Source organism: Trachypithecus francoisi, unplaced genomic scaffold (genome assembly GCF_009764315.1).
Source record: "Trachypithecus francoisi isolate TF-2019V2 unplaced genomic scaffold, Tfra_2.0 Lachesis_group18, whole genome shotgun sequence".
Lineage (NCBI taxonomy): Eukaryota > Metazoa > Chordata > Mammalia > Primates > Cercopithecidae > Trachypithecus > Trachypithecus francoisi.
Genome location: NW_022681463.1, coordinates 69,053,214 through 69,197,392, shown reverse-complemented (window position 1 = coordinate 69,197,392; position 144,179 = coordinate 69,053,214). Strand labels below are relative to the sequence as shown.

Below are 144,179 nucleotides of genomic sequence, written 5' to 3'. Positions count from 1 at the left end.
TAGGTCTGTCCCTTCCTTGGTCCAAAAATGTGGCAGTGACTCCCCATATTCTGTTTTTTCCGTAGTTTTAAAATATGAGAAATATGAGGTGATATCCAAGTATATCACAGTTTGTTCCCCAGATTGTACTTTAGGTAGCTAACAAAAATGATGCATACAAAGCATTATGAATGACACAGTGACAGTCTTATGATGTAACATTCAGCAAAAAATGTATAGCAGAAAAAAGGAAACAGGCTAAAATATTTAAAGTGACTGCCTGAGAAAGGGTATTTTTTTCCTTTTTAAAATGCCTTTTTCTACTTCCCAATGTTCTACCACATCAAAACAAAAGTCACCTATAAACTATACAAGATGAGGAATAATATAAAATAAATATATATAAAAACAGCACAAACCTATGAAAAACTTGAGGAAAACTGAAGCTCAGAATGAAATGGATCTCACAGAAATACTATTTTATAAAGTTATAAAAGTTTATAAAAAGCTATTGCTATTCATTTTGTCAACCTGGGGTTGTTCAGGGGTGTGTTCACTTTATTCCATAAACTGTCTTACTCTATTTACATAGCGTGTTTCACAATTATAAAAAACCTATGTTTAGAGCAATAATTTTAAAAGAGAGGCCTAATGCCTGAGGAAGACAGTGTAATATTTGCAAATAAGAGAAAGGCACCTTATTCTAACTTCATACCTCCCTCAAGGAGAATCTTTAGAGAGTAGAATAAACTGGCAAAGAATCTAGCTATTACAATGAACTGGGTCTGAGAGCGGGGCACACTGGCTCACACCTGTAATTCCAGTACTTTGGAAGGCTGAGGCAGGCGATCACTTGGGGTCAGGAGTTCGAGACCAGCCCGGCCAACAGGGCAAAACTCCATATCCACTAAAAATACAAAAATTAGCCAGGCGTGGTGGCACACACCTGTAATCCCAGCTACTCAGGGGGCTGAGGCACAAGAATCACTTGAACCCAGGAGCCGAGACTGTGCCAATGCACTCCAGGCTGGGCGACACAGTGAGACTGTCTCAAATAAAAAAAAAAAAAAAAATGTGTCTGGAATCTCAAACTTGGTTTACCGAAAGATATTCCAACTTGTCATCTCTGGAAAACCTTGATCTGTTTGGAAACACTCTTTGGCTTAACTTTACCTGGCAATCTTCCTGCTGCGAGTGCATCTCCCGGTAAATGGCCATTCACACCATTAGTGGAAGGATTGTTCATCTGACCCAGTAACCCACTTCTCATCTCTAAATCAGTTGGGTATGGTCTCCGGGGGTCCCCTAAAACAATAAAGACTGCATTTAATTCAATCATATTTTAAAAAATAAGTGTTAATATGTTCTTTGACATATTCATTTTCCTTGGTTCATACTGAAAAGTTCAGGCTACATTTTCAATTTTGAAATATAAAAGTCATCTGGCTGGGTGCGGTGGCTCACACCTGTAATCCCAGCACTTTGGGAGGCCGAGGTGGGCGGATCATCTGAAGTCAGGAGTTCAAGACCAGCCTGGCCAACATGGTAAAACCCCATCTCTACTAAAAATATGAAAATTATTTGTGCGTGGTGGCACGCACCTATAATCCCAGCTACTCTGGAGGCTGAGGCAGGAGAATCGCTTGAACCTGGGAGGCAGAGGTTGCAGCGAGCTGAGATCGCGCCACTGCACTCCAGCCTGGGCAACAGATCAAGACTCCATCTCAAAAAAAAAAAAAAAAAGAGAAAAGTCACCTTATAAATTGTTATTAATAGCATATTACTTTTAAAAATACATGCATTTTAATTTTTCTGAATCTTTCCAAGAATATACTATTTTCTATACTTTAAAAAAATGAGAAGTCTTTTTTTGTAAACATTCTGGATGACAACTTAAGAAAATTATCAATCTCAATTATTCAAACTTAACTGTATTTTCTAGCAAGAAAATGACAATGATATATGCTAGAAGGGAGAAAAAAAATCATGACACTTATAAGACGGAAAGGACTGGAATGTTTAATAGAAGGACTGTCTCAATTTAAAACTTTTTTTTTTAAATTTTCACCTTTTTGTTTTACTTTTTTTTCCTCATGCCACCTTGTCTAAGATGAAACCTTTTTCTAACCAACCTCTTTGATCTGGTCATTCAGAAACTAATTCCTATAAGTGGCAAAATAGCAGGAGCAGGTAATGTTCATCCCAAACATGACAGCACACTAAACAGCAGTATGTGGTTGACAAAAACATGACCAGATTTGGACTGATTTTTCGTGCACATCTCACCAACTGCAGATTACTCATCCCCAAAATTATAGTCACCCTTAGTGCTTTCAGCATGGTAACACAGCACTTTCAGGAGTTAATGAAGTGGAGACAACTATTAATATTTCCCCTTCCTCCAATAAGGCTGCTACCTTACGTCTCCCGTTTTATGTTTCATCCACTGTCATTAAAGTTGCAGCCTAATACTTTCTTTTGCTGTCTAATTATCCCAGCTCTTTCCAAGCCTGTGTGTTCACTGTTGGGTACAGAGCACTTTGTCTTTAGCATTTAAGATAACTGGAACTGTCTTTCTCAGGCTGGAACCTTTGTGGAAATCCTAATGGCTCTAAAGAGTTGGCTTCTGGCCAGCCCTGATATAATGGGATATAAATCCAAAGCTTTAGAAGCATCACATTATCTTGTACTTTAAAAAAAAAAATCAAATTATTATTTCAAAAGAGGAAAGAAACATACTCCCTAGCAATAATGGCTTCACAGAAAACAAAATTTATAAAACCCATGGCCTATATCATTACTTATAAACCATTAAAGATGTGAAAATATGTGGCAGAGGTTTCTAAGGATACATACATTCTAAATTAAATCTATGTGTGTACACAGTCACCTAAGAATTTTCAAAATCACATATATCTAGTATAAAACAGGAGTGTGTTTACCTGGAACCCAGGTCAGTGGAGCACATACAGCATTACTTGCACTGATCCTATGTGCATACTTAATTATTTCTTCAGAGGAGATAGCACCTGAAAGAGTTAAGAGGATAGTATAACCTGTAGTCTAACAAACATACAAGTTTAGAAATGTATCTATCAGTTACCCATCGTATTTAATTTTAAATTATCTGAAAATAAAATAATCTCAGTCACCCGCCTTCCTTAACAATATCTACATATTTAGTATAAACTTAAATCTCCAAAAAACAGGACACTAATCCAGAAACATTAGCTGACATAAACAAATTTCGGAGATTAGCATGACAGCACTCAATAATCTCAATTATTAACTACCGTTAAATACTATCACTCTTCTGAAAGCAATAGTGAGCACAAATAAAATGGAGAAAATAGTGTTTTATTTCTCAAAGACATCCAAGCTATGAAATCAGAGCAGACAGTTCACACCACTCTGTTTGATCAATATGCCCTAAGGCTCTTAAGTAGACCTAAGTAGAAAGATGTCTACAATGTATTCACTAGGTGAACAAAACACTGCTAAATAATATGTACGATATGACCTGATTGTTTAAAATACATGTACATATGTGTATTTGTATTTTTATTATATACATACTCACAGATCTAGAAAAAAAATCTAGAAGGACATATACCAAACATTAATAGTTACCTCTGAGAAGAACCACACACTTCATTTTACAAACTTTAGATACTGTTTCAATGTAACAAAGTGTATGTAAAATTTTTGAAGATTAAAAACAAAATCAAACTACAGTCTAGAAGTCAATAGCCAGCCTCAGTCATCTCTCCTAGAGATTTGTTTGTTGCTACAGAAGCCTAACCTAACTCAGAAGAATATTAGCTATTTTTCACATGCAACAAAAAAAAAGTAGGTTCCCAAAAAAGAGGACAGTTAGACAATACATCTCAGATGAATAAATGTAAAATCATATGTACAAATCACTAAAGGCAAGTAACCAAAGTTGTAATTACAATTCTGACCTTTAGTATGGCAAACTAAAAAGTCATGTAAGATCCATAACAGAAACCTTTGAAAGAGGGACAGCAGGCCAGGAAGGCATGTGGGGCCTCTGCACCACCAAACGTGCTTACAAGCCAAGACTATAACTGGCTCTGACTTCATGATGTTTCAGTCCCAGCTCAGTTGTCCAATGGATGTCCTTTCACTCTCTCTGTCCTGGCCTTCAAGATTTGGTACAAATTCCACTTCTAACCCTTATTTCTCTTTCCCTCTCCTACCAATTTTATAAACTCACTGTTTTTACTGCACATTTGGGCACACAGCCATAAACTGCCTTGTATTAATTGCTTTTTATAATCTGAAAAAGGCTGTGATACTTCTACCTCCCTCACAACACCTAGCACAATGCTAGAACATAACACACTTTACAATAAAAATTTACTGAATCCTTTCAACAGCAGCAAATGATTATCAGTAATATCCTCTTCATTGGTCTCTTGAAAACAGAACCTTAACTTCTCAGGTCATTCAGTCTTCCCATACTAACCTTTTCTTGCTTTTTCTATTGACTTGAGTTTCTCCTTTGCTTGGTAAACAGCTGTTGCCTAATTTAAACAACATCAAAAAAAATGTGGTTTATTCTTCAACTATATCAAACTTAGTTTTTGGCTTAATTCACAAGATCCTTTATCCCACAAGAACAATCTTCGAAACTTGGAAATCCCAACAATTATCTGTAATGTTCTGAAATACCTCTTGACATTATTTATTTCAGTCATATTTAATGAAAGAAATATTATATTTATGAACTAGTCTCCCATTCACAAATCAGTTGTAAAAACAAAATATACATTGGATTGTCTACTTTTTCTTCACATTTTCTATCATAAACATGCAGGAGATATCCAGACCATGCACAACCCCAAAAGCATCCTATTCTTGTAACTAGTTCAAGAATAAAATACCCCCCCACTTTTTTTTTGAGATGGAGTTTCGCTCCTTTTGCCCAGGCTGGAGTGCAATGGCGCAATCTCGGCTCACCGCAACCTCCACCTCCTGGGTTCAAGCAATTCTCCTGCCTCAGCCTCCCAAGTAGCTGGGATTGCAGGCATGCGCCACCATGCCTGGCTAATTTTGTATTTTTAGTAGAGACGGGGTTTCTCCATGTTAGTCAAGCTGGTCTTGAACTCTCGACCTCAGGTGATCCACCCGCCTTGGCCTCCCAAAGTGCTGGGATTACAGGCGTGAGCCACCACGCCCGGCCTTAAAATACCTTTTTTTCCCTAGTTTGGAAGATATAACTTTGAATTCATATTCTTATTCATTTATATATAACCTCAATGTTTAATGAATTTAAACAATTTATTATAACACCACCCCCTCCAACCCCCCAGGTACGCTAAAGGACAAAATGAAGTTAACCTAATGTATGCATATCCTCGACTATGACCAGTGGCTAAGAGTATGGAGTCAGGTCAGGCACAATGGCTCACACCTGTAATCCCAGCATTTTGGGAGGCTGAGGCAGGCAGATCATTTGAGGTCAGGAGTCTGAGACCAGCCTGACCAACACAGTAAAAGCCCATCTCTACTAAAAATACAAAAAAATTATATGGGTGTGGTGGCACACGTCTATAATCTCAGCTACTCGGGAGGATGAGGCAGGAGTATCGCTTGAACCCAGGAGGCAGAGGTTGCAGTTAGCCAAGATTGTGCCACTGCACTCTGGCCTGGGCAACAAAGCAAGACTCTGTCTCAAAAAAAAAAAAGAGTATGGAGTCAGAGAGATCAAGGTTTAAATTCAATCTACTTTTTAGCCTCCATAGGTAAGTTCGTTATTAAAGTCTTGGTTTCTTCCTCTAAATGACGACACTGACTTTATATAAACTGTTATGAAAATGGAAGTAATGCATATAAAATGCAAGGCATAGAGCCTGGTGCCTAAGTGCTCAATCAATGTTAGTTACTACTATTTAAGTCATGAAATTCAGTTTTATGGTCCTGTGTTCGCTGTCTTTAATTCTTTGTTTATAACACAAAGTGGGAAAATCAAACAAACTGGATACAATTATATGAAAAATGCTTAGGTTTCAATAAACAGTAATTGAAAGTCTGTTAGTATCCTGCTAACTACAATAAGCTAAAAAATGAATGTACCTGAGACTCAAAGGAAATTGACCAAACTATGAAGAGTGGCATTCTTTCCGCAGCTGAATTAAAAACAATATTTTCCCTCTTCTTTCCATTTTTCTGTATTTTCTGAATTTCGTTTGATAAGCAAGTATTACTGACAAATGGAAAAACAGATTTATATATATATACAATATATAAACATATAAATAATATATTTTGAGACAAATTTTTTTTTTGAGATGGAGTTTCGCTCTTTTTGCCCAGGCTGGAGTGCAATGGCGCGATCTCGGCTCACCGCAACCTCCGCCTCCTGGGTTCAAGCGATTCTCCTGCCTCAGCCTCCCGAGTAGCTGGGATTACAGGCATGCGCCACCATGCCTGGCTAATTTTGCATTTTTAGTAGAGACGGGGTTTCTCCATGTTGGTCATGACTTAAAAGAGTCTCCCTCCTTCACCCAGGCTGGAGTGCAGTGGCATGATCCCAGTTCATCACAACCTCCACCTCCCGGGTTCAAGAGATTCTCCTGCCTCAGCCTCCCAAGTAGCTGGGATTACAGGTGTGAACCACCATGCCCAGCTAAATTTTTTTGTATTTTTAGTAGAGATGGATTTCACCATGTTGGCCAGGCTAGTCTTGAACTCCTGACCTCAGGTGATCTGCCCGCTTTGGCCTCCCAAAGTGCTGGGATTACAGGCACAAGCTACCATGCCCGGCTGATTTTAACCTTTTTTTTTTTTTCAGACACAGTCTCGTACTGTCGCCTGGGCTGGAATGCAATGGCGCGATCTCGGCTCACTGCAACCTATGCCTCCCAGGTTCACACGATTCTCCTGCCTCAGTCTCCCGAGTAGCTGGGGTTACAGGCACACACCACCACACCTGGCTAATTTTTGTATTTGTAATAGAGATGGGGTTTCACTATGTTGGCCAGACTGGTTTCAAACTCCTGACCTCGTGATCCGCCTGCCTTGGCCTCCCAAAGTGCTGGGATTACAGGTGTGAGCCACCATGCCTGGCCTGATTTTAATATATTTTAAAAGACTATTTACTAATGAGTTGTTTCCTCAGTAAGGGTGATTAATTTACCCTGAACTACGCAGGCTTCTAGTTACTGGAGCTCATTTTGACACATCTGTTAAGAGATTCATCAGTGGTTAAGGAGCCAGCAATGTCTGGTTGACATGAGAATTAAGCTCAGCTATTTCTGCAATACTATCATATTAGTATTTAGTGAGGTAACTGGGCAAATAGTAGCAAATAAATTGCCTCTTTGAAATAGTAGCCAAGAACAGCAAAGGAAAAACTCAGATCCTGGATATATGTCCAAAGCCTACCTAGATGAGGATGAATGACTAAATTAATGTAAATTTTAATCAATTTATAAAATGTGTATATATTTTTACTGATTTCAAAATATATAAAAAATGTTCCTGATTTTTATCTTAAGGATCAGAGACCAAAAAAAAAAAAAAGATTTAGACTACTGATATTAAAATTTGTATCAGACCAGGATAAAAGTAAAATTTTCCATTCCTAAAATTCAATACTGTAAAATCCTTAAGTAATGAAAATGTGGCTCACAAGTAATGCAGGCTATCTGAAAACGTAAGTAAAAAAGAGAATGACAGTAGCCTTTCATTCAAACATGGGCAATGGTTAGTGACAAGATGTCACTTTTAGACTTGGAAAGTCTAGTTTTTTGGCCGGGTGCAGTGGCTCACGCCTGTAATCCCAGCACTTTGGGAGGCCGAGGTGGGCGGATCACAAGGTCAGGAGATGGAGACCACGGTGAAACCCCGTATCTACTAAAAATACAAAAAATTAGCCGGGCGCGGTGGTGGGCGCCTGTAGTTCCAGCTACTCAGGAGGCTGAGGCAGGAGAATGGCGTGAACCCGGGAAGCGGAGCTTGCAGTGAGCCGAGATTGCGCCACTGCACTCCAGCCTGGGGGACAGAGCGAGACTCTGTCTCAAGATAAAAAAAAAAAGGAAAAAGTCTGGTTTGCGCCACTGCACTCCAGCCTGGGGGACAGAGCGAGACTCTGTCTCAAGATAAAAAAAAAAAGGAAAAAGTCTGGTTTTCTGCTCTTCAAAATACTGACAACAGATTTTTCAGAAACAGATTAAACAATATCCTTTTTAACCTTAAGAACCAACCTCTGTCAACTTACCAGTATCTGTTCTGCTTCCTTTAGCTGTTTTTGTAGTTGCTGAATATCACTGTCTCTCTTCTCTACTTCTTTTTCTAAAACTTGCATTTCATGATGAATTTTTCCCTGATTAAGTGCCAATTTCATTAGTTCTTGAAATTCCCCATCTCGGTGAATTAACAACTCCAGGACCTGTCAGATAACAGTCAATTAAATCAAACAATAGACTACTGAAAGGCTGCACTCCAATGAAACAAAGAATCCATAACTGAATTGGCTAGGCTATCAATTTCAACACCTTCAAAATATTATTCCTAATTCTTGTTAAGAATAAAAATAGCCTACCTATAATTATTTTGGGAAACATAAATATAAAACTTTTCTACTTTTTCAGCTATTCTTTCATACAAAACAAAATAAAACTAGTCTTTCAGAACTAACAATATGGCAACATGAGCAAGTCTAGTGATTTCCTAGGGAAGATACAATTCTAAAGTTTATTCTTATGGCTGAGCACAGTGACTCATGCCTGTAATCCCAGCACTTTGGGAGGCTGAGGCTGGCAGATCACTTGAGGTCAGGGTTCGAGACTAGTCTGGCCAACATGGTGAAACTCCATCTCTACTAAAAATACAAAAATTAGTTGGGTGTGATGGTGCCTAAAATCCCAGCTACTCAGCAGGGTGAGGCAGGAGAATTGTGTGAACCTGGGAGGTGGAGGTTGTGGTGAGCCAAGATCATGCCACTGCACTCCGGCCTGGGTGACAGAGTGAGACTCTGTCTCAAAAAAAAGTGTTTATCCTTAAAAATACAACATAGGCCAGGCACGGTGGCTCAAGCCTATAATTCTAGCACTTTGGGAGGCGAAGTCAGGCGAATCACCAGAGGTCAAAAGTTCTGACCAACATGGAGAAACCCCATCTCTACTGAAAATACAAAATTAGCTGGGCATGGTGGTGCATGCCTGTAATCCCAGCTACTCGGGAGGCTGAAGCAGGAGAATCACTTGAACCCGGAGGCAGAGGCTGCAGTGAGATGAGATCGTGCCATTGCACTCCAGCCTGGGCAACAATAGCGAAACTCCATCTCAAAAAATATATATATATAATGAAGGTTCTCCCAAAACTTAGTATTTGAGATGATTTTAGGTGGCACCAAGAACTTAAAAAAGCTTTTACAGTTACACATTTGTGCTAATATATATTAGAAAAAACTGAGACACTGAAACTCTGATTTTATGCACAGTATTACTTATGATGAAGATGATCATAAAAATACAGTGATTTCGCCAGGTGTAGTAGCTCACGCCTGTAATCCCAGCACTTTGGGAGGCCGAGGTAGGTGGATCACGAGGTCAGGAGTTTGAGACCAGCCTGACCAACATGGTGAAACCTCGTCTCTACTAAAAATACAAAAATTAGCTGGGGGTGGTGGCACACTCCTGTAATCCCAACTACTCAGGAGGCTGAGGCAGAAGAATCCCTTGAACCCAGGAGGCAGAGGTTGCTGTGAACCCAGATCATGCCACTGCACTCCAGCCTGGGTGACACAGCGAGACTCTGTCTCACAAAAACAAAACAAAACAAAACAAAACAAAAAGTGATTTCATAAAACAGTAAATAAACAAGTGATATGCAGATATGGCAAAACCCTTGAAGGCTAAAACACGTAAAATAGAAAGTCTGGTGGTTCATATCTCTAGTCCTCCATTTGCTATCTGTGTGACATAGGGAAAGTTACCCGCCTCTCTGAGCCTGTGTTCTTAATTGGAAAAGGAATATAATATTAATAGTAGCCATTACATAAAGGTTTTGTGAGGATTCATGATAAAATGCACTTTAAGTACATACAGGAAGAGCTCAGCAAAGGCTAGTTATTACGATCACCACCCCAGTACAGAATTAAGATGCAAGTTTAGTCTAAATACCCTTACTTTACTGTGCTAAGCAGAGAATACTACTTCAGAAAGAAAATAGCTATCAAAATTCAGAATCAATTTTAAAACTATTTTTAAAAATTTGTTGAAGACTAAAAAATACAAGTATGGCTCTTCAAGCTCCTTTTGACATGAAGTTCCTCTCATTTTTACAGGAATTCTTCTAATACAATAGACAAAAGACTGAGCTACAAACTGCCAAATATTAAGAGTATTTTAAATAACAACAGAAAGCTTTTTCTGTAAAAAGTAAAGTATATTCCATTTATTTAACAGACCTCTAATCCTCATTCTTCCTACATCGTAGCAGAAAGCTAGGTTTCCATTTCTGTAAAAGCTGTATTGTTAAGGCAAGTAGTACACATGAGTTCCATGACAACTTTCAAGAAGTTTTCACAGTTTGAACTAATTTGTATACTATCCATGAGTAAAAAATATTCTCTTTAGATATTATTGTTCAGTAGAAAAAAATTATCCAACTAAAGTCAGAAGACCTAGGTTCTGGTTCCACTCACCATGAACCTCTAGCTCATCTGTCCACCCTGGAACTCAGTCTCACAGGAGGTTGAACTGAACATCGTTAAGATCCTTTCTAATTCGAAAATTCTATATAACATTATAACTATCCAAATAAAATGGTGGCTAGAAAATTTTCAAATGGGCACATCCCTCTCTAATATTAACAGTTTCAATGAAAATTACATAGGAATCCACAGTACTAAGTACAAGATACAATTCACAGAATTGCTACTCTTTAGAAAGTACAAGAAAGGTCAGCGCTGATTATAGGTCTTAATTATCGTCTTCTGAATAATCTGTGTGCGTGGTTCATAGCAAGCATTTAATAAGTGTCTATCAAATAAAGTCAAGCCTTGCATTTTACTTCTTGCACATTTTGTATAAATTCCTATTTAAACCCACGGGTATTAACAGAGTACCTGAGAGACTAGCAGTCTTCTATTAACATATTTATCTCTAGCCTCTTTCTCTTTTGAAAAAACAAAACAAAAACCTTACTACCCCTAAGGTTAGCTGTTTTTCCCAGCTTGTGGCCTCATCTGGATCCCCTCTTCCCCTTTTGAGGCTCACTGACACTTTTCTATTGAGTCTGTCAGATTTCCCTGCCCTCAAAACATGTCGTAAGATAGAATTAAGATAATGATGCAGACAAAAGATTTATTACTGTCTCCTCTTCTACTTTACATCATTTTTAGAAAGGTTAATCCTCTCCATTCATTTTCTCTCAAAACATTTTTTTTTTGGCCAGCTATGGTGGCTCCTGTAGTCCCAGCACTTTGGTAGGCCAAGGTGGGGAGGATCACTTGAGGGCAGGAGTTCAAGACAGTTCAAGACTTGCCTGGGCAACACAGTGAGACTATATCTCTACCAAAAAAAAAAAAATTTTCTTTTAAATTAGCATGGCATTATAGTGCATGCCTGTAGTCCCAGGTACTGGTGAGGATAAGTGGGAGATTGCTTGAGTCCAGCAGGTTGAGGCTGCAGTGAGCAGTCATCACGCCACGGCACTCTAGCCTGGGCTACAGAGCAAGAACTTGTCTCAAAAAAGAAAAAATTACTTGTGCCAAAAACATAATATAAAATTTATCCTTTTACCTCTAACAAATTTCTGAATCAGGAGGCCAGGTGCGGTGGCTCATGCCTGTAATCCCAGCACTTGGGGAGGCTGAGGTGGGCGGATCACGAGGTCAGGAGATCGAGACCATCCTGGCTAACACGGTGAAACCCCGTCTCTACTAAAAATACAAAAAAATAAATAAATAAATAGCCAGGCCTGGTGGCGGGCACCTGTAGTCTCAGCTACTTGGGAGGCTGAGGTAGGAGAATGGCGTGAACCCAGGAGGCGGAGCTTGCAGTGAGCTGAGATTGCGCCACTGCACTCCAGCCTGGGCAACAGAACGAAACTCCGTCTCAAAAAAAAAAAAAAAAAAATTTCTGAATCAGGAAAACAAGTCTGTTCACCCTCCATGGAAAATTAGAAAGCACAGAAAGGGTGCCTATACTTTCACACCTATAAGGCAATGTCTAGTAAGAGTTGTATGCTCTTTTATTTCCCTTCATGTTCAAGTTGCATTAGGGAACTATACTTACAATACAGGGTAAGTTTTTAAGCATTAACTTTTGATTCTAAATATTGTTGTAATCTCCATATAACAAGCCTTTCTTGGTTAATTCAAAGGACAAAAATAAATAAATACGTAAGTGTAACTAGAATTGTAAGAGAAAATAATAAAATACTGCTAAGCCCTTAAGCAACTATTCCTCTTAAGCACACTATTATCTTAAGTAAATGATGCAAAGAAAATATCAATTTTAAAGTTTCAATTAATAACTTAAAAGGATCTAATATTCCTGTTCTCAAAGTAAATATAAATAGGAAACTTGCAGAAATCAAGTTTTTTTGTCTTTTTATTTAAAAACAAAGAGAAATTAATTAATTTAAAAACAAGCCACTTACCTGGTTTTCCTCTCCAGCCTGTAACAACTTCTGGTTTCTTGAAATTGCTAGCATTTCTATAAGTTCCCTAAAAGAAAAACCAACAACAAAAACCCTTTCACAGCATGCTGAACACCCAGGGCTACTCCCTACAGTCCGCTATGACTGAACTTCAGCTCACCAAGACTCGGTTGTGCTGCTTACCAAACTTATTTATAAAATTTCCACTTAATACTATCATTATATAAATAGCTATCACCTAAATGCCAATGAAATATGATTGTAAATAGAGTTCTTTCTATAAAAACCCTAATGCTTGGAAAGACTCGATAGAGGCTTGCAAAGGACAGCTATAAAGGATGGACCAGGGAAAAGTCATAAAAACTAAGGGTCTGCCCTAAGACTGCTTGATGAGAGGCTAAGTTCTCATTTTGATTTGATCTAGAAATCACACTACAAATTGCAGACAATGCATTATGAGTGATTTATACAAGAAAAACTCGTACATGAGGGATCTACAGGCCAAATTCAGGACATCTGCAGTTTTTGTAAATAACATTTTCCTAAGACAGTCTGCCCATTAATACACAAATAGTCTATGGCAGTTTTCCCAACACAGAGGCAGAGTTGAGCTGTTATAGCAGAGACTATATGGCCCACGAACCCAAAAGTATTTATTATCTGGTCTTTGCAGAAAGTTTTCTGACTCCTGTCTTACATGATTAGTGAATGAACATATGTTTATATATTTTAAGGTAAAATAAAACAAGGGATGCATGGACCATTTTTTAATGATCCTCCACTTTATTTGAATTTTTACAATTAAAATCAACATCTATCAGGGATAGATGTTTTTATAGGGATAGATATATTTATGTATATTAAATAAATATCTAAGAGGGATCCTTACACATAATAAAATGATATCCTTTTAGGATGCTCATTTAATAAATATGACAATTTCCCTAAATGAAAATTAGCAACTGATGAGGAAAATAAGATTGGGAAAAATGTGTAGCAGCTAATGTTTACATATTAGTTTCGAACTTGTTGATAGATGGGACTTTTGAGAAATTATGCAGGAGGGGCAGTTTCACAACTATCTACCTGACACTGCTCTGATCAGACCGAGTGTTTGTACTTTCTCACTGGCTACCACGCTATTTTTACCTTCAATTTCCACCCTCCTTCCAGCTAGCCTTATATTATTTTTCTGGATCATGTCAACTAGACCCAACTCTTCCCGCTACTACTTCCCCATACCATTATTTATGAAGTAATCAATGAATGAAAAAAATAGATATAAGAATGCAAAGTCTTCATTTATTCACTAATTCATCAAATACTTATTGAGTGCCTATTATGTGCCAGGCACTTTCTAGATACTCGAGGTATCAAAGGGAACAGTGGCACTTAAATTCTAATACAAGAGACAAGAACTACTAAGAGAAGAAATAAAACTAAAGTGATAAGGGTTGGCAAGGAAATAAAGCTATGTTTTATTAGAGACTATTGGGGGAGTGGATTGGCTACTTTAACAGGGTGGTCAGAGAAGGTCTAGGATCCTAAGGGCACAGCTTTGACATAAGACACAGATTAAATGAGAGAAGTCAGCCAAGAGATCTGGGAGGAAAGAGTGCAGAAGATACAGATAGTTCAGTGCCCCAAAGATGGATTGAGGAGGTGTAGCCAGGGCTTGGTACAGTGGGGAGAGGAAAGCAAAGTGAGGATATAGCAGCCAGGAGGCTAGGGGTAAGATTACGTAGGGCCTTACAGTTATGGTAAAGATTAGTGTTTCATTCCACATTCAATGAAAAGCCACTGGATCATTTTAAACAGGGAAAAGGCATGACCTGATTTATACTTTTAAAAACTGCTGAGCGATTTGGTAAATAGACTGTAAGAGGGCCAGAACAGGTGGTTTTTGTAATGTTCCAGGCAAAAAATGACATTGGTTTTGACTAGGTCATAGCCTCCAGGACTTAGTAATGGTGATGGGAGAAACATGGACAGATTTCAGATATCTTTTGGAGGTAGAGCTATCAGGACTTGCTGATGGATCAACAGTGTATGAAAACAGCACGTTATGCAAACTTTTTCGTGTACGCCACAAGTGAGACACAAACTGTTGAGAACCTCTAGTCTAAGTAAAAGCTGGTTTCAGGTGGGGCAGGGGTGGTGCTGACTGGAGTGGGGCTATGGTAGGAGATGTGGGATAAGCCTTCCTCTGTTCTTGCAAATCTGGGAGTGTGAGTCCACAGAAGGCTTTACAAGGCTTGCCTTAGGCACAGGAGCACAAAGGAGGTAGAAGTCTCTGGCACAGGAGTAGAGGGGAGGTAGAAGTCTCTAAGACTTAGTCATGTTCTGTAACAGTCCAGGACAAAGTAGAAACCTCTGTCCTCCCCATTTGTGAAAAAGAGGCCAAAGGAAGGCCCATACTCACTCTCTGGTTAAATATGTGGAGGTAAGAGCCCTGTCCTGCTACAAAGAAGGTGCATTTCTGGCATAGCGCATTAGAATCCAGCCACAATTCCCCATAGAAATAAAATTTCCATAGGGGTTACAGCCTACATTATTAGTGGTAATACACTTTTCAGGTAAACAGAATTAACAGGCTGGTGTGGAAACCTCAAGACTCCTATCAACATGGTTCTGCGGAACAATGAGTTTTGAGTTACAAACAGGTTAAGAAAAATGTTTAGACTACAACCTGTGTTTCAATTTTTTAAGACTGTCTCCTTGCATTACATTTTACAAAGTAATAAATACCCTGAAAGGCTACATAATCAGGTTAATAGAAAAAAAAAGATCCTAAGTTATAAATCCACTATTTTTTAAAGCCAAGAGGCTCAACCTAAAAATATGTAAGGTACATTCGTGAATTTTCTTCTCATTTCCATAAATGCAAGCCAGACACAAATTACATTCAGAGACTCACAAACTTCACAGATCACAGAATCAGTACACATAACTATGTCTGAGTGAGCACATAAGACTTTTCTGGAAGCCAGTCACACCACCAGAGCAGCTTCATTCTGTGAAGAAATTCCAATGATCCGCTCGCTTTGGCCTCCCAAAGTGTTGGGATTACAGGCGTGAGCCACCACACCCGGCCATAATACAGTTCAGTTTATTTTAAACAGTGGATCAAACACATAAGCCATTTAATTTCTGGAGTCTATTTGTTTTAGGGTTTTCTTCCATCATTAAATATTGTGCTGACCTGGTAACTTGGTAGCAATTACTATGGCAAGGACTAAATTTACACCAAAGATAAAGTGCTGATTATATCAGGTATATTTTAAAATACAACAGATAAGATTTATTCTAAAGCTGTCAAAGAATGTTGGCTACAGAAAAAGTGACATCTGAGCTGGAATCTGAAGGATATACGAATCATTCACCAAATCGGGGGAAGACTGGGAATGACAATGAAGATGTGGAAGTCCGACTAAAGAATTTGAACTTTACCTCACTGGACAACGCAAATCTACCAATGAGGTAGGTTTTATATCATTTTTCTGCAGAAAAGTAATATAACATGCCTTTTAAAACTGATCTTGGCCAATATAAAAGGATACAGCGCAGAAGCATGAAGCAATTAAAACTGTTTAGGAGGCTGCATTTAAGAGTAGTAGGAACGAGAGGGCAAATGTGAGCAACATTTTAGGAGGTGGAACCAAGATAATTTACCATCCACGTCTATGTGAGGGAGTCAAGGAAGGCTTCAACTTGAAAGACATCATGAAAAGCGACAGAATATAAAGAATGACATTTAATTTCATCTCCTATCTCTGATACACAAATTGCAACTCCACCAAGCCAGGTTTTTTGCACTTGCTGTTCTACCTACCTGTGCTGCCTAGTGAGTCTGGCAAGCTCATGCTTCCCAAACAGCCCTTTCTTCAGAGGGCCTGCTCTGACTACAACCAGGAAAGGTGCCTAGCCCCTGTGCTCCAGTACCCCGCAGCGCTCTAATAAAAACAGGCTTCAAGGCAGTTTACACATCTGTCTCTCTCTCGACAGCCGGCATTCAGCCTACCCTGCACTACTGTCTCCCTAGTGCTTGGCACCCAAGGGGCGTTCCATAAATGTTAAGTGGCTGGCTGTGGACGAAGGGGCTCAGACCGCGCGAGTTCTTATCATTGCTAAAATTCCGTCTAACGGGGAAAACCGCCGTCCAGAGTGCCGGAGGGCTGCGGACCCCATGTTCGTGACCCTCGTGCACCCGAAACTCCCGAGCTGGCCCTCCCCGCCGAACCCCAAGGACGAGCACAAACGCTGGCCCTGCCGGCTCCGGGGTCAGTGCCCCGGCCTAGCTCCAGCCCGGCTCTCAGGCTCGCAGCATTACCTAGACAGGACCTCCAAATCCTCAAGTGCAGACAGCAGCCGCTCTCGTGTGCTGTTACCACTTGTCACTCCCAAGCCGCCTCCCAGCCTCTCTTTCTCCTTCTCACCACTCGAAGACGCAGCCATTTTCCTCACAGCCGCGCCGCCGGCGAACGCCCTGAGCGCGCTGACGCAGGGGCGTGGCGAAGAGGCGGGCTCGGAAGGCGGAAGAGTCATCCAGGAGAGGAACAAGAGGCCCGGGGAGAGTGTCCCTTTTGCGCCTGGAAGGGCGCACTGCGGGCACCGGCGCCATCTGCTGGGCCAGCGAGGGCTTTCGGGTGCAAACCCTGGGAGCGAGGGCTGAACTGAGAACGGGGAGGGGGGGGCGTGCAATGGAGTCTGAATCTCCCGGGCCTAATGTTTTGTTTTTTCCCTCCCCCTCCCCTCTCCCCTCCCCTCTCCCCTCTCCCCTCTCCCCTCTCCCCTCCTCCCCTCTCCCCTCTCCCCTCTCCCCTCTCCCCTCTCCCCTCCCCCCTCCCCTCCCCTCCCCTCCCCTCCCCTCCCCTCCCCTCCCCTCCCCTCTCCTCTCTCCCCTCCCCTCTCCTCTCCTCCCCTCCCCTCCCCTCCCTCCCTCCCTCCCCTCCCCTCCCCTCCCCTCCCCCCCTCCCCTCTCTCTCTTTTTCTCTTTCTTTCTCTTTCTTTCTCTTTCTTTCTCTTTCTTTCTCTTTTCTTTCTTTCTTTCTTTCTTTCTTTCTTCCTTCCTTCCTTCCTTCCTTCCTTCCTTCCTTCCTTCCTTCCTTCCCTCTCTCTTTCTCTCTTTCTTTCTCGAGTCTCACTCTGTTGCCCAGACTGGAGTGCATCGTCGCGATCTCGGCTCACTACAACCTCCGCCTCTCGGGTTCAAGAGATTCTCCTGCCTCAGTCTCCTGAATAGCTAGGATTACAGGCGGGTGCCACCTCGCCCGGCTAATTTTTGTATTTTTAGTACAGACAGGGTTTCGCCATGTTGGCCAGGCTGGTCTCGAACTCCTGACTTCAATACATCTGCCCACCTCAGCCTCCCAAAGTGCTGAGATTATAGACGTGAGCCACCGTGTCCGGCCCTGGGCATGATGTTTTTCAAGCAGCGATGAGAAGCTTCTATGAAGTGGTTTTTAAGACTTTGAGGGAATCACATAATAGTCTACGTCTTGTGTTACTTTCTTCATGAGATCGGCCGGGGTCTCCTCACTACAGTGTTAACCTTTCTTTTGCCTGAATTTCCATACTTTATTCCAGCCCTCCTGTTTGCCTCTCCTGTAGGCTGAAGTAAGCACCCTAGGACAGGAACCAAAACCCAGGTTTCCCCCATTTAAAAAATCGCTCTGTTGCCCAGGGTGGAGTGCAGTGGTGCGATCTCAGCTCACTGCAAGCTCCGCCTCCTGGGTTCACGTCATTCACCTACCTCAGCCTCTCGAGGCGAGCTGCTGGGACTACAGGCGCCCACCACCATGCCCAGCTAATTTTTTTGTGTGGTTTTAGGAGAGACGGGGTTTCACCATATTAGCCAGGATGGTCTGGATCTCCTGACCTCGTGATCCGCCCGCCTTGGCCTCCCAAAGTACTGGGATTACAGGCGTGAGCCACCGCGCCCGGCCCACCTTAACCATTTTTCAGTGGATAGTTCAGTGGCATTAAATACATTCACACTGTTGAGCAACCATCCATCTCCAAAACCTTTTATCTTGTAAAACAAGCTCTGTACTCACTAAATGCTAACTCCCTATCCCTCCTTTCTCCAGGCCCTGGCAACCACAATTCTACTTTCCATCTCTGTAAGTTTGGCTACTCTAGGTACCTCATATAAGCAGAATCATACAGTATTTGTCTTTTTGTGTCTGGGTTGTGTCACTTAGCATAATGTCCAGGTTCATCCATGATATAGCATGTGCTGGAATTTCCTTTTGAAGACAGTAATATTCCATTGTATGTGTTTGGACGAAGGAGGCAAGATGGCACACTTCCGGGTTCTTCATCACCAACTTTTCCCGCGCACGCGAAAATGCAGCCGGCGCCCAGGGAGGGTGCGGACCAACCAGGCATGCGCCAGGTGACGTCAATCGGAAGAGACCAAGATTTACCTGGTCGCACCTGCGGAACGCCCCCTGACAGGCCCGTGCCCCGCCTATTGCCCTCCCACTCCTAGAAAAGCCGCTAGGGACAGACGTCGCCAGGGCCTTCCTCAGTCCCTCACTCCGGTCGGGACTGTATTAGGAACTCCGTCGGAGAGCCCCACCGGGGGACTCTGTGGGCCTCCTTTGCCGGAGGCCAACAGACCTCTCCCTACCCACCTACTTCCCTGAAGCTAGGTGACCAAAATAAATTTGCAGTTTTGCTCCGGGCCCTGCCTACCTGCTGGTTCTTTTGTGCCCCCTCGCTGGTCTTAGAATAACAAATCAGTATGCATATGGCACCTTTTGTTTATCCGTTCATCTGACGATGGACAGTTAGGTTGCTTCCACATTTCTATAATCCATCTTTATAGCCATACATCTTCCAACAAAATGTTTTGCTTATTACTTAGGATAATTATTGAACTGAATGAATCAATACAGTACATAAGTAGTAGTTAATTAACGTAGTATAAGTCATTGATGTAGCGCACATTCCAAACCAGAACTGGTTGTCAAAGGCAAAAATACGTCTTAGCCTACTTTTCCGAGGGATAACAATGTAGTAGGGATCACTCTCTACCAGAAAAAAACAAAGTTACCGCCCGCGCGGTGGCTCAAGCCTGTAATCCCAGCACTTTGGGAGGCCGAGACGGGTGGATCACGAGGTCAGGAGATCAAGACCATCCTGGCGAACACGGTGAAACCCCGTCTCTACTAAAAAAATACAAAAAACTAGCCGGGCGAGGTGGCGGGCGCCTGTAGTCCCAGCTACTCGGGAGGCTGAGGCAGGAGAATGGCGTGAACCCGGGAGACGGAGTTTGCTGTGAGCTGAGATCCGGCCACTGCACTCCAGCCTGGGCGACAGAGCGAGACTCCATCTCAAAGATAAATAAATAAATAAATAAATAAATAAATAAATAAATTCACTTATAGCAATGGCTGTGTAATATAGAATACTGATTTACTCACTTACGATGAAAAGTAATAGTGCTAAACATATCTTTTACCCATAGACAAAACTATACGAGAAGCCATATTATCACAGGATGTTGCTTGTTAAACTTGGAGCAGAACAAACGAGGATAGATTAAAAATGAATGACACCATCATGAGGCTTTGTATCTCCACAGCGTAGGGATATTTGTGTTCAAGAGATTGGATTATTTGTGTTCATAGGTCGGGGTACCTTCTCCTCTAGACAGTGCAAGAAAGCCTTGTCACCTTTTGTTTTCTGACCATTCCCTGCATCTGCTGTTGGCTAACCCTTTTTTTGTTAATGCAGTCAATTCTCAGGCAATGGGTTAAAGTAGATTGAAGCTTTGTTCATTACACTTGCATTCTAAACATGCCTCTCAGTACTCTAGTCAATCATTTCTTATGTTAAGTTTCTAGGGTGCCAAACTTCTGTGGTATGTGTTGGTTTTGTTTACTCAACTCTCACGGGTCATATTGAGCCATGACTCTGGTAGGAGGAGAGAGAACATTATATTAGTGTAAACATAAAAATTCTAGAAGGATTCTAATCAGTTAAAAATGACCAATTATAGTCCTACTTTGCAGACACTGAGGATCACTGTATGGAGCATATATGTGTATTGTGAACTCCTGACCTCCTCAGATTTATTGCAAATTCATATGCATATTAAATAGTTTGTATAGACTGATAAGTAACAGCATCTTTCACAGATATACTGTCTTGCAAATTGTACAAATCCAGGCATGATAAACAAATATGAATTATTTTATATAGCATTACTGAATTATTGGTAATTTGGAGTGTTAGGTACATATTTTCTCAATCTGTGGATTCAAAAAGGAAACTACTTTCTCATGAAATTTTATTTCTTTAACATGCTAGGCACTGCTCTAGGCACTTAAAAAATAATATCTAATAATATCTTGTTTAATTTTCCTAACACTCCTATGAGGTAAGTACTGTACTTACTACTGATACAAAGCCTCACGAGTGTGTCATTCATTTTTAATCTATCTTTGTTCTGATCCAAGTTTAACAAGCAACATCCTGTGATAATATGGCTTCTTGTATAGTTTTGTCTATGGGAAAAAGATATGTTTAGCACTATTACTTTTCATTGTAAGTGAGTTACAGATAATGTTACAGATAATGAAACTGAGGGGCAGAGATGTTAAGACACACGCTGGGTCATATAGTAAATGGCAAAGCTGGAATCTGAACCCAGAGCCTGGCTCCAGGGGCTGTGCTCTTTACCACTGGTTATCCCCACTCTCTGTAAAGAAAGAAGGATCTTCATGTACTAAAAGGACTGGGAACCTCTGACCTAAAATATGAGAGGACTTCAAAAAGTTCATGGAAAAATGGAATTAAAAGATAATAATTTAAAATATAAACTTTATTTCTCAACATGAGCTCCATCTAGTTCAAGACACTTTTGTAAATGATGATAGCAGTCATTTAGTTCATACCTAAAGAACTAAGGGTCCTTGGAATTTAGCTGTGCCAATGCTGTCTTTTTTACTTTTGTCTTTTTTCTTTTTTTGCCACAGGGTCTCACTCTGTCACTCAGGCTGGAGGGCAGTGGTGCAACCACAGCTCACTGCAACCTTGACCTCCCAGGCTCAACCAATCCTCCCAATACGTTATTAGCTGAATAAAAATGGGTGCCCTTTACAAATTTTGTTTATTTATTTATTTTTGAGACAGAATCTTGCTCTGTTGTCTTGCTCAAGCTGGAGTGTAGTGGCATGATCTTGGTTCACTGCAACCTCCACCTCCTGGGTTCAAGTGATTCTCCTGTCTCAGCCTCCCGAGTAGCTGGGATTACAGGCATGTGCCACCATGCCCGGCTAATTTTTGTATTTTTAGTAGAGATGGGGTTTTGCCATGATGGCCAGACTGGTCTCAAACTCCTGACCTCAAATGATCCACCTGCTTTGGCCTCCCAAAGTGCTGGGATTACAGGCATGAGACACTGAGCCTGTCCCAGATTTTTTTAAGATTAGGAAACAAAAAGAAGTCAGACCGGACTGTAAGGTGGATGTTCAATGATTTCCCACTGAAACACTTCCAAAATTGTCCTTGTTTGATGAGAGGAATGAGCAGTAGTATTGTTATGGTGGAGAAGGACTCTCTGGTGAAGCTTTCTCGGGTGTTTTTCTGCTAAAGCTTTTGCTAACTTTCTCCAAACACTCTTTTAATAAGCCATTGTTATCATTCTTTGGCTCTCCAGAAACTCACCAAACAAAATGCCTTGAGCATCCCCAAAACTGTTGCCTTGCTGTTTGATCTTAACTGGTCTGCTTTTGCTTTGACTGGGCCACTTCCACCTCTTGGTAGCCATTGCTTTTATTTTGCTTTATCTTCAGGATTGTGCTGGTAAAGCCATTTTTCATCTCCTGTTACAGCTCTTCAAAGAAGTGCCTCAGGATCTTGATCTCACTTGTTTAAAATTTCCATTGAATGCCCTGCTCTTGTCTGCAGGTGATTTGGGCCTAACAGTTTTGGCACCCATTGATTGGAAAGTTTGCTCAACTTTAGTTTTTCAGTCAGAATTGTATAGGCTGAACAAATTGAGATGTCTATGGTGTTGTCTGTTAATTGCTGGTCCTCTGCAATTAGGGCACAAACAAGATAAATATTTTCCTTGCAAATTGATGTGGATGGTCTGCTGCTGCAGGCTTTATCTTCAACATCATCTCATCCCTTTTTCAAATGAGTTTTCTATTTGTAAAACTGCTGATTTCTTTAGGGCATTGTCCTCATAAACTTTTCATAAAGCATCAAGATTTCACCATTCTTTCACCCAAGCTTCACCATCAATTTGGTATTCTTGCTTCGATTTTAGTAGAATTCATATTGCTCTGATAAGGGCACTTGTCAAACTGATGTCTTATCCTTCTTGGGCCTCAAACTAGATCCTGTTCATACATGTTATAATAAGTTAGTATGACTTTATTTTGATGGAAAAATATTTTGAAATGCATGTATAGTTTTTCTATAATACACACTTTTCATGACCTTTTTGAAGAACCCCTCATACAAACACTATCAAATAAATGCACAGCTTGAAATTCTGAGCAAAAAGCAGCTGCAAGCAGTTGGTATGGAGGTTTGGAGATGCAGCAAGAAACTCAACCAGGTCTGTCCCTAAGGGTCAGCAGAATAGATAGCTGAATACACCATGTATCTTTTTCAAAATTATTATTTTGTTATTTTATTATCATATTTTTGAGACAGAGTCTTGCTCTGTCACCTAGGCTGGGGTGCAGTGGCATGATCTCAGCTCACTACGACCTCCATCTCCCAGGTTCAAGCGATTCTCCTGCCTCAGCCTCCCAAATAGCTGGGATTACAGGCATGTGCCACCATGCCTGGCTAATTTTTGTATTTTTAGTAGAGATGGGGTTTCGCCATGTTGGTCAGGCTGGTCTCGAACTCCTGGCCTCAGGTGATCCGCCCACCTCGGCCTGTCACAATGCTGGGATTACAGGCATGAGCCACTGTGCTTGGCCTATTTTATTTTTTTAAGGCAGAGCCTTGCTATGTGAGCCACTTCACCCGGCCAATTTTTTATTTTCATCGAACAACATATATATACATATTCTAAAATCAAATGGTACTCACAAGCTTCTAATGAAAACAAAAAAGTTCTAAGTTACCACCTCCTGAGCCCCACTTCCTAGCATATCCTTCTCACTAACGGTGGGCAAGCTCAGCATTTTTAACCGTTACTTCTATTCTTTGCTCACATATTTTAAAATAATATGCATATATTCTATATCTCTCTTCAACTGATTTTGAAATTTATTTCCTATTATGATAGATGAGGATTTTATCTCTCTTACATGTCTCATGTATCTTCCCATTAGTTAGAACACAATTCTGGCCAGGCATGGTGGCTTATGCCTGTAATCCCAGCACTTTGAGAGGCCAAGGCCTTCGAGCCCAGCCTGACCAACATGGTGAAATCCCATCTCTAGTAAAAAAGTACAAAAAATTGACTGGGCCTGGTGGCACATGTCTGTAATCCCAGCTACTTAGGAGGCTGAGGCAGGAGAATGGCTGGAACCTGGGAGGTAGAGGTTGCAATGAGTCGAGATTGCGCCATTGCACTCCAGTCTGGGCAACAAGAGTGAAACTCAGTTTCAAAAAAAAAAAAAAAAGAACACAATTCTTTGTTAAGTCAATAGTTAGTGTTTACATTACTACACTATTGTCTACACATAACTATGTAATTATTATTTGTTTGACATGCCTAACATATCCCTGTAGAGATTTTTTTTAATAGAAAAGAAGATATCTAAAATATCAAAGTGCATTGTGCATCCTGTGGATACTTTTTTCACTTATGTATCTATGTATGTGTGCACTGGGTCAAATGTAAAATGTGTTTTTTACTTTGTACTGAAAAAGTGTGAATGCTTTGGAGATGGGGTCTTCAAAGAGGTGATCAAGTTAAAAAGAGGCCATTAGGATAGACCCTAATCCAACCTGACTGGTGTCCTTATAAGAAGAGGAAAAGATGCCAGGGATGTGGATGCACAGAGAAAAGACCATGTGAGAATATGGCAAGAAGGCAGACACGGGCTAGCCAAGGAGAGAGGCCTTGGAAGACACCAGTCCTGTTGACACCTTGATCTTGGACTTTTGGCTTCCAGAATTGTGAGAAAATAAATTCTGGTTGCTTAAACCACTCAGTCTGTGGCATTTTGTTACGATAGCCCTAGCAGACTAATAAAGAGGGGTTGCATGTCAGTGGGCATCTGGAGACGTCTAATCATTGCCTTGCACATACCTTTGGCTTCCTTGCCACCATCTTGATTTGTTTTCCTCCCTTGGCAAGGCCACGCACTGAGCTAAATGCAGTTGTGCCTACTACATGCCTATACCAATGCAGCTGAATATAGATGGAGAAAAACACACAAGCCAGTCAGTTTGTTGTAACTGAAATTCATGACTTTAACCCCTAAATCTCCAGTGGGTCCTTAGTTCTTCTGGGTAATGAGACAATGCATCCCTATTCTGACCCCTCTCCACTGTCCTTCATGCAGTTTCACACCATTGCCTCTCTCTGTCCCTCAACATCTCCTTTCGCTTCCTCTTTCTCAATTTAGGATCTTGCCTCACTTGATTCACTGAGAAAACAAAAACAAAAACAAAAACCAAACAAAACAAAAAAAACATATTCAAGGTCAAGGTTGAGATGGAAAGTCAGACTCAGGTATTTCTTTCCTGGCAGGCAGGCAGTGAGAGAAGGAAAACAGAACAACTGCATTAATTAACTCTTCTCTAAGAAACAAAAAGCGTTGAAACTCTACCTCAAGACATGAACCTCAGAGCCTTTAATCCCAAGTAAAAATAACACGCAATTCAGGATCAGGCTCCAACATCAAGAACCACCATTTCTGGTTTCTGAAGACATAAATCACCTCTCAAAAAGCTACTGTGGAAAGGGATGAATTCCCAGCAAGTTGCTGGCATATAGGGGAGCAAATCTAATTTTTAAATCAACTACAAAGCCTCAAAATGTGCCATTTTAACTGCTTTTAATTAGCCAAGTTACCTCACTTAGAACCAACTAGGGCTGCTCTACCTCCAGAGAAGATTCACCCCTTACTCCTTCACCACCCCATCCTAGTTACATTGTGAGGCTTTCCTCAAAAGAACCTCCTCCTCCACTTTCAAAAACAGTACGACAAAAAACTCCTACTCCTCAAAATTACTCAGTTAATTAAAGTCATTAGCCCTCTAGTGACTGTGGCATTTGACTTTAACTCCCTACATTCTTGTGCCTTGAGAATAAAAAACAGTTTAGGTTAAGGCTCTCATTCCCTTTATTTATTTATTTTTATTTATATACTTATTTTAAGACCGAGTGTCACTCTGTCACCCAGGCTGGAGTGCAGTGGCACAATTTCGGCTCACTGCAACCTTTGCCTCCGACATTCAAGCGATTCTCCCGCCTCAGCCTCCCGAGAAGCTGGAATTTCAGGAGTATGCCACCACAACCTGCTAATTTTTGTATTCTTAGTAGAGACAGAGTTTCGCCATGTTGGCCAGGCTGGTCTTGAACCCTTGACCTCAGGTGATCCGCCTGCCTTGGCCTCCCAAAGTGCTGGGATTACAGGCATGAGCCACCGCGCCTGGCCCCATTCCCCCTACATATTTGCAGTGTGATATCAATGGAAATATCTCCTGGAATTTATCAGACCCTCAAATAAGACAAATGTCATCCTCTCCCTGAAATTCTCCAGGCATCATTAAAAACTTACCACTTCTCAGTAACTCAGAAGAAGGGTGGGCATCATCTTTGACCTCCTTTGGTAGATATGCCACACTAAATGCTGGGCCTATAGAGGTGAGCAAGACAACAGTGGTCAGGAAAGGCCTCCTGGATGAGGTGAAAGCAGAGACTCTTAAGATAGAAGTTGGCTGGAATAAGTATCAGAGATGGGCAGGAAGATTGGCAGGGCTAGAGGAAGAAGGACTAGAGCAAAGAATTAGTATCAGAAAGCAAATTGCCAAAATATCTCACAAACATCTTAATTCACCTGCATAGTGGATTGAGTGGTGGCCTTCCCAAAATATATGTCCACCTCCCAGAACTTGTAAACGTGATTTTATTTGGAAAAGTTTTTGGAGTTGTAATTAAGGATCTCAAGATGAGATGATCCTGGATTATCCAAGTTGACCCTAAATCCAATATCGCGGTGCCATTATAAGAGATACACAGAGGAGAGACACAGAAGGAAGAGGGGAAGGTCATGTGAAGACAGAGGCAGAGACTGGAGTGATGCAGCCACAAGTCAAGGAATGCCTGCAGCTGCCTGAAGTTGGGAGAGGCAAGGAAGGACTCTTTCCTAGAGCTTTTGAGGGAGCACAGCTCTGTTGACACTTTGATTTTGGAACTTCTTGCCTCTGCAATTGTGAGAGGAAAATTTTCTGTTGTTTCTAGCCATGCAGGTTGTGGTACTTTATTATAGCAGCCCTAGGAAATCAATACAAGATGAAAAAAAGTTTAGTTTGAATGAGTAAAAATTCTCAGATGATTCTAAGAAAATACAGGTTCATTTTATCCTAATACATAAAACAAATCTAAGTGTTCTTGGGTGCTTGGAGAGATGAATAAACTAAATGTATTTATATTAGCAGCATCAATTTGTACATCGTGAGCTAACACAATTAAAAACATTTTGTGTTCTTAAGTCGAAGCCCAAGTTATGGAATAAAAGCTAAAGAGATCTCAGAAGTCACCTGGTCTAGCCTGATCCCAGCCTGTGATCAAACCCTTTCTGGTAGCGGGAAGATGGCTACCTTGTGTCAGCTAATTTTACATATAATGAGCCCAAATGTGCCTCAAGATAATTTTCACATGTTGAGCACAAACTCTGTCTTCTGAAGTCAAAAACAAAACATTTAAGCTGTCTTTCACACAACAGCCTACTAAGTTTTTTAACCATAATTTATTAAGATATTTTTTCTTATTAACGTTTTATATATATGCATATTTTTATTTCTTTTTAACATTTTCTGTGATGCATTTTTATATATTTTCTAGATTTTCTAGATATAGTTTCTAGATATATAAGCATATATATGCTTATATATATGCATCATAGAAAGTATTTATATGATTACGATTTTTATTTTTATTTATTTATTTTGAGACAGTCTCGCTCTGTCACACAGGCTGGAGTGCAATGGCGCAATCTCAGCTCACTGCAACCTCTGCCTCTTGGGTTCAAGCTATTCTTGTGCCTCAGCCTCTCGAGTAGCTAGAATTACAGGCGCTTGCCACCATGTCCAGCTAATTTTTGTATTTTAGTAGAGATAGGGTTTCACCATGTTGGCCAGGCTAGTCTCAAACTCCCGACCTCAGGTGATCCACCCACCTTGGCCTCCCAAAGTGCTGGGATTCAAGGCATGAGTCATCGCGCCAGGCCAACTTTTATTTTTTTATATTTCTAGATTTACTGTGATGCATATATATGTGATGCACCATAGAAAATCTAAAATATATAAAAAAATAAATATCACCTGTTAACCCACTGTTGAGAGACACACATTGTTAACATTTTGGTTTACTTCATCTGTAATATTTTATTTTTTCACCCATGTAATCATCCCTAGTTCCTTCAGTCACATCTCATTTAAAAGGGTTTCCAGACTTTCATCAACTTGATCATCATCTGTTTCATACATTCTAGTTTGTCCTTCATAAAATGTGACAACCCAGAGTAAAGATGGTGTTGCAGGTCCAGTATGTCTAGGGCTGCGTGAGAGGAAACTTTTCTTTTGGTCTGGGGAATCACTGTAATGAAGTTGAATGATCAGAGCCTTCGTAAAATGACTAACCTCAGTTCAAGTCCTGGTTCTAATGATTTATGGTCTCTGCATTTCAGGTTCTCAGTCTATAAAATGGGAAAATGGGCCAGGCGCAGTGGCTCAAGCCTGTAATCCCAGCACTTTGGGAGGCCGAGACGGGTGGATCACGAGGTCAGGAGATCGAGACCATCCTGGCTAATACGGTGAAACGCCGTCTCTACTAAAAAATACAAAAAACTAGCCGGGCGACGAGGGGGTGCCTGTAGTCCCAGCTACTCGGGAGGCTGAGGCAGGAGAATGGCATAAACCCGGGAGGCGGAGCTTGCAGTGAGCTGAGAACCGGCCACTGCACTCCAGCCTGGGCGGCAGAACAAGACTCCGTCTCAGGAAAAAAATAAATAAATAAAATAAAATAAAATGGGAAAATGAAGCTTTCCCTATTTTTGCTGGAAGGCATAGAGGAATGTATGTAATGTGCTTGCTGCATGGTTGTGCAAATCAAAATAAATTACAGAAGTGGGTAATGTCTACTGGACTGGGTGTTGTTTCATACTCTATAGGTACAATTGCTATCCCTGTTACAAACAAGGACACTGAGGCACACAGAAGTTAGGTCATCCATTTAAGATCACATACTGGGAGGTGGCAGCACCCAAGCAGTCTAAAGTCAGAACCAGTATTCTTCACCACCACACCACAATGTCCAGCAACTATCATCATAACTATTATACTTCCTTCTGCGTATCCCAATGCATTCAGTAAGTTTTTTGGAAGTCATATTACTTTGCGGATACATGAAAGTTTGCAACACATTAAAAAATTCTAACTGAAAGTAACCAGAATGTCTTTCAATGGGTTGAATAAGTAATGGAATTAGATAACAAACATTAGTACAACTATATAAAGGAATACTATATGGTAACAGGAAGGAATGAGCTCTCAAAGGCACCCTAAGACATGGAAGAATCTTAAATGTGTATTGCTAAGTGAAACAAGCCAGTCTGAAAAGGCTACATGCTATGTGATTCCATTTACATGATATTCTGGAAAAGGCAAATCTATAGAGATAGTAAACAGATCAGTGGTTACCAAGAAATCAGAAGATGGGGAGACTGGAGTAGGCGAAGCACAGAGGATTTCTTCAAGGTAGGAAAACTAATCTGTATGATATTGTAATGGTAGATACATAAAACCATGCATTTATAAAAATCCACAGAACTTTACAGCACAAAGGATAAACCTTAATGTATGCAAATTTAAAAAATTATTTAGGAAATTTGATGATCCCAGTATGGAGTGTAGGGTGTGAAAAAAGTATATACTGTATTATAAATGTTTCTTCCCCTGAAAGGGGAGAGAAAAAGTTGCAGACAAGGGGAGTAGGTTAGAATGATCCATGTGGTACTGGATTAGATCAGTATGAACTCTTATATAGCTTAACATAGGTATAGGGTTACAAATAGAAATATTTATGGATATGTGTCTATACAGTGATTAGTATACACAGATGTATCTCTTTGCTTTTAATTACCCAGGTTCAAGGAATCCTTTATAGTTTATTTGCATTGCTATAAAGGATTCCTCGAACCTGGGTAATTAAAAGAAAAGTCATTTATTTGGTTCACAGTTCTGCAGGCTGTACAAAAAAAACATGGCAAGAACATCTCCTTTTTTTTTTTTTTAAGTTTTAAAAATATTTAAATAGTAGAGATAGGGTGTTGCTATGTTGCCCAGGCTGGTCTTGATCCCCCTGCCTCTGCCTCTCAAAGTGCTGGATTATAGGCATGAACCACTGTACCCAGCCAAGCATCTGCTTCTGGTAAGGGCTACAGGGAGTTGCAAATCATGGCAAAAGGAGAAAGGGGAGCAAGTGTACCACATAGTGAGGGAGGAGGAGGCAAGAGAAAGAGGAGAAGGTACCAGGCTGTTTTTAACAATCACATCTTAAGGTAACTAATAGACCTGGAACTCACTCATTAGCAGGAGGATGACACCAAGAAGCTCATGAGGGATTCGCCACATGATCCAAACACCTTCTCCGAGGCTCTGCTTCCAACACTGAGGATCAAGTTTCCACAAGAGATTTAGAGGGGATGAATATCTAAACTATATCAGAGGCTGGGCATGGTGGCTCACGCTTATAATCACAGCACTTTGGGTGGCCGAGGCGGGTGGAACACCTGAGGTCAGGAGTTTGAGACCAGCCTGGCTAACATGGCAAAACCCCGTCTCTACTAAAAATACAAAAATTAGCTGGGCATTGTGGTGGGCGCCAGTAATCCCAGCTACTGGGAGGCTGAGGTAGGAGAACCACTTGAACCTGGGAGGTGGAGGTTGCAGTGAGCCGAGATTGTGCCATTGCACTACAGCCTGGGTGGCAGGACAAGACTTCGTCTCAAAAAATAAATAAATAAAATTAAAAACTATATCAGAGATTGGGGGTGAGGGAGTAACTTACAGTGGAGGAGCCTGACAAACACTACTTCAGCTGCATAATCAAGGACAACGGCGAGAAATCAGTTGGTAGTAAGCACCTGTTACAGACTGAATTGTGTCCCCGTCTTGCCCAAATTCACATGTTGAAACCCTAACTCCCAGTACCCAAGAATGAGACTGTATTTGTAGACAGGGCCTTTCAGTAGGTAATAAGTTAAAGTGAGGCTGTTACGGTCTCTATTCAAGCTGTCTGGTGTTCTTAAAAGAAGAGGAGATTAGGACACAGGGAGAGAGACCCCAAGAAGGTGGATGCATGAAGAAAGAGCCATGTGAGGACACGATGAGAAGGCAGCCATCTGCGCGACAAGGAGAGAGGCCTCAGAATAAACTGATCCTGCAGATTTTAGATTTCCAGGCTTCACAGCTGTGAGAGAACCAATTTCTGTTGTTTAAGACATGCAGTCTGTGGTATTTTGCTGTGGCAGCCCTCACTGACTGACACCAGCACTCTAGATAGGATGTGATGGAAATGGCACTTTACCTCTGGGGTTTTCCTCCAAACCCATAACTTCATCAGATAAATCCCAAGTGAACGGCTTTCTACAAAACCTGACCCATAGTCTTCAAAATATTCAAGGCCACTAAAAACAAGGATGCTCTGAGAAACTGTCACAGCCAAGAGGAGCCAGAGGAGACACTATGACTAAAGGTAATGTGGTGTCCTGAATGAGATCCTGAAACAGAAAAGCAACATTAAGAACTAAAAAATTCTGAGAAAAGTATTGACTTTACTCAATAATAATGTATCAGTATTGGTTTCTTTTCTTTTCTTTTTTTTTGAGACAGTCTCACTCTGCTGCTCAGGCTGGAGGGCACTGGCGTGATCTCGGCTCACTGCAACCTCCCAGGTTCAAGCAATTCTCCTGCCTCAGCCTCCCAAGTATCTGGGATTACAGATGCCCACCACCACACCCAGCTAATTTTTGTATTTTTTGTAGAGACAAGGTTTCACCATGTTGGCCAGGCTGGTCTCGAGCTCCTGACCTCAGGTGATCCACCTGCCTCAGTCTCCCAAAGTGCTGGGATTACAGGTGTGAGCCACCAAGCCTGGCCCAGTATCGGTTTCTGAATTGTAACAGATGTACTTAATTATTGTAAGGAGTTAATAATAGGGAAAACTAGTATGAGATAGATGGAAACTCTTTACTATCTTCATAATTTTTTCCCAGGATGGAGTGCAGAATTTTTTCTTGGCTCTCTGCAGCCTCAACCTCCCTGGCTCAAGTGATCCTCCCACTTCAGCCTCCCCAAGTATCTAGGACTACAGTCACGCTCTACCATACCCAGCTAATTTTTTTGTATTTTTTGTAGAGACAGGGTTTCACCATGTTGCCCAGGCTGGTAAAACTATTCTAAAATTAAAAAATTGTTTTTTAAAAATCTTTTTGTTTTTCAGATCCATTACCACTAAATTCTATTTAGATATTCAACAATGTTTTCAGTATAGTAACCATGTAATTGCTGCTCAGGGCAGAGTCAAGTAGGGTATTACGGCGATAATTTCCTTCCTATACAGCTTTTAGTTCTTCCAGTAGTTTCTATTTCTTTTTTTCTTTTTGTAACCTCTTACAATAATTTTTCATTTGTCTTTCCAAAAGTTCCATCATATCCAGCATTTTATTTGTCTCATCTTCTTTTTGGGGAAACCTTACCTCTCAGAGCCTCTGTGGCCAGCAAAGGCCATTTGGTGAGAGGCTAATTTAATGTGGTTCAGGCATATGGTCTTCTGGTGGCCTAATCTGATTTAAGGAGAGAGTTTAGGGTAGCTGGACAAGTGAGTAAATGACATATACACTAATGTTCTTTCCCACTTTACTTATCTAGCATTTGATGGTGAAGTTGATATAATTCCAGTTCACGGCAAAGATATTTGATATTTCAGTTAGTCCCAATAGCATTGAGACTTTTTAGAACCTTCTGGGATTCAAGGACTCAAGGTGGAGGCTGACTACTCTCAGCAGCCAGTAATTAAAAAAAATCAATGGTGCTGAGTTACAGCCAATTAACCAAAACAAAACCACCTAATGATATCATCACCCAGTCCACATTTCTTCATTTGATGAACAAAGAGTCTCTGATAGATTTTGCCAAAGTCATAAACTTCAGATAACAATAGCTCTTAATATTCTTATCCTTCTAACATTCCTAAACAACAACAACAAGGAAGTGTTGAGGACAAAGAAAAATTTTTGGCACAGAATAGTGCCTGTTTTGCACAGAATAATATGTGTTTAAATGTCCTCATAAATGCCACCGTATCTTTTCAACTTCCTATAAGCAGTACCTACCACAGAATAAGTGATCAGTATTTAATGGAAGTTCTTTGACTTACCTAGCATCTGAATGTGAAGGTCAGTTTTACATTCATTTAAACTTTTGTTTTCTCCCAGATCAAAATATTTGTTTTGGCTCTATCAAGAGAGATTTCCCAGAAAAAATTTTCCTTTCTGGCTGTTAGTTAGTTCACTTCCTGTCTCTGAGTCTGTGGAAACAATTCAGAAAAGATCAACTATAATTCCTATTTTCCAGCTTGTTTTTCATTTCCTTGCATGTCAAATCCTGTTTGCTTTTGTGTGTTAGCCTCTCACATAAGTACCTGATTGATAAATACTTACTGATTTGATTTAATTTAGAAAAACACTTTATGATCTACACAATATAGTTTAATTGGCAAAATTTGCCTCTGATGGTTGTACCCTGTCTCTCGATGTTTATCACAATTCAGAAAGTACTACATGATCCTGTGTGCAAATGAGTCACTGTATGTCCCCCACAATGGCACACAGATTAACATCGAAGTGGCAGGAAATGAAGAACCGAATCCACCTCGAAACCACCAAATTCCCAGCTCGTTTAGCCTTCTTGATAACTACAGCATCATTATTTTCCATTTTTCCATTTACTTTCAAATACATCCAAACTCATGTTATCTGATTCTGACCCTCGCCAGAAATATATATATATGTGTATATATATATATATATATATGACCATTAAAAGCCATAAGGAAGAGTTTACCATTAAATATTTGAGTAAAAGCAAAGAGGTTAAAGGAGGTTTCTTGGCACTTGTCAGGGCAGAACAGTGGCTTCTTTGTCCTTTCAGATTCTCTGTGGTTTGGCCTTTGCCTCTTCTTGGATAACATGTTGCTGTTCGACATGCTGGACTTCAGCCCAGTCTGGTCCTCAATCCTCGCCATAAGTTATCCCTTTCAGCCAGCCCCAGTCCAGTGGTGAACACAGTGACTCCCTGTCCTCAGCAGTTAGCTTTCCAGAAAGTTGCCTGCCCACTTTGTGAATCTAACACCTGATATAAAATTTCTAATTACAAACACCAAATTCTTTCTCCTAGGAGTTCTGAAACTGCATGCTCTGCTCTTTGTTTTGAACTTTTCTTTTCATTGGAAAGCCCTTGCCAAACGTTGGCCACATTTCACTCCGTCTGATCCAGGTTTTTATCTCTTCTCAACCAGAAAAATGCATAATGCTTCATTTGCAGGATAACCAGGCAATCCATTTCCAAGATCTGCTGTATGCAACGCTCCCGCCTGGCCAGTATGCTGTGCAAAGTGCCCCAGAGGTATTTCTCAGATTCTGGCAGGACCACTTTGTTGACATTCCTCAACAAAGGCCTTACAATTTCAAAGGGAGTTTAGATAATTTGATTTTAGAAGTGTCAGTGGTTCTTCTCTACAAGTCCTTAGATACCAAACCTACAGAGCCCTTAAGGCTGGATTTAGATGTGAAGTGGTGGAATTATGGAACACAAACATCATGTGGCAAGTGACCATCTGACAGATGCATATTTAAATCTGTTTGCAAAAATGTCCCCTGTTGGCTTGTTGGCATCCTAAGCTGTTGGTTAATAGACTTTACAACCCCAGCACAAGTGAAGAGCCTGGCCCATGTCTATCACCAGGGAAAACTAGGTAGGGAGAAATCCAGGGATTACAAAACTCTAATAAATCCTCTTTCTTATTCCACATAATACTTAGTATACTCACAGTTTCTATTTGGCTTACACCCCCGCAGAAACCTCAGTGAGTTCATGGTGGCCCCAGAAAACATGGAGAAAGGAAGACTGCAGGGACTGGCTGTCAGTCAATGTTGATGTCAGAAGTTGAGGGAAGGGGGAGGGAGAATCAGGGATCCTGGAGGAGTCTGCAGGGGAGAACAGACTATGCAGCAACCTCTGTCAGAACAGTTGGTGTACACTTGGCTGAACTGTCTCCTTTTTGCATTTTTCTTGGGGAACTGAATATAGTGGCAGAAAACTGAAGAGAGTTCAGATAGAAATCTTGTGCTCAACTCTGAGGGCAAGACTTTCTGTTCATTTATTCATTCTTTCATTCTGCATATTTATTGAACAACTGTTTCTAAGAACTGTTTCAAATTCTACTGATACAGGAGGACCAGTTAAACAATTCCCTGCCCTCCTGAAGCCTACTTTCTAATAGAGGTGGGGCAGAGTGTTAACAAGTAAATATACGAGATAATTTTAGCTTATGATAAGTGTTATGAAGAGGTGGGAACCACATTACGTAAGGGGCCGGAGAAGGCCTCTTTGAGGAGGGTGATGCTATGAATGGGGCCAGGCGCAGTGGCTCACGCCTGTAATCCCAGCACTTTGGGAGGCTGAGAGGTCTTTCTCAGGTCTCTCCTCACCTGAGGTCAGGAGTTCAAGACCAGCCTGGCCAACATGGTGAAACCCCATCTCTACCTAAAATACAAAAAAATTAGCTGGGCATGGTGGTGTGCACCTGTAGTCCCAGCTACTCGGGAGGCTGAAGTAGGAGAATCGCTTGAACCCAGGAGGCAGAGGTTGCAGTGAGCCGAGATAGCACCACTGCATTCCAGCCTGTGCAACAGAGTGAGACTCTGTCTCAAAAAAAAAAAACCAAAAAAAAAAAACAAAACTAAGAGATGAAAAGGAGAACATAACTGTGTGACCACTGAGGGAAGAGGTCCAGGTGGAGCAAACAGCAAGTACAAAGGCCCTGAGGCAGGGAGGATGGGGGCGGGAGTGTTTGAGGAAATGAGTCTGCATTAGGTTTCTGTCTGCTAACGCAGGAACCCAAGCCTTTAAAACCACCTCAGTCTAATGTCCTCACACTTATTTATCAATATAATGTGGTTAGTGAGAAGACAGGTGAGCACAGTTTCTATGGGTTTACAAAGAGCATTTAGATCAACCTGGAGGTTCAAAGTACGACATCTAAGCTCAGATATAAAGGATAAGTCATAATTATGCAGGGGATTTCAGTAAGTACAAAATTTTAGGTATACAGTAGGCCCGCTTTATCCATGAGGGATATGTTCCAAGACCCCTAGTAGACGCCTGATAGTACCAAACCCTCTATAGACAATGTTTTTTTGATCTGATAGCCAAGATGTCTACCAAGTGACTCACAGGTGGGTAGTGTATACAGCATGGATGCCCTGGACAAAGGGAAGATTCACATCCCAGGCAGGATGGGGTAGGAATGTGCAAGATTTCATTATGATACTCAGAATGCATGCAATTAAAGTTACATATTATTTATTTCTGGAATTTTCTGTTTAATGTGTTCGATTGACTGCTGGTAACTGAAACTGTGGAAAGTGAAACTGTCTAAAAGAGGACTACTGTACTTGGGAGGAGTCGGAGTACCAGAAAAAGTGAGAGGTAGGAAATAGCAGAATAAAAGCCTGGAAAGTTGAAAAGAAGCCATGAGGCTGGGCAGGGTGGCTCATGCCTCTAGTTCCAACCCTTTGGGAAGCTGAAGCAGGAGGATCGCTTGAGGCCAGGAATTTGAGACCAGCCTGGGCAACATAGCAAGACCTCATCTCTACCAGAAACTAAAAATAAATAAATAAATAAATAATAAAGAAAAGCCATGAAGCCATGTCATGAACGGTATTTTTTATTTCCAAGATCGAAACTTAGACTTGGTTTTATAAGTCACTGAAAGATTTTTAAGCAAGGGACTGACAGAACCGCATGGTGACTAGGTTAAAGGGGAATGAGGAAAGACAAGAGGAAGGAAATCAGTGGATATGTTACAATAATCCAAGAAAGTAACAACGTGGGTCTGACTCAAACAGTGGGAATAAAAAGGAATAGACAATTTGAGAAATATTTAGTAGATACAATAAGAATTGGCTGATTGAATTAGGGAGTGTGTTTGAGGCGGTGGGGGAAGAGTTAAATATTGAGATTAGATCATGGAGACTGGAGGCAGTGTCACTAATTTAGGTGAATAATATAAAAGAAGGAATAGGTTTTGAGGGAAATGGAGAATTCAGCTTTGGACTCGTGGCCCTTGAAGAACATAGCCTGTAGTCCAGTTTATAGAGATAAAGAAAACTGCGAATTTGCTATTACCAGCACGACTCCCCTTTTTCTGCAGAAGAAATTCATAGGCAAGGCCATGAAAGGTGAGAGTGTCAGGGTTCCTTTTGTTTGGTGCCTGATAGATACCAGGTGCTCCTGGTGGGAGCAGCCAATCGAAACTACTTAATAGGGAATCTATTGAGGCCAGGAGTTCAAGACCAGCCTGGGCAACATAGCAAAACCCAGTCTCTACAAAAAAAAGAAAAAAAAAATCTGTTTTAATTAGCAAGGGGTGTTGGAACATGCCTGTAGTCCTAGCTACTCGGGAGGCTGAAACAGGAGAATTGCTCGAGCCCAGGAGTTCGAAGCTGCCATGAGCTATGATTGCACCACTACACTTTAGCCTGGGGGACAGAGTGAGACTCTGTCTCTTTTTCTTTTTTTTTTTTTTGAGATGGAGTCTCGCTCTTGTTGTTTTTTTTTTTTTTTTGAGATGGAGTCTCGCTCTTGTTGCCCAGGCTGGAGTGCCATGGCACCATCTCGGCTCACTGCAACCTCCGCCTCCCAGGTTCAATGAAGGAGTACTTAATAGGACTTTACACTACCCACCTCTTACACCAGGATTTGCCTGGGATTAATTAAGAAACATGTTTCTTAACATATACACATGTTTAGGTGTATGCTTATGATGAGGGCAACAAATGTCCAATCAAGGTGGGAAGATAAAGCTAAGCTCTATACAACAAATGTCCACTAATGCAATAGTAATTCCAAACAGGGAGATAGGACTGTGGGTGGCACAAGAAGCGGAGCTTTGATTTAAAAGGTCAAGTCGTTGGGAGGCGGAGCCATCTTTCAGGTGCTGGGAGCGTTTCCACACAATGGCTTACAGCCAGGAATAAGCTTCACGTGTTGGGGGCAGCGGGTGTTAATCAGGACCCAGGGGCACACTGGGTGGGTGGAGGGACAGGAGTGGGACACAGGGTGGGGCTGCAACCTGGAAAGGGGTCCAAACTCAGTAAGACAGACAAAAGGGTGATGTGGCAAAGATTATGTCAGTAAGATAGTTACTTCCTTAGCTCTTACATAAATTAAAGTCATTAAAATTAATTTTACTCCGTGATTTTTTTTTACACTCCTAGTGAAAAAGATGATTCCTGGCAAATTTTCCCAAGAGTGTCTCTATACTTCTTTGGATAATTGATATCCAAGGCAGATGAGATTCAGGAGAGACTTTTATCCAACACAGACAAAAAGAGCCTTGCCTTTTGCTTTCACGTTTGAGGATTAAAGGACTTCGATTATTTGAGGGGGCTTAGTAAGTGTTGATTGCAATGACTTAGAAAATCCTTTCAGTGTCAAATGATGATGCAGCGTAAGCTTTTTGAAGAGTGAATTTAACTTTTACTGCTCTAAAGTCAGGTAATACAGAGGACATGAACAAAGAAACAGACCTTCTTTGGCCACTGAGGGGTCTCAAGTAAATGGCATGACCTCTTTCACCTGCAGTTTTTTAGTCTGTAAAATGGGGATTGTAATTTTTTCATTCATTCAACAAATATTTTATGAGCATCTCTTGGCACATCTCCTATGTGACAGGTACTGTTCTACCCAGTTCATAAAGTTATTTTGAGAATTACATGAGATAGCATAAGTGAAAATGCTTAGCATAGTTTCTAGACTCTATCAGATGCTGATTGTATTAGTTTTCTATCCAAGAAGTTTTTCAACTGGAAAAAGATGGATGTTGAATGTTGGAGCCATTATTGGGTCAGGCCGACAATAGCCAAGACACTCAGAGTGTTTGTTGTAAATATCAGGGTGTCTTACACAGGGGAAGAATTGACTAAATTGGGGTTCCAAGAATGAAAAGACTTTTAATTTAATGACTTTTTTTTTTTTTTGAAATGTAGTTTCACTCTTGTCGCCCAGGCTGGAGTGCAATGGCATGGTCTCTGCTCACTGCAACCTCCGCCTCTTGGGTTCAAGTGATTCTCCAGCCTCAGCCCCCTGCATAGCCAGGATCACAGGTGCCCACCACCATGCCCGGCTAATTTTTTTTTATATTTAGTAGAGACGGGGTTTCACCACATTGGCCAGGCTGGTCTCTAACTTTTGACCTCAGGTGATCTGCCCGCCTCAGCCTCCCAAAGTGCTGGGATTACAGGCTTGAGCCACTGCGCCCAACCCAATGACATGTTTTTGAAATAGTAGGATGAAGGGCAAAATATTGACCTGGGGAAAGTAGAACAAGTGTCAGTCAAAATTATTCTGGGAAGTCTGCAGAGATTGCCATGAAGCTGCAGGGGTGATCCAAGTTAAGACTCATCAGCAACATGAAAGTCCCACTGGGTCTAGAACATCAAGAAAGAACTCTGAGATAGTTTGCTTCATCAACATGTTCAGAGTCGAGGTGCGTGACAAAATAATTGAAGGGCTTTTAACTGTGAACATTGCAACATACCCACTGAACCCTGGAAAGTTAATTTGTAGTTTGAAGAATTGACTGGATAAGGACCCTGATACTTTGGATATTAACATTGACCAGTGCTCTAAGTAGTTTCATTTTAAAAAGGAAGGGAAGAAAAGCTGACTTAAGCTACAAAACATGTTTTCTCCCAGTATCGCTGATATAATACCTTTGCTTCTGAAGTGGGTTGGTTCATTAGCAAAGGGTGCAGCATTTTCCACTTCCCTTTTACAATTGCACTTTAGCCCAGGCCCTGAAGAGTCTATGGAGGTTGGTCAGTAGTCACAATGGAATAGGATATGCCTTATCCTCAAAGAGAGACATGGAAGGTCAAGGTCATTTGCAGGTGCCTCCCTCAGTGCTCGGAAATGCAATAACATTTCTTATGTGATATGTGATAACATCTCTTATGTGAACATTTCTTATGTGATATGTGATACTGTAATTACCTATTTATTTTTCAATCTTTCCCAATAGACTATAAGCTCTTCAAGTGCAGAGACTGTGTATTATTAATCATTGTAAGTCCAAATGCTTAAAAGCCACTAACAGGAAGGGCTCAGTAAATGCTTTATACAAAGTGAGTGGATCAATGTACAGAGGGATTGATGGATGAATGGATGGATGGGTGGATTGATGGATGGTTGAATGAATGGATGAATGGATAAATGGTTGGTTGGATGGATGGATGAATGGATGAATCCTGGATGCCCAAGAGTCTGATTTGTACCTCCAGTAGAGAAAACTGCTACTGGGTAAACAAAGTTATCTTTTTGGGACTGAAGAACCAGTAAGAGCTCCAAGACTTTCTGAGAAGGACAGAAGGCCTGTCTACCTTATTCCTGTCCATGGAGTAGTAACCCTGAAAGGCAAGGCTCTATCTGCCTGAGGGAGACAGAGTTATTTATGGGTTTCTTGGACCACTGAACAGTCATCATGACAACAGTCCCAGAATAACCACTTCCCATAAGGGATGGACTATGGGGGAGTGAGGAATGAAGGAGCTTTGGGAGTGCAGTCAGCATGAGCTTGTTTGCAGACCTCAGTGAGCTCCAGGGGACTGCACTTGGTAGCTAGAGATTTGGTAGGGTCAGCAGCAATAAGGCACCAGCAGTGTAACTCTTTTGCTCCCAGGAAATCTCAAGCTAGAGACTGATATGATTGAATAATAAGAGAACAGCAATCCATCAACCTCTTCGAGACATACAGAAACTACCCATAGTGAAGGTCTCTGCAAACCTGTAGGCAATGAGGTGAGGGCAACCTCCAGGGATAGCTCATTGGTCTCCCAAGCAGCCAGGAGCTGAAAAAACTGGTGAGGGTTGGGTGGTGGCGGGGAGAGTAGGGGGACTGCAGTTCCTCTCCCTGAGCAATGCTGACCCAGGGCCTTTGGGAGGAGGTTGTGCCACAGGACTGGTCATCAGAGAAGGAAGTCATTGCCATTCTACTAGCAAGTGAAGCTTGGGAATATAGGCAGGCTCTCAATTGGCTGCACGGAAAACAGCCCCAGGGTGTTTCCCTGCAGGGTGCCCCGCTCCCCAGTACATGATTAACATGGACACCTAAAAATCCAAGCTTATAATTTATACATTTGTCAAGGTGGAGTATGTTGGAGAAGAGGGGCCAAGCTTACTGTATAAAAGGAATGCTTCATTTCACAGAAGGTTATTCCACCGCAGTTGCCTCTCACAGGTAGCAGAGCATGGTGTTTAAGAGCATGGTTTTGGAGCCAAATGCCAGGGTTACAATCATGGCTAAATTCCTTCTGCTCTGAGACCTTGAGCAAGTTTCCTCACCTCTCTAAGTCTCTGCCTCCTCATCTGTGAAAGGGGATAATTAGAGCATCCACCTCATAGAATTGTTAAGAGGACTAATTCAATTAATCCAATTAAGTGCTGGTATATAAGAATTCAATAAATATTAGCATACATATAAAATAAGATTTGAATTATTAAATTTGAATCCTATCACATTGGGTCAAGCATTCACAAATTTCCTATGTAATTGAGAGTGGAGTAGTAGTTTGTCATAGGGTGGTGACTGGCGCGGAGGAACTGCGGCACCAACCAAAAATATACACTGTGATACATTTTTCCCCCTAAGATACTCAAAGATTTCTTGTTTTTGGTTTTGTTGTTGTTGTTGTTGTTTTTGAGACAGAGTCTTGCTCTTGTCACCCAGGCTGCAATGCAATGGCACGATCTCAGCTCACTGCTACCTCCACCTCCTGGGTTCAAGTAATTCTACTCCCTCAGCCTCCTGAGTAGCTGGAATTACAGGAGCCTGCCACCACGCCTGCCTAATTTTTGTATTTTTACTAGAGACGGGGTTTCACCATGTTGTCCAGGCTGGTCTTGAACTGCTGACCTCATGATCTGCTTGCCTCAGCCTCCCTAAGTGCTGGGATTACAGGTGTGAGCCACCGCACCCAGTCTGTTTTTGGTTTTTGTTTTGAAACAGAGTCTCACTGTCACCCAGACTGGAGAGCAGTGGTGTGATCTCAGCTTACTGCAACCTCTGCCTCCGAGGTTCAAGCAATTCTCCTGCCTCAGTCTCCCAGCAGATGGGATTATGGGCGTGTGCCACCATGTCCAGCTAATTTTTGTATTTTTAATAGAGACAGGGTTTTGCCATGTTGGCCAGGCTGGTCTCGAACCCCTGACCTCAAGTGATCTGCCCGCCTCGGCCTCCCAAAGTGCTGGGATTACAGGTGTGAGCCACTGTGCCCAGCCAGATACTCAAAGATTTCTTGTCAAACCCCTGAAGTTTTTATGGAACATAGTTTGGAAACCATTCCATTACTGGGCCAGAAAACAAGGCTATATATCCTATGGTGTTTATAGTGAGGTTAAGTCCTTTACATTTGGCCCACTCATGCTAAAATAACCACTGGCAACTTATAAAGCTGGCACCACTGAAAGAATTCCTTCTAACATCTTGGTGACTAGGCAAACAGATATGATCCTGATCTTTTTTGAAGGGTATATGATTGACATTGCCAAGGAAAACAGTTAACAGGAGACACTAACTTAGAAGAAATAAAACCTGTTATTTTGGGGGTTACTATGAGTAGACAAAGGAGCTTTAAAACATATAATAAAATGTTGGTGAGGTAATGAATAAAAATTTATTAAAATGTAACATTTCTTCATATAAAAATGTAAATAATGGGGCTTTAATAACGAACATTTGAAAAGATAGAGTAATGAGCTAGTCAGAAAACAAAGACCAAGAGGTCAACAACTGCCTCAAGTTTTTCCCGAGCTATAAGAAAAACTGTCTGGTGTTTCTGATAAGCCAAGTTATTTATGACATTTAAAATGGTGATATGAGCTATGATTTCTATTTCTGTTAAAAAGTAAATAAATAAAAAGTCTTTAAAAGGTAGATTGTCATTCACGGATGACTGGAAGTTACATCTGAGAATTGCTGCCTTTTAAGCCTTGTGGTTTTAAAATATTACCTCTGGGTGGTATAGTTTAGGAACAGGCCCTGGGAGAAAGCAATCTCAGGCCTTTGAATTCTTTCTATCCTATCTACCCTCCCACATAGCTCACTTAGGGTTGAGAGTTGAGGTTCATGTATTTAATTACATGCACCTGGAGGCAGGACACAATGACCCATGCTATGATCAAATGGTAATGCTGCAAGAGTCACTCATTAAGAAGGCTAAGCATATGTGAGTTTAGCTTTTTCCAAATAAAGCCTAATAAAGTGAATATTTTATATATTTAATAATACTCTATTATGACACTGATAGGAAAAGAGACATAATTGGTAAGCAATCACATATGTAGCTGGTGTTACTTTCATACGTGAAAATTATACTTTTACAGCTCCGATCTTCTCACTTTTGGTCCACATAACAGGATCATAAAAAAGCAAGGTTGCAATGAGGACAACCTAGGTCAAAAGTTGCCAGGAGGGCAGAGGATTCATGAAAATAGACCCCATGCTTCTGTTGATTGGAGGGAGGTCTTGGTTGAGAGTGAGAGGAAAAAAGACCAGATACTAAGAGTGAGTAAAGGGAATGTTGTTCCTGTTGAGCCAGGAAGGAACAGAATAGGGATGGAGAAGGGGAATTTTAAAAAGGTCAGCGGGTGGGCAGTTCTGGTCAGGTGGGTAGACCTGTGCTTTTGCAGAAGAGGAACCTTAAGCAGGTTTCTTTCAAATACCTTCAAGGGTAACTGAATTGTTTCTTGTTTTTGTCTGCCACTTTCCCTCATTCCCTCAAAACATTTGTGGTACCTGAAATTCCTTAAACAGGGAGTAAAGTTTTTCATTACACAATTAGAGAAAAAGATTGACCACAAGCGAATCAGCTGGCAGAGGTGACATGAAACTTTGCTCACTAAATGTTAATGGCTGATAGTGGATCATTGGCTATTTTGATAGGAAGAGGAAGTCAGAGAATAGAAGGCCCTGGGATGAGGTGGCTTTCCAGAGAAGGAAAGGAAGCACACTAAATGATAACAAAAGAAACAGCTCACTGTTATGAGTATTTATGCGCCAGGCTCTGTTTCAAGTGCTTTATGTGAATTAACTCATTCAGTTTCACAGCAACCTGACTGAGATAGGTACTATTACTAATCCCATTTTACAGATGAGGAAACAAAGTCACGGAAAGGTTTGGTAACTTGCCCAAGGTCATAGCAGAATGGCCAAGAGTTGAATTCTGGCATTTCTAGCCCAAGAGTCCACACTTTTGGCCATAGAGTGAAAGAAAATTGTCTCAGAGAAAAGATGATCCAGGAGACAAACTTCTCTACGTAGACACTGTTGCCAAAAGTCAGCCTGTTCACTTCTGAGTATTAGGGATTAGGAGGAGAGGTGTTTTATGGTGCACAGCATTGAGTATGTGCTACTTAAAGGAACATTAGCACTGGAATGGTTACTATGCTCAGTCTTATGGACCGTTTTGATACATTCTTGGTCTTACATGTGCACCCCTCAACTGCCTGAATTAGTGATTCTGTGGCAGTTATTTAATCCTCTGTGCCTCTGAGTTCACATTTGGAAACTGGGTTATTTCCACTTGTCAGCTCCCTGACTCAGGAATGCAGGGAGGGCTAATGAGCTGATCTATGCTAAGTGCTCTGGGCCATAAACCAGGACTAACTGAACTTTCAGAGAACACTATGACTTGGCAGTGCTATTTAAATTGACAGAAGTGGTAGAATATTCTCCTAGCAGCTTATTTACCTGTTCTTGGTTCAGCTGCCTGATCACCCTTTAGGACAACAGCAGTCGGTCCACTGCAGCTGAATTCCTTTCTAGACCTATGCTGTATTGCTCCAACAGAGGACGACTGTCTGGTAGACTTGGGAGATACCCATATTGTCTGGGACTGTTCAAATTATTCAGAGATAAGAATTCCTAATTCAAAATAAGGATCTTCAAGCCAGGACTTTGAAAGTAACTACTTATCAAAAAAAAGATGAGAATAACTGGTCCCACTCCAAGGAAACTTTTCACCTAATAGCAAATATACCTTAGCATTTAATTCAAATGATAGTGTCCTAATGGACACCCATCAAGGGCAGAACTGATTGCAAAGTTTCTTTAAAAAGTAATGATTTGGCCGGGCCCGGTGACTCACGCTTGTAATCCAGCACTCTGGGAGGCCGAGGCAGGGGATCACGAGGTTAGGAGTTCGAGATCAGCCTGACCAACATGGTGAAACCCCATCTCTACTAAAAATACAAAAATTAGCCAGGCGTGGTGGTGTGCGCCTGTAAACCCAGCTATTCAGGAGGCTGAGGCTGGAGAATCGCTTGAGCTCGGGAGGCAGAGGTTGCAGTGAGCCAAAATTGTGCCATTGCACTCCAGCCTGGAAAAAAAAAAAAAGTAATGATTTACAAAGAAGTGTGGAAGAAAGGATGCCTGAGACAAAGGGAAGAGGGAGAGAAGCAGTCTCAGCTGTAGCTATGATTAAGGACCAGTGGACACATAAGGATGAAGCCAGTTTTTAGAAAAGGAAAAAATATGTCTGATTAGTCCACACTCTCACTATCTAATGGTTTTTCCCTTCCATGTGTTTAAGCATAAGAATACACCACCTATGACTTCAAACAAAACAAACACACGAAAAGCAGAAGGGTGAGCACACTATTCTGAACAGTTGCTGTTAACTCAACTCAATAATTTATCCTTGAATTAATGTCTTCTCCAGCACAGAATCCTATCCGATCCTATCATCAGGCTTCCTCAGACCTGAGAAAGGAAGCAATCTTTGTGAGCTAATGAATAAACACAGCCAGGAGGAACCAAGGTGGATGTTCAGGATCAGAAATAGGGCAGATGAAAATAGTCTATAAAAAAGAGTTTGAGAGACGGGGAGGGAAACCGAACAACTAACCGAAAGCAGTAGGTGGTCAACACCATACAGTATGAAGGAACCACGAATCCGAAACAAGGAAAACAAAAGACAGATTTTCAGAGTGCTGCCGTGACTCACACAATTTCAAATAAAAGCTGTGGTGAGTTTTAGCAAAATTTGGATATAAGAGATTTGTTTTTCAGATCCTAAGTCTCCTTTTTTGGTAGTGTTTTCTCGTATCTGCGGTCTCTTCTGTTTAAGCACCAAAGGCCCTATCTATTCCTCACCAAAGAGAAAATACTGATGTAGACTCTTGGTGTGTAAAGCAAGACTTAACCTTCCAAGAGTATCTGAAAGCTTCATCTTTATGTGGAAGAAATTTTCAGGTAAAAAGCTGGTGTGGAATTATACAAACCTTCCTGGTGTCCCTTCTCTCAAACCTCCCTAGAGGCACTTTCTATTTTTACTCTCTCTTTCTTGGTCCCATTTTTAACAGTGGTTATCTGGTTTACAGGCACATCTTCACTTTGTCTTTGACTGGACTGAAAGAGGTTTCTTTTTCTAAAAAACAGCAGAATTCATGTAAGGAAAAGGCTATTTAGGTGAAATCGTGCTATGATATTTTGATATGTCCAATCTATAATAAGGTCTTTGAAGGCCTATTACTGAGATGTGAAGTGTAAGGAAGACCAGTAGTCATTGAAGATTGCATTTCATGTAGAAATGTGCATCTCATTTGCTGAGAACATGAGTGCCAGGGCTGGTGCTCTGAGCATGCCGGAGCTTGTTTACATGGAGCTGAAGGATTGGCTTCCTCACTCGAACTCCGAGGACTGCCCCACCCTGCACTGGACTCAATGGAAGGAAGGGCGGGGTTGGCACACAAAGTTTTGACAATGCTCCAGTTCTTTGCACCCCAAATATTTACTGAAACAGTCGGGTAATTCTTTAGGGAGACCAGGCCTAACACTACAAAAGGTGGCAAAGAGCCAGGAGGAGAAAAAAATGCTCCCCTGTTTGGTAAGGTTGTGTTTATTTTTGCCTGTAATAAATGTAGAAACAACAATACAGAAATACAGAAATTGTCCTACACACAGCCTCTTTAAACTGATCACCCATTTGAAAATTTAGCTTCAGGGAAACCAGCCACTGCAGCTTTCATTCAGGCATTCCTGGTCCTGCAGGCAGCTGTTTCCTCTGTTGGAATAGTGATTCTTCTCATCAAAGCCCACCTTTCTTCTGATTCCTCTGCAGCCTTCTCCACATCCCACTGCCTGTATTAAGCCTCTCCCAGTTGTCCCAGCCCACAGTAATCTCTCTGTTCTTGGGCCTCCTACAGCACTCACTTGGCAAGTGTGGTGGCATTTATCTGCTTGTCCTCTCAGCTCCTCTCCCCACCACTGGATTTTACATGGAATAGTCAACCTTCACTACATACGCCTACAAACAATGACAAGTTATTACAGTAGAGTGGTTTAGGCGCGCCATCGTCAAGTTCATGTTTGTGTGATTTGTAAACTCAAATGAAGAAGGTGGGCCAGGCGAGAATGCTCAAGCCTGTAATCCCAGAACTTTGGGAGGCTGAGGCAGGCGGATCACCTGAGGTCAGGAGTTTGAGACCAGCGTGGTCAGCATGATGAAACCCCATCTCTACCAAAAATACAAAAAATTAGCCAGGCATGATTGTGGGTGCCTGTAATCCCAGCTACTCGGGAGGCTGAAACAGGAGAATCACTTGAACCTGAGAGGCAGAGGTGGCAGTGAGCCAAGATCACACTACTTCACTCCAGCCTGGGTGACTGAGTGAGACTCCATCACTCACAAACACACACACACACACATACACACCAAAAAAAAAAAGTTTTCCTTTGTTACTTTTGAAATGTAGTAAATCCTTAATGTGTAATCATTTTCAAACATCATGGATTTTGTTAGGAGGCATAAGAAAAAACATGCGGGCCAGGCACTGTGGTTCACGCCTGTAATCCCAGCGATTTGGGAGGCCGAGGCAGGTGGATCATGAGGTCAGGAGTTCGAGACCAGCCTGGCCAACATAGTGAAACCTGGTCTCTACTAAAAATACAAAACATTAGTTGGGCATGGTAACAGGCGCCTGTAATCCCAGCTACTCAGGAGGCTGAGGCAGGAGAGTTGTTTGAACCAGAGAGGCGGGCGTTGCAGTGAGCTGAGACTGTGCCACTGCACTCCAGCCTGGGTGATAGAGCGGGACTCCATCTCAAAAATAAAAAATAAGGCCGGGCGCGGTGGCTCAAGCCTGTAATCCCAGCACTTTGGGAGGCCGAGACGGGTGGATCACGAGGTCAGGAGATCGAGACCATCTGGCGAACACGGTGAAACCCCGTCTCTACTAAAAATACAAAAACTAGCCGGGCGAGGTGGCGGGCGCCTGTAGTCCCAGTTACTCGGGAGGCTGAGGCAGGAGAATGGCGTAAACCTGGGAGGCGGAGCTTGCAGTGAGCGGCGATCCGGCCACTGCACTCCAGTCCGGGTGACAGAGCGAGACTCCGTCTCAAAAAAATAAAAAAAAAATAAAAAAAAATAAAAATAAAAAATAAAATAAAAAAATAAAAAGAGAAAGAAAAGAAATAGCACTTGGCAGATATGGGTAGAGAGATGAAGAACTAACTGAGGAGAATGAGAAGAGCAAAGAACTGGTTCATACAGTCTGAGCCCCATTGGTGTGCTTTACCTGGACTGCTTCACCTGGGATTTTCTTGTTGTTCTTTTTTTCTTTTTTGTAGAGACAAGGTGTTGCTATGTTTTGTCCAGACTAGTCTTGAACAACTAGCCTCGAGCAATCCTCCCAAGGCCTTCTATCTTGGGTTTAACACTGAAAGTCCTGGGCAACCCCTCAGGCAAACTAGAAAGGTGGGTCACCCTACCAGGTGGCCAGTAAGCATCTTGACAAGAAGCAAATCACGTTTTAGTCATGGACAGAACCCTCTTTATTTTCTTTCTTTTTTTTTTTTTTTTTTTTTTTTTTTTTTTTGAGACAGAGTCTGGCTCTGCCGCCAGGCTGGAGTGCAGTGGCCGGATCTCAGCTCACTGCAAGCTCCGCCTCCCAGGTTCACGCCATTCTCCTGCTCAGCCTCCCGAGTACGGGACTACAGGCGCCCGCCACCTCGCCCGGCTAATTTTTTTTTGTATTTTTTAGTCGAGACGGGTTTCACCGTGTTAGCCAGGATGGTCTCGATCTCCTGACCTCGTGATCCGCCCGTCTCGGCCTCCCAAAGTGCTGGATTACAGGCTGGAGCCACCGCGCCCGGCCTCTTTATTTTCTTTCACTTCAAATTCCAGTGCCTAAGCCTCTCCAAGGATATTCTACTCTCCTATAACACGCCGAGGAGCAGGCAAAAATGCCCAGGGACTAAGCAGGAGTCCTGGGTTTATTAAACTCTCTCCACTTCAGAAGCAATGCCAGGCCCATTAGGACAACTGGTGAAGAGGAAAAGCTTTAAACATAGTTCTCACAAACAGAAACGAGAGGGAATATTCTGAACCGGAAACAGTGACCTTTATGGCATTATTCCCAAAAGGAAAGTCAAAGGCAGAGCCTCAGGAAGGCAAATATCCAGGATCCACAGGAACTCTGACTTAACGCAGAACATTCCACACCAGGCCTGCTAATTACAGTGCTGGAGCATTTGTTTTGATAATATTCTTTGAAATCAACTGAACCCTGAGAATGTGAGCAAAGAGACGAAGAAGACTGGACTGTATGACTATGAATACATTTTGGATATTGTAGCATGCAGCAGAATGAAGCAGTACATTATGAGCATCAAAAATATACCTTTTTTTTTCTTTTGAGACAGAGTCTTGCTTTTATCACCCAGGCTGGAGTGCAATGGCACAATGTTGGCTCACTGCAACCTCCATCTCCTGGGTTCAAGCTATTCTCCTGCCTCAGCCTCCCCAGTAGCTGGGATTACAGGCTCCCGCCACCATGTCCGGCTAATTTTTGTATTTTTAGTAGAGACGGAGCTTCGCCATATTGGCCAGGCTGGTCTTGAACTCCTGACCTCATGATCCACCCGCCTTGACCTCCCAAAGTGCTGAGATTACAGGCATGAGCCACTGCACCCGGCCACATATTTTATATTGTATGCCTATCACAGATCAGACACATTTGAAAAAATGAAATGCGCCTGAAATAAGCATAACAATAACAACATCAATAACGTTGTGCACAAAACTAATTACGGCTATAGAGTTTGTGTAGTAATGGGTTTTTTTTTTCCATAATACAATGATAAAGCTAAGGATTTTAATCTGTGTAATGTATAGCACAGTAATTCTGAACAAAAAAGCATAATAGGAAATTGGAAATTCTAATGCTTGTTTCTCTGTATGTCATGCAGGAATAAAACTGAGTTAGTTTCTTTATATAGACTTCTGTGACTAAGAATGCTCCTGTGTACCCTGGTACAAGTATAAGTAGGTAATTTGGCTGGGAGTTGAAATTTAGGGGATGTGGTGCAGAGATATAATTTTACCACCAGGGGGTGTTCTTTCATCTTCCGGAATGTTGATGAGTTTATGTAACCACAAACTAACCCTAAACCAGCCCCTCTAAAAATGGGCCAGGCCAGATCCCAGGAAATGGGATTAACTTACATCATTCACACAAATTCCCTTTTGCCCTTCCATTTTAGAGACTGTTGAGTTTTCCTTCAGTTGAGAGAATCATGCTGGCAGCAAGCCAACCTACATGAACTGTGGAAAACAGATTACACCCCTCCTGCTGATCAAAACAGGAGAGTGATGACTTAAGAAGTTAGTGCAGGTAGCCATTTCTGATTATCCCCGGGGAGCAGGAGTTTCAAGTAAGAAAGAACTAAGCAATTAGAAAGCAAACATCGAAAGGATTTGAGGGGTAGCAAAGTCTCCTGCTTGAATTTTGATCTGAGCTGATTTACAACTGAAAAAGGTTGATGCCTCATTACAGACCAGAAAAGCCTAGGAAAATTACCAGAGAGATTTTGACAGCTTCCAGAGTCAGCCAGGGAATCTGTCCCAGCCCATTAGTATAACCAAGTTTAGAAAGCAAGGCCTTGGAGAGGTGCCCCAGGGAGATGCCCGAGGGAGTCCGTCTGAATCCAGCCAAATGCTTACTCTTGAAAAAGGAAGACTTTGTCCCCTCTGTCAGCTTAGTGCCAGAAGCTCTGTCAGGGAGAAAGGCTGTGAAGCTGAGAAATATGGGATATTAGGTCATGTCCAACTGAAGCAAGTTCAACAAATTCAAACTTTGAGTCAATACATTTCCCCTTTTAATGTCCAAAAGTAATGCTTGCTCATTGCTAAAACCACACAATACAGAGGCTAAAGTAAAAATCAAAGGACTGTCCTCTTATGGCCAGCCCACTCTCCTCAGACCCACTTACCAGAAATACTCAGTTGAGAATTTGCTTATATTTTTCAAGGCTTCCTTTTTCCCATGAATTATTTTTAAATAATGGATCAGTCAATCTGTCTGGCTCTCCATCTATTCATTCTATGCATCTATTAATCACCCATTTGGTTTGGTTTGGTTTTTGCCAAAAAGATATATATATATAAAATATATATTATATATAAGTATTAATATATACTATAATATATACATATTAATATATAATATATTAATACATAATATTATATAATATTAATTAATTGAAACTTCATTTCAATTTAATGAAGCCGACTTTTCCAAGTCGGCTCCATTCTTTCTTATAGTGACACAATATTCCGTTGTATGGATGGTCCATAACTTTATTAAGCCAGTGCCCTACTGATGAACATTTGTGCTAGTTCCAGTTTCTTTTTTTTTTTTTTTTTTTTTTTGGAGACGGAGTCTTGCTCTGTCGCCCAGACTGGAGTGCAGAGGCCGGATCTCAGCTCACTGCAAGCTCCACCTCCCGGGTTTTACGCCATTCTCCTGCCTCAGCCTCCGGAGTAGCTGGGACTACAGGCGCCCGCCACCTCGCCCGGCTAGGGTTTTTTTTGTATTTTTAGTAGAGACGGGGTTTCACCGTGTTAGCCAGGATGGTCTCGATCTCCTGACCTCGTGATCCGCCCGTCTCGGCCTCCCAAAGTGCTGGGATTACAGGCTTGAGCCACCGCGCCCGGCTCCAGTTTCTTTTTCTATTACAAGAATGATATAATAAAATTCGCAATTAAAAGATGTGGTTATTAATGGGTGTGTTGTGTTAAGGATCAGACATCGTGCTAAGCCCTCTACAGGATATTAGGATGAATGAAATATATTTCCTGCCATCTTGGAGTTTACTCTTTTGTGTGGGAGAACTATTAAAAAAATGACATGGTTGGGCATGGTGGCTCACACCTGTAATCCCAGCACTTTGGGAGGCTGAGGCGGGCAGATCACTTGATCAGCAGTTTGACACTAGCCTGGCCAACATGGCAAAAACCTGTCTCCACTAAAAATACAAAAATCAGCTGGGCATTGTGACACGTGCCTGTAATCCCAGCTACTCAGGAGGCTGAGGCAGGAGAATCACTTGAACCCAGGAGACAGAGGTTGCAGTGAGCCAAGATTGAGCCACTGCACTCCAGCCTGGGCGACACAGCGAGACCAGTCTCAAAATATATATATATATATGACGTAAGAAAAATGATTTACATACTAAATAGTTGGATTAATTATAACATCTGCCCAGGGAGTAGAAAGGAAGGTGCTACCAATTCTGACAGTTGGGATTAGGGAAGATTTCGCTGAATTGACTTCATCTCTGTAGGAATTTGCTTTAGTCTGTTTAATGTGGGGCAGTTGAGGTGGAAGCTCATACTCTTAACAAAGTCATCCTGTTCACCATGCACTGAGGCAAGGAGCTCTACAATTTTTACTATTTGAATTTCCTCTAAAAAAAAATTTCATAAAGATCTGGGAATGATTTGTCCTTCTTTTTTCTTTTTTTTTGAGATGGAGGTCTCACTATGTTGCCCAGGCTAGTCTCAAACTCGTGGGCTCAAGCGATCCCCGCCTCAGCCTCCTGTGAGATGACACGCACACGCCACTGTGCTCGGCTCTTGCTTTGTCTTCTTCTAAACTTGTTTTGCTGAGTTTAGTCTACAGCTTTGTCTGATAATCTTAAAACTCGTTACAAATATTCAACATGGCACCGCTCCTTGCTCTGTCCCAAAATGTTCTGGGTAAATGATCTCCAAATCAAGCGTGCCATAAATTGTTGAATTAGTATTGTTACATCTGGTGTGACTGTCTAGAAAAAGCCATTTTATCAGTACATGGAATCTAACAGTATGATTTTAAAAGAAAACATATGAAACAACTCACCTGTGATAGCAAATCTCTTTGAGTCAGAACCTTCCCAGCAATCATGTAAACATACTGGAAGGAGAGTTTTTATTTTTAAGCAATCTTAATTAGCAGGTCTCTTTCTTATTGACATCTTCAAAGGGCTGTCGGCTCCTCCCTAGATGAAAGGTCCTGTGTAAGGACAAATTATTAGTATGCTCACAAAATACACACACTAAATGCAGGAAAAGTGCAAACGGTTTAACTCCACAGCCTGCAATGCTCTTGAGATACTTTGATCTGCCAGGATAGCCATTAATTATTCTATATCCTTTACTCTCTAAATGCATGCATCAAAGCATGTTCATGCACACCCTTGTAAATCCAGCTGTTTATTTCAAAATAGTTCTTCTGAATTAACCCTTGTTTCCTTTTTCCTTTGTTGAGAGCTGCTGATCCAGCTTATTGGGGAAAGGGTATATGTAACCTTGGGTTAAGAGTAGAAAATAATCTTTTTTTTTTTGCTCTATAAAGATGTCCATGGGCTGGGCGCAGTGGCTCATGCCTGTAATACCAGCACTTTGGGAGGCCGAGGAGGGCAGATCACCTGAGGTCAGGAGTTCGAGACCAGCCTGGCCAACATGGTGAAACCCCGTCTCTACCAAAAAAATACAAAAAGTAATCGGGTGTGATAGCAGGCACCTGTAGTCCCAGCTACTTGGAAGGCTGAGGCAGGGGAATCACTTGAACCCAGGAGATGGAGGTTGCAGTGAGCTGAGATTGCACAACTGCACTCCAGCCTGGGTGACAGAGCGAGACTCCATCTCAAATAATAAAAAAAAGATGTTCATAATATAAAAATGTATATTAATAAAGATTCATTGGTAACCTGGGAAAATATATATAATATAATAAGTGAAAAAAGCATGATACAAAAATTTATAGAGTATTATCACAACTGTAATACTAATAATTGCTAACAAGAATTAAATACAATGCCAATCACTGACCTGAATGCTTTACCTGTGTAATATACTTTAATCTTCACGATGAGTTGAATGTTGTCATCTCTCTTTTACATATAAAGAAACTGAAGCTCAGAAAGGTTGAGTAACTAGACCATGATCACACAGCCAATCAATGGTAGAGTTGATGGAGTTCTATCTGGTACTGACTGACAACAAAGCTTTGTGATGGTCCTGCTGCCTTTTCACAGTGAATATACCTAGGCAGAGAGATTTGGGGTGATTTTTCCCCACTTTTTTACACTTACTTTTTTTTAGAATAAGCAAAACTAACATACTAACTGCATGAAGTAATCAAATAAAATTAATAAAGAGGGCTGAGTAGCTCTTTTATTCATGGCGTGATAACTTGAGATAAATATAGGTAACGTGTCATTAAGCTCAAAGTTGTCTGGGCCTCTGCTTCCTTATCTTTAAAATGAAAGGGTTGTACCAAGCAATCTCAAAGGCACCTTTCAATTTTCATATTACTCTAGTTCATTGTTTCTGATTATGCTTCAGAGATGGCACTTTTCCTCAGCAATAAGTTGGTTGTAGTTCCCTAAATTTGCTCAAAGAGCTTACCAAAGGAAGAACCAAAGGACTGATTGGGATTCATCTTTAACACCTCAGGAGAATAAAGACTACCTTTGTTAATGATGAATTTTGAATAAGTATTAGTTTTGAATACGTATTAATGTAAAATTGTTACTTATCAAATTGTAATTGTAAATAAATAATAAGCATATAAATTTTTATCATATATAGTTAAGGCTTACATGTCTTGATATATACATGTAGAGAGAAAAGGTTATGATAGTTAGCAAATGAACCTATCCACCACCTCAGTTATCCTTTTTGTGTGTGTGTGGCAAGAGGACCTAAAATCTACTTTTTTAGCAAAAATGATTAAATATAGTTCTCATGTTGTACATTCCATCTTTAGATTTGTTCATCCTTTATATCTGCTATTTTGTATCCTTTGTCCTGCAGCTTCCCATTAAGCATATTTTTCTGATCTAATTCCAGAGTGAAAGACATGTTGTGTTGGATATCAGTGCTAGGTCTTTTTCTGACCAGGGTTTAGTTTGGACATGTCTGGAATGCAAGAGTGAGAAACCCTTTGAAACTGCATGGAGAGTAGGTGTTTCCAGCTGAGAGGAGCATTTGATCTTTACTTGGAAAATAAGTACCTGCACTACAAAGAAAGGTTGCTTGTCTCCACAGAAGGATGAGTTCCTCCACAGGAAGCATGTGGCACCAACCATGAAAAAAGAACAGAACTCTCTGCAGTGCTATAAATATTAAGATGTCTGGGAAACATGAAGGATTTTTATTTCTGGCTACATTTATTTATCATTTCTATTTTTGATAATAGACTAGTCTTTATTTGGAACTCTTTCATTCCCAGTGTTGTATTTTCCAACATAGGGAAATGTAATGATTCAGCACATAACAGGTATCCAATAAATACTAGTTCAATAAGACAGTTTGTTAACATTTAAGCTTTGATTAGAAGTACAGTTTTTTTTTTAAGGTAAGTTTTAGGAACAGTTCTCTTCCTTTGATTAGTATCCAGAATTCCATCTTCTGAAGACCCTAGCATCTTCACATCAACTTTTAAAAACTTTCCATACCACATAGACCAAAGATTCAAATATAAAAAATGAAATCATTTTTATACTAGACATGGAAGAATTTATTTATCATCTTAAAGTGGGGCAGGGCTTTCTACTATTTCTAAAAATCAAGAGCTTACAGAGGAAAATGATGAAGTTAGTAAAGTTAATAGAATAATTAAAATCTTCAGTAAAAGCAAATAACAACAAAACAGGCACATTATAAGAATAATTAAAACATTAACAGCAAACAAATATAAAAGGTTTGCCACCCATATCAAGATAAAATAACTAATCTACCAACATATGAAGAGTTCCTAGTAATGAATAAGAAAAGGACAGATAAACAATAGAAAAAAGGCAGAGAAAATGAATTGAGAGTTCACAGAAAAGGAAGCACGTAAGGCTCTTAAACCTAAAAGCAGATGCTTAACTGAAGTCATAAGTAGAGAAACCCAGGATATAATTACACTAAGTTGTTGTGCCCCATGCATCAGATTGTCAAAAATCTACAGATTTCATACATACTCTGTAGTCAAGACCTTGGGAAAGGAAGACTGCATTATTTGTGAGAGGTTAAATTGGTACAACCTCTACAGAGGACAATTCAGCAATATCTATCAAAATCACAAATCCATGCAGTCAAAGACGATTTATCCTGAAACTAACAAAGCATAAGCTTCAGGAACCCTCACTTGCACAACCCCTTTTTGAGGTTCTGGGAGGAGCCCTAATGATTTTTCACTATATTATATGTTTTTGGAATCCTTGCAAAGTAAGGATTTTAATTACAATTGGTTAAGACCACTGCTTTCTTTCTACTTAGACATCTCCTCCATCATACTTTCCTTTGTGAACTGTGGCAATGGAGTGGCATCAGGAACTTTTGGGATCTAGCTAAAGGGAAATTGACTTGGAGATTCATTAAGGTTTGGGTTTATTAGGATGAATTTACATGTTGTGCAATCTCCACACGTATAGCCAGGTTATTGCTAGGTGTCCTGGTGCAGGAATGGTTTCCAGAAATACTCCTACCACCCACTGTGCTAACCACCTGCCACTCTAACTAGAAGATGCAGAACCAGAGGTCATATTGAAACATAAACATGTCTTATAATGCTTGATACCAGAATTATGTAGGTAGTAGAAAAGAAACAAGGCTTGAAATATGTGAAGTCAGAAGCCAGTCTGTGGAAAATTATTTTAATACTAGCCAGGTAAAATAACAAGCAGAATGTTTCATTATTACAGACACCTGGTCAAAATGGGTATTTTAGCATATCAGGAATGTACCTGATGATGTAGCAATTAAAAAACACAGCATATATTAATAGTCTTTTTTAAAAAATGGGAATCACATGAAATAGAATTTCTCAGAATTTCCAGGTTGTAGGACACAAACCTATAGCAGCACTAGACATGGCAAGCACGTCTGTGTGAAACTGAATGCTTAATGCATCACAGCTGTCAATAATTAAAAAAAGAATTTCAATCAACCATATTAAACAGAAGACTTAATTCTCTTTCTGCTTTCTGTCTTTAAAATGATGTTACAAAACTGTGGTCACATAAGGAGGAAATCCAAGTCTGTACAGCAAAAAAAGATAGAGAAAAAAGCTTTATAAATGTGTGTCAGAGAGTTAATTAGCAAAAATACTACCTTATTTTTCAAGGTTCTGTGATACTTATGGTATTTGTTAGCTTTTTTAAATTAGTAATTTATTGTGATTTCATTTTGTTGTTTACATTCGTTATTTGGTTTTGTAACTACTTTAGATTTGATAATTTATATTATTTGTGTTTGTTTGTTTCCAAGGAGCTTATTTAATCAGAACTTCAGAGGGCCCTAGAAAGCTGCATTTTTAACAAGGACCTCCCCTCTGGATGCCCTTCCCCACTTCCCCTCATTTTAACAAGGATTCTAGGTGAATTAAAAGTATGATTTGGGAAGTAATTTTAACCTTCATTGTGTGTCAGGTTATATATACAGTAATATTAAGTTATAAATCATGTAATAGGAGAAAAAAAATTTTATACAAAATGTTAATAGAGGCCTAAATACAATATGGTTTTTAAAATAAAATAAAATGAATTTATGTGCATATTGTTGTAATCATAAAGATAAGAATGTTACATTGAAAGCTATACAATGAGAAACATTAATGGCAAATCCAAGTACAAATGAAAATATTCTCTGAATTCCCAGGTTTCATTGAGTATCAAAACCCACCAATATTTCAGTTCTTTTCTTATATGTTATTCTGTAAACACGTTCTCCACATTTGACTGGATCCCTGGACTTCATGTCATTTTATCTGTGACATTCTCTACAGTTATATGCCATTGGCTGCTGCTTTGGGATTTGAATGTCCTTCCGGGTGTCCTTTGTTAGTCCCTACACAGCATGATGAAATTTCTCACTCTTGTATTATTTTTCTTAGTGAAGGCTCACAAAATTATAATTGTTCAGGTATACAACCTGGATCAGTATTTGTAATTACCCAAATGCCTCAAAAAAATTTCAACTGCGGGAATTTATCTTAGAGTTGTTCTTGTACAGTTATGAAATGGCATGTGTACAAGGTTAGTCACTGCAAAACCATAACAGAAAAAGGTTGAACTCAGTGGGGATCTGGTTAAACAGATCATGGTACACCTTGCATAATGGAATACTGTACAGCTCTGAAAAATGAGGACACAGTCTATATTTTGACATGGAAAGGGCTACAATATATATAGCCCAATGAAGAAAAACAAAGCTTAGAACAATGTGTACAGTGTGCTAACTTTCATTTTAAAAATAAAGAAGGAAGAATAGAAACATTAACATTTGTTTATTTTTACATAAATAAATTCTGGAAATGAATACAAGTGATTGTAGGGAGGGGACATTCAGTGGAATGCACTGAGGTGGGAATGAGATTGTTCACTCTATAGCCCCATACAAGAGATGTGTATTCACTATTCAGAAGTTAAATGAAAAAAATACGTATATACGTGTACATATATATATATATATATATATATTTTTTTTTTTTTTCCCTTTTGAAACAGAATCTTGTTCTGTCACCCAGGCTGGAGTCTAATTGCCAGATCTCGGCTCACTGCAACCTCTGCCTCCCAGGTTCAAGCGATTCTCCTGCCTCAGCCTCCTGAGTAGCTGGGATTACAGGGATGCACCACTACACCTGGCTAATTTTTGTATTTTTTGGTAGAGACGGGGTTCCACCATGTTGGCCAGGCTGGTCTCAAACTCTTGGCTTTAGGTGATCCTCCTGCCTTGGCCTCCCAAAGTGCTGGAATTACAGGCGTGAGTCACCACGCCTGGCTAAATTTTAATACATTGTTCACTTGGGCCACACTCAAGGAGGGGGTTATTTCCAGAGACCTTTTTGGCATCTTTTTGAAATGCTGTTTAGTTGCTCATTAGCCATCAGATTAAAATTCATACCTATTCATTTCTGCAGTATTCATATAATCAGCTTTCTATCAAAAAAAACTGTGAAAATTATCTGAGTGAATTTAATGTAAGAGTTTAAGAAAAACTGGATAACACCAACGAAAATATTTAATTATGTGAGAAATTTAAAACACCCCCACTTCAAAAGAAATAAAGGCAAACAAACACTGGGATTTATTATCTTGAATACCCCCATTTACAGAAAATAAAAAGAAAACATTAACACTATCTAATTGATAATGAGTTATGGACATGAATAAGAAATTCAAAAAACATAAAAGTATTAAGCTTAGAAGTCATCATTAGGTTCCATCACCTGCTCCACACAAATTCAACATACTGCAAGGTGTTGTCAGTTTTGCCTTCTAAATATCTTTCCATTGTTCTCACCCTAGTCTAAGTCATCATTTTCTCTCTTTAAGACTAGCATAAAATGGGCAAAGAACGTGGATAAACATTTTTGAAAGAAGATGCACAGACACTCATGCCTGTAATCCCAACACTTTGGGAGGTTGAGGCAGGAATATAGCTTGAGCGCAGGAGCTCTAGGCAGCAGTGAAGTAGGATTGCCACTGCACTCCAGCCTGGGCAATAGAGCAAGACTCTGTTTCAAAAAGAAAGAAAGAGAGAAGATATAAATAGCCAACAGGTATATGAAAAAATGCCCAATGTGACTGATCATCAGGGAAATGCAAATTGAAACAACAATGAGATATTGTCTCATACCCATCAGGATGGCGATTACCAAAAAGACAAAGATACAACAGTCTTTGACAAGGGTGTGGAGAAAAGTGAATCCATATACACTGATTGTGGAAATGTAAACTAATACAGACGTTATGGAAAATTGTATGGAGGTTTTTCAAGAAATTAAAAAATAAAGGTAGCATGTGATCCGCAATCTTACTTCTGGGGTATATATCCAAGGGAAATGAAATCAGTATGCGGAAGAGATATCTGCACTTCCATGTTTATTGCAGCACTATTCACAGTAGCGAAGAAATGGAAACAATACAAGTGTCCATCAACAGATGAATGGATCAAGAAAACACACACACACACACACACACACACACAATGGAATACCATTCAGCCATAAAAAGAATGAAATCCTGCCATTTGTGACAACACAGATAAACCTGGAAGACATTATGTTAAGTGAAATAAGCCAGGCACAGAAAGCAAATACCACATGATCTCATTTATATATGGAATCTAAAAAAGTCAAACTCATAGCAGCAGACAGTAGAATGGTGGTTACCAGGGGCTGAGAGAGGGGGAGGAATGAGGTATCAGCCAAACTATACAGAATTTCCATTACACAGGAGGAATAAGTTCAAGTGATTTATTGTTCAACATGGTGACTATAGTTAAAAACAATATTGTATTCTTGAAAAATTGCTAAGGGAATAGATTTTCAATGTTCTTGCCACAAAAAAAAAACCTGATAAGCGAGGCAATGCATAATGCCATTTAGCCTGATTTAGCCATTTCACAATGTATATATATTTCAAAACATGTTTCACACCATAGATACATACTATTGTGACATAAATATACATATTTATGTCAATTAAATCAGTGTCAATTAAAAAATTTGTGTCAATTAAAAAAAAAATACAGGCCAGGCATGGTGGCTCACGCCTGTAATCCCAGCACTTTGGGAGCCCGAGGCAGGCAGATCGTGAGGTCAGGAGTTCGAGACCAGCCTGGCCAACATGGTGAAACCCCATCTCTACTAAAAATACAAAAATTAGGTGGGCGTGGTGGCGGGTGCCTGTAATTCCAGCTACTCAGGAGGCTGAAGCAGGAAAATCACTTGGACCTGGGATGCAGAGTTTGCAGTGAGCCGAGATCACGCCATTGCACTCCAGCCTGGGCAATAGAGTAGTGAGACTCCATCTCAAAAAAAAAAAAAAAAAAAAAGACTAGCGCAACACCCTTTAAAAGGCCTTCCTGGACTCCCTCTACGTCTCCCTCATTGCATTCTCTACACAGTGGGATCATTTTAAAAGACGAATCTAATTATGTCTCAAATGCACACACCTTTACGACCCTTCACTGACCTCCCAGTGCTTATGAGGCAAAGATTAAACTTCTTTACGGCTTCTTCTCCTTTCAGGGCTTTTAAATACTGGTGTACCCTCCCCCACTGCCCTATCCTTTGTCTTCACTCATCACTCCACCTCCTCTGACCTAACCAACTCCTACTCTCACCTCAGATCTCACCTAAAAGCCCACTTTGTCAGGGAGGCTTTCCAAAGCAGTCCGGAACTCCCCATTCCACATGAGTGAAGCCCCGGTACAGCTCCTTCATGGTGCTTTGCATAGGGATCATTCCAATTCACTGCGGGAGAAGTGGGGAGGGATGGCCTCCTACACTCCACCAGGGCAGTGGCTGCTGTTCACTGCACCTAGCACTACATCTGACACCTGGAAGACCCTTATTAAAACATTTGTTGGGCAAGTGAATAAACATTACTGATAATAAAATAAATGGACCTTAGAACAAACATACTAATTTGGCCTGCAAAACTGGCAAAAAAAAAAAAAATGAAAAAGAAGGCCACTGTCCACTTGTCATTAGCAGGTTTACAGCACCCTTCTACGTTTTTCATATCTTTTAATTGAGATGAATTTTGCATAATATAAAATTACCATTGGAAAGTAGACAATTAAGTGACATTTAGTACATTCACAATGATGAGCAACCATCAGCCACCACCTCTATCTAGTTCCAAATATTTCCATCACGCCGAAAGGAAACCTAGTACTCATTAAGCAGTTGCTCTCTGATATGGTTTGGATCTATGTCTCCGCCCAAATCTATGTTCAATCATAATCTCCAGTGCTGAGAGTGGGACCTGGTGGAAGGTAATTGAATCATGGTGGTGCTTTCTCAGGAATGGTTTAGCACCATCCACTTGGTGCTGTTCTCGTCACAGTGAGTGAGTTCTTGCAGGCTCTGGTTGTTAAAAGTGTGTAGCACCTCTCCGCGCTCTCTCTAGCTCTTACTCCTGCCATGTAAGACACCTGCTCCCCCTTTGCCTTCCACGGGGAATAACAGCTCCCTGAGGCCTCCCCAGAAACAGATGCTGCCATGCTTCCTGTACAGCTTACAGAACCCTGAGCCAATTAAACCTCTTTTCTTTATAAATTCCCTTGTCTCAGGAATTTCTTTTACTTATTTATTTATTGAAACAAGGTCTCACCCTGTTGCTCAGGCTGGAGTGCAGCAGTGCAATCATGGCTCATAGCAACCTCTGCCTCTGGGCTCAGGCGATTCTCCCACCTCAGTCTCCAGAGTAGCTGGGACTACAGGTGCACACCACCATGTCTAGCTAATTTTTGTATTTTTTTTTGTAGAAATGGGGTTTCGCCATGTTGCCCACACTGGTCTCAAACTCCTGTACTCAAGCGGTCTGCCTGCCTCGGCCTCCTAAAGTGCTAGGATTACAGGCTTGAGCCACCAAGCCTGGCCTAGGAATTTCTTTGTAGCAATGTGAGAATGAACTAACACACTCCCCAATCTCCCCCATCCCCAGCCTCTGGCAACCACCAATCTTTTTTCTGTCTCTGGATTTACCTGTTTTTGGCCTTTTATATAAGTGGAATCATACAATATGTAGTATTTCGAGTCTGGCTTCTTTCACTTAGCATAATGTGTTCAAGGGGGTTCATCTAAATTGTAGCATGGATCAGAACTTCATTCCTTATTACGATAGAATAATATTCTAATGTATGTATATACCACAATTTGTATATCCATTAATCTGCTGATGAACATTTGGGTTATTGTGCCTTTTGGCTATTGTGAACAGTGCTGCTATGATCTCTTACCTTTTTGATGGGCGTGTAAACTGGTAGTAGACAAACTGATTACCATGCTTGCTGGACTCTCATCCAGGTATCTGGCAGGGTTGCTCCATAATGGCGCATTGACTGGGACTGATCCTCCAGTGCCTGTGCCATCAGTGGTTACATATTTTGAATAATTATGAAAGATTACCATAAATTCAACAAAGAGGGGGACATATTCTGCTCCCCTTAACCCCACAAAGGACTGAGACAGAGGTAGGTAATTTACCAAGGACAGCCAAATGTAATCTGTGAGAGTGATCAATGAGGTAGCCAGAAGGAAAATTCAGCCTAAATAGGCATGATGACTGTTAGCTAAGCCAGTCCGACTTCTTATATGGGGAAAATGAACTCAAAATATGGACAGGAATTGAAGAGTTGGTAATGGGAGCAGAAGATGAAAAAGGCCGGCTGTGAATGGCTGATTTCTGGAGCAGAGCTTCCTGCGCTGTGACTACCGATGGGGGACAAGGTAGCTGGTCCCCAGAGCTCCCCTGTATCCTGAACGACCTTCAGTTGCACCCCGTGTGGCTCAGTGAGTTCTTATTTGTTCTTTGCGGTTACTATGAGGCCTGGTTTCACGGCTTAGATTCCTGCCCTAAATATTTCTACAATTGTCATTCCTACAAACCTCCCAATGACTGAGGTAACCTGAGTGATTCTTTGCATCCAAAGGAGCTTAAGGAAAACACCTTTGAAAAGAAATTAAGTTATAGATATCAAGAGCTTTATAATCATTCACAGTCTTTGATCCAATAATTCCTCTCCAGAGCTCCAGTCTAAGACAATGATCCTAGAGTCAGAAAAACCACATGCACAAGGAAGTTAATCTCAATTTTAGTTTAGTGCAAGAAATTGGAAACATGTCCAAATGTCGTCAAATGATTAAAAAAAGGAAAAAATTAAATTGCCTAAATTAGATTAAAAACTTATTTATTAAGGATTATGCGTATGAATAGTTTTATATTCATAGTGAAGTATTGTTCTATAATGATTTTTATTTTAAAAAGGTAGGAAATATATATTTATATGGAAAATATTAACAGAAAGATAAAACAAAATATGAATAATGATTATCATTGGGTGATATTTTTGCGCTGTTATTTAAAATATTTTTATGAAACATGCATGTGTTGTTTTTACAATAAGAAAATGCTTTTTTAGGCCGGGGATGGTGGCTCAAGCCTGTAATCCTAGCACTTTGGGAGGCTGAGGCAGGCAGATCACCTGAGATGAGGAGTTCGAGACCAGCCTGAGCAACATGGAGAAACCATGTCTCTACTGAACGTACAAAATTAGCTGGGCATGGTGGCGCATGCCTGTAACGCTACTTACTTGGGAGGCTGAGGCAGGAGAATCGCTTGAACCCAGGAGGCGGAGGTTGCGGTGAGCCAGATCACACCACTGCATTCTAGCCTGGGAGACAAGAGTGAAACTCCGCCTCAAAAAAAAAAAAATTTTTTTTTTTAAAAAGCAGGGTATAGCACGGCTTTTAGGCAGAAACAAATCATCCTAACTGATATTTACTTCTTAGAAAAGAGGGAGGGACAAAAGCTTCAGTACTAGTAGAAAACTAAAAGAAAAAGATCACAGAGACACGGCAAATTCAACCTCCACTGAATTCCTGAAGGAGCCAGATGGTATTCTCGTTTTCCAGAAGGCACAGGATACACCTTTTGAGGGAAGATCAAAGAAGGGTTTGCTGTAGCTGCGAACACTATGCCAAATCTAAGTCCATAGTGACCACCTAGACACAAAGCTTATTAGGAAAAGCTCATGCCATTCCAGATGACAGTTCCAAGTGGACAGACTTGTAATTTTTCCGTGTGGATCAGAAACATATACCCACCATACAGCATTGCAGTGAAACTCCAAGAATGGCAGCAGGAAGGAGGTAGAGCAGTTAATAATTAAACACTTATTTATTGAATGTTTACTATGTTTGGGCACTATTATGAGCCACAGGGATAAAAATTCCTGCCCTCATGGTGCACACATGCTACAGTGTAGGGTTGCAAGGTAAGGAGAAGGGGAGGCAATACATCAAAAGTAGCAGCAAATATAGCCTATTAGACACATATGGAGAAAAATAAAACAGTGGAAGGAGTTCAGGAGAGTCTGTTGTCAGGTTCTTGGAGTTTAAAGAGGTGATGAGGTAAGGTGGTGCAAGGATATTTGAGTGAAGATGTGAAGGTAAGAAATTGAGTTCAAGAAAAACATTCTAGACAAAGGGACACCGGGCACAGTGGCTCACACCTGTAATCCCAGCACTTTGGGAGGCCGAGATGGGAGGATCATCCAAGGTCAGAAGTTCGAGACCAGCCTGACTAACATGGAGAAACCCTGTCTCTACTGAAAATACAAAATTAGCAGGGGCCTATAATCCCAGCTACTTGGGAGGCTGAGGCAGGAGAATCGCTTGAACCCGGGAGGCAGAGGTTGCAGTGACCTGAGATCACGCCACTGCACTCCAGCCTGGGCAACAAGAGCGAAACCCCATCTCAAAAAAAAAAAAAAGAAAAACCACACAAAGAGAGTAGTAAATACAAAGACCCTGGAGCAGGATTGTATCTGGCCTGTTCAAGGAATGCAAGGTCAGTGTGGCTGGGAGCAGAGTAAGCAAGGCGGGGGCGGCGAGTGGTGGGAAGAGAACGAGTGGAGGAGGGTCAGGTCACATATAGCCTTGAAGGCCACTGTAAGGAGAAAGAAGGAGACCAATGCATCCACAGATGCTGACTGATAAAGATGCAGGTGGCAAAGATCAGTCCAAGGCCCCTACCCCAGGTCACTAGGAGATGGTTATGTCATTTGCTGAGACAGCACACAAAGAGAAAGGTCAGATTTGTGTCTGGGAGGGCATGGGAAGAAAAGAAAGGAAGAAATCATAAATTTGTTTGGAAAGTTGTTTTTGTTTTTTTCGGGGTTTTTTTGGAGGGCCAGTGGGGCCCAGAAGTTGGAACTGGTACCTCAGGAAGCTGGTTGGGATAGAGATGCGGTTGGTGAATTAACAACAGAGTGCTCAAATTAGGAAAGTGAATGAGTAAATGACCAGTAGGACATACTAATAAACAGTTGTTGAATCAACCTTGTTAAACTGTTCAGGAATGTATTTTATTATGTTATTTTGCCAGAAGAGGAACAGAGATAAGTGACCTCAGATACTGAGGTTATTGTAAAGCTGCACAGGAAGCTAGAATACATTGTCACAGAGCAATCAGGACTCATGGAGCCTGAAAGGTCACTGAGGTGCAGTTACTGGGACCAGCCTACGTGTTCACGTGCCCATCACAGGAGTCCTTCTAGTCACAGAGCCACTCTGTCTCTGCTTCTATTGCTCTTGATAGGGTATTTCTTTTTCTCCGTCAATCTCAATCTTAATCTCTGTCCATATTCCTCAAAGTGATCACCTATGAGACAGAACATTTGATCAGAACCCTTTAACATTTTTTAGGCTGGGCACAGTGGCTCACACCTATAATCCCAGCACTTTGGGAGGCCGAGGTGGGTGGATGACCTGAGGTCAGGAGTTTGAGACCAGCCTGGACAACATGATGAAACTGTCTCTACTAAAAACACAAAAAAATTAGTCAGGCGTGGTTGTGGGTGCCTATAATCCCAGCTACTAGGAGGCTGAGGCAGGAGAATCGCGTGAACCCTGGAGGTAGAGGTTAAAAAGTTAGTGGCTGTGGTGGTGCACACCTGTAGTCCTAGCTACTTGGGAGGCTGAAGTGGGAGGATTGCTTGAGCCCAGAAATTCAAGCCTTCAGTGAGCCGTGATTGTACCACTGCACTCCAGCCTGAGCAACAGAGCAAGATTTTGTCTTTAAAAAAAAAAAAAAATCATGTAGATGATGTTTAAATAATGGGTTGATGAGATTACCAAGTAAAGACTGTAGAAAGGAGAAGACCTGGAATCAACTAACATTTAAAAGTCAGACATAGAGGCTGGGTGTGGTGGCTCTCACCTGTAATCCCAACACTTGGGGAGGCTGAGGTGGGCAGATCACCTGAAGTCAGGTGGGCAGATCACCTAAAGTCAGGAGTTCAAGACCAGCCTGGCCAACATGGTGAAACCCCATCTCTACTAAACATACAAAAATTAGCCAGGCACGGTGGTGTGCGCCTATAATCCTAGCTACTCAGGAGGCTGGGGCAGGAGAATCACTTGAACCCGGGAGGCAGAGGTTGTAGTGAGCTGAGATTGCGCCACTGCACTCCAGCCTGGGCAACAAAACGAGACCGTCTCAAAAAAAAAAAAAAAAAAAGTCAGACATAGAAAGTAGGATCAGCAAAGAAGACCACAAAGAAAGAGTGAAATAGGTGGAAAACCAGGAGAAACCAGGAGAACATGGTGTCAACAGAGTCCAAGATTATTTCTGGAAGGGGAATGGAGTGCACTACGCCAAATGCTACTCACAGTGAAATAAGATGGGGACTGAGAAATGACCATTAGATTTGCCACAATGGAGGATACTTTGATAAGAGCCATTTATTAGAGTGATGAAGACAAGCCCAACTGGAGTACATTGAAGGGAACTGGAGGTGAGAAAGTAGAGAGAACAAACACAGATGTCTCTTTTGAGATGTTTTACTATGAAGAAAAGCAGAGAGGAGATACAGGGTTAAGGAAGTTTCAAAAGGGATGAACAATATTAAGGCATGTTTGTAAACTGTGGGAAATGATTCCATAAAGAGAGACTAACAGTGCAGTAAAAAATAATTGCAGGCATAAAGTCCTTGAGAAGGAAGACAAAATAGAATCCAGAGAACTCCAGAGAAGTTTTCTCCAGCTGATTTTTTAACCTATGGGAGGGCAGTTTTAGGAAAACAGAGGAGGCCAAATCCAAACTGGGTAAGTTTAAGGAATGAAATATGGAACTAAAAATAACTCAACTAAAATGACATTAGTGGTTCTCTCTGGGTAATACAGGATTTGGGATTTTTTTTTTTTCTGTGCTTCTTTATACATTTCTGTGACTTTCAAATTTCCCGGAAGGAATTCTCACCACTATCATAAATAGAAAAAAGTGCAAAATGTTTAAGAAAAGTGGAGTCAGTAAGCGTACTGAATTGCATCTGTCTTGGAAGTAGGCCCACCCCTGAGAATACAGGAAGTACAAGAGTATCTAGACACAGAAGTGACCTTGGCAGAAAGGCCGTGTTGTTCATGATGGAACTGTTTCTCCTTTTCAAATCTCCAGTCCCATATCTGCTGGGTACTACTAATTCAATGTACTCCAGATACAGGAGGAAGTCCAGTCTAACAGGCAAAACACAATAGCTAAAAAGGGTGGCTGCAGTCATTGCAGTTGTTCAGTATTGTGGTTGCCTCAGGCGAGGCTTGCAAGTCTAGGCAGATGGACACTTCACACTACAGAAATGTCTACATGCAGGCAGCCATGCTACTGGAGTCCAAGACTGAGACTGGTGGGGTCGAGGGTGGCCTTGTAAGAACAAAACTAAGCCCCATGGCCGGGTGCAGTGGCTTATTATGCCTGTAATCCCAGCACTTTGGGAGGCTGAGGCGGGTGGATCACCTGAGGTCAGGAGTTCGAGACCAGCCTGGCCAACATGGCGAAACCCCGTCTCTACTAAAAATACAAAAATTAGCCGGGTGTGGTGGTGGGTGCCTGTAATCCCAGCTACTTGGGAGGCTGAGGCTGGAAAACTGCATGAACCCGGGAGGCAGAGGTTGCAGTGAGTTGAGATCATGCCATTGCACTCTAGCCTGGGCAACAAGAGTAAAACTGGGTCTCAAAAAAAAAAAACCAAAAAACAACAAACAAACAACAAACAGCAACAACAAAAAAACACACAAAAAAACAAACAACAAAATTAAGCCCCAGCAGGCCCACCGTAGTGCTCCATTTAACAGAGGCCTCACATTCCTAAGGGACCTCCGAGCTGGTTATTTCCAGGTGAGGCCTCACATATTTACAGTGATGCACTAAAAGGACTGAAAAGGTGACTCTCACCATACAGCTTTGAACATGCTTCCCATTACCAGACCATTCATCTGTCATGCATTATAAATTAAGGTATTTATAACCCACAATTATTTTATGAGCAGCACAATTACATTGCATATTTTTCTTTGATTTAAAAGCCCCAAGGTTTTAAATAGAGACATTTAAAATGTACCACAATTAAAACTAGCCCTGTAATAGTATTTCTTTATTTTTTGCAGTTAATAGACTTAATTTTTTTAGAATAGTTTTATATTTACAGAAAAATTGAAGCTGGGCGAGGTGGCTAATGCCTGTAATCCCGGCACTTTGGGAGGCCAAGGAGGACAGATCACCTGAGGTCAGGAGTTTGAGACCAGCCTGACTAACATGGTGAAACCCTGTCTCTACTAAAAATACAAAAAATTAGCTGGGTGTGGTGGTGTGTGCCTGTAATCCCAGTTACTAGAGAGGCTGAGGCAGGAGAATAGCTTGAACCCAGGAGGCAGAGGTTGCAGTGAGCTGAGATTGCACCATGGTTTCAGTGAGCCGCAATTGCACCACTGCACTCTAGCCTGGGTGACAGTGGGAGACGAAAGGAAAGGAAAGGAAGAAAGAAAGAAAGAAAGAAAGAGAGAGAGAGAGAGAAAGAGAGAGAGAGAGAGAGAGAGAGAGAGAGAGAGAGAGAGAGAGAGAGGGAGGGAGTAAGGAAGGAAGGAAAGAAGGATTGAGCAGATAGTACAGAGTTCCGATGTTCTCCCCCCACCTCCAACCTGCTCCCAGCAGTTTCCCCTATTATTCATATTTTGTGTTAGTGTGATTTATTGTTACAATTGATGAAAACCAATGTTGGTACATGATTGGTACCAGTTATTGGACTTTACCAACTGAAGTCCATAGTTTACATTCGGGTTCACTCTTGGCATTGTACAATTCTCTAGGTTTTGGCAGAAGTATAAGGTCGTGTATTCACCATCAGGGTGTCATACAGAGTAGTTTTGCTGCTCTAAAAATCCCCTGTGGGTCATCTGTTCACTCTTCCCCCTCTTCACTCCCCTTGGCAACAATTGATCTTTTTACTGTCTCTATGGTTTTGTCTTTTCCAGTACATCATATAGTTGGAATCATGCAGTATACGGTCTTCTCAGATTGGCTTCTTTCATTTAGAAATACTCATTTAAGTTTCTTTTTGTGGCTAGTTCTTTTCTTTTTATCACTGATTACTATAACATTGTCTGGATATACTACAGTTTGTGTATCCACTCATCCATTGAAAGACATCTGGTTGCTTCTAATTTTTGCACAGGTTTTTGTGTGGCCACAAATTTTCAGTTCAATTAGGTACATACCAAGGAGCATGACTGGTAGATCACATGGTAAGACTATGTTTATCTTTGTAAGAAACCATCAAACTGTCTTCCAAAGTGGCTGTGCCATTTTGCACTCCCACCAGCAGTGAATGAGAGTTCCACATCCTTGTCAGCACCTGATGTTGTTAGTGTTCTGGATTTTGGCCATTCTAATAGGTATGCAATGGTAACCCATTGTTTTAATTTGCAATTTTCTAATGCTATATAATGTGGAGCATGTTTTTATATGAATATTTGTCATCTGTATATCTTCTTTCAGGAGATGTCTGTTCAGATCTTTGTCCACTTTTTAACGGGATTTTTAAAAAATTTTTGTTTTTTGAGAAGAATTCTCACTCTTGTCCCCTAGGCTGGAGTGCAATGGCGCGATCTTGATTTGCTGTAACCAAGGTGTAATCTTGGCTTACTGCAACCTCCGCCTCCTGTGTTCAAGAGATTCTCCTGTCTCAGCTTCCTGAGTAGCTGGGGATTACAGGTGACTGCTACGATGCCTGGCTAATTTTTGTATTTTTAGTAGAGACAGGGTTTCACCATGTTGGCCAGGCTGGTCTCAAACTCCCGACCTTGTGATCCACCCGCCTCGGCCTCCCAAAGTGCTGGGATTACAGGCATGAGCCACTGCGCCCGGCCTGTTTTCCTATTGTTGAGTTTTAAAAATTGTTTGTATGTTTTGGACACAAGTCCTTTATCAGATATGTATTTTGCAGATATTTTCTCTTGGTCTATATCTTGTCTTTTCATTTACTTAACATTTATTTAATATACTAAGAGCCTATAAAACATTGCAAGGGGCTCAGGCTTCCTTGACCTCTGAGAAAGTAGAGATGAGATAGGTGATGCAAATAAGAATTTCTGGACTTTTTTGGCAGTGAAACGTAGCAGCTCCTAGCCACTCAGACCACTAGTCCTTGGGGAGTAAGGAAGAAGAGAGAAATAGTCGTATCACCCTACTATATGCCAAGCACAAAGCATTTTACATACATTGTTCCATAGCTACCTTAAGAAGTAATTCTTGCCGGGCACAGTGGCTCATGCCTGTAATTCCAGCACTTTGGGAGGCCAAGGTGGGAGGATCACGAGGTCAGGAGTTAGAGACCAGCTTGGCCAATATGGTGAAACCCCGTCTGTACTAAAAATACAAAATTTAGCTAGGTATGGTGGTGTGCACCTGTAGTCCCAGCTACTCAGGAGGCTGAGGCAGGAGAATCGCTAGAACCCAGGAGGCGGAGCTTGCAGTGAGCTGAGATCATGCCACTGCACTCCAGCGAGATTCCATCTCAAAAAAAGAAGTAAATCATATCATTTAGATAGGAAGAAACCCATCAAAGCTGTTAAGTATCAAACAAGTGAAACTATCCATGGTCTCATATCTATGATGTGGCAGAACTGGGACTCAACTCCGTAACGAACACCACCGGGCCAGATACAAGGCTACCCTGTCTCAAGGCAGGTTCCACAGGGAATGGAGAAAAGCACAGTCCACTGCATGCACAGGGTGCTGGAGTGTGGCTCCTTCTGTGCCAGGGCTGAGATCTCAGGGGCTCTGCTCGTGGGTGGAAGAACTGCTCCCATTAAGATGGATCTGGAAGGTCTCTTTGGTTTCAAACAAATCTCAATAAACAGTAGGGATATAGGGAATGGAGTCTAATCTTTGAGGGACAAGAAATAGGCAAAAATTAAGCAGGGTATTAATGCTTTAAACAAGCAGGCTGAGAAGGCTATGACAGAGCTAGGGAAATGGAGCAAAAATGAAGCAAGCTCAGTCACACCGCCACACTAGCAACGTGGTGGGATGTTGAGAGAACCTACCCCTAAGGGGGTGAGAAAGGCTGGGCCTACCACAGGATCCCCAGCTACAGAGAGCAAGGTCCACTCCCGCACTGCTGATTGGTGGGTCTGAGTCTGCCTTGTCAAGCTGAAGGTCTGCACATGGTTAAGGTTTCCTGTTAAACATCCTCAGAGCCTACCATGGAAGGGAACAGTAAAAAAGCTTCAAGGAAAGCAGAGACCACAAACAGAGGCTCAAGCCATAAGTCAGGACTTCGGGGGGAAAAAGCGAAGAACCGAATGATCAGAAGTGAGCACCAAACTCAGCACTATTTGATGCCTGTTCTCTGTGCTGAGCTAGGAAATGCTGAAACTCCCCTGACTTTAAGACCCATCCCAGGCCGGGCGCGGTGGCTCAAGCCTGTAATCCCAGCACTTTGGGAGGCCGAGACGGGCGGATCACGAGGTCAGGAAATCGAGACCATCCTGGCTAACACGGTGAAACCCCGTCTCTACTAAAAAATACAAAAAACTAGCCGGGCGAGGTGGCAGGCGCCTGTAGTCCCAACTACTCGGGAGGCTGAGGCAGGAGAATGGCGGGAACCCGGGAGGCGGAGCTTGCAGTGAGCTGAGATCCGGCCACTGCACTCCAGCCCGGGCAACAGAGCGAGACCCCGTCTCAAAAAAAAAAAAAAAAAAAAGACCCATCCCAGAGGTGAGCTTGGGGCTTAGCTTAAAGGCGGGGCCTGGTGGGCCTAGTGATAGAAACAAGGCTGTAGTAAATGAAGAGCACACCTGTGCCAGGCTGGCAGCTGGGTCTCTAAGGGGAAGAAGACTTGGTCAACAGACTCTGCGGACCAGATAAATTCTGTAAACCGAAATTCCAAACCCGTTTAAGATTCAGGTGCACTGTATTTAATGCAATAGAAATGTTCCTGAAAAGCAATATATAACTCGAATTTTTGTAAATTGATACTTTGAGTGACCCAGGGGAATTTGCTGCGTAAAGGAAATTATTATTTTTGTAAATCTGTTTTCAACTCAATTGGATTTTCTTAAATGGAGCATTCTTTTAATCTGATTTTCTTCTATCAGAGACTGAGACATATATCTCTGATATGTCAAAAAAATAAAAAAAGGAATATAGCTGGGCATGGTGGTACATGCCTGTAGTCCTAGCCACTCAGGAGCTGAGGTGGGAAGACTGCTTGAGCACAGGAGTTTGAGGCTGCAATGAGCTATGATCACAGCACTGTACTCCAGTCTGGATGTCAGAGCAAGATCCTGTCTCTGAAAAAAAATAATTAAAAGTAATAGATGCTACTAGTACATCTTGATTTTAGCAAGGTTTAAATTGTATTCCTTACAATATATTCATTAAATCAAAAAATGTGGTCTAGGCCAGGCGTGGTGGCTCACACCTGTAATCCCAGTACTTTGGGAGGCTGAGGTGGGTGGATCATGAGGTCAGGAGTTCAAGACCAGCCTGGCCAGCATGGTGAAACCCCATCTCTAATAAAAATACAAAAAATTAGCCGGGCATGGTGGTGTGTGCCTATAATCCCAGCTACTTGAGAGGCTGAGGCAAGAGAATCGCTTGAACCCGGGAGGCAGAGGTTGCAGTAAGCCGAGATTGTGCCACTGCACTCCAGCCTGGTTGACAGAGCAAGACTCTGTCTCAAATAAAAATAAACAAATAAATAAAGTAAAATAAAAAATGTGATCTAAACCAGTGGTTCTTACATCTGACTGTACACAGAATTAAACTGGACATTTTAAAAAATACTCCTGGGCCCCACCACCTCAGCTTCTGATTTACTGGGAAACATGGAAAGGTACCAAGGGCTCCCCAACAGGAGCCTATGACTTAGAAGCCTTTGTGCAGCCGTAGACATTGACAGCAAAATGAGGTTAACCCAGAGATGATCTCACTGCCACCATCCCAGGTCCTCCCTTCCCCAGTACCCATGGAAAAAGAGTTCCAGCTTACACTGAGCACAATGATCCCACGATGATGGGGGGCCGCTGGCCACATAAGTTGGGGGTTCTCTAAAGCCAAGAAGTGGCAACCACTCTCCAGACTGATGTGAGACCAGATCCTGGTTACGGCAGCTCCCTTGGCTTCAGAACCAGGCCTTCAGGTACAAGGCAGGGTGTGTCACTCTCCCCAGGTGCCTGTGACCTTCATGGAGAATTCTAGCAACACGATTTTATATCCACTTGTATCATACCTAAAAATTATTAGAAGAAAACTGAATACAGTCTTGTGATAAACAGAATAATACCCATCCCCTCCCCCGACCAGTGACATTCACGTCCTACTCCTTGACACTGTGAATATGTTAGGTCACACAGTAAAAACAGATAGTTGCTAATCTACTGATTTAACTGACTGACAAATGGGAAGATTATCCTGGTTTTTCTGAGGGGGATCGAAGTAATCACAAGGATCCTTAAAAGCTGAATAGGGAGGCAACAGAGAGATCAAGAGAGATAGCAGCATGAGAAGGACTCAGCTCCACATTGCCAGGAAATGGGGCCACAAGCCAAGGGATGTGGACAGCCTTTAGAAGTTGGAAAAGGTTGGCTGGGTGTGGTGGCTCATGCCTGTAATCCCTGCGCTTTGGGAGGCTGAGGAGGGTGGATCACAAGGTCAGGTCGAGACCAGTCTTCCAATAGAGTTATGTTGTAACCCCGTTTCTATTAAAAATACAAAAAATTATCTGGGTGTGGTGGCAGGCACCTGTAATCCCAGCTACTAGGGAGGCTGAGGCAGGAGAATCTCTTGAACCTGGGAGGCAGAGATTGCAGTGAGCAGAGACCATGCCACTGCACTCCAGCCGGGGCAACAGAGCAATACTCCATCTCAAAAATAAAAAATAAAAAAAAAGAAGTTGGAAAAGGTGGCCTGGCCCAGTGGCTCATGTCTGTAATCCCAGCACTTTGGGAGGCCGAGGTAGGTGGATCACCTGAGGTCAGGAGTTCAAGACCACCCTGGTCAACATGGTGAAACCCTGTCTCTACTAAAAAAATATTAAAAATTAGCCAGGCATGGTGGTGGGCTCCTGTAATCCCAGTTACCCAGGAAGCTGAGTCAGGGAGAATTGCTTGAACCTGGGAGGCAGAGGTTGCAGTGAGCCGAGATCGTGCCACTGTACTCCAGCCTGGGTGACAGAGCGAGACTCTTGTCTCAAAAAAAAAAAAAATGTTGAAAAAGGCAGGAGACAGATTACTCTACTCTAAAGCTACCAAAGAGGCATACATTGCTGCTGACACCTTGATTTTAGCCTAGTGAGACTTCTGACCTCCAGAACTGCAAGATAATAAATTTGCATTGGTTTAAACCATTAAATTTCAAGTAATTTTTTTTTTACAGCAGAAACAGGAAACTAAAACTCATGACCAAGTTCTCAAATTTTTTTCATTAGAATGCAAGAAAAGGAAAGTAGAACTTAAAAGTCTGGCAGATTCTCTGTTTTGTTGCAAGGCCCTGCAAGTCACCCCAATATTTTACTTTTCTTCTCTTCAATAGACAAAGAAAATTGTATATTTAAGGTGACCAGGCTTATTTATCAGACCAAGTTTTTAGCACAGTATGATAGGATTGTGGTAAGATCCAGGATCCATATTTTAAAAGTCTCCCTAGGCATCTCTAATATGCAGCCAGGTTTGCAAACCACTGGGCTACAATTTAAATTCTAACCAACATAATTACGAGGTGGTTGCATTCCTAGAGAAGGAGTACCGGTGGGTTATCATTAATCTGGGAGGACAGAACACAGGTGATGAAGATTCTCATTCCGTGACCTGCAGAATGGAATAGCCAGCATGTGAATTTAATGCAAATGTGGCACCAAATGGAAAACAGGCGGAGGAGGGCATTTTAATTTATTAATGAGGGTTGTTAGGATGGAGGGTTTATTGATTCTGAGGGCAGGTGACAGCAGGCTGAGGAGGTGCCAGAGGAGTTGCTGGGAGTTGAGTGCAGTTCAGAGAAGGCAAATGCAGAATAATATACCATCTGTAACAGGGAAGGACACAGCACAATAACCGGCAGGGCTGGGGAAGACCTTGCAAAATTAGCAAAGTGTCTGGAGACAAGGTCAGTGGCAGAATAGAGCGGGTGTTAGGGGGTGTGAGGGGATGCAGGAGGGCCACTTGGCCTGGGCCTCTCATTCACATATGTCCTAAAATTTAGACTCCTGACATCTCTCAATATCTGATAAGGTGTTTGTTAATATAAAAACGTGCAAAGCATGCCAGTTTAATAATTTCATTTTTGCAACGTTTCCTTTGTTAATGTACGGGGAGCCTGAAAACATGAGGCTAGTGGCCTAGCTGTCTCAACTTCAAAAGTCCATGGTGGCCCACAAGATCCATTCAGCCCTGCAGTTTATGAAGCAATCCTAAGTGGACCCCCATAGGATATTTTTGGAAGGACACACCAAGAATAATGAGGGTCTGTAGTGATCTGGGCTAGGAGAGTTGGAATCCAGACAAGAAAAGAGATTTGCTTTTTTTTTTCCTAACTACAATTTTAATAGATCTTTTTTTGTCTTCCTCTTTTCCTCCCAGAGTTATACCTGCACTTCATCCAAAATGTTAAACAAGTCATTATAAAAAAAGAAAACAGCAGTCCCTTAGTCTCTCCTCCCCATTTTCTACACTTTAACCTTTTAGATAATTCTTTCAGTATTTACTTCCAGGTCTCTACATTAACATGCTTGAAATGCTGTTCCTTGATTTTTCAACTATAGCCATTATCTGATTTTTCCTCTGGGTAGAAGATTAGGATTTGGTGTCTTTCCTCCTGCTGTCCTAGTGGGATACACTCATCCTTCCCCATCTCCCACCCTTCCAACAGAGTCATGTTGTAATGCTGGTAATGTGAATGTTCAATGTGTATATCAGAGCAATAGTCACAGCTAAGCCATACAGCAAACTATGACCACTTTCTCTTTTCTGAACACTTTTTTTTTTTTTGAGACAGGGTCTTGCTCTGTCACCCAGCCCAGATAATTGTTTGTATTTTTTTTTTTTGGAGACGGGATTTCACCTTGTTGCCCAGGCTGTTCTTGCACTCCAGGTCTCAAGTGATCCACCCACCTCTGCCTCCCAAAATGCTGGGATTATAGGCATGAACTACTGTGCCCAGACTCCTGCACACATTTTTTTGTTGCTCCTGGAGCTAATAACTGTTTTGGTTTTTGTTTGCTTCATTTTCTATGTACAGTATTTATATTTGCTATTGGTCGATGTCTGCTGTCAAGGCATTCAGAATTTTCTAATACTTTCCCCAGTCTCCTAAAAAAAAATCTCTCCCATAGCCTTGTAGTATATGCTCTAACCTGCATGTGAGACATAGCTCTCATCTTGGAATCTCCCTTCACCAGCATCCCAGAGATTCTCTTGCCTCATTCCTGTTTGAACTTTGGAGTCCTCTTTCTTAGTTTATTATTTTGACATGTGTTTGGGGACATCCTAAGGCAGGGGCGTGGAATATAAATTCTCAAGAACGTGGATGTCAGAAAATGTTTATTTTTACTCTACTCTCACACTTGATGGATTATTTGGGCCAAGTATAGAATTCTAGAGTGGAAACCATTTTTCTTGAGAATTTTGAAAGCCATTCCCATCTGGCCTTCAGGGTTGCCATTGAGAAGTCTGATGCCATTCTGATTTGTCATCCTTTAGGTAGGACTTGTTTGCTCCTCCTCTTTGGAAGCCTGTAGCATCTGTTCTTTGTCCTCACTGTTTTGAGATATCACACTGGTGTGCCTTAGTGTAGGTCTGTTCTCTTTGTGCTGGCATTTGGTGGCCCTTTCATTCCAAAAATGCATGCTTGTTAGTTGTGGGAAATTATTTCTTTAATGACTTTTACTCCTCTGGTTTTTCTGGTTACTCTTTTTGGAAATCCTATTTGCAATATTAAACCTTCTGTTCTGATTTTTCCTTCTTTTTTTCTTTCTTCTTTCTTTTTTTTTTTGAGACAGTCTCGCTCTGTTGCCCAGGCTGGAGTGCAGTGGTGCGATCTCGACTCACTGCAACGTCTGCCTCCCAGGTTCAAGCAACTCTCGTGCCTCAGCCTCCCAAGTAGCTAGAATTACAGGTGCCCACCACCAAGCCCAGCTATATTGTCCTGATTTTCTTCTATTTCATTTGTCCATTTTTTTCTCTTTTGGTCTAATTTCAGAGAGATTTTCTTTTCTTTATTTCCTAACTCTTACTGAATTTTTAATTTTGTTATCATATTTCTAATTTCCAAGAGGTCTTATGTGTTCCCTGAATGCTCCTTTTACTAACGTTATATTCCTTTTTGGTGGTTATATATCTTACCTCTGAGGATATTAATTAGAGGATATTTGACATTTTCTTCAATCTGTACAGTCTCTCTTTCTCTGAAGTTGCTTTTTCCTATTCATCTTGGTCTCTGTTTTTCATGTGAGAGGTTTTCCTCAGTGTCTGTTAAATCTTGATTATCTGTTAATATTTAAGAACGGAGCTAAACAGCTGAGTAGAGATTTTGAACCAATAGGACCTTGTTGGCCGGAGGCTTCACAACATGTTCTGGATGGGTTATTTGGCTGCAGGACCCACACAGTAGTGCCTTTAAATTTTCACTCTTGGGGACGTCAAATTCCCCTTAGAAGACTCTTCCGGGTTCATGCTCGAAGGATATAATTCTGGCCACCAGTATCATGGGATCTCAGTGTCTGTCCACTTAATTTCTCAATTTCCAGCATAGCACCCAGCCCTCAACTCTGCCCAGTGTCCTCCTATGTGAGGACCTTCTGTCATTGACTCTGTGGTGGGGACAGGCTACTGACCTGGTTGTGCAGAGAGGGGAGGGACCTGAGAGTCAAACTGCTTCCTAAACAGACTTTAAACCACTCCTGGTTTTAGGATGCCCCACATCACTTCCAGGAACCTGGCGCTGCCAATTCCTGAGCCTTTGTGGGATTCTGGTTGGTTTCTCAAATTTCCTCACTACTGACTTAGGATTCAGTTTTCCTAGGTCTATTGTATTGTTGGCCACACTTCTTACTTTCTAGCTTTCAAAATATTGTTGCTATGGGGAGTTGAAAAAAAATGTTGTTGCTATCATTTCTTCCCTTGTTATCAGAAGGAAGAAAAAGGAGATTGTGTGTGTATGTGTTCTGTTCTCCATCTGCACCTGGAAGTTGGGAGATTTACTTATCACTCTTTAATTTTTTTCTGTTGTTTTATTGTTTAATCAATGTTTTGGTTACAAACTATTAATTATCACAAAATGTTTTACTTTTTTTTTTGAGATGGAGTCTCTCTGTTTGTTACCCAGCCTGGAGTGCAATGGCACAATCTCAGCTCACTACAACCTCCACCTGCCGGGTTCAAGCGATTCTCCTGCTTCAGCCTCCTGAGTAGCTGGGATTACAGGTGTGTGCCACCACTCCCAGCTAATATTTGTATTTTTAGTAGAGATGGGGTTTCATTATGTTGGTCAGGCTGGTCTCGAACTCCTGACCTTGTGATCTGCCCACCTCAGCCTCCCAAAGTGCTGGGATTACAGGAGTGAGCCATGGCACCCGGCAGGAATTGTTTTGCTTTTTAAGATAATCTTGTTCATTTTTTTCAAAGCAGCTATGAGAGTATAGCGTGTAAGAACTGCAAAATAATGATCAGCCTTTAAGGCTTTGAGTGGTTCCCAAGTGCTGAGCTCTGTCATATCTGCATGTGTATTTACAAAAGAGACAGCTGTGACCAACATGGAGAAGGTAAAGTACCCACAAACGATGACACAAGACCAATAAAAAATAACACACCTATAAGCAGGAAATGAAGTAGGTCACAATGAGTCATCATCTGTTGTGGGAAATTTCTTAGGTTATTGTTACCTCAGCCCAGAGAAGAGTTTTCAATTCAACTGGACACGAGTTATCCCACTCATAATGAATCTTCTGAAGCCATTAGTTGTTTCCTAATTTTTTGATTGTACATTTCAGCATACCCTCAAATATGTAAATGTATTTATTTGCAGGTTATACATGTCATATCAATATCAGTACAATGCTAACATACAATTAAGTAGAGATCTTTTAAAGGATGAGATAGAAAATAAAATTAGAAGTTCTAATATTTTCTCTCAGTACCTCAGTGGATCATCTTACACACCATGGAATTTTCCACCATGATGAATACCCAAACACTTAGAAAAGGTTTTTGAAAGATTCCTACTCAGACCCTACCTAGGCATTCTGAATCAGAACTTCTGAGGGTAAGGTCCTAGTGAGACAGCCACATGTCTAGGCAGGTAAAAAGGGGTCCCTGGAGAATCTCTGACCCTCCCCACAAGTGTTTACATCAGATGTTTTTGTGCGGATGAAGGAACCTGCCCAGGGCCTTGTCTGAGCATGCCCGCATGAGCACTGGGGGAGCAGGGTGGAGCCACAGACTCGGAGAGGAGCCGTGGGATTAAGTCTGTAAAGTGGGGAGCCTGTTTTCGCTTTGCTGAGGTTTTTTTTCATTATTCCCTTTTCACCCAGTAAAATCCTGCTCTGTTCACCCTTCAATGTGTCCACGTGCCTAATTTTCTTGGTCATGAGACAAGAACCTGGTTTTAGCTGAACCAGGAGCAAAATTCTGAAACACTAGCAAAGACATTTTGAAAAAGTTTCCCCGCTGATTCCCACGTGCACCTTTGGTTTAAAAATACAATTCTAAAGATATAAGAATTAGAACCCCTAAAGGCCAGGTGAGGTGGCTCATGCCTGTGTCTCATGTGTCTGTGTGAAGAGACCCCCAAACAGGCTTTGTGTGAGCAACAAGGCTGTTTATTTCACCTGGGTGCAGGGGGGCTGAGTCCGAAAAGAAAGTCAGCAAAGGCTGGTGGATTATCATTAGTTCTCACAGGTTTTGGGATAGGTGGTGGAGTTAGGAGTTATGTTTTGTGGGCAGGGGGTGGATCTCACAAAGTACATTCTCAAGGGTGGGGAGAATTACAAAGAACCTTCTTAAGGGTGGGGGAGATTACAAAGTACATTGATCAGTTGGGGTGGGGCAGAAACAAATCACAATGGTGGAATGTCATCAGTTCAGGCTATTTTCACTTTTGTGGATCTTCAGTTGCTTCAGGCTATCTGGATGTATAAATGCAGGTCAGTGGGGATATGATGGCTTAGCTTGGGCTCAGAGGCCTCACATTCCTGTCTTCTTATATTAATAAGAAAAATAACATAAAATAGTGTTGAAGTGTTGGGGCAGGGAAAAATTTTTGGGGTGGTATGGAGAGATAATGGGCAATGTTTCTCAGGGCTGCTTTGAGCGGGATTAGGGGCAGTGTGGGAACCTAGAGTGGGAGAGATTAAGGTAAAGGAAGATTTTGTGGTAAGGGGTGATATTATGGGATTGTTAGAAGGAGCATTTGTCATATAGAATTATTGGTGATGGCCTGGATGCGGTTTTGTATGAATTGAGAAAAGAATGGAATAAGACAAGGAGAAAAACAGGTATTAAAGGACTAAGAATTGGGAGGACCAAGGACGTCCAATTAGAGAGTGCCCAAGGGGGTTCAGCATAATTACTTGCTTGGTTGGCACAAGTTTAGGCTCTATCCTTGAGTTTTTTTATGTTGTCATATACCATGCCAGATTGATTTAGGTAAAAACAGCACTCTTCATTTAAAAATACACAGTCCTCTTTTTTTAGCAGTGAATAAGTCGAGGCCTCGATGATTTTGGAGGAAAGAGAAATGCAAAGCCAGCAATTGTTTGTTAAAGAAGGATTAGAAACGGCTAGGAGAGAGCGACTGAGACTGATAGTGTGATGGAGATGGCTTGGGAGAGGTAGAGGGTGGCATAAGAACGGGAATGAGAATAAGAATAAGTATAAAAGTAAAGAATAGGACTTCATCAGCGTGAAAGTATTGGAGGGTACCTTGCCACTGAAGATCTTCCTTCCACTTTAAGAGAGACTTAAGGGTGGTGATTTGAGGTAAAAACAGAAGCCACTAAATACCAAGAGCCTGAGAAACTGCTTGGGTGATTTGACTAATAAAGGCTGGTCCGTTATTGCACTGTATAGAGGTGGGAAGGCTAAACTGAGAAATTATGTCTGACAGAAAGGGAAGAAATGACCGCGGTGGCCTTCTCAGACCCTGTGGAAAAGGCCTCTACCCATCTAGTGAAAGTGTCTACCCAGACCAAGAGGTATTTTAGTTTCCTGACTCGGGGCACGTGAGTTAAGTCAATTTGCCAGTCCTGGGCGGGGGCAAATCCTGGAGCTTGATGTTTAGGGAAGGGAGGGGGCCTGAACAATCCCTGAGGGGTAGTAGAACAGCAGATGGAACACTGAGAAGTGATTTCCTTAAGGATAGCTTTCCATGATGGAAAGGAAATGAGAAGTTCTAAGAAGTGGGCTAGCGGCTTGTAACCTACATGGAAGAGGTTATGAAATGACAACAGAATAGAATGGGCCTGTGAGGCTGGAAGGAGATATTTTCCTTGGTCCAAGAACCATTTGCCTTGTGTGGGAAGAGATTGGCAGGTGGAAGTTTCAGTGGGGGAGTAGGTGGGAGTGACCAGATGAGAAGGAGAAAAACCACCGTGAGGGATAGAAGTTGGAACGTTAGCTGCTTTTTTAGCTACCTTATCAGCATAAGCGTTGTCCTGAGCAGTGGGATATGTTGCCTTTTGATGGCCCTTGCAGAGTATGACTTCAGCCTCCTTTGGAAGTAAAGCAGCCTTGAGAAGAGTTTTTATTAAAGAGGTATTAATGATGGAGGACCCTCGTGTAGTGAGGAAACCTTTCAGCCCATAAAACAGCATGGTGGTGAAGGATATGGGGTCAATATAAATATTGACACATAGTCCCTTTGCAAGAGTGAGGGCCCAAGTTAAGGCAATGAGTTCGGCTTGCTGAGAGGTAGTGGAGGGGGGCAGGCTTAATGATAGATGTGGAAGATACTGTAGCATAACCTGCCTTTGCTGGTGTGCGGTGATTAGGCCTGGTGGAACTGCCATCGATAAACCAAGTGTGATTAGGGTGAGGAACACGAAAGAAGGAAATACGGGAAAATGGAGTGAATGCCAGGTGGATCAGAGAGATACAGTCATGGGAGTGGGGGCCAGCCTAAAACAGTAAGGTCAAGTTGTTTGGACAGAAAGGCTACAGGGCGTGGTCCTGGCTCTTGTGTAAGATATTTGACTGCACAGCCCTGTACTTTGGCTGTGTGTAATGAAAAGGGTTGGGATGAGTTAGGGAGAGCCAGCGAGGGGCAGCTTCTAGGGCTGTTTTTAAGGAACAGAACAAGGAGTGGTGAGTGGTGAAAGGATTTAGGATCTATGGGGTCAGCTAGGTTTGCTTTTGTGAGTTTACATAATAGTTTAGTCAGGATGGTAAAAATGGGTATCCAAAGGTGGAAGTACCTAACCATGCCTAGGAAGGAAAGGAATTGTTGTTTTGTAGAAGGAGTTCGGGTTTGGGAGATTAGCCAGACATAATCAGCAGGGAGAGCATGTGTGTTTTTATGAAGAATTATATCGAGATAGGTAATGGATGAGGAAGAAATTTGGGCTTGACTGAAGTAATGGGGAATGTCCGTGAAGCCTTGCAGCCGTATAACCCAGGTAATTTGCTGAGCCTGTTGGGTGTCAGGGTCAGTCCAAGTGAAAGCAAAGAGAGGCTGGGATGAAGGGTGCAAGGAATAGTAAAGAAAGCGTGTTTGAGATCCAGAACAGAATAATGGGTTATGGAGGGGTTGTAGAGAGAGGTATTGAGGATAGGAGAGTATATGGGTTTGGCACTACAGGGTGGATAGGCAAGACAATTTGGTTGATAAAGCGCAGATCCTGAACTAACCTGTAAGGCTTGTCCGGTTTTTGGACAGGTAAAATGGGGGAATTGTAAGGAGCGTTTATAGGCTGTAAAAGGCCATGCTGTAACAGGCAAGTGATGACAGGCTTTAATCCTTTTAAAGCGTGCTGTGTGATGGGATATTGGCATTGAGCAGGGTAAGACTGATTAGGTTTTAATGGGATGGTGAGGGTTGCATGATCGGCCGCTAAGGATGGAGTAGAGGTATCCCACACTTGCGGTTTAAGGTGGGGAGATACAAGGAGAGAATGTGAAGGAGGCTTTGAACTGGGCAAAAGGCGGCACTGAGGTGTAGATGTAGCCCAGGAATAGTAAGGAAAGCAGATAATTTAGTTAAAATGTCTTGACCTAATAAGGGAGCTGGGCAGGTGGGGATAACTAAAAAGGAGTGCATTAAAGAATGTTGTCCAAGTTGGCACCAGAGTTGGGGAGTTTTAAGGGGTTTTGAAGCTTGGTCGTCAGTAACCACAACCGTTATGGGGGCAAGGGAAACAGGCCCTTGAAAAGAAGGTAATGTGGAGTGGGTAGCCTCTGTATTGATTAAGAAGGGGACGGACTTACCCTCCACTGTAAGAGTCACCCAAAATGTCTCTGATGGTCCTGTAGGCTTCTGAGGCGATCGGGCAGTGTCAGTCTTCAGCCGCTAAGCTGAGAAGATCTGGGAAGGAGTCAGTCAGAGAGCCTTGGGCCAGAGTTCCAGGAGGTCTGGGCGTGGCTGCCAGGTGAGTTGGACAGTCCAATTTCCAGTGGGGTCCCGCACAGACGGGACATGGCTGAGGAAGAATCCTGGGCTGCAGGCATTCCTTAGCCCAGTGGCCAGATTTCTGGCACTTGTAGCAAGCTCCTGCGGGAGGAGATTCCGGAGGAACTCCTGGCAGCTGCAGTTCAGGCATTTGGAGTTGTGTGCTGGAGATGTCGCTGGGGTTTGTGTCACAGTGGAGGCAAGGAATTGCAACTCAGAAATACATTGCTACTTGGCTGCCTCTACTTTCTTACTGTACACCTTGAAGGCGAGGTTAATTAAGTCATGTTGTGGATTTGAGGGCCGGATTCTAATTTTTGGAGCTTTTTCTAATGTCGGGAGTGGGTTGGATAATAAAATGCATACTGAGAATAAGATGGCCTTTTGACGTTTTAGGGTCTAGGGTGGTAAAGCGTCTCAGGGTTGCTGCCAAATAAGCCATGAACTGGGCTGGGTTTTTCATATTTGATGAGAAAGAGCCTAAATGCTAACTGATTTGGGAGAAGTTGGATAAAGAAAAAGGAGCATTAACCTTGACTATGCCTTTAGCTCCAGCCACCTTTTTAGGAGGAAATTGCTGGGCAGGTGGGGGAGGGCTAGTTGCAGAACGAAACTGTAAGCTGGACTGGGTGTGAGGAGGGGAGGTGATAGAAGGATTATAGGGTGGGGGAGCAGAGGCTGAGGAAAAATTGGGACCTGGCCTGACCTGGTGAGGAGCAGCCTGGGAAGAAGGGGAGCGGTCAGATGAGTCTGTAGAAAAGAAAAATTCAGAGGACTCAGAGCTTGAGGTGGAGACTCAAGGAACAGACAGGAGAGAAAGAAGAAAGATTTGGGAAGAGTCTCATTGGGAGCAGAGACTAGGGAGGGACCAAGGTGTAAAAGAATGCCCGGACGTCAGGCACTTCAGACCATTTGCCCATATTTCGACAAAAATTATCTAGATCTTGTAGGAGAGACAAATCACAAGTGCCATTCTCTGGCCACCTGGAACTACTGTCGAGTTTGTACTGGGGCCAAGCGGTACCGCAGAAGAAAATAAGATGCTTAGATTTGAGGTCAGGCGAGAGTTGAAGATTTTTAAGATCTTGAGAACACAGGCTAAGGGAGAAGAAGGAGGAATAGAGGGTGGAAGGTTGCCCATAGTGAAGGAGGCAAGCTTAAAGACAAGGGTAGTGACACGGAGAAGGGGGTTGGGGAGCAGTCCCGGGCCGCAACGTGGGTGAGCAGCCAAAGCAGGCGTCCCCGCAATTGACTTGCCACCAAGGGAACCTGGATGAATGATCAAGGCAGGCGTCCCCGCGGAGATGAGACACCAATGGAACACGGGTGAATAGTCAGAGAGGCGTCCCCGCAACGATTAAACACCAAGGGAAGGCTGCCTTCCCGAGTCCGTGACCGGCGCCGGAGTTTTGGGTCCCCAGATAAAATGTGTCTCCTTTGTCTCTACCAGAAAATGAAAGGAATTGAAATTAAGAGAAGGGAGAGATTGAAGGGTGGCGCCAAGACTGAAAGGAGAAAGAGGTTGGGGGATAGTGAGAGAGGTTGGAGAAAAGAGTAAAAAGAGACTGCTTACCCGAATTAAAATCGGTGAGATGTTCCTTGGGCTGGTTGGTCTGAGGACCCGAGGTCGTAGGTGGATCTCTTCATCGAGTGAGAGTGAGGACAGGGTCTCCCGAAGGAGTCCCACTGACCAGGGTTTTCGGCACCAAATGTCCCACATGTCCGTGTGAACAGACCCCTAAACAGGCTTTGTGTGAGCAACAAGGCTGTTTATTTCACCTGGGTGCAGGAGGGCTGAGTCTGAAAAGAGAGTCAGCAAAGGGTGGTGGATTATCATTAGTTCTCACAGGTTTTGGGATAGGTGGTGGAGTTAGGAGCAATGTTTTGTGGGCAGGGGGTGGATCTCACAAAGCACATTCTCAAGGGTGGGGAGAATTACAAAGAACCTTCTTAAGAGTGGGGGAGATTACAAAGTACATTGATCAGTTGGGGTGGGGCAGAAACAAATCACAATGGTGGAAAGTCATCAGTTCAGGCTATTTTCACTTCTTTTGTGGATCTTCAGTTGCTTCAGGCCATCTGGATGTAAACGTGCAGGTCACTGGAGATATGATGGCTCAGCTGGGGCTCAGAGGCCTGACAACCTGTAATCCCAGCACTTTGGGAGGCCAAGGTGGGCGGATCATGAGGTCAGGAGTTCGAGACCATTCTGACCAACATGGTGAAACTCTGTCTTTATTAAAATACAAAAATTAGACAGATATGGTGGTGCACGCCTGTAATCCCAGCTACTCGGGAGGCTGAGGCAGGGGAATTGCTTGAATCCAGGAGGCGGAGGTTACAGTGAGCCAAGATCACGCCATTGCACTCCAGCCTGGGTGACAAAGCCAGACTCCATCTCAAAAAAAAAAATTAGAATCCCTAAAACACTGAACATTGTAGTCAAATGGCTACTGAATGCAAAGATCAGGCAATTAACACTGGGAAATGTATAGTTCAATAGACTATCTGGATCATCATGTGCCTCAAAAAACACTGTCCTCCTCCCAACTCCATATTTTTCTTCCTCTGTCTCTGTCCTTTCCTTTATATTTTATTAATTTATTATTATTATTTTTTTGAGATGGGGATCTCTCTAAGTTGCCCAGTCTGCTCTCAAATGATCCTCCTGCCTCGGCTTCCCAAGGTGCTGGGATCACAAGTATAAGCCAACGTGCCTGGCCTCCCCTCGATTTTAATATAGCTTGAACTTTACTATTACATGCATAGACATTCATTATAGAAAATATAGATAAGCAAAAAAGAAGAAAATAAAAATGAATTCACACATCTACCATTCCAAAATAATGAAAATGTTTATTCATAGCCTTTGAGATATTTATGCAAACATGTATTTTTTTTTTTTTTTTTTTGAGACGGAGTCTCGCTCTGCCGCCCAGGCTGGAGTGCAGTGGCGCGATCTCGGCTCACTGCAAGCTCCTCCTCCCGGGTTCATGCCATTCTCCCGCCTCAGCCTCCGAGTAGCTGGGACTACAGGCGCCCGCCACCGCGACCGGCTAATTTTTTGTATTTTCAGTAGAGACGGGGATTCACCGTGTTAGCCAGGATGGTCTCGATCTCCTGACCTCGTGATCCGCCCGCCTTGGCCTCCCAAAGTGCTGGGATTACAGGCTTGAGCCACCGCACCCGGCCGCAAACATGTATTTAAAAGGGAATCGGTGGGGAGCGGTGGCTCACGCGTGTAATACCAGCACTTTGGGAAGCTGAGGTGGGTAGATCACCTGAGATCAGGAATTTGAGACCAGCCTGGCCGGCATGGTGAAACCCCGTCTCTATTAAAAATACAAAAATTAGCAGGGCATGGTGGCAGGCACCGATAATCCCAGCTACTCTGGTGGCTGAGTAAGGAGAATTGCTTGAACCCAGGAGGAAGAGGTTACCGTGAGCTGAGATTGTGCCATTGCACTCCAGCCTGGGAGACAAGAGTGAAACTCTGTCTCAATAAATAAATATAAAAGGGAATCATACTGTACATGCCATTTTTAACCTGAGTTTTTTCACTGTGTAATTATGTATTTTTTCTGAGATAATGAGAGTGAAAGCTCTGACAGAGCCAGGAACAGTGGCAAGAATGCTGATGGGCAAAGAACAGGTGGTGAGATCAGAAACTCCCCCACTAACCTGCTGAATTGCAATCCTCTCCCTCATATTCTCTTCCCTCTATCTTCTGATCTTCCCTGACTTCATGTCTCTCCCTCTGTTTGCCTTCTACATGCTCTTTCCCTTTCTCTTTTCTTTCACCTTCTACCCTCAATTCTCTCTACTAAAGCAACCGAGGCCTTCAGGACAAGGGTTAATATTTAATAGAATTAAACTTCCTGCTAATTTGACAAGGGATGCATAACCAGGAAGCTGGAGTGACAGCTGCACCCTCCTCTGAAGTGGGGATTTTCTGAGCAAGCCCAGGCAAGAGCCCTCTGTTCTTTTTTTTTTTTTTTTGAGACAGAGTTTCGTTCTTGTTGCCCAGGCTGGAAGGCTGGAGTGCAATGACATGATCTTGGCTCACTTCTCCTGCCTCGGCCTCCCAAGTAACTGAGATTACAGGCATGCGCCACCATGCCCGGCTAATTTTGTATTTTTAGTAGAAATGGGGTTTCACCATGTTAGTCAGGCTTGTCTCCAACTCCTGATCTCAGGTGATCCACCCACTGTGGCCTCTCAAAGTGCTGGGATTACAGGCATGAGCCACCACACCCAGCCTGAGCCTTCTGTTTTTGATGACTATCTGTTATTTTCACTCGGGAGCCCAAATTAAAGTTCCTTATTTGTCTCAGAAGCAAGGTATGGCTAGAGGCAGTGGGGTACCCAGGTTGTCAGGAAGAGCCATGTCGGGAAGATTGCATTTCTGGAGTTGAAACCAATGGAGAGATGGTTGACAGAAGGTGAGGACCGAGAAGGAGGCAGGCATGAAAATCCAGAACAAACCAGCTGCAGAGCTTCCCCACTGGTGTTGCAAAACCGGTCACAGAAAGCCAGTTCCTCTTGCTTTAGGTGGCAATAATCTTCTACATGCTGGTTACCTCAACCCCACTGACAAAGACATTTCCACCTGTAGTTATTAATCCACTGGTAGTGAGGAAAAGCTTTCTGAACTTTGAAAACTTCATTGGGCTGGTGTGAAAGAAAGTCAGCACTTTCTACTACACTAAAGCCAAATTGTGTTTTTCAGAGGCTGTAGAAAATTACTATTTTCATTAAATGCAAATTGTTGCCCCCAAGCCAGTGACATTCTAAGGGATGAAACTATCATTGGCTTTATTAACTAGGAGAGGCTACTTTACTCAGCTCTCTAAAGGCACTCTGCTGTGGAAGGTTCTAGAAAATGAGTGGAAAGTGACTCATTCTCCACCCTCTTCCCCAAAACCAGAACTCCCCCTGCGGCAAAACACCCCCTGCAGCAAAACACCCCCTGCAGCAGCAGGAGTTTATGGATTATCCTTAGAGTGGGGGTGTAGCACGTGGGCCACTAGATGCTTCAGGGGGCAGCAATTAAGTGCTTCGCCAGGGACATTAGTCACAGTGGGTGGGACCCTCCCTGTCATCCTGCAGAAATGGGAGCCAGAGAAGCTGGTAATAGCTGAAGAGAGGGAGGCCCCATTCCCTACAACCTCTCCCTTTTCCCAGCACAGCAGCAAGTACTTAATATGTACAAGCACTCAGCATATGTACAAGGTCAGAAAGGAGGTGAAAAATAGGGAGAAGGTGTTTTGACATAAATATTTCCAGAAAGGATCTCTTAAGGAAGAGCATCTCTGGCTTACAGCAGAGTTGAAACTTAAAAGATTAAAAAAAAAAATTATTCGAGAAAAACTAGAAAATTTTTTCCTCCTCCTCACCCCGAGAAACAAATCTCTACTTGTAGTGGTGCCTGAAGTTTTACCATTAGTGACTCATTCCTTCGTGAATTGCAGGAGACTGGTATTTAAGAGGTCTGTATTGAAATGCAAATATTTGTGAGATCTGCCAATAATTTTCGCTAGCATCAGAATCCTTGAGATGACCTCAAATACAGATTCCTGGTGGCATAGACATGCATACTTCGTCCCCCTTGTCCTCACTACAACCATGGCCTTCAGCCAATAGATGGGTTCTCCAGTTCTCTGGCTTCTGATGAGACCCTGATGTAGTTAACTTAAGTTCTTGCTTTTGCAGGCTAGAAAATGATTTCCACTGTGGTGACAGTTTGGCTACCTCAATCAGAATGGACCCTTTATAGTTAAAGATGAAAGCAATGGAAAACTGTAAATAGTTGGGTTTTTAAAATTTTGGCACATCAAAATGGAGGGTGGCTATACAGGAGTCAACACTGTCACCTTCCTCCACTGAATCCATGGCCCCTTCCTATATCTTGTCTCACTCTTTTCTCCTTGATTTCTCTACAATTACATTCTCTTTCTCCTTTTTCTCCTACCTCTCAAGACACAGACGTATTAGGAATGCAATTGTACTTGTCTCATACGTACTTAATCATTTAATACTTTCTTTCCACAACATATTGAGAAATAAAATTCTAAGCCCCTAACTGACTGAATGGACTCTTGGCCAAAGGAGCCCCAAAGAAACCTTGGAAGCTGAATTGGCCACAATCTGACACCTCCTCCCTCGACAAAAGTCATTAGGTTTCCTTCTCTAAGTTCTAAACAGAAACCAGTCCTTTCAACAGGCTGCTAGCCTGTCTTCCCAGACACAGAACAAAGACAAGATGAGGTTAATGGTTCCTCCATCACTCCCCAAGACCTCTGCTTCCTCTATTCCCCTTTTCTTCAACGCTGGCCTTATCTGATATGAAATGTAGATTTTGGGAGCACTAATTAAGTCTCACAAATACATTCTCATTGGTCTCACTGCCGCCCCTCATCCACCCCTTTTAAAAGAAAATGAAGAAATACTAAACTTCCTGAGAATCTCTTTGGAAAAAACAGCCACAGATGCTTCTGTGACTCATATTTTTTCCCAGGCACACCCTCACACTGGCTCAAAACCTGGATGATTTGAATCTTAGGCTTCAATCACTCATTTTGGTTTTCAACAGGTTTAATATTTTACTTGAGAATAGAGTTGTGTCAGTGAGTTGGCCATTTTTACTCAATGGGCTTAGCAGCTATGACAGGGGAAAAAAGGCCTTACCTCTGTTTCCTGATGTTAAGAGTGAAGGGATCATTGATCAGGTGCTGAGAGCCACAGGGCTACCTAGAGAGTGTCAGAGGGTAATAAGGGTGAGTTGGAGGTTTGAAAAAACAAGACCAAGGACAAGATCCCCCTCCCTCTCAGACCGGCAAAAGAACAAGTTAAAATCAGACCTGACCAGTGAGCCCTGGTTAACAGTCCACCCTGGGGCAGCGGCAAAGACTCCACAGGTTGCTCTCTACTCACCCCCTCCATAAGATTTCCTCAGGTCAGGAGGGCACATGGACCCAGGTTATTCTGTAGAGTTGGGACAACCATAATGTGCCTCTTCTACCTGTTGGCCTCCTTTTCCCCACTTCAATACACACAGGTGAAATCAAATGAAAATTAACACCAAGGACCCCACAACGGATAAAGAAGCCACTAAAAGCCAAGAAAGCAGAGTGTGTGGACAAAAGAAGGGGGAAGTCACTCCAGATTCTCTGGGTTGTTAGGTGTAGTTTGGAAGACAAAGTTACTGATATTTTCAAGCTTCAGCTGGCCAAGCCGTCTTCTCCCCTAGGTGGGGATGCCTCCATGAGCTCCAACAGGCAGCCTGGCCGACCTCCCAGCTCTGCTCAGTTGCTCGGCACCCCACAGAGTAGAGAAGGTGAAGCCCATAATGAACACACTGCCCTGGCCACTTACTTCCCCCAACCAAAGAAGCCCTCGTCTCCCAGTCCTAGACCATTTCCGGAGACCAGCTTGTGACACAGCCACAACCTCTGGTCATTCTGTCAACTATCTGCAGTTCCTCCTTCTTCCTTTCCTCTCTCCCCTCATAAACAATGACCGTTGATATTTCCACTAGCTACAGATGCTGATGCCAAGATTAGCTGTGATCAAGATGATATTCTCCATCCTCCAAAACAATGACCAAAATGTTTTATTTTATGGCTAGGAATTTTACTTTCTTTCATATGAAATATTTAATATATTTTCACTGTGCTCATTTTTGTCCTGTGTGGTGATAGTTAATAGCAAAACTTATGCTACCCAACCAAGAAATAAACAAGGAACTTCTTGATCACAGGAGGAACTAACCATGCAACTGAAAGCAGAGGCGCAAATAAGAGCTTTTTCTATGTTTGATTCCTTTTCTGATTTGTATAATCTCCCCATCAAAAAAAAAAAAATCAACGAATTGTGTAACTCAGTTTCTCAAGTGTCATAACAACTTGGGTTCCCTGTTCCACTCTCCCCACACACAGAATTCTTAATAAGAAATGAAAGCACACACAGACATCTATTGTTTTAAGCAGGTAGCTATATGCCTCTGCTGCCACTCGGCAAAGACAGGGCAAGTTCTTATTTATGTAAAGCCCAGATACCAATACTTAACAGCTTTCTCTTCTATAAGTTAAAATCTAAAAAATAGAATTTCAGAACAGGGGAGGAAAATATGAATATTACAACACATAATATTGAGGCAACCATAGTCTCATGGGAAAAAAACCAGGACAGAACCCAGATGATGCAGAGTTTTAAATGTAAAAATAAAAGAACAAAAGTAATAGAGAAAAAATGGTTTTTTAAAAATACGTTTTGGAGGTTGGGTGTGGTGGCTCACCCCTGTAATCCGAGCACTTTGGGAGGCCGAGGTGGGCGGATCATGAGGTCAGGAGTTCAAGACCAGCCTGGCCAACAAGGTGAAACCCCTTCTCTACTAAAATACAGAAATTAGCTGGGCATGATGGCAGGTGCCTGTAATCCCAGCTACTCAAGAGGCTGAGACAGAAGAATTGCTTGAACCCGGGAGATGGTAGTTGCAGTGAGCCAAGATCATGCCAATTGCACTCCAGCCTGGGCGGCTGAGCGAGACTCCGTCTCAAAATAATTTTTTTTTGGAGTCAGGGGGACCTTTCTAAGTATTACATAAACCCAAAATGCCATAAAAGTCTGACAGATTGAACAATATACTTTTCTTTTTAACTTCCAGAAACAAAGCCAAAAAAAGACAAATGACAAAATGAGAAAAATGTGTTGGTAACTCTCATCACAAACATGTAATTTCCTTCAGATAAAAAGAGCTCCAAACTTAATAGTGTAAGAAAAAGACCAAAAACTCAATAGAAAAGAAAAAAAAAGGAAAAGGATACAAGTAGATAGTTTACAAAAAGGAAAACAGAAGTGCCTCATAAACATGTAAGAAAATGTTTTTATAAGTTAATTTAAATAATTCAACTTTACTATATTTCAATATAATTTAAATTTAAATTACACTAAAAATATCATTCTTTGCCTATCAGATCTACAAATTGCAAAATGTTTGATAATGTACTTTGTGGGCACGGCTGTGAGAAAACAAGCATCTTACCTGTTGCTAGTGAATGTAAACTGGTACCATCTCACCAGAAGGCAATTTAAACAGTATCTTTTATTTTGCAAATGTATATAACCTTGACCTGAAACTCTACTTGTGGGAATTTATCCTACAGATATGCCCGCATATATGAAAAAAGCAAGTACATAGAAATTTATTTGCAACTGCTCTGTTGATTTGCAAATAGATTATTATGCAGAACTATAAAGAGACTAAGGAAGTTCACCATGTACTGGTATAGAATGATCTTCAAGATGTTTTGTTACATGAAGAAAAGCAAGGAGACAGCAATGCTTGTGTGTGTGCATGTATATGTGGGTAACACGTGTGCAAATGCATTTAGAAATATTCTAAATATTTATTATTATTGTATAACTTTGTGAAGGTATATTTTAAAAATCCATTCACTTATCTCTAGAAAAGGAAATTGAACAGCTGGGGACAGATGGGGAGACAGACATTCTACTGTATATCTTTTTGTATGTACCTTCTGCATTTTGAAACACGTAAATGTATTACTTTCTCAAAAATAAATAAAATATTATGATTATTTTATTTATTTATTTATTTATTTATTTTGAGACGGAGTCTTGCTCTGTCACTCAGGCTAGAGTGCAGTGGCGCGATCTCAGCTCACTGCAACCTCCACCTCCTGGGTTCAAGTGATTCTCCTGGCCTCAGCCTTTGTAGTAGCTGGGATTATAGGCATCCACCACCATGCCTGGCTAATTGTTGTATTTTTGTAGACGTGGGGTTTCACCATGTTGGCCAGGCTGGTCTCAACCCCTGACCTCAAGTGATCTGCCCGCCTCGGCCTCCCAAAGTGCTGGGATTAGAAGTGTGAGCCACCACGCCCAGTCTAAAAAGAAATATACAATTATAATGAAGAATAAATAAAGAAGCAGTAATACATGAGCTTGAGTGAGCTTCAAAAAGGATGAATAGGATGGTGCATTTTATGTTATATAAATTTTACCTCAATTTAACAACAAAAAGGAGAGCAAGATTGCAACAGGGAGCTAAAGGCGAAGCCTGTCCTTCCTCCAGTGCACCTCTCTCTTTGGCATGGCTCTACTAATGATGTGCTGATCAAGGCTGAACAAAAGATGCCTCCCCACCACAATAAAAAGCACAGATTTGTATCATTTGCCAATTTGTATCAATTGTATCAATTCCCACCAATGAACATGGAATTGGGACAAAATGCATACAATCGGCTCCTGTGAGCCAGTGCAGTTGAGACCCAGGACACCACTGGCATTTACCCAGTTACTGAAACCAGAACCTGGGAAACATTCTCGATTCTTAAACCTTTCCTCTCTCTCCCCTCACTACCCATTGTCTGCTCAATAGCCATTGCACTCCTCCCACATCAGGTAGAAGCCTTGTAAATTAGGAATGGATCCTGTCCCCAGGTGGTCTAACCCAATATATATGCTGCCACCCATTGATACGCAAAGACATTTATCCTTTGGGATAGCCAGCTGAATCCTGGGCCACCTGGAGGCCCAGGGTGCTTGCCTTGAGTCATTCCAATCTGCCAGCTATATAAGCATTATTATTTGGTGAAAAGATAGGGAGGCTCCAGACTAAGGGAATTATAGTCAACTATTCCCCTCACAGGTGACTGACTCAGGACCTCAGTACTAAGTCATTTAGTGCATGCTATTCGCTAGTCACAGAGATTAGCCCAAATGTGGACTCATGACTCAGTTCAGGCCAATGAGATGTAATAAGAGGTTTGCTGGAGGTATCTGAAAAATTTCCTACTCTTCAGAGAGTTGCAGGAAGAGATAATTTCTCTCTTTCTTATATAGAAGATGAGGTCTGGAACCGCCACCACCATCTTATCGGGCAGCCTGAGCATAAACCCCTCCCCGAGAGGCAGGAGGGCCAAGTACATGGCCAGAGCCAGACACCCCAGCCTATGTTTGGACTTCCCATGCTGTAGGCCAATACATTTCCTACGTTTAAGGTAGGTGGATTTAGATTTTCTTTCTTGCAGTTGAATGCATCTTAAGCAACACAGTTTTGACCTATTTGTGCTGGTTTATTTTATGTGTCAACATGGCTAGGCTACAGTACCCAGTTATTCAGTCAAACACTAACTGGGAGTTACTAGTAAGGTTTGTAGGTGTGATAACATCTACTTAAAATGACTTGAAGTAGATTATCTTTGCTAATCTGGGTGGGCTTCATCCAATCAATTGAAAGTTCTTAAGAGAAAAACAAGTTTCCTTGAAGAAGAAAAAATTCCACCTGCAGACTGCAGCATCAGCTCTTGCTCAAGAGTTCCCAGCCTGCTGGCCTGTCCTACAGTTTCAGACTTGCCTAGTCAGTCCCCACAGTCACATAAGCCCACTCCTGTCACAATTCTCTTGCTCTCCTTCTCTCTGTGTATATATGTATATATGTACATTATATATATATATTTATTTTATTTTTATTTTTATTTTTTTTGAGACGGAGTCTCGCTCTGTCGCCCAGGCTGGAGCGCAGTGGCCAGATCTCAGCTCACTGCAAGCTCCGCCTCCTGGGTTTACGCCATTCTCCTGCCTCAGCCTCCCGAGTAGCTGGGACTACAGGCGTCTGCCACCTCACCCAGCTAGATTTTTGTATTTTTTAGTAGAGACGGGGTTTCACCATGTTAGCCAGGATGGTCTTGATCTCCTGACCTCGTGATCCACCCATCTCGGCCTCCCAAAGTGCTGGGATTACAGGCTTGAGCCGCCGTATACTGGCTCTGTTTCTCTGGTCTAACCCTGATCAATGCACCTCTTTTTTCCTTTATGATACTTATCTCAATTTGTGATTATATACTCTGCATTTATTATGTATATTCCAATATTCACAGTTAGACTATAGGCTTTATGGACATATGTAAGTAATTCCAGAAGTAGAATTTCTGGTCAATGATTATACACATTTGGAAGATGAAAAGAATTGCTAACTTACCATCTTCAGAGGTTGTACCAATTACACTCTTACTAGATTATAGCCTTCACGTCTTTTGTATTACTATGTGTTCCTGGCACATAGTAGGTGTTCAGTAGATATAAACAGATGGGATTCTAGGAAAAGAAACACAAATTAAGGCAAAGAGACATAAAGGTATGCTACATTGGGAAGTTTTTTGTTTGACTAAACCACTTTTTCTTTTAGTTCCCCTTTCCTCTACAGGTGACTTGAAAATTCGAAATAATTCACAATCTGGTGCTTATTCAGTAGCAGCAGGCAGAACTTTGAGTTTGGGGTAAGCCCTCAGTTTGAACACAGACTCTGTGACATTCAAGCTGTCCAACCTTGGGCAGATCCTTAGCCTGTATCATCCTCAGCTTCCACATCTTTGTGGAAATGAAGCTGATGATCTTCCAGACTGAAGTGAAGATCAGGAGATAATACATAAAGCACCTGGTCCATTATGCACTGTGGACATGGGGATTATCATAAGGTCCTCCCTGCAAATTTGGGAACAGAAAGCAACAATGTGCTCTAAAAACAATGTAAATTGAGCACATAAAGCACTGGGGCGGAGACATGAGGTGAGCATGAGGAGACAAGCAGGATACCAACCAAGCTGAAGTTGGTAAAACACCTAAAGGAGGATATGACAACTAGAAGGGGATTGTCAGACACAAAGCCTAGAAAAAGCAGAGTCAGAGACGAAGTGAGGCTGTGCCTCTGAAGGCATGTCCCATCAGTCCCCAACATTCAGTCCAAAAGGTCATTCCAATCATGAGAACACATCCATCTGTCTGCCTGAACTTACATAAATAGCTCTTTTTGTTCAGATTCCACATTGATCAAAACTTTTCTGATAGTTTGGGGTCCTATCTGGCCTGTCCACAGGGAATTTTCTCTGGTCAGGCTCACCTGGCCAACCAGCTCTCCTGACCCAGCATCCCACTCAAACACCTGTGTTCTCTTTTATTTTAGAGGTTAGACAGGACAATCTGATCCAGATGGGGGAGGAAATTGCAATCATGTTTTTGTCTAATTCACAGCTCTAATTAGGGGATAAAAGAAAAGTAGAGCATGAGAAGAAATTGTCCAAGAGCTGGAAAATTTGTAAAAGCACCCACATGCCTATGGGGAAGGCACCCTTGTGAACTTTGCCTCTACAGCTAAGCTGACCTCATACCAACTCTGCAAGGAAGACAGGGCAAGGACTTTACATTGTATTTATTTATTTACTTATATCCAGCTTATTCCTTAAAGGACTTAAGGCAAGCAGGCTTTAAGGGCGATCTTCCCTGACTAGTGATAAAACTAAGTGATAAAAAGAAGTTTGTCCAGAATCACATACTTTTTATATGTAAGTCCAGAAACCAAACTCTGACTTTCTTAGTCTAGGTTAAAGCTCTTGCCAAAGAACCAAACTGAAGATGAGAAAACAGTGCATTTGTTCTAAACAGAGTGCTGAATTCAGAAGACTTAAGGATGGCTTTAGACTAGGACTGAAGTTTGTAATCTGTGATTCAGTTTTTGTTTTTGTAATTTCCTTATTCCAGTCTTTTGAATTCTTTTAGATTTTTTATTTATCGTAAAGTAGATTTTTGATTCCAGCCATAATAGAGCAGCTTATATTGAGCTAACCCTCCCATTGAAAACAACTGTAACAGATGGACTAAGTACATAGCACATTTGAAGGCATTGGAGGGCAACCAAGGCAGATGATCCCTAAGAGAAGGGAGGCACATCAAAGTGATCTCTATACTCACCGTGGCCTAACTCACAGGTCAGGGAATAAAGTAAGTGGCAGTTCCATTAGGCTGAAGAGACAGATTGGAGTTCAAAGCTGCTCAAGTGGCTGCGACTTGATAGTAAAATCTCAAGGAGGAGAGAGTTGCAGAGAAATAAACCCAAAAAGGCTACATGCAATCTCCCCTTGAGATGTTTTCAAACTCCTAAGCTGAGCAAGCACAGGCAGAGACTGCAGGAGAACCAAAAGAAAAACAGCAGCTGGGAGGCTGGAGAGCTGGGCAAAGAAATTTGCAGCAGCGTGGTACTGAGAAGACAGAAAAATAAAGTCCACCAAGGTGAATAGGTAAAACACAGCCCAAACTCTTCGTTGAAACCCCAAGAAAGACCTGTGAATAGTCACTGCACTCCAGGCTGGGCAACAGAGTGAGATCCCATCTCTTAAAGCTGATAACCAATAAGTTAAAACAAGAGGGGAAAAAAGGGAATAATAAAAATACTTGATTCTCTCCCCCCAAAAAGCAAGAAAGGAGAAATAAAGAACAGAAATAGAAACAAGTTAACAATATAATAGAGTTAAACATAAATATTTCAATAATTACATTAAATGTTAATGGATTAGTACCCCAATTAGAAGATCAGAATTACTTTTAGACAAAAAACAAAAATACCTATTCTGTTTACAAGAGACTCAATTTAGGCTGGGTGCAGTGGCTCACACCTATAATCCCAGCACTTTAGGAGACCAAGGTGGGTGGATTACTTGAGGCCAGAAGTTCAAGACCAGCCTGGCCAACACGGCAAAACCCTGTCTCTACCAAAAATATAAAAATTAGCCAGGCATGGTGGTGCATGTCTGTAATTCCAGCTACTCAGGAAGCTGAGGCAGGAGAATTGCTTGAGTCAGGAGGCAGAGATTGTAGTGAGCCAAGATCATGCCACTGCACTCCAGTCTGGGCGACAGACGAGATTGTCTAAAAAAATAAAGAGAGAGAGAGAGAGAGAGCATGAGAGAGACTCAATTTAAATAGAAGACACAAAGTTTAAAGAAAAACAATGGAGACTGGGCACAGTGGCTCACATCTATAATTCCAGTACTCCTGTACTTAGGGAGGCTGAGGTGGGTGGATCACTTGAGGCTAGGAGTTCACGACCAACCTGGCCACATGGCGAAACCCCATCTCTACTAAAAAAATACAAAAATTAGCTGGGTGTGGTGGCACAAGCCTGTAGTCCCAGCTATTCTGGAGGGTGAGGCAGGAGAATGACTTGAACCTGGGAGCTGGAAGTTGCAGTGACCGGAGATTGTGCCAGTGTGCTCCAGCCTGGGCAACAGAGCGAGACTCACTATCAAAAAAAATAAAAATAAATAAAAATTAGCTAGGCATGGTGAGCACAGGCTTGCAGTACTAGCTACTACAGAGGCTGAGGTGGTAGGATCGCTCTTGAGCCCAAGAGGCCGAGGCTGAGGTGAGCCATGATCGTGTCACTGTACTCCAGCCTGGGCAAGAGAGAGAGACATACACTGTCTCAAAAAAAAAAAAACAAAAGAATAGAAAAAAAAAAAAAAGCCACGCCATGCCAGCTGGTATAGCTATATTAATTCAGATAGCATAGACTTAAGAGCAAGAAATATCTCTGAAGAGGGACATCTCACAATGATAAAAAGATCAATTAACAGTCCTAAATTTAAATGTACCTAAGAATTTATAATTTGTAAGTTTAAAAAAAAATGTTTCCTAGTGTGGTTTCAATACATATTAAGCAAAGTTATCAAAACTAAAAGGAGAAATAGACAAATCCACCATCATTATTGGAGATTTTAACACTTGTTTCAATAGATGATAGAACAAGCAGACAAAAAAATCAGTAAGGATATATAAGATTTTAATAACAGAAGTAACTAAATTGATCTAATTGACATATATATATAGAACTTGACAAATGCAGACTAAATACTGTTTTTCAAGAGCACGTGAATACTTATCAAAATGGACCATATGCTAGCGCGTAAAACAAGTCTCAAAAATTTCAAAGGACTGAAATTATGTAGCGTGTGTTCTCTGACTACAATGGAATCCAACTAAAAATCTATAACGGGAAGACAAGTAGAAACCCTCCCAATAAGTGTTTGAAAATCAATCAACAGATTTTTTAAATAGCACGTAAGTCTAAGAAGAAATAGCAATAAATTAGAAAATATTTAAAACTAAATAATAAAGGCCGGGCGTGGTGGCTCAAGCCTGTAATCCCAGCACTTTGGGAGGCCGAGACGGGTGGATCACGAGGTCAGGAGATCGAGACCATCCTGGTCTACACGGTGAAACCCCGTCTCTACTAAAAAATACAAAAACCTAGCCGGGTGAGGTGGCGGGCGCCTGTAGTCCCAGCTACTTGGGAGGCTGAGGCAGGAGAATGGCGTAAACCCAGGAGGCGGAGCTTGCAGTGAGCCGAGATCGCGCCACTGCACTCCAGCCTGGGCGACAGAGCGAGACTCCGTCTCAAAAAAAAATAAAAAATAAAAAAAAAATAAAACTAAATAATAATAAAAATAAGACATCTCAAAACATCTGAGATACAAGTAAAGAGGGGTTAAAAAGCCAGGCGCGGCGGCTCACGCCTGCAATCCCAGCACTTTGGGAGGCTGAGGTGGGCTTGCCTGAGCTCAGGAGTTCAAGACCAGCCTGGGCAACATTGTGAAACTCCATCTCTACTAAAACACAAAAGATCAGCCAGGCGTGGTGGTGTGCACCTGTAATCCCAGTTACTTGGGAGGCTGAGGCAGGAGAATTGCTGGAACCCAGGAGGTGGAGGTTGCAGTGAGCTGAGATTGCACTACCATACTCCAGCCTGGGTGACAAGAGCCAGACTCTGTCTCAAAAAAAAAAAAAAGAAAAACAAAAAAAGAAAGGGTTAAAAAGAAATTCATAGATTCAAATGTATACATTTGAGAAAAAGAATGATTGGAAATTCACATGATTTAAGCTTCTATCTTAAGAAGCTAGGAAGAGAACAGCAAATTAAACCCAAAGGAATTAGAAGGGAGTCAATAATAAAAAGATAACAGCAGAAATCTTTGAAATAGAAAACAAATATGCAATAAAGAAAGTCTACAAATTTGAAAATAAACTGGAGGCTGGGTGTGGTGACTTATGCCTGTAATCCCAGCACTTTGGGAGGCTGAGGCACATGGATCACTTGAGGTCAGGAGTTTAAGACCAGCCTGGCCAACATGGTGAAACCCCATCTCTACTAAAAATACAAAAAATTATTCAGGCGTGGTGGCATGAGCCTGTAGTCCCAGCTACTCAGGAGGTTGAGTCAGGAAACTCGCTTGAACCTGAGAGGCAGAGGTTGCAGTGAGCCAAGATTGCACCACTGCACTCCAGCCCTCCAGCCTGGGTGACAGAGGGAGACTCTGTCTCCAAAAAAACAAAAAGAAAAAGAAACTGGAGATGATGCTTCCACTTGTTTCTTAGTCAAAGCTTGTTTTAGTTCTTGCTTCCATATCTGTACATTTTATTTCCTTGTCTCGTCCTATCGCACTAATAGGACTTCCCATACATTGTTGAATAGGAGCGATGAGAAGGGATGTCCTTGCCTTTTTTCTGATCTGACAGGAAAAGCATACAATTTCTCACCATTAAGTATGATTTTAGCTGTAGGCTTTTTGTAGATGCTCTTTATCAAGTTGAGGCAGCTCTCTCTATTCCTAGTTTGCTGAGTTTTTATCATAAATAAGTGTTGGATTTTGTCGAATGTTTTTTCTGTATCAATTGATAAGATCATATGATTTTTCTTTTTTAGCCTGTTGACGTGGTGGATTACATTTATTTATTTATTTGAGATGGAGTCTCACTCTGTTATCCAGAGTGCAGTGGCGCAATCTTGGCTCACTGTAACTCCACCTCCTGGGTTCAAGCGATTCTCCTGCCTCAGCCTCCTGAGTAGCTGGGATTATAGGCACCTGGCACCATGTCTAGCTAATTTTTGTACTTTTAGTAGAGATGGGGGTTTCACCATATTGGTCAGGCTGGTCTCGAACTCCTGACCTCAGGTGATCCGTCTGCCTTGGCCTCCTGAAGTGCTGAGATTACAGGCGTGAGCCATTGCACTCGGCCACATTGATTGATTTTTGAATGTTGAACCAGCCTTGTATATCTGAACTAAACCCCACTTGGTCACAGCATACAATTTTTTTAATATAATGTTGCATTCAATTTGTTAATATTTTGTGTTAGAATACTTTTGCATCTATGTTCATGAGAGATACCGCTGTGTAGTTTTTCTGTTTGCCTTTTTTTTTTTTTCAATAAGAGATAGGGTCTCACCATGTTGCCCAGGCTGGCCTCGAATTTCTGGGCTCAAGTGATCCTCCCGCCTCAGTCTGCTAACTAGTTGGGACTACAGATGTGTGCTATTGTGCCTGGCAGTTTTTCTTTCTTGTAATCTCTTTATCTGGTTTGGAGATTAGGGAAGGACAGATTAGGAAGTAATGGTTTGTTTCAAAATATTCCCTGAACCTTGACTATACTAAGGAGTGATCTTTGTGAGATCTGGATGGCCCTAGTTGGAAGGCTTGGGAAGACCTGCTAGAAACGGAACAAAAAACTATGTAAAGATCCTGGACATAAAGATTATCAGGGAGTAACCATAGTTATTTGCTCCCCTGCTAGGTTAATATCTCATTGGGAAGGTTATATACACATTTATGCATACTAAATTAACAATGGAAGGCTGGGTGTGGTGGTTCACACTTGTAATCCCAGTACTTTGGGAGGCCAAGGTGGGTGGATGGCCTGAGCTCAGGAGTTCAAGACCAGCCTGGGCAACATGGCAAAACCCCGCCTACTAAAAAATCCAAATATTATCTGGGCATGGTGGCATGCAACTGTGGTTCCAGCTATTCAGGAGGTTGAGGCAGGAGAATCGCTTGATCCCAGGAGGCGGAAGTTACGGTGAGCTGAGAACACACCATCGAACTCCAGCTGGGGTGACAGAGCCAGACCCTATCTCAAAAATAAATAAATACATACATAAATATAAACATTAACAATGGAAGACAGTATATTGGCCAACCCCCCCCCCCCCCCCCCCAGAAACCAAAAACACCTTAGAGACAGTAAATGATGTAGGATTTGAGAATGGGATGTTGGTAAACTCCTTCTTCTTCTAAACTAAGTTTACGGTTTCTTTACCTCTTCTCCCACCTATAGGCTGAGGATGGAGGAATGAATATGTGAAACCCTGCCACAATTATACCAAATGATTCAGCATTTTATGCTCGGGGAGACATAAACACACTACAATAAAATCATATTAGTTTGAGTTCCTAAAAATCAGACACATTATTGTATCCCACGTTGACAAAGGCGTACCTTTGTAACATGGAGACAGAGACTGCTAATGAAGTTAATGGTGTAAGCAAAATTGTGTTGGAGAATTGGAAGAAGGAAAGATTTGGATTTACTCAAAAAGAATAAACACTTCAAGCCCATTAACAATTATGGTAAAGCCCCATTAAGTTGGACTGTACCAATTTGGCATTTGTGCCAAAATTCAGTGCTAGTGCTGAATTTTACCTATGCTAAACATAGGTGAAATTTTCTTCAAGATAAAAAGGTATTTTAAAGCTTGTTTCTCTAATTTCTCAAAATACCATTAAGTACAAATTAATTGTTCCTTTACAGGATATACTTACTTCATAGAATATCCTCTATTTTGAACTTAATTTTTCTTTTTTTTTTTTGAGACGGAGTCTCTCTCTGTCACCAGGCCGGAGTGCAGTGGCACGATCTCGGCTCACTGCAACCTCTGACTCCCTGGTTCAAGCGATTCTCTTGCCTCAGCCTCCCAGGTAGCTGAGATTATGGGCACGTGCCACCACACCCAGCTAATTTTTGTATTTTTTTTAGTAGAGATGGGGTTTCACTGTGTTAGCCAGGATGGTCTCAATCTCCTGACCCCGTGATCCTCCCACCTCAGCCTCCCAAAGTGCTGGGATTACGGGCATGAGCCTGCGCCCAGCAAGCAAACTGAATTTTAAGATACATGTTATTTTTGGAAATAGTAAATGTGAATAATGTGCATTTTAAGATTAAAGATATTCTGTAGCCCACTTCTCCTTGCTCAGCTTCAGACCCTTATAATCCACCTACTTGTTGGACATATCCACTTCTGTTTCAACAGCCCTGAAATTCAATTTGTTATTCTGTCAGTCCCCTTACCCCAAACTGCTTTCATTACTCTTATCCATTTCTATTTCCATTGCCAAAACTTTGCTCAAGTCAGAAACCTTGTCTCCTTCTTTCCTCTCACCCTCCACATCCGATCAACCACCAAGTTCTGTCCACTTTACCTCCGAGATATGTTGAGAACCCACCCACTCCCTCACATGACCCCTGACGCCACCCTTGCTCACACAACCAGCCCCTCTCTCCCGGAAGATAACAACAACCTACCCACTGATTTCTGCCTTCTCACTCCCACTTCTCTTTGCTGGAACGGTTTTTTTTTTTTTTTTTTTTGAGATGGAGTTTCACTATTGTTGCCCAAGCTAGAGTGCAATGGCGTGATCTTGGCTCACCACAACCTCCACCTCCTGGGTTAAAGAGATTCTCCTGCCTCAGCCTCCCGAATAGCTGGGATTACAGGCATGTGCTAACATGCCCAGCTAATTTTGTATTTTTAGTAGAGACGGGGTTTCTCCATGTTGGTCAGGCTGGTCTCGAACTCCTTACCTCAGGTGATCCACCCGCCTTGGCCTCTCAAAGTGCTGGGATTACAGGCATGAGCCACCACAGCCAGCCAGTCTTTTTTTTTTTTTTGAGATGGGGTCTTACTCAGTCACCCAAGCTAGAGTGCAGTGGTGTGATCATGGCTCCCTGCAGCTTCTACCTCCACGGCTCAAGTGATCTTCCATCTCAGTCTCCCAGTAGTTGGGACTACAGTGTGCACCACCACGCCTGGCTAACTTTTTGATTTATTTTATTAGAGACAAGGTCTCCTTATGTTACTAGACTCCTAAACTCAAGTGATCTGCCTGCCTCGGCCTCCCAAACTGCTGGGATTACAGACTTGAGCCACCATGCTCGGCTGGAACAGTCTTTTCCAAGCTCTGCACTTCTTGAGATCTTTTTAATAGCTGTCAAGACCTTTAGAATAAAGTACCAGATCCTTATTACGGCATCCAAGGCCCTTGTGATGGGAGCCAGTGCTTGGTTCGGCATCATCTCACTCCACTTGCCTCCTTGCTCAAAAAACTCCAGCTGTCTTGACTTCTTTTAGTTCCTCAGTCATTCATAGAATGCTCTGGCACACTATGCACACATCCTACCAAAATGTTTCTTCCTCAAGAAGGCACTTTCTGAGCCCCAGATTAGACTGAGTCCCACTGCTCCATGCTCCCTCTACACACAAGTTTCTCGCAGTCGTAACACTCATTACTATTATAATCATCTTCAAATCCACCTTCCCCACTAGAGCGCAAACTATGTTCCTGCACTGCACTTAATGCCCAGCACACAGTAAGCTCTCCCTAAAATGTAGGTAAATACATTAAAAAGTAATATCATTAAAGAATAAATATTACCAAAGAGTAAGCATTCACATATATGTTGCATAGGGCCTAGACTCTGGAATCAGACTGCTGGGTTCATATTCCAACTTCCCCACTTATTAGCAAGGTGATAATTGGTATAACTCTTTGTGTCTCAATATCTCCCTTTATAAATGAGCATAACAGTGCATAACAATGCTACCTGCTTCGTGGGGAATTTTGAGGAGTGAATAAATTTGTGCAAGTAAAGCACTTAAAACGTTGTACAGAACATAGTAAACATTCAACAAATATTACTTATTATTATCTTGTTTATCTATTCCAACAATCCTAGAAGGAATTATAGTCAGTAAACTGAGGGATACATACAGTAAGAGTCTCCGGAATTTGAGTAAGGAAAAGGTCACTGTGTTGAGATGGAACTACTAAAAAAGCATAAAATCAGCTGCCAGCTGAAGTAGCCCTTCCTTCCTTCATTGATGAATTGAAGATAAGCTGCTGTTGATACAGCTTTGGGAATCATCCAAATGAATTGAGGTAGCAGAATGCATCTTCAGGTCCAGACTCCAAGATCAAATGAGATAATACTCACTATAAGCATTTAGAAAACCTTAAAGTGTGATATTTGTGGCATGGCTACTGTTATTATTAGTAGAGTAATTCCATTACCCAGTCAATGATATTATAATCTGATTGTCTGAAGCAATATAATTGCATGTACACACAAGGATCTAGTAGAAGGGCAAAGGAACTGAAGAGCTGGAAGAGCAGGCATTAGTAATGTTTATCCAGCACCATCCAAACAACAGGCATGTACCTGAGACACAACACAGGGAAAACTCATAGAACAAAGTTTCTCCTGAGACCCTACAAATACCTTGGCTCTAACTGTCACTATGACTACACAGTGGTAAGTTAGATAAGTTAGTGGTAAGTAGTTCCTGACCTCATGTCCGGAGGGGAGATAGACAAACAAATAATCACACAAATAAAAATATAATTGCATCTTGTGCTAATTACTGTTTAGAGGATTAGGAAAGGTTTTTTCTTAAACTTTAAGTGGAGCTAGGAGTTAACCAGATGATGGGGTGAGGGGAAAGCTCTCAAGCAGAAGGTAGTAAAGAGCTTAGTGTATCTGAGGATCTGAAAGGCCGATATGGTTTGGAAGAGATCAAGGGAGAGAAGGGCGCACAGGAAATGAGCCTGGAAAGGTAGGCAGGGACCAGGTCACAAAGGCCCTTAGTGGCCACTTGGAGATAGTTTGGATTTATTTTGAATATGACACGTAAGGACAAAATTATATGTGATGAGATTTGTGCTTTAAAAAGATCCTTTGCTTGCTGTGTGAAAAATGGATTGGAGGCCAGGCACAGTGACTCACGCCTGTAATTCCAGCACTTTGGGAGGCCGAGATTGGTGGGTCACTTGAACCCAGGAGTTTGAGACCAGCCTCGGCAACATGGTGAAACCCCACCTCTACTAAAAATACAAAAATTAGCCAGGTGTAGTGGCACGCACTTGTAGTCTCAGCTACTCAGGAGGCTGAGGTGGAAGGATCATCTGAACCCAGGGAGGTCAAGGCTGCAGTGAGCCATGATTGTTCCACTGTACTCCAGCCTGGGTAACAGAATGAGACTTTGTCTCAATAAATAAATAAATAAAGGTTTGGAGGAATCATTAAGTTAGAAATGGTGAGATCAGTTGGGAGAATTTTGCAATAATCTAATCACAGGATAATAGTTCATGATGATCTCTTCTTCCCATCAGTTTATAATTTAGTTTTGCCTAAGCGCTTTCTTTGTTCTATGGTGTTCCCTTTGAGATCACAGATGTCTACATTTATTCACAAGCTTGTGATGACTTGTAGGGATCTATTCTTGAAAGGTAGAAAGAGCTCTTCTTAATTGCAATTCTATGCCCTGAATTTAATCTCATTCCTGTGTGTCACTCACTGATTCTGCAGTTTTAACTAAATTGCTTAAGCTTTCATAGTCACTTTTTCCTCTGTACAGTGGGGATAATAATCTCTGCTGTGTTTTAAAATAGAATTGCCATGATGGAATGGTCTGCTGCTTGTTTTGGTTTAGCTACCTTACTGGATTCATGACAGAGGGAGAAATGATGATGAAGTTGTTCCAGTTAAGAAACCCAATTTTATTAACCCTTCTAGAGTTGATAGGCTGTAGGAATCTGACTGATGAGAATATAACTCACAAGAGACTGGTGGTTCTCTTTGCTTCTTTTCTACATTTTCTCCCTAGGTGACTTCTCTAATCCCAAGGGCTTTAAATGCTTTTTATACACCAGTGACCTCCAAATGTCTGGGACAGTCTGTATCTCTCTACTAATCTTCATTACCATATACCTAAATGGCCACTTGGCATTTCTCCTGGGAGGTCCCACATACTTCTTAGGCTTAACATATTCAAATTGAACTTATGTTCACTCCATAGTACCTGCATTTCCAGCCAGAGTCACATCTAATCTATTCCCCCTTTACCTTTGCTCATTTTAATGAATGGATGGTATCTCTTCAACCCAATTGCTTAAGCCAGAATCCTGGACTGTTCCTTCATGCTCCTTCTCTGCATCCAATCTATCTCTAGCTCTTTTAATCCTATCTCCTCAACATATCATCAATCTACCCCCTTTTACTACCACTCTTGTCCAAGTTACCTTCTTCTACCTTTCAAGAATAGATCCCTACAGGCATCACAACCTTGTGAAGAAATGTAGATATCTGTGATCCCGAAGGAAGACCAGAGAACAAAGAAAGATCTTAGGAAAAACTAAATTATAAATCAGTGGGAAGAAGAGATCATCATGCACTCAGGAAGCTAATGCAGCCTCCATACATATGTGGACTGTGAAGGATAAGAAGGAATTAGAGTAGGTAAATGGAGAGGGGCAAAAGTCTCAGGTTAAGGACATAACGCACAAAAATGCAGGGGTAGGCCTTACCAAAAAATGTCAGTGACCAGTAGGCTATGGCTCAGTGCAGGAGGACTGGCAGGATCTGTCAAGAGCAGGAGATAAGGAAGTAAAGGCACCACAGGCTTACCTTTCCTGGACTACAGAGTCTGTTTGGGTGACTACGGAAACATATTTGTAAAGCTGGAGTAGGGTCAGATTATGTCTGCCTGGAAAGCCAGGTCAAAAATGTTGAATTTAATTTCGTAGTCTACAAAGTGGATTTATAGATTATTGAAGAGGGAGAATATATAACAAAATTTCAGAAAATGTACTAGGTTTTTGGTGGTGCTCTAGGTAAGATAGAGAAGGGAAGGACTGGAATCCCAGAGGAGAATTAGGAGGCTCTTAGCCTAATAAATCAATGGCTTTTGAAACTTTCTTTAGGAGGGAACACTTTTCTGAAAATGAAATCTTATGTGAAATACTACTGGTATAAAGCAGACAAAAAACCTGGGTTTTTAAAACTAGGTTTTAAGTATGGTCTTTTAAGTATGGTTTATGTTATAGTTTTAAACATATAACCTGTGTTTATAATAGACTCGACCAAAAGTTAAAGAAAACTGATTAAATAAACATAAACATTTAAATCTGGGGGTGATGGAAGATAGCTGCATCTTGCATTAGCTTTAGCATCTAATTATCCAATTTGTTTCTGAATTTTATTTTGGTTTTACAGTACTAAGAAAAATCCTGATTCACTTTGATTGACATGATAACTACTTACATATGGTAATTTTTATTTTTTTGTTTTGTATTTTACAATTTTCCCTGCAATCTCAAGGTACCCTTCAATTAAACTAACTTAGAAGGTAGTGTCATAGGAATTTTTGTTTCCATAGTAAAAATATGAATAGCAGAAGCCTCCAAAGCAAAAACAACAACAAAAAAAGAGGTCATCTATAGCATGAGGTTATCATGACAGGCCATGGCATAGGCCATTTGCTCCTGCCCAGTCAATGTGGCAAGAGGAGTGACAGTGCTCGAAAGATGCTATGGAGTCTGGCTAGGCATTTAATCAAGTGCAGTGTGCCTACACAGTAGTAGTGGCTTCATTTGTGGTTTTATAGGAGCAGATGTGCACAGTCTGAAAGTGAGAAAAGAACAGTCTACTCTGTCAACTTTCCCAACATTGAAGACTTTAGGCTTTACATTTATGTTAGGATCTGCTGGCGTCACAATTCTTTATTTCACTTGGATTACCCTAATACTCCAAGAATAAAAACTAATGAAGGTAGGGAGTTGGAGGAGAGGGGGAGGCATCAGGTCTGAGATATTTTTCTTTTTCTTTTCTTTTTTTTTTGTTTTTGAGATGGAGTCTCACACTGTCGCCTGGGGTGTGCAGTGGCACCATCTCAGCTCACTGCAACCTCCGCCTCACAGGCTCAAGCAATTCTCCTGCCTCAGCCTCCCAAGTAGCTGAGATTACAGGTGCCCACCACCACTGCTGGATAATTTTTTGTATTTTTAGAAGACACGGGGTTTCACTATGTTGGCCAGGCTGATCTCAAACTCCTGACCTTGTGATCCACGCGCCACAGCCTCCCAAAGTGCCAGGATTACAGGCATGAGAAACCGCGCCCAGCCAGGTCTGAGATATTTTTCTAGCTAATAGGAGAGTCTCTGTAATTTATTTAGCGATAGGCTTGGATTAACACAAATCACGTACTCATCAAGTGAGCAAATTCCATTCCATAGTACAATGTATTCCATATTACATATCCAATGGTTGAAGGAACTTTGTATTTAAAAGATAACTTGAAAGGTGCTCATAATTCCCCTCTTCAGATTAAAGAAGGGTGTTTTGAGTCACTTATATTCCAGAAATTTCAGAACCATAAGGAGCATAGAAACTGTGGGGAATAAGTGTCAATTACATTTAAACATATTTAGGTTCTATCTTTTGATATTGTAGAGGTTTATTCATTTGTTTTTAGGTCTTGGGCAGGAAAGGAATCTTTAGAAGTAGAAAAAACTATTTACACTTACTGGGATAGCAAATTAATATTCCATTTTTTATTACACAGTTAAAAATCTAGTTTTTCTTGAGTTTATTTATTTATTTTTATTTATTTTTTTTGAGGCGGAGTCTCGCTCTGTTGCCCAGGCTGGAGTGCAGTGGAACGATCTCAGCTCATTGCAAGCTCCGCCTCCCAGGTTCAAGCCATTCTCTTGCCTCAGCCTCCCAAGGAGCTGGGACTACAGGCGCCCACCACCTTGCCTGGCTAATTTTTTTGTATTTTTAGTAGAGATGGGGTTTCACCGTGTTAGCCAGGATGGTCTCGATCTCCTGACCTCGTGATCCACCCACCTCGGCCTCCCAAAGTGCTGGGATTAGAGGCGTGAGTCACCGCGCCCGGCCTTTCTGGAGTTTAAATTACTAATCTTGTTATGCAGATGAAGAATAATTCACTTTTCTATGATTAATATTTGGTGAGCTGATGTTGAAGAAACTAAATTTAATTAAACAATTCAGTACCATTTACAAAGTAGATAATTAAATCTCCTAAACATTTTAAACTGCATTTATAAATTTAATAAAGTCAGGTTTTATTTTAAACATTTCAAATGCCTGAAGAGCTAACTTACAACCTAATAAGCAAAACCTCCCTCAAATACTTAAATAACTCTTATCAACCTAACACATCAAATGTACAAATATGGCAAATTAAACTCTCTTAAACATTCCAATTTCTCAGAAAAAGCAAGAGTATTAATACTGAATGAAATGGGGAAACTGGAAAGGGAAGGCGGTGTGATAGAGCTATGCTGATAGCAACCTTTAAAGTTGTACTACAAGGAATTGAAACTAAGAGTTCTGGAACTGTGGTTCTCTGAAATAAGAATCACCGAATCCCTCGACATACAGTTGCCCAAGTCTCACCCAAGACCTACTAGATCTCATCTACTATAAATATTTTGAAAACATTCCCTTTTTCCTGATATTGTCCATCTCCCCAAACTCCCTACTCCATAATCCCCTATCTGTGCCCCATATCTTATACCTTCTGACTAGTTGACTCACTGGCTGGAGTGCAGGGAAAAGCTGCTGTGGAAATGCAGATTTGACGGTGATTACCTGGAGGAAACAGTGTGTCCCTTCATAAGCAACTTCCATAGAGCAGATGGATAGCCAGAGACTCGAGCACCAACGCCCGGGAGGACACCCATAGTGAGGCGGGAGAAAGACGATAAACCTGAAAAAGAAATGTTAGCACTCTATCCACCTATAGTTCTAGGACAAAATTACAAAGTCCTAAAACCATTTTTCCTTAGTATATATGTGAAACTAAGGCCTGAGTTTTACTGGCCGAATATATACAAGGGAACTGACTTCTTTTTTTTATTTTTAATTATTATTATATATTTTTTTGAGATGAAGTCTCACTCTGTTGCCCAGGCTGGAGTGAAGTGGTGTGATCTCAGCTCACTGCAACCTCCGCCCCCCGGGTTCCAGTGATTCTCCTGCCTCAGCCTTCTGAGTAACTGGGATTATAGGCGCCTGCAACCACGCTCAGCTAATTTTTGTATTTTTAGTAGAGATGGGGTTTCACCATGTTGGTCAGGTTTGTATCGAACTCAGGACCTCAAGTGATCCACCCACCTTGGCCTCCCAAAGTGCTGGGATTTCAGGCATGGGCCACCGTGCCTGGCCGCAACTTCTAAAAGTTGATGGAAAATGCATTTTATGGAAAACTATGTATAGATTTCAAATTTTTTTCGCACTAAAAGAAGCTCATACTAATTTGTTGTAGCATATCTGAACAGGATCTCATTGAGGCACTAAGAAGGATCAAATATCAGTTTGAAAGAAGCCTCTATCAGAGCAACATGAATTCTGCTAAAACCGAAGAAAGAGCAAATAATCCAATTGCTGGTGAGGCTTGGGTGGAAGAATGGTGACATTACTGATGCTTTATGAAAAATTTATGGGGACAGTGCCCCCCCCAAAATCAGTAGTTTACAAATGGATAACTCATTTTAAGGAAGGACGAGGTGATATTTAAGATAAAGCTCACCATGGCAGACCATCCACATCAATTCGTGCGGAAAAAATTCATTTTGTCCATGCCCCAGTTGAAGAGGACTTGCGTAACAGCACAAACATAGCCAACACAATAGGCATCTCACTTGGTTCAGCTTACACAATTATGACTGAAAAATTAAAGTTGAGCAAACTTTCCACTTGATGGATGCCAAAACTGTTGAGCCCAGATCAGCTGCAGACAATGGAAATTTTAAACAAGTGGGATCAAGATCCTGAAGCATTTCTTTGAAGGACTGTAACAAGAGATGAAACATGGCTTTACCAGTGTAATCCTGAAGACAATGCACAATCAAAGAAATGGTTACCAAGAAGTGGAAGTGGTGCAGTCAAAGCAAAAGTGGGCTGGTTAAGATTACAAGTCATGCCAACAGTTTTTTGGGATGTTCAAGGCATTTTGCTTAAGCATCTCAAAAAACTTTCTGGAGACTTTCTTGAGGATCAAAGAATTGGTAACTTCTGCTTATTATGATTACAGTTTGAGAAAGTCAGCCAAAGTTTTAACAGAAAATGCCTGGGAAAGCTTCACCAGAGAGTCCTTCTCCACCCTGACAACGTTCCTGCCCATGTCAAACGAGGGCAATTTTGGGAGAGTTTTGATATTAAATTATTAGGCATCCACCTTACAGTCCTGATTTGGCTCCTTCTGACTTCTTTTTGGTTTCTAATTTTAAAAATCTGTAAATGGTACCCATTTTTCTTCAGTTAATAATATAAAAAGGATTGCATTGATATGGGGAGATTCCCAGGATCCTCAGTTCTTTAGGAATGGATTAAGTGGCTGGTATCATCGCTTACAAAACATCTTGACCTTGATGGAACTTATGCTGATAAATAAAGTTTGCATTTTTTATTTATATATTTTAATTCCATTTTTCCATGAACTTTCTGAAGTCCGTGTGTGTGTGTGTCTGTGTGTGTGTGTGTGTGTGTTTATAAAATCAAATGCTTAGAATTAGAATAGAAATCTGGTGCTGTGGTAAGGGTTTTAACCAATAGTAAAATATTTACAAGTTCATTGCAGGGTTCTGGTAGAGACTAAAAGGGTCCCTGCCCTGAATGACACAAACAAATTAATCAATCTTTTTTGTTTTGATTTTTAAAACAGGAACTGCTATGTGCCTAGCCCCCGGTGAGGCCCCATGGAAGTTGTGGGAGAAACTTAGGTGATACTCCTTTCCTCCAGACTGCAATATTGTCGAGGAGATGAAATTAACCGCACATAACAATAAAAGATGGTGTACAATCAAACGCTAGGCAGATTGTGGCACTCCATAGGTGAAGTGGGAGATGGGAGAAGGAAGGTTTTTGGAAGAAAGCAGGTCAGGCTTTATAAAAATGCAAAGACATCAGCCGATTCTCACAGAATGGGTGGGATGTGAACCCCAACCCACACAAAGGTGTCTGGGTACCTTGAAGAAAAGGCCCATTAGGGAAATACTGACAATTTTGAGTAAGCTGACCATATTTTCCATAAAAATATCGGTACATACGGTCTGACACATGGTCTAACAACAGGAAAGAATATTTTTAATTGGGGCTGCCCCAGAAAATCTAGAACATATGGTTACTTTATTTACAGGCCAAGAAACTCCTAATTACAAGAGAAAATGCAACTGACCAGCCCTAGGTAGACAGACCTAGCCACTGCCATGCAAGAAACTGCTAAACAATTTCCCTCCAGTCATCAACGTTTATGTTCTTTTTTAAGGTTTCTGTTAGTATTTTCAGATAAAAGGTCAGTGCCTGAACTATACAACACAAGCTAGGGAAATTCTACTTAGATATCTTCAATTGCATTCTTTAATAGTCTCTCAAATTGCCTCAGATATTTTTTGTACTTGGCAGGGTATAAATAATGAATGCAAAAATGTTTCTTCCACCTGGGGTAATAAAACAAGATCCAATTTAAAATTTCCTTCCCTTAAAGAAAACGGGAACATCATGCCCATGAAGTTTTTAGCTTGTTATCAAAGCTCTCATTTATATTGAAAAATACATTTTACATTATCAAGATTGTTATACGTAATTTTGTTCTTTGCTTCCCTGATGTCTCGCTGTTTTTCTCTTTAGTAGCTTACTGTCTGAAACAAAATACATGCCACAAGCTTCCTTATCCAGCTTTGCAATTTAATAATCTTAGCAATTATTGGAAAAGAAACAATTTAAAAGGCTTTAACTCAAGTCTTGGCAGGTTAGAACATCTTCCATTTCACCTTTCAGCCCATCCCAGAGCTCAGAGATCACTTGCCAACTCATTACTAATATTATCAAGGAAATGCACAGTTTTCTGCTTTTATGGTAGTGAATACATTGACCAAGATGATGTGGTAATCATTACGGATGAACAACAACAAAGCTACATATCTGAGCAATCCTTTTTTCTTATGTCTTAAACAAAATCTCAATTAAATGCATCTTAAAATACAGGATGAGTGTTTCTGATAAAAGCAAGAAGACGTGCTTTTAATGAGATTTTCTGGGCACTAGACTTGTCTTTTCTCATCTTCCGTTATTATTTGAGGCCTCAAAATACTTACACTGAAAGAGTCCGATTTTCATTAGCTGCAGTTGTTAAAAATGGGGAACCACCTAGACACACAACAGTAGAAATTGGCCAGGTGCAGTGGCTCAGGCCTATAATCCCAGCACTTTGGGAGGCTGAGTAGGGCGGATCACCTGAGGTCAGGAGTTCAAGACCAGCCTAGCCAACATGGTGAAACCCCGTCTCTACTAAAAATACATATATAAAAATTAGCCAGGTGTCATGGCAGGTGCCTGTAATCCCAGCTACTTGGGAGGCTGAGGCAGGAAGAATCCCAGCTACTTGGGAAGCTAAGGCTGGGAGAATCACTTGAACCCAGGAGGCAAAGGATGCAGTGAGCCGAGATGGCACCACTGCACTCCAGCCTGGGCGACAGAGTGAGACTCCGTCTCAAAAACAAAAAACAAACAAAAACCAAAACAATAGAAAGGGAATATTTTACACCCACTAAAATTTAAAACTTAATTCAGCCTTAAAAAGGAAGAAAATTCTGTCACATGCTACAAACATAGATGAACCTTGAAGACATTACACTAGGTGAAATAAGCCAGACACAAAAGGACAAATACTGTATGATTTCAGCTATATGAGCTACCTAGAGTAGTCAAACTCACAGAGAAGTAGGATGTGGTTGCCAGGGGTTGGGTGAAGGGGGGATGGGGAGTTGTTATTTAATAGGTACAGAGTTTCAGTTTTGCAAAATGAAGAGTTCTAGAAATGTATAGTGGTGATGGTTGCACAACAATGCAAATGTACCTAATGCCATTGAACTGTAATACTTAAAAATGGTTAAATGGCAAACTTCATGTTATGCATATTTTACCACAATTTTTTAAAAATCAAAAGTCTAATTATGAAAAGAATTCTAAATGTTGATATTGCTGGTTATCCACATGGTTAAAAACTCTCTTTTCCTATCACCACACCTAGGTCTAATGCTGATGATGAATTTTCCATGGTCTTTGGATAACTGAGCACTCAATAAATGCAGGTGGTGTCAATGATGTGACAGTTATTTTCCTGGTCTCCTTGAATAAGTAAGTATTGATATACTAATATCTTTATTTATTTATTTATTTATTTTTGAGACAAGGTCTTCTCTATCACCCAAGCTGGAGTGCAGTGGCATGATCATGGCTCACTGCAGCCTCAACTTCCCAGGCTCAAGCAATCCTCCCAGCTAAGCCTCCCCAGTAGCCAAGACTGCAGGTATGTGCCACTACATCTGGCTAGTTTTTGCATTTTTTGTAGAGATGGGGTTTTGTCATGTTGCCCAGGCTGGTCTTGAACTCCTGGGCTCAAGTGATTCACCTGCCTTGGCTTCCCAAAGTGCTGGGATTACAGCATAAGCCATTATGTCCAGCCAATGTCATTTTTAATAACAGCTGTAGCTAAGTTTCTTAAGTGCTTGCTATATACTGAGTACTGATCTAAATATTAAAATTCTCACAGCAACCCTATGAAAATTTATATATGATATATCTAGTCTCAGAGAGGTAATTTACCCTCTGTCGCTAACCAGCAAGTGGAAGAGCAGAGCTATTAACATAAAGGTATGGGTCCAGTGCTTACCCTTTACAGCATTAGTCTCAAGCCAGATTCTTGGAAAACAAAGGAGCCTATTATAACTACCACTGTTTTCATGGGTGAATCTCTTTACTAAATCTTTCATTTCTTCAACAAAAGTTTGTTAAGCACTTACTATGTTCCAGGCAATGGGCCAAGTGCTAGAGATTCATAAAACTAATAAAACATAGTCTTACAATCCAATAAAAAGAGAAAAATAAGTGAAAGATAACACGAGATGGTGTGATTAACGAATACTGGGGGAGGGGGATCACAAAGATGAAGGGCTCACAGTTTCGCTCAGTGTGGGGCACTTCACCTATTTTTTTCCCTTTGCATGCTGTGGGAAACGTTTTTACTCTTTAATTTCACTGGTATAACATGTAAATAGATTGGGCAACAAAGAAAAGTAAAATAAGTGTCAGAAGATATTTGAGGATACAAGACACAAAAGGATAGAAAACATTCTAGATGGTCTATGTTAATAAAACGATACCAGCCAGAAAATCCAGATTATAAGGTAGAGGAGAGTAACTGGGAGAAAAAGCAATAAAAAGGCCAGTGTAAGAAATACACGATATTTAGTGTGTATCCTCAAACAGTAGGATCACGTACAAAATAGTTCAAGGATTTGTGCTGTATTGAAAAGGAGCATACAATCTAACAGGCACAAATAAGACAAAAGGCACAAATAAGAAACATATATTTCAAGCAATAATTCATAAGTACAAATTAAAATAATGCAGAAGATAAGTACAATCAAGGCAAAGGAATAAAAACAGCAAGATCCTAGGGGGTTGGGGTCCAGTTTTGAAATAAAGGAGGAGTACTGCTGGTAAAGAGGAACAAGGCATTGCAAACTAGGAAGAGCAACCACATAGCCATGGAGATTGGAACAAATGAAGCCCTATAGCCTAGCACAATGACTTTAAGAGGAAGCAAGCAGCGAGTGGGACTGTGCTATAGGCAAGAATTCACAGATGACCTGGAGAAATTCAGGAGAATGAGAAGTGGTTAGACATTAATGCAAGAACTCCAAAATATATACTTCCAAACTTCTGCAAATTTTAATTTTGCTAGCCATAGAAGGGGAATCACTGCAATTGTGTGGATCCAACAAGCCAAAAGGTGAACTTCAAATAGTGAAGGGGTCAAGAGTTTACCTTATTAAAATGTCATCAACAAGAGGGCTCAAAGTTGTCATAGAGCATTCACTGTTGATTCTGAACTAGCCCTTGGGTAACTGAGCTAAGTCTGGATGCAGTGTGGGAGAAAGGCAAGAGAGAAAGAGTGCATCAAAGACAGGAAATCAATTCTGCAATGTTTAATAAGAGTAGTTCTTGAATATTGCACATGTCGCTATGCCCCAGGAACTATTGTAAAGGGCTCCTCGGGGAGCTCTACTGTAAAGGAGGGTTTGCTCATTTCATTTTCACCATCCTCCTGGAGGTGGGGAGTGGTACAGCTGCTCCCAGGAGTCCAGACTCTCTTAACCACCAGACTACCCCATCTTTCTACTGCTTCTCAAGTGATTATGCAAAATTCTCTCTCTTGAAATGGAGGGGCAATTACTTGTGTATATGAATGTAATGTAACAAGTATTTTCCAACTGTGATCTATGCAGCCTAAAGAATCTATTTTATTTTTAATGAATTTACCTGTAGTCTGCCACATGCCATAAAGAATTCGATGCCAAATGACAGGTGTATAGGAAGTAGATTATGAATTTAGTTAGATTTTATACATGATTCCATAAAAAACTATTCTTCTGAATTTTGAAAAGTATTGAAAATGAGTCACAGAGAAGTTATTAGACTGGGCAGAGTTTATTCTCCAGAACTCTGTTTGTGGCTCTAGGGACTTGGAAACAACCAAGCCCTTTTTGGAAGTCATGCCATATGCTCATCTGGGCACTTAGCAAGTATTGATTCACACCCCAATCTGAACCCTGAAAGATAAGATAATGACTTTGTAATATCAGTCATCAAATGATAAATATTCATTCTCTGACTCTCTGAAGAGAAGATACATTTAAAATGTCAGCTGCATTTTATTGTAACTAGATGGAAATTTGTTTCATTCCTGCTAAGCTGTTAAATAAAGAAGCTACAAACCATGCACTGAAGAAGACTAAAAGTAAATGCTGACGTAATAGTAATCACACCCTTCCCTAGAAATTACCAGTAGTGCTAGGAGCACAAGGATACTGTTTAGTCTTAATCTCAGCTTTTCCAGCCCTTCTTTCTGAAGCAATTTTTCTTTTCTTTCCTTCTTTTCTTTTTTTTTCGAAATGGAGTTTCGCTCTTGTTGCCCAGGCTGGAGTGCAGTGGTGCAATCTTGGCTCACCACAACCTCTGCCTCCCGGGTTCACGTGATTCTCCTGCCTCAGCCTCCTGAGTAGATGGGATTACAGGTGCCCACCACCATGCCCAGCTAATTTTGTATTTTTAGTAGAGATGGGGTTTCTCCATGCTGGTCAGGCTTGTCTCGAACTCCTGACCTCAGGTGATCTGCCTGCCTCCGCCTCCCAAAGTGCTGGGATTACAGGCATGAGCCACCGTGCCCGGCCTGATGCAATTATTTAATTGCTAGATGTTATGGGTTGAGTTGTTCCCCCGAAAACTTAAAAGTTGAAGTCCTAACTCCCAGTACTTTTGATGATGACTGTATTTAGAGATAGGGTCTTTACAGAAGTAATTAAGTTAAAATGAGGTCATTAGGGTGGGACCCTAATCCAATATAACTGGTGTCATGATAAGAAGAGAACATTTAGATACAGACACACAGAGAGGGAAAGTGATATAAAGACTCAGCCAGAAGACAGCCATTTACAAGCCAAGGAGACAGGCCTCAAAAGAAACCAACTCTGCCAACAGCTTGGACATCTAGTCTCCGGAATTGTGAGAAAATTAATTTCTGTTGCTTGAAGCCATTCAGTCTGGGGTACTTTGTTATGGCACCCCTGGCAAACTAATCTACTGCACCCTCCACTAGACTAAGCTCATTGAGGGCCAGCACGAGTCTAGGCGTCTTCTTTACCCTTGAATTCCCAGTGCATATTGTGGAGCCTAGTATAAAGTCGATGCTTATTGAATGTTGTTGAATGAATAGCTGAACTTAGCTGAATATTTTGGCCCATTTCTCTGGAGTACAGGGATTTAATCATTACCAAAAATAATCAAAGGACATTTTCTTCCTTTGTCAAAGAATAACTTTAGATTCAGATTTTTAAAATAGTGATCATACATTGTGAAAATAGAGAGCAGTATAAAGAAGGAAAACACAATCATAAGGTCTTGCCACTTAGATGTAACTACTTTACATTCGGACACTTTCCAGTCTTTTTCTATATACATACATATTTTAACACAGAGGAAATAATAGTGTTTCACTTTTCATTGTGTCACATTTCCCCTACATCATTAAAGATTATTCATAAGCATTTGAATGGCTATAAAATGTATAATATCATATGCATCTTTCACAGTTGAAATGCTTGGCTGAGCACAGTGGCTCATGCCTATAATCCTAACACTTCGGGAGGCTGACACGGGAGAACTGTTTGAGCCCAGGAGTTCAAGACCAGCCTAGGCAACATAGAGAGACCCTGTCTCAATATACACACACACACATACAAACACACACTGAATTCCCTATAGTTAGACATTCAAGTGTTTCTAGCTGTCTCTATCATAATTAGCACGGCCATGAGTTTCTTTGTGTGAGGAAGCTTTTATCCACTTTTCTGAATACTTTAAAGGATGACATCCTTGCACTACCATCATTGATTCAAAATGTATGGCCATTGGTAAGGTTTTTGGTAGACATTCTTCCATCGCTTTTTAAGAAATTAAACCAATTTATACTCTACAAGCAGTCCATGAGATTTCCCATTACACTTTACCCTTAAGCATTACTTTTACAAATCTTGCTAATTGGATAAGTTGAAATGGCATCTGAGTGTCATTTTAATTTACATCTTTTGAATATTAATGAAGCTTCCCATTTTTCTACATGCATTCACCACCCATAATTTTGCCTTTTGAATTGCCTGTGTGTATTTTGAAAGGGAATTTTCTGAACACCTTTGATGAAGCAGTTTCCTAGTCAGGCTCCTACTGCAGTATTGCCTGCTCTTCAGCAAAGGCCTCTGCTTCTGAGGGAATGAGACTATACACCCTACAGCTGCCCCAGAATCTTATCATGGGCTAATACACAGCAATGAAGTCTTCACTGTTCTGATTTGACAGAGAAACCTGTTCCAATTATTTAGCTCCTTCTAACAAAATTTTGATACATCAATTGCATGTGGATATATTTAATCTAGCTAAGTCTGAAATCAGTTTTCCTTGTAAAACAAAAAGAAAATTCTCAGTTCAAAAAAAAAACCCAGAATTTTTGTGAGAAAGGCAGATAGCTCTGTATTACCAACATAATTTTGGAAGTACGTCTATTTCCCAGCCGCACTTATTAAATTCAGGACACAGAGGAAATTAAAAAATACGTATATTTTCCAACTGATTTATTCTAAAATTCACATCTGTAACAAAGCAAAATGTTGTAGCTTGCATAAACTGTAGAGGTCTTCTGGTCAAATATCTATATGTTCAGATGGGAAAAATGTCGACAGAAATGATTTTGGAAATGGTAGTTAGTGGTATAGCTTAGTTTTGGAGTAAGAAATAGATCAGAGGGCTCGAATTCTGCCGGCATACTGGTGATATAGAGTAGGTAGGGGGAGGCAGTTCAGTATAGTGAAAAAAGACGGCCAGGAACCGAGGCTCATGCTTGTAATCCCAGCACTTTGGGAGGCCAAAGTCAGCGGATTGCTTGAGCCCAGGCGTTGGAGTCCAGCCTGGGCAACATGGCAAAGCCCCCTCGCTACAAAAAACACAAAATTTAGCTGGGAGTGGCGGAGTGCACCTGTAGTCCCAGCAACTCAGAAGCTGAGATGGGAGAATCACTTGAGCCCAGGAGACAGAGGTTGCAGTTTGTGCAGATGGTGCCACTGTGCTTTAGCCTGGGAGTGTACCCTTGATACAGCAAGACCCTGTCTCAAAACATAACAGAAAAGAAAAAGAAAAGAAAAACTATGCAACTCTGACTCCTTTGATGTGCTTCCCTTCCACTTCCTCACTTAGTCAATCCTCACCCATTCTTCCTCCCTTTTCTCATAGGCACAGTGGAAGATACATCTCCTATCCCTTTCCAAGGCTAATCCCACCCTCCCTTTTTTGTTCCCTCCCCTCACACCTCCGGATGTCATCTGTCTCTTCCTTCTCTTGCACTGTCATTCTTCCCTCTCTCTCCATCTGTTCCTTGAACTAAAAATACATTCAATTTTCCCCTTCCCAAAAAAAGCTAGGCTTCCTAGCCAACATTACCCTTTATTTATAACAATATTTGTCCCCTTTTCAAACTCCTTGAATGTACAGTTTGTTTCTTCTTTTCTCCAATTTCCTTCCCACATGCATACACCAAGGTAACTGCTGTTCTGGCTCTACTCCCACCTCCAGTTAGGTTTGCCTGTTCTTGAACTTCATATAAATAAACTCACACAATGTGTACTCTTTGGTGCCTGGCTTCTTTATGCATTTCTTCCTCTTTTTGTTGTGATAAAATACCCATAACATAAAATTTATTATTTTAGCCATTTTAAATATACAGTTCAGTGACATTAAGTACATTCAAATTGCTGTGCAACCAACATCACCATCCATCTCCAGAAATTATTTAACTTCCCAAATTGAAATTCTAAACCCATCAAACAATAACTTCTCATTTTCCCTCCCCCAGCTCCTGGTAACATCAATTCTACTCTGTCAGTATGATTCTGCCTATTCTAAATTCTAAATTCTATAATTCTGCTCATATTAGCAGAATTATGCAATTTTTTTTTTTTTTTTGTGGTTGGCTTATTTTACTTAGCATAATGGTTTTGCTTGTTTGTTTGTTTTTGAGACAGGATCTCACTCTGTCACCTAGGCTAGAGTTCAGTGGCGCAATCTCCACTCACTGCAACCTCCCTCTCCTGGGCTCCAGCAATCTTCCCACCTCAGCTTCCTGAGTAGCTGGGACTACAAGGACACAAGATCCTGGGCTAATTTTTGTATTTTGTGTACAGACGAGGTTTTGCCATGTTGCCCAGGCTGGTCTCAAACTCCTGGGCTCAAGTGATCCACAAATTTCGGCCTCCCAAAGTGCTGGGATTACAGGTATGAGCCACCACACTTGGTCAGCATGTTTTTCAAATCCATCCACGTCATAGCATGAATCAGAACTTCATTCCTTTTTAGGCTGAATAATATTCCATTGTATGTATACACTACATTTTGTTTATCCATTCGTTGATCAATGGACATCTGCATTCTTTCCACCTTTTGGCTATTGTGAGTAGTGCTGCTGTGAACATTGGTGTACAGATATTTGAGTGCCTGCTTTCAATTCTATTGGGTGTATAACTAGAAGTAGAACTGGTGAGTCATACCAAACATTCTATGTTAAACATTCTACCTTTAACTTAGAATGTTAAACCTTCTAAGAACCTGCCATACTGTTTTCCAGTGTCTACACCATTTTACATTCCCACCAGCAATGCACTTTTTAATACCCTCTCTAACATGTGTTCTTTTCAAGTTTTTTTTTGATAATTGCCATCCTAATGGGTGTGAAATGGTATCTCACTGTGGTTTTGACTTATGCATTTTTTTTTTTTGTCCTGAGACAGAGTCTCGTCTGCCACCCAGGCTGGACTACACTAGCATGATCTCAGCTCACTGCAACCTCCAGCTCTGGGGTTCAAGCAATTCCCCTGCCACAGCCTCCTAAGTAGTTGGGACTACAGACGTGTGCCACCACGCCAGGCTAATTTTTGTATTTTTAGTAGAGATGGGGTTTCACCATGTTGGCCAGGCTGGTCTCAAATTCCTAACCTTAGGTGATCCTCGCACGTAGGCCTCCCATAGTGCTGAAATTATAGGTGTGAGCCACTGCACCTGGCCACATTTATTATCAAAATGTTATCTGCCCTTGGTTCATGCCTTTTCTATTAGTTCTTTGTTTATTTCTCATTCTTGGCAGACTTCCCCTTCTCTCTCTGACTCTTTAATCTAGGTTTCCCTGGGTTTCCCCTTAGCTTCTTCTGCTTACAGTGCACATAGTCTCTAAAGAGCTTGTCCACTCCCATGATAGAAGTATCACACCCACGCAAGGAACGCTCAAATTTGTATTTTTCAAGTCGCGACTTCTTTCTGAGCATACTGTTTGCCTTCAAATACTCTCAGCACAGTATTTGTCTTCAAATGATCATTTGGAAATAAAAGAGTGTGAAGTTTAAAATCTGATTAAAAACATGGACACTATTAATGGTCTTTGTTGCTGACAAATGGGATTGGAGAATGGGGAATAAAGAAAAAACTTATAATTTTTAATATTGTGGTTTAAAAAAACACCACAGAACATAAAATTTACTATGGTAACCACTTTTTAAATAGACTTTTAAATTTATTATTATTATTATTATTTGAGATGGAGTCTCGCTCCATCGCCAGGCTGGAGTGCAGTGGTGTGATCTTGGCTCACTGCAACTTCCACCTCTTGGGTTCAAGCAATTCTCCTGCCTCAGCCTCCCAAGTAGCTGGGACTACAGGCACGTGCCACTATGCCCAGCTAATTTTTGTATTTTTAGTAGAGATGGGGTTTCGCTCTGTTGGCCAGGACGGTCTCGATATCTTGACCTCGTGACCTGCCTGCCTCGGCATCCCAAAGTGCTGGGATGACAGGTGTGAGTCACTGCGCCCAGCCTAGACTTTATTTTTTTTTATTTTTTTTTTTTTATTTTTTTTTTTGAGGCGGAGTCTCGCTCTGTTGCCCGGACTGGAGTGCAGTGGCCGGATCTCAGCTCACTGCAAGCTCCGCCTCCCGGGTTTACGCCATTCTCCTGTCTCAGCCTCCCGAGTAGCTGGGACTACAGGCGCCCGCCACCTCGCCCGGCTAGTTTTTGTATTTTTAGTAGAGACGGGGTTTCACCGTGTTAGCCAGGATGGTCTCGATCTCCTGACCTCGCGATCCGCCCGTCTCGGCCTCCCAAAGTGCTGGATTACAGGCTTGAGCCACCGCACCCGGCCTAGACTTTATTTTTTAAGAGTAACTTGAGCTTCACAGCAAAATAGAGTAGAAGATAGGGAGGGTTCCCATATACCCCCGTCCCCACATATGTACAACCTCCTCCACCAGCAAAATTCCAAACCAGTATGGTACATTTGTTACGATAAAAGAAAAAATTTAGACAAAATAAATGCAATACAGTTTGTTTGAGCAAAGAACAATTCTCGAGTTGGGCAGCCCTCAGAACCAGAGAGGCTCAGAAAACTGTCCTCTGCAACATGGTCAATGGGTATCTATAGACAGAAAAAGGCTGAAGAGGTGGGCTGTGGTGGCTCACACCTGTAATCCCAACACTTCGGGAGGCTGAGGCGGGTAAATCATGAGGTCAGGAGTTCAAGACCAGCCTGTCCCAGATGGCAAAACCCCGTCTCTACTAAAAATATAGAAATCAGCTGGGTGTGGTAGCAGGTGCCTGTAATCCCAGCTACTCAGGAGGCTGAGACAGAGAATTGCTCGAACCCAGAAGGTGGAGGTGGCAGTGAGCTGAGATTATGCCACTGCACTCCAGCCTGGGTGACAGAGAGAGACTCCACCTCAAAAAAAAAAAAAAAAAAAAAAAAAAAAAAAAAGAAAAGAAAAAGGCTGAAGAAAGCAGAAATAAGGATGAAAAAGTGGATTGGTCATTTCAGTTACTTTCCTGGTAAAGGTTAAAGCCGAGGCAACTTCTTTAGAATGTTGGTTAAAAATGACTTATTCAAGGATTTGGATATTATCTCTCTCTCCTGATTTCTTGGAAATTCAGATAAACAACTTAGTTTTGGTTTGGTGGCATAGAACTTTAGCATGAATGACCCTATTTTGGTTTGGTCTGTTGGGGCCTAGTGCAGGAATTCAGTCCAAATCAATGACCTAATTTAAATTTTATTTAACAATTACAATCAATAAACCCACATTGACAAATCGTTATCAACGTTTTTATCAATTGTTGTTGTACATTCTATGGGTTTTGACAAAGGTATAATGACATGTTTCCTTCTTTATAGCACATACAGACTAATTTCACTGCCCTAAAAACCCTATGTGCTCTGCCTACCTATCACTCCCTATTTCCAAAACTCTGGCAACCACTGATTTTGTTGTTGTTTTTTGAGACGGAGTCTCACTGTGTCACCCAGGCTGGAGTGCAGTGGCGATATCTCAGTTCACTGCAACCTCCGCCTCCCAGGTTCAAGCTATTCTCCTGCCTTAGCCTCCTGAGTAGCTGGGATTACAGGCGTGCACCACTATGCCCAGCTAATTTTTGTATTTTTAGTAGAGACGGGGTTTCACCATGTTGGTCAGGCTGGTCTCGAACTCTTGACTTTGTAATCCACCCACCTCAGCTTCCCAAAATGCTGAGATTACAGGCATGAGCCACTGTGCCTGGCCACCACTGATTTTTTTTTTTTTTTTATTCTGAGATAGGATCTTGCTCTGTTTGCCAGGCTGGAGTACAGTGGTGTGATCACAGCTTACTACAACCTTGAACTCCTGGGCTCAAGCAATTCTCCTGCCCCTGCCTCTTGAATAGCTGGACCTACAGGTGCATGCCATCGTGTCCAGCTAATTTTAAAACTCTTTGGTAGAGACAAGGTCTCACTATGTTGCCCAGGCTGGTCTCAAACTCCTGACCTCAAGCTATCTTCCCACTCAGGCCTTCCAAAGCTCTGAGATTGCAGGTATGAATCACACCATGCTCAGTCTCCACTGATCTTTTTACTGTCTCCATAGCTTTGTCTTTTTCCAGAATGTCATATAGTTGGAATCATACAGTATGTAGTTTTTTCAGAGTGGCTTCTTTCACTTAATAATAGGCATTTAAGATTCCTCCATGTCTTTTCATGGCTTGATATCTCATTTCATTTCTTTTTATCACCGAATAGTATTCCACTATATAGATGTACCACAGTTCATTCATCTATTTACCTTCTGAAGTCATCTTGGTTGCTTCCAAGTTTTGGCAATTATGAAAAAAGATGCTATGATCATCTATGTACAGGTATTTGTGTGAACACGGTTTTCAACTCCTTAGGGTAACACCAAAGAGCATGATTGCTGGATTATATGGCACTATGGTTTAAATGTATCCCCTCCAAAATTCAGGTGTTGAAACTTAATGGCCAATGTGACCATACTGAAAAGTGGATCTTTTTTCCTTTTTTAAAGATAGGGTCTTGCTATGTTGCCCAGGCTAGTCTTGAATTCCTGAACTCAAGCAATCGTCTGGCCTCAGCCTCCCAAGTAGCTGGAACCATAGGTGGATACCACCACATCTGGTGAGGTGAAGCCTTAAGAGACGATTAGGCCATGAGGGCTACTCCTTTGTGAATAGAATTAAGCACCTTATAAAAATAAAAAAAAAGGCTTTGTGAAGCATTTGGTCCTCTTGCCTTTCTGCTGTCTGGTGTGTGAGGACACAGTGTTCTCCCTTTCTGTTAGATGCAGTAACAAGGTACCATCTTGGAAGCATGGAGGATCCTTTACCAGACAGTGAGCCTGCTGGTACCTTGATCTTGGACTTCCCACCTTCCAGAAGTGTGAGAAATAAAATGTTGTTCTTTATAAATTAACCAGTCCCAGGTGTTTGTTATAGCAGCACAAAACAGACTAGAACATACTGTAAGAGTATATTTACCAAACTGCCAACTGTCTTCCAAAGTGGCTGTTCCATTTTACATTCTACCAGAAATAAATGAAAGTTTTTGTTGTTCCTCATCTTTGGTAGTATTTGGTGCTATTAGCAAAATAATTGATAAGCTGGATTTTGTTAAGATTAAATACTTTTAGGTAAAGTGCGGTGGCTCATGCCTATAATCCTAACACTTTGGGAGGCCGAGGCAAGCGGATCATCTGAGGTCAGGAGTTCGGGAGCAGCCTGGCCAGCATGATGAAATCCCGTCTCTACTAAAAAACACAAAAATTAGCCAGGCATGGTGGTGCATGCCTGTAATCTCAGCTACTTGAGAGGCTGAGGCAGGAGAATTGCTTGAATCTGGGAGGTGAAGGTTGTAGTGAGCTGGGATTGCACTGCTGCACTCCAGCCTGGGCAACAGAGTGAGACTCTGTCTCGGAAAAAAAAAAAAAAAAACCCCACAAAGATTAAATACTTAAAAGACACGGTCAAGGAAATGGGAAGTCAAGTGGCAGACTGGGAGAAAATATTGCAAAAGACATAGCTGATAAAGGACTTGTATCCAAAATATCCAAAGAACTCTCAAAACTCAGCAACAAAAAAGTGAGCAACCCAAATAAAAAGTGAACAAAAGACCTGAACAGACATAGAAGATATATGGACCTACTGCAAATAAGCATATGAAAAAATGTCCAGCCGGGCACAGTGGCTCACGCCTGGAATCCCGGCACTTTGGGAGGCCGAGGCGGGAGGATCAACTGAGGTCGGGAGTTCGAGACCAGTCTGACCAATATGGAGGAACCCCGTCTCTACTAAAAATAACAACAACAAAAAAATTAGCTGGGCATGGTGGTGCATGCCTGTAATCCCAACTACTTGGGAGGCTGAGGCAGGAGAATTGCTTGAACCCGGGAGGTGGAGGTTGTGGTGAGCCAAGATCATGCCATTGCACTCTAGCCTGGGCAACAAGAGCGAAACTCCGTCTCAAAAAAAAAAAAAAAAAAAAGCTCAACATCATGTCAGTAGGAAATTGCAAATTAAAACATGAGATATCCCTACATAGCTATTAGAATGGCTAGAATCCATCACAACTATTTTTACATGTACAGTTCAGTAGTGTTAAGCACATTCATGTTGTTGTACAATAGATTTCTAGAGCTTTTTCTTCTTGTAAAACTGAAACTCTATACTCATTAAACAACTCTCTTTACTTTGTCTCTATAAATTTAACTACTTTTGTTACCTCAAATAACTGGTATTATATAGTATTTGTCTTTTCGTGACTGGCTTATTTCATTTACCATAATGTCCTCAAGCTTCATCCATGCTGTAGCATGTGAAAGAATTTCCCAAATTTTTTTTATTTTAAAAAAGTATTCATGTAGATCAGGTACAGTGGCTCAAGCCTGTAATCCTAGCACTTTGGGAGGCCGAAGTAGGTGGATCACCTCTGGTCAGGAGTTCGAAATCAGCCTGATCAACATGGCAAAATCCCATCTGCACTAAAAATACAAAAATTAGCTAGGCATGGTGGTACATGCCTATAATCCCAGCTACTTGGGAGGCTGAGGCAGGAAAATTGCTTGAACCTGGGAGGCAGAGGTTGCAGTGAGCCAACATCATGCCACTTCACTCCAGCCTGGGCAAAAGAGTAAAACTCCAAAAGGAAGGGAGGAAAGAAGGAAGGAAGGAAGGAAGGAAGGAAGGAAGGAAGGAAGGGAGGGAGGGAGGGAGGGAGGGAGGGAGGGAGGAAGGAAGGAAGGAAGAAAAGAAGGGAGGGAGGGAGGAAGGAAGGAAGAAGGAAGGAAGGAAGGAAGGAAGGAAGGAAGGAAGGAAGGAAGGAAGGAAGGAAGGAAGGAGGGAAGGAAGCAAGGAAGGAGCATTCATGTTTTCAATTAGGTAAAATAAGCTATCCTGGCTGATTGTCTCACCTGTGTGCTCTGCCCCCAGATCATTGATTCTCCATCCTTCTTCCCCTGCTCTGAGACCCAGGAGCTGACCTCTACAGATTGCCTCACCTATGTTCTCTGGTTTCTGGTTGGGTGCCTAATGGGAGGCACCATCAGGAGACAGAGAGCAAGAGGTCTTTATTTTTATTTTATTTATTTTTGTTTTTTTGAGATGGAGTCTCATTCTGTCACCCAGGCTGGAGTGCAGTGGCGCCATCTCGGCTCACTGCGACCTCCGCCTCTTGGGTTCAAGCAATTCTCTTGCCTCAGTCTCCTGAGTAGCTGGGATTATAGGCGTGTGCCACTATGCCCAGCTAATTTTTGTATTTTTAGCAGCGATGGGGTTTCACCATGTTGGTCAGGCTGGTCTTGAATTCCTGACCTCATGATCCACCCACCTTGGCCTCCCAAAGTGCTGGGATTACAGGCGTGAACCAGCACGCCCGGCAAGAGGTCTTTATTTATTGCCCCACGTGAACACCTGCTTCCTGGGTCACTACTATTCAGGCAGTAGCTGCTCTTCATTCCTCTTGCTTAGCACAGGCTCACTCTAGGCTTCCTCACCACCATTTCGCCCCACCCCATGCCCTTTCCCCTTCAGGCCTAGGAGTAGAAATAACTTCCTGTTGTTGTTAGTACCTGCATGCTTCATGACCCCTTTTTTGTTCCTTTAACCTTGCCCACACCTCACACCTAGGTAAATAGTCCTTTCGTTAAAGTCTCTTTATTAAGCCCTTTTGAGTATGCCATCTGTTCATATGCTTCCTGCTAAGATCCTGAGTCAGACACATGCAACTATTAAAAAATAATAATAACAGTTTAGAAGGCTAAGAAGGGAAACATAAAAATCTGTGTTTACCCCCATAGCCCTTGACTCCATTCCATTCCATATATAACTGCCATTTCATTTGGTGAGTTCTAATTCTTGGGTAAGCCCTGATTAGTCTTAGATAATTATGTTACATCCTTCTCCCTTACCAGTAACTGGTTCAAAAATCTAGGCCTAAGCCATTGACAAAGGATATTTTCCTGTCTTAGGGACTGGGTTGAGAATGGGCACATGAGTCACTGCCATGGCCCAGTTCAGGGTAATGAGATTCAAGGAGAAATTTGCTGGGGGGTTTCTTCTCAGAGAACCAAGGTTGGAGGTGAGCCCCAAATGTGGAACCAGTTTGAGGAAAAGTCAGCAGAGGAGGCTGAGCCACGAGAATCACAGAAACAGAGTCAGGCCACTGGATTAAGCCACTAATACCAATCCTAAACCTAACCAACCTCTGCACTTACAACTACGGAACCTAATATAATTCATGGTTTTCCATTTACTTGCAACAAAAGCATCCTAGCCAATACACACACACACACACACACCACATACACACACATATATACGCTATAAAATACACATACCCAAATGGGATCATTTTATATATGTTTTACTGCAAATTGAATTTTTCACTAAATGATATATTATGAACATCTTTCCAAATAAGCACATTTAGTTTTGCTTCATTATTTAAACACTGGGTACTATTTTGTGGAAGTGACACAACATAGCTTCTCCTATTGAAGAATATTCAGGTCATTTGCAGTTTTTCCCCATTACAAACATGGCACAGTGACACATATTGTGGTATGTCTGTATTAATATGTGCATAAAATGAATTTCTAGTGGAACTGCTTGGTCAAAAAGTCTGAGAATTCAAAATGTTCATAAACACTGCTATATTGTCGGAGACTCTTCCAAGATGGCAGAAGACAGGTGATTTCTGCATTTCCAACTGAGGTACCTGGTTCATCTCATTGAGACTCGTTGGACAGTGGGTATAGCCCACGGAGGGTGAGCTGAAGCAGGGTGGGGCATCTCCTTCACTGGGAAGCACAGGCGGTTGGGGGATTTCCCTTTCCTAGCCAAGGGAAGCCAGGAGAGACTGTACCAGGAGGAATGGTACACTTCCGCTCAAATACTGCGCTTTTCCCGTGGTCTTTGCAACCAGCAAACCAGGAGATGCCCTCCAGTACCTGGATTGGTGGGTCCCACATCATGGAACCCAGCAAGCTAAGATCCATTGGCTTGAAATTCTCCCCTGTAGTGCAGCAGTCTGAGATCAACCTGGGACACTCAAGTTTGGTGAGGGAAGGGGTATCTGCAATTGCTGAGGCTTGTATAGATGATTTTACTCTCACAGTGTAAACAAAGATGTCAGCAAGTTCAAACTGGGCAGAGCCCACCACAGCTCAACAAGGCCGACTGCCTCTCTAGATTCCACCTCTGTGGGCAGGGCATATCTGAACAAAAGGCAGCAGCCCCAGTCAGGGACTTATAGATAAAACCCTCATCTCGTTGGGACAGAGCACCTGGGGGAAGGGGCAGCTGTGGGCACAGCTTCTACAGACTTAAACATCCCTGCCTGACAGCTCTGAAGAGAGCAGTTGTTCTCCAGCATGGCATTCGGGCTCTGAAAATGGACAGACTGCCTCCTCAAGTGGGGAGGCAGACACCTCATACAGACAGGTGCCCCTCTGGAACAAAGCTTCCAGAGGAAGGATCAGGCAGCAATATTTGCTGTTCTGCAGCCTCTGCTGGTGATACCCAGGCAAACAGGGTCTGGAGTGGACCTCCAGCAAACTCCAATAGACCTGCAGCTGGGAGGCCTGATTGTTAAAAGGAAAACTAACAAACAGAAAGGAATAGCGTCAATATCAACAGGAAGGACATCCACACCAAAACCCCATCTGTAGGTCATCAACATCAAAGACCAAAGGTAGATAAAATCACAAAGATGGGGAGAAACCAGAGCAGAAAGGCTGAAAATTCCAAAAGCCAGAATGCCTCTTCTCCTCCAAAGGATCACAATTCCTTGCCAGCAAGGGAACAAAACTGGACAGAGAAAGAGTTTGACAAGTTGACAGAAGAAGGTTTCAGAAGGTGGGTATTAACAAACTTCTCTCAGCTAAAGGAGCATGTTCTAACCCATGGCAAGGAAGCTAAAAACCTTGAAAAAAGGTTAGACCCATGGCTAACCATAATAACCACTGTAGAGAAGAACATAAATGACCCGATGGAGCTGAAAAACACAGCAAAAGAACTTTGTGAAGCGTACACTAGCTTCAATAGCCGATTCGATCAAATGGAAGAAAGGATAACAGTGATTGAAGATCCACTTAATGAAATGAAGCAAGAAGACATGATTAGAGAAAAAAGAGTGAAAAAAAATGAACAAAGCCTCCAAGAAATATGGGACTATGTGAAAATACCAAATTTACGTTTGATTGGTGTACCTGAAAGTGATGGGGAGAATGGAACAAATTTAGAAAGCACTCTTCAGGATATTATCCTGGAGAACTTCACCAGTCTAGTAAGGCAGGCCAACATCCATATTCAGGAAATACAGAGAACACCACAAAAATATTCCTTGAGAAGAGCAACCCCAAGACACAAAACTATTAGATTCACCAAGGTTGAAATGAAGGAAAAAATGTTAAGGGCAGCCAGAAAGAAAGGTCGGGTTACCCACAAAGGGAAGCCCATTAGACTAACAGCAGATCTCTCAGCAGAAACCCTACAAGCCAGAAGAGGTGGGGGTAGGGGGGGCAATATTCAACATTCTTAAAGAAAAGAATTTTCAACTCAGAATTTCATATCCAGCCAAACTAAGCTTCATAAGTGAAGGAGAAATAAAATCCTTTACAGACAAGCAAAGCTGAGAGATTCTGTCACCACCAGGTCTGCCTTACAAGAGCTCCTGAAGGAGGAAGCACTAAACATGGAAAGGAACAATCTGTGCCAGCCACTGCAAAAGCATGCCAAATTGTAAAGACCATTGACACTATGAAGAAACTGCATCAACTAATGGTTAAAATAACCAGCTAGCATCATAATGACAGGATCAAATTCACACATAACAATATTTACCTTAAATGTAAATGGGCTAAAGGCCCCAACTAAAAGACACAGACTGGCAAATTGGATAGAGTGAAGACCCATCAGTGGTCTGTATTCAGGAGACCCATCTCACATGCAAAGACACACATAGGCTTAAAATAAAGGGATGGAGGAATAGCTACCAAGCATGGAAAGCAAAAAAAAAGCAGGAGTTGCAATCCTAGTCTCTGATAAAACAGACTTTAAACCAACAAAGATCAAAAGAGACAAAGAAGGCCATTACATAATGGTAAAGGGATCAATTCAACAAGAAGAGCTAACTATTCTAAATATATATGCAACCAGTACAGGAGCACCCAGATTCATAAAGCAAGTTCTTAGAGACCTGCAAAGAGAAGACTCCCACACAATAATGATGGGAGACTTTAACACCCCACTGTCAATATTAGACAGATCAATGAGGCAGAAAATTAACAAGGATATCCAGGGCTTGAACTCAGCTCTGGAGCAAGCGGACCTAATAGACATCTACAGAATTCTCCACCCCAAATCAACACAATGTACATTCTTCTCAGCACCACATCGCACTTACTCCAAAATTGACCACATACTTGGAAGTAAAGCACTCCTCAGCAAATGTGAAAGAACAGAAATCACAACAAACTCTCAGACCAGAGTGCAATCAAATTAGAACTCAGGATTAAGAAACTCACTCAAAACCACACAACCACATGGAAACCGAACAACCTGCTCCTGAATGACTACTGGGTAAATAATGAAATGAAGGCAAAATAAAGATGTTCTTTGAAACCAATGAGAAAAAAGACACAACATACCAGAATCTCTGGGACACATTTAAAGCAGTGTGTAGAGGGAAATTTATAGCACTAAATGCCCACAAGAGAAAGCAGAAAAGATCTAAAATCGACAACCTAACATCACAATTAGAATAACTGGAGAAGCAAGAGCAAACCAATTCAAAAGCTAGCAGAAGACAAGAAATAACTAAGATCAGAGCAGAACTGAAGGACATAGAGACACAAAAAACCCTTCAAAGAATCAATGAATGCAGGAGCTGGTTTTTTGAAAAGATCAACAAAATAGATAGATCGCTAGCCAGACTAATAAAGAAGAAAAGAGAGAGGAATCAAATAGACCCAATAAAAAATGGTAAAGGGGATATCACCAACGATCCCACAGAAATACCAACTACCATCAGAGAATACTATAAACGGCCGGGCGCGGTGGCTCAAGCCTGTAATCCCAGCACTGTGGGAGGCCGAGACGGGCGAATCACGAGGTCAGGAGATCGAGACCATCCTGGCGAACACGGTGAAACCCCGTCTCTACTAAAAAATACAAAAAACTAGCCGGGCGAGGTGGCGGGCGCCTGTAGTCCCAGCTACTCGGGAGGCTGAGGCAGGAGAATGGCGGAGAAGCTCGGGAGGCGGAGCTTGCAGTGAGCTGAGATCCGGCCACTGCACTCCAGCCCGGGCGACAGAGCAAGACTCCGTCTCAAAAAAAAAAAAAAAAAAAAAAAAAAAAAAGAGAATACTATAAACACTTCGATGTAAATAAACTAGAAAATCTAGAAGAAATGGATAAATTCCTGGACACACACACCCTCCCAAGACTAACTCACAAGAAGTTGAATCTCTGAATAGACCAATAACAGGCTCTGAAATTGAGGCAATAATTAATAGCCTACCAACCAAAGAAAGTCCAGGACCAGATGGATTCACAGCTGAATTCTACCAGAGGTACAAAGAGGAGCTGTTACCATTCCTTCTGAAACTATTTCAATCAATAGAAAAAGAGAGAATCCTCCCTAACTCATTTTATGATGCCAGCATTATCCTGATACCAAAGCCTGGCAGAGACACAACAAAAAAAGAGAATTTTTAGGCCAACATCTGTGAAGAACACTGATGTGAAAATCCTCAATAAAATACCCTACAAACTGAATCCAGCAGCACATTCAAAAGCTTACCCAACACGATCAAGTCGGCTTTATCCCTGGGATGCAAGGCTGGTTCAACATACTCAAATCAATAAATGTAATCCATCACATAAACAAAACCAAAGACAAAAACACATGATTATCTCAATAGATGCAGAATAAGCTTTCAACAAAATTCAACAGCCCTTCATGCTAAAAACTCTCAATAAACTAGGTATTAATTGAATGTATCTCAAAATAATAAGAGCCATTTATGACAAATCCACAGCCAGTATCATACTGAATGGGCAAAACTGGAAGCATTCCCTTTGAAAACAGGCACAAGACAAGGATACCCTCTCACCACTCCTATTCAACATAGTATTAGAATTTCTGGCCAGGACAATCAGGCAAGAGAAGGAAATAAAGAGTATTCAGTTAGGAAAAGAGGAAGTCAGATTGTCTCTGTTTGCAGATGACATGATTGTATATTTAGAAAACCCCATCATCTCAGTCCAAAATCTCCTTAAGCTGATAAGCAACTTTAGCAAAGTCTCAGGATAGAAAATCAATGGGCAAAAATCACAAGCATTCCTATACACCAATAACAGACAAAGAGAGAGCCAAATCATGAAAAAATCCACTTCACAATTGCTACAAAGAGAATAAAATGCCTAGGAATCCAACTTACAAGGGATGTGAAGGACCTCTTCAAGGAGAACTACAAATCACTGCTCAATGAAATGAAAGAGGACACAAACAAATGGAAGAACATTCCATGCTCATGGATAGGAAGAATCAATATCGTGAAAATGGCCATATTGCCCAAAGTAATTTATAGATTCAATGCTATCCTCATCAAGCTACCAATGACTTTCTTCACAGAACTGGAAAAAACTACTTTAAATTTCATATGGAACCAAAAAAGAGCCTGCATAGCCAAGACAATCCTAAGCAAACAGAACAAAGCTGGAGGCATTGAACTATCTTATTTGAAACTATACTACAAGGCTAAAGTAACCAAAACAGCTTGGTACTGTTACCAAAACAGATATATAGACCAATGAAACAGAACAGAGGCCTCAGAAATAACACCACACATCTACTCCCATCTGATCTTTGACAAACCTGACAAAAACAAGCAATGAGGAAAGGATTCCCTGTTTAATAAATGGTGCTGGAAAAACTGGCTAGCCATATATAGAAAGCTGAAACTGGATCCCTTCCTTACATCTTATACAAACATTATCTCAAGATGGATTAAAGACTTAAATGTAAGACCTAACACCATAAAAACCATAGAAGAAAACCTAGGCAATAACATTCAGGACATAGGCATGGGCAAAGACTTCATGAGTAAAACACCAAAAGCAATGGCAACAAAAGCTAAAATTGACAAATGGGATCTAGTTAAACTAAAGAGCTTCTGCATAGCAAAAGAAACTATCAGCAGAGTGAACAGGCAACCTACAGAATGGGAGAAAATTTTTGCATTCTACTCATCTGACAAAGGGCTAATATCCAGAATCTACAAAGAACTTAAATTTACAGGAAAAGAACAAACAACCCCATTAAAAAGTGGGCAAAGGATATGAACAGACACTTCTCAAAAGAAGACTTTTATGCAGCCAACAGACATATGAAAAAATGCTCATCATCACTGGTCACTAGAGAAATGTAAATCAAAACAACAGTGAGATACCATCTCACACCAGTTAGAATGGCCATTATTAAAAAGTCAGGAAACAACAGATGCTGGAGAAAATGTGGAGAAATAGGAACGCTTTTACACTGTTGGTGGGATGGTAAATTAGTTTAACCATTGTGGAAGACAGTGTGGCGACTCCTCAAGGATCTAGAACTAGAAATACCATGTGACCCAGCAATCCCATTACTGGGTATATACCCAAAGGATTATAAATCATGCTACTATAAAGACACATGCACACATATGTTTATTGCGGCACTTTTTACAATAGCAAAGACTTGGAACCAACCGAAATGTCCATCAATAACAGACTGGATTAAGAAAATGTGGGCCGGGCGTGGTGGCTCAAGCCTGTAATCCCAGCACTTTGGGAGGCCGAGATGTGCAGATCACGAGGTCAGGAGATTGAGACCATCCTGGCTAACATGGTGAAACCCCGTCTCTACTAAAAAATACAAAAAATTAGCTGGCCGCGGTGGCGGGCGCCTGTAGTCCCAGCTACTCGAGAGGCTGAGGCAGGAGAATGGAGTGAACCCAGGAGGCAGAGCTTGCAGTGAGCCGAGATCGCGCCACTGCACTCCAGCCTGGGCGACAGAGCAAGACTCTGTCTCAAAAAAAAAAAAAAAAAGAAAATGTGACTCATATACTCCATGGAATCCTATGCTGACCTAATCTTATGCCATAAAAAAAGATGAGTTCGTGTCCTTTGCAGGAACATGGATGAAGCTGGAAACCATCATTCTCAGCAAACTACCACAAGGACAGAAAACCAAACACCACATGTTCTCACTCATAAGTGGAAGTCCAACAATGAGAACACACAGACTCAGGAAGGGGAACATCACACACTGGGGCCTGTTGGGGGGTGGAGAGTTGTGGGAGGGATAGCATTAGGAGAAATACCTATTGTAAATGATGAGTTAATGGGTGCAGCAAACCAACATGGCACATGTATACCTATTGGGGAACCAGCCCCCAATATTTCAACGTAGGTTCTTTCTATTTTCCCTAAGCGTCAGCCACTCTGAGAAATAAAGAGAAAGAGTACAAAGAGAGAAATTTTACAGTTGGGCCTCCGGGGGTGTCGTCACATATTGGTAGGACCGTGATGACGACCCCGAGCTGCAAAACCAGCAAGTTTTTGTTAGGGATTTTAAAAAGGGGAGGGGTGTAGTAACAGGGAGTAGATCACAAGGATCACATGCTTCAAAGGGCCATAAAGATCAGAAGGCAAAGGCAAAATTAGAATTACTGATGAGGGTCTATGTCCTGCTCTGCATGTATTGTTTGATAAACATCTTAACAGGAAACAGGGTTCAAGAGCAGAGAACCAGTCTGACTAGAATTTACCAGGCTGGAATTTCCCAATCCTAGTAAGCCTGAGGGTACTGCAGGAGACCAGGACATATTTCAGTCCTTATCTCAACTGCATAAGACAGACACTCCCAGAGTAGCCATCTATAGACCTATACCCAGGAATACATTCCTTCCCCAGGGTTATTCCTTGCTGGGAAAATAATTCAGCAATATTTCTCCTACTTGCACATCCATCTATATGCTTTCTGTGAGAAGAAAAATATGGCTGTATTCTGCCTGACCCCGCAGGCAGTCAGACCTTATGTTTATCTTCCCTTTTACCCTGAAAATCGCTGTTATTCTGCTCTTTTCAGGGTGTACTGATTTCATATTGTTCAAACACACATGTTTTACAATCAGATTTCACATTGTTCAAACACACATGTTCTATAATCAATTTGTACAGTAGTGATCCTGAGGTGACGTACATGCTCAACTTATGAAGATAACAGGATTAAGTGATTAAATTAAAGACAGGCATAAGAAATTATAAGAGTGTTATTAGGGAAGTGACAAATGTCCATGAAATCTTCACAATTTATGTTCAGAGATTGCAGTAAAGACAGGCATAAGAAATTATAAAAGTGTTAATCTTGGGAACTGATCAATGTTCATGAAATCTTCACAATTTATGTTCTTCTGGCTCGGCTCTAGCTAGTCCCTCCGTTTGGGGTCCCTGACTTCCCGCAACATATACCTACGTAACAAACCTGCATATTGTGCACATGTACCCCAGAACTTAAAGTATAATAAAAAAAAATACTGCTATATTGCTTTCCAAAAGGTTGTATCAACTTCTACTTCCTCTAAGAGTATGTGAGCTTACTTACTTCTTCACATCCTTGCCAGCACTGGATACTATAAAAAGTTTAAATCGGCCAGGCATGGTGGTTCACGCCTATAATCCTGGCACTTTCAGAGGCCGAGGCAGGTGGGTCACATGAGGTCAGGAGCTGAAGACCAGCCTGGCCAACATGGTGAAACCCTGTCTCTACTAATAATACAAAAATTAGCTGGATGTGGTGGCAGGCGCCTGTAATCCTGGCTACTCAGGAGGCTGAGGCAGGAGAATCACTTGAGCCTGGGAGGTGGATGTTGCAGTGAGCTGAGATCATGCCATTGCACTCCAGCCTGGGTGACAAGAGTGAAACTCCATCCTAAAAGAAAAAAAAGAAGTTTAAATCTTCAGTAATCATATGAAAAATACATTCATTACATCCATTTTATAGGCTTTTTTTGTTAAACTATTCATGCCTTTTGCCTGCTTTTCTATTTAATTATAATTTTCTTGTTGCTTTGAAGTAGCTGTTTGTATGGTTTTTAAAAATAGCAATTTCTCACGGTGTTAAAAATTTTATCCCCCTGCTTTTGTTATGTTTTTAGTTTTTGATGGTACATTTTTCATGAGAAAGTTTATGCAATTTAATGTACTGGTGTTTTCCTTTATTCTTACAGGATATTATTTTATGCTTAGAGTCCTTCCCTCATTCTAAAATAATTATTTAAATTCACCAATATTTTCTTCTAGTTATTTACGGTTCATATTTACATTTAAATCTCTGTCCCAAAGGAAGGTTTTTTTTGCTCTATGCAAATCTGTACTCTTCAATTTTTTTGTTATAATGAGCATATATTACTATTGTAATTTTTAAAAACATGGTCACAAGCTAGTGTAGTACAGATATGTCTTTCTATGAAAATCTTGACAAAAACAAAACCAATAACAGATGTAATTTGAAAAATACCAATATGGTAAAAGAATGAAAGTAGGCTTCCCATATTTTACTTTGAAATTTGAAAGATCACCATATGTGTGCCTCCCCCTGGTACCTTGAAACTGCTCTCTTATGTGTACACACTGTTCAGTACAAGGGGCCTACAGCTTGGTACTTATGGCCACCCTCCTCCTTAGTCGGGCTTGATCTCAAGCCATAGAAAAAAAGGAAGAAAAGAAGTCAAGAGAAAGCATAACAAAGAAAGATACAAGTAAACTGTTGGGAATGGAATCAGCATTTACTGCCAGCCAGTAACAACTCTTTCTGAAATGCCTTAGCTACCCGATAGTACAATGCATTTCTCTACTTCCACCCTAGGAAACGCTTCAAAGCCTCCAGTACTTCCATTCTCATTCCATAAACCCGAAGTGTCTCCACTGCACACAAAGTTAAGAGCGTAAGCTTTGGAGCCAGACTGCCTGGTTCGCCCTGGATTCTGTCACTAGCTGTTAGGCACATTGCTTGAACACCTCTGAGTCTCAATTTTCTCACCTGTAAAATGGGGATAATAGTAATACTTACCTTGTATGGATGTCCTGTGGATTAATTACCTGAGTTAATACATGTAAAGCACCCACATGCCTGAAATACAATAGTGTTCAATCAATATTTGCTATTGTCTTTACCAGAGAATAGTTAAGACTACATGAGCCACAAATGCATTGCAGAAGTCCAGTGGAATAGCAGAAAGGAATTATGGGATATCCCAATATTGCTGTGGTTTGACAGGATTGAAAAAATCATGCAAACTCTGTCTTTCTATTTTCCTGAACCTATAACATGTGGATGATTAATTTCCTATTACAGTTAGCAACTAATTGTAAGGTGCAGTTAATATGCAGTTTGATGGCTTCTATTATTCGTGGTTCTCACTTAACTTACGATGGGCTATTTTTTCTCCAATTGACTCAGTGCTCTACTCACTACTATTGTGCAATAAAGTTAGAGAAAGTACTGAATCATTTCCAACCTGCTTATTGATGCTAAGATCTCACTGTGTAATGACAAAAAAGATCTTAGTCACACAGTAAGGTAATGGTAGTGCAGTTGAGAATAAAGGAAAGTGTCTTACTTTGTGAGCTGCGCAACTGAGGTTCATTTTGTGATAATAATTCTCACGATAACTCTATGAAGTAAGAATTTTACAAAGTTGTCCTAGGAAGTTCCCCTTCTATAAAAAGGAAAATAAAACAGGGCCATTTTAGAAGACTACCTATTATATCTATCTGTAGGCATAAGTTTCTTCTGTCACCCCCCAAAAAACATACAATTGTGCAATTAAAATGCATTAACTCATTGTTTTGTTCCTTTTTTGGCTGTACTTTCCATCTCTGTCTGGTATGTTCTACTTTGGCTGAATTCTTGTGCTCACTTCTTACAGTTCACTATTGTATTCTTTGCTGTATTTATTTTGCTATTTAATTTATCTAGTAGGCCCCTTATTTCAGTGATCATATTTTTTCTTTTCTTTTTTTCTTTCCTTTTTTTTTTTTTTTTTTGAGAAAGAGTCTCACTCTGTCACCCAGGCTGGAGTGCAGTGGCATGATCCCGGATCACTGCAACTTCCATTTCTGGGGTTCTAGCGATTCTCTGGCCTCAGCTTCCTAAGTAGCTGGGATTACAGGTGTGTGCCACCACACCTGACTAATTTTTGCATTTTTAGATAAGACGGGGTTTCGCCATGTTGGCCAGGCTGGTCTCGAACTCCTGACCTCAAGTGATCCACCCACCTTGGCCTCCCAAAGTGCTGGTATTACAGGCGAGAGCCACCACGCCCGGCCCATTTTTTCTTTTTTTTTCCTTTTGAGACGGAGTCTCACTCTGTCACCCAGGCTGGAGTGCAGTGGTACAATCTTGGCTTGCTGCAACCTCTGCATCCCGGGTTCAAGCAATTCTCCTGCTTCAGCCTCCCAAGTAGCTGGGACTACAGGCATGTGCCACCAGGCCCAGCTAATTTTCGTATTTTTAGTAGAGATAGAGTTTTACCATACTGGCCAGGCTGGTCTCAAACTCCTGACCTCAGGTGATCTGCCTGCCTTGGCCTCCCAGAGTGCTGAGATTACAGGCGTGAGCCACTGTTCCCAGCCCCCAGCCCATATTTTTTATTTTCAATATCTATAACTGATTCTTTAAAAACTGCCTGCTATTGTGGTTGCAGTATCCTTTCATAGCTCTAAGGTTTTTAATTATAGTCCAACTTAAAATCTTGTTTGCTCTATTAACTGTTTCCTTGGGCATTCACACTTACATTTATTGGGTTTGCTGCCTGTCTTTCACAGTGCTGGTCTTCCTTAAAAGTCTGGTGATTCTTGGCTTGCTGCTGGTCTTCGTGATTGCACAGCCCTGCTTGTGGATGAGCCAGGCCAGAGATGCCAAAACTAGCAGCCCATCCCTTTTCCACTCCTTTTCTGGGTTACTATGTTCTGGAGCAATGCTTCTCAATCTTTTTTTCATTATCACCCTCCTAAGGAAACCTTGTAGACATTTTTTCCCTAATCACCACCTCTCCTTCATGAAATGTTAGTACCACAGAGAGGCTACATCTCTGTGTACGTACTGTGGCCGTTAGAGCCACAGACTATAGCAGTATTTAGGGTTTTTTTTTGTTGTTTTCTTTCCCCAAAATTTCCCACCCAAGACCTAAGTTTTGCCCTGGTGGCAGTAATATCACCACCAGCTAAAAATCATGCTCTGAAGAATGTCCTTGTTTTTCTGCATTAACTGTCCTACCAGTAAATGCTATTTTTGCCTTCTGCTTCCAAAGCAGTTGACCAAAGAACTCTCTTCTTCCTTTATCCAATGCCTAGAACATAAGCGAAATCCAAAGCTTAGAACATGTGAACATTCTTGCAACAACTCCTACCTGTAAAGTCTCTGGTACACTAGGTTTTTTGTCGTTTTGTTTTTTAAATTAATAGACTTTTTTTTAAGGGCAGTTTTAGGTTCAAAGCAAAATGGAGCTGAAAGTACATAATCTACCCACTCCCACACACAGCCTCCACCACCATCGACATCCAGCATCAGTGTGGTACATTTGTTATAATCTGCACTCGGCTTTATATTACATTTTAAACTGAGGTTTGCTCTGTTAATCTGATAATATATGCTTTCAATATTTCTGGAATTAAAAAAAATTTAGATATACTGATAGCACATTTTATTATTTTCAAGTCATAGTATGAATTCTTCTGTCTCTTTATAACTTTTTGCAAACTTAAGGCATTGAAGTAAGTGGGCAGAGAGACCCACTGCACAGTCCTCCATTCCAATATAATCTCCTAGAAAGATAGTTCTACTGTGATAACAAAAAACATGCAGAGGCTGGGCGCAGTGGGCTCACACCTGTAATGCCAGCACTTTGGGAGGCCAAGGCGGGCGGATCACGAGGTCAGGAGATCGAGACCATCCTTGCTAACACGGTGAAACCCCGTCTCTACTAAAAATATTTTTTAAAAAATTAGCCAGGCGTGGTGGCGGGCGCCCGTAGTCC

At 41.6% G+C, this 144,179-nt stretch overlaps 1 protein-coding gene and 2 long non-coding RNA genes across 6 annotated transcripts in view; all 3 read right to left on the bottom strand.

Moving 5' to 3' along the window:
• MED4 (mediator complex subunit 4) overlaps nt 1-17,125 on the bottom strand; it is a 19,712-nt gene extending 2,587 nt beyond the window's left edge. The window contains exons 1-6 of one of the 2 annotated variants that reach the window (XM_033176913.1): nt 16,946-17,125; nt 12,616-12,682; nt 8,225-8,395; nt 4,469-4,526; nt 2,922-3,008; nt 1,153-1,284 (exon numbers count right to left, since the gene is read on the bottom strand). In XM_033176913.1, the coding sequence (XP_033032804.1) occupies nt 1,153-1,284; nt 2,922-3,008; nt 4,469-4,526; nt 8,225-8,395; nt 12,616-12,682; nt 16,946-17,070 (640 nt within the window). In that variant the 5' untranslated portion in view covers nt 17,071-17,125. The remainder of the gene's footprint in view (nt 1-1,152; nt 1,285-2,921; nt 3,009-4,468; nt 4,527-8,224; nt 8,396-12,615; nt 12,683-16,945) is intronic. The other variant, XM_033176914.1, reaches the window with a different exon arrangement.
• Nucleotides 17,126-66,117: 48,992 nt separating this feature from the next.
• Nucleotides 66,118-86,717, bottom strand: LOC117063265. Of its 2 annotated transcripts, XR_004428843.1 has the most exons (4): nt 86,442-86,717; nt 84,688-84,784; nt 74,267-74,507; nt 66,118-66,601 (listed from the first exon to the last, which is right to left on the bottom strand). It is a non-coding gene; the product is annotated as an uncharacterized LOC117063265 (long non-coding RNA). The 2 variants fall into 2 exon arrangements; XR_004428842.1 differs by lacking the exon at nt 86,442-86,717 and having other exon boundaries at nt 84,688-86,403.
• Nucleotides 86,718-89,019: 2,302 nt separating this feature from the next.
• On the bottom strand, nt 89,020-112,526 carry LOC117063264. 2 transcript variants are annotated; one of them, XR_004428841.1, is made up of 4 exons: nt 112,226-112,526; nt 96,873-96,988; nt 91,556-91,618; nt 89,020-89,273 (listed from the first exon to the last, which is right to left on the bottom strand). It is a non-coding gene; the product is annotated as an uncharacterized LOC117063264 (long non-coding RNA). The 2 variants fall into 2 exon arrangements; XR_004428840.1 differs by lacking the exons at nt 96,873-96,988; nt 112,226-112,526 and adding an exon at nt 91,802-92,762.
• Nucleotides 112,527-144,179: the final 31,653 nt, after the last annotated feature.